General features: G+C 34.9%; 11 protein-coding genes, 4 long non-coding RNA genes and 1 pseudogene across 25 annotated transcripts in view; 10 read left to right on the top strand and 6 right to left on the bottom strand.

The window, feature by feature from the left end:
• Window positions 1-8,086: 8,086 nt before the first annotated feature.
• On the bottom strand, window positions 8,087-18,742 carry LOC147537383 (uncharacterized). The gene is made up of 3 exons (XR_015225843.1): window positions 18,267-18,742; window positions 9,682-12,101; window positions 8,087-9,619 (listed from the first exon to the last, which is right to left on the bottom strand). It is a non-coding gene; the product is annotated as an uncharacterized LOC147537383 (long non-coding RNA).
• Window positions 8,132-11,137, top strand: LOC147537384 (autophagy-related protein 8f). The gene is made up of 6 exons (XM_086642592.1): window positions 8,132-8,220; window positions 8,549-8,599; window positions 8,688-8,743; window positions 10,099-10,151; window positions 10,638-10,756; window positions 10,845-11,137. The coding sequence occupies exons 2-6, from the start codon at window positions 8,563-8,565 to the stop codon at window positions 10,934-10,936; spliced, it is 357 nt and encodes a 118-aa protein (XP_086498718.1). The 5' UTR covers window positions 8,132-8,220; window positions 8,549-8,562; the 3' UTR covers window positions 10,937-11,137.
• An 84-nt stretch (window positions 18,743-18,826) lies between the features above and the next one.
• On the top strand, window positions 18,827-19,426 carry LOC147537382 (uncharacterized). The gene has a single exon (XM_086642769.1). The coding sequence runs from the start codon at window positions 18,827-18,829 to the stop codon at window positions 19,424-19,426; it is 600 nt and encodes a 199-aa protein (XP_086498895.1).
• Window positions 19,427-22,058: 2,632 nt separating this feature from the next.
• LOC147537381 (endoglucanase 12-like) lies at window positions 22,059-25,860 on the top strand. Its single transcript, XM_086642126.1, has 6 exons — window positions 22,059-22,340; window positions 23,408-23,821; window positions 24,174-24,260; window positions 24,575-24,727; window positions 25,058-25,339; window positions 25,485-25,860. The coding sequence occupies exons 1-6, from the start codon at window positions 22,143-22,145 to the stop codon at window positions 25,800-25,802; spliced, it is 1,452 nt and encodes a 483-aa protein (XP_086498252.1). The 5' UTR covers window positions 22,059-22,142; the 3' UTR covers window positions 25,803-25,860.
• Window positions 25,861-35,274: 9,414 nt separating this feature from the next.
• RGF6 (root meristem growth factor) lies at window positions 35,275-38,062 on the top strand. Its single transcript, XM_086643276.1, has 4 exons — window positions 35,275-36,291; window positions 36,424-36,658; window positions 37,210-37,265; window positions 37,581-38,062. Exons 1-4 carry the CDS (start codon window positions 36,163-36,165, stop codon window positions 37,752-37,754), a joined length of 594 nt encoding a protein of 197 aa, XP_086499402.1. The 5' UTR covers window positions 35,275-36,162; the 3' UTR covers window positions 37,755-38,062.
• A 14,253-nt stretch (window positions 38,063-52,315) lies between these two features.
• Window positions 52,316-54,457, top strand: LOC147537379 (NADH dehydrogenase ubiquinone 1 beta subcomplex subunit). Its single transcript, XM_086642014.1, has 4 exons — window positions 52,316-52,593; window positions 52,669-52,755; window positions 52,875-52,970; window positions 54,173-54,457. The coding sequence occupies exons 1-4, from the start codon at window positions 52,456-52,458 to the stop codon at window positions 54,227-54,229; spliced, it is 378 nt and encodes a 125-aa protein (XP_086498140.1). The 5' UTR covers window positions 52,316-52,455; the 3' UTR covers window positions 54,230-54,457.
• A 12,867-nt stretch (window positions 54,458-67,324) lies between these two features.
• On the top strand, window positions 67,325-68,341 carry LOC147537378 (14 kDa proline-rich protein DC2.15-like). Its single transcript, XM_086643546.1, has one exon. The coding sequence runs from the start codon at window positions 67,610-67,612 to the stop codon at window positions 68,039-68,041; it is 432 nt and encodes a 143-aa protein (XP_086499672.1). The 5' UTR covers window positions 67,325-67,609; the 3' UTR covers window positions 68,042-68,341.
• Window positions 68,342-72,302: 3,961 nt separating this feature from the next.
• On the top strand, window positions 72,303-73,419 carry LOC147537377 (uncharacterized). Its single transcript, XM_086643545.1, has one exon. It carries the CDS (start codon window positions 72,382-72,384, stop codon window positions 73,192-73,194), a length of 813 nt encoding a protein of 270 aa, XP_086499671.1. The 5' UTR covers window positions 72,303-72,381; the 3' UTR covers window positions 73,195-73,419.
• Window positions 73,420-79,347: 5,928 nt separating this feature from the next.
• On the bottom strand, window positions 79,348-83,125 carry LOC147537376 (vesicle-associated protein 2-1-like). Its single transcript, XM_086644586.1, has 9 exons — window positions 82,808-83,125; window positions 82,648-82,718; window positions 82,494-82,575; window positions 82,276-82,388; window positions 81,270-81,311; window positions 80,945-80,986; window positions 80,545-80,625; window positions 80,263-80,343; window positions 79,348-79,646 (listed from the first exon to the last, which is right to left on the bottom strand). The coding sequence occupies exons 1-9, from the start codon at window positions 82,950-82,952 to the stop codon at window positions 79,500-79,502; spliced, it is 804 nt and encodes a 267-aa protein (XP_086500712.1). The 5' UTR covers window positions 82,953-83,125; the 3' UTR covers window positions 79,348-79,499.
• Window positions 83,126-85,536: 2,411 nt separating this feature from the next.
• LOC147537375 (uncharacterized) lies at window positions 85,537-86,851 on the bottom strand. The gene is made up of 2 exons (XR_015226052.1): window positions 86,567-86,851; window positions 85,537-85,906 (listed from the first exon to the last, which is right to left on the bottom strand). It is a non-coding gene; the product is annotated as an uncharacterized LOC147537375 (long non-coding RNA).
• Window positions 86,852-93,506: 6,655 nt separating this feature from the next.
• LOC147537374 (uncharacterized) lies at window positions 93,507-95,227 on the bottom strand. The gene is made up of 4 exons (XR_015226186.1): window positions 95,088-95,227; window positions 94,775-94,868; window positions 94,564-94,669; window positions 93,507-94,189 (listed from the first exon to the last, which is right to left on the bottom strand). It is a non-coding gene; the product is annotated as an uncharacterized LOC147537374 (long non-coding RNA).
• An 8,865-nt stretch (window positions 95,228-104,092) lies between these two features.
• On the bottom strand, window positions 104,093-110,282 carry LOC147537373 (uncharacterized). 7 transcript variants are annotated; one of them, XR_015225726.1, is made up of 5 exons: window positions 110,118-110,282; window positions 108,338-108,438; window positions 106,748-107,604; window positions 106,318-106,554; window positions 104,093-105,238 (listed from the first exon to the last, which is right to left on the bottom strand). It is a non-coding gene; the product is annotated as an uncharacterized LOC147537373 (long non-coding RNA). The 7 variants fall into 7 exon arrangements; XR_015225729.1 differs by having other exon boundaries at window positions 104,093-105,060; XR_015225725.1 differs by lacking the exon at window positions 106,318-106,554 and having other exon boundaries at window positions 104,093-104,828; window positions 104,929-105,238.
• A 224-nt stretch (window positions 110,283-110,506) lies between these two features.
• On the top strand, window positions 110,507-112,489 carry LOC147537372 (glycine dehydrogenase (decarboxylating) 1, mitochondrial-like). Of its 2 annotated transcripts, XM_086642423.1 has the most exons (4): window positions 110,507-110,556; window positions 111,250-111,538; window positions 111,912-112,120; window positions 112,351-112,489. In XM_086642423.1, exons 2-4 carry the CDS (start codon window positions 111,532-111,534, stop codon window positions 112,480-112,482), a joined length of 348 nt encoding a protein of 115 aa, XP_086498549.1. In that variant the 5' UTR covers window positions 110,507-110,556; window positions 111,250-111,531; the 3' UTR covers window positions 112,483-112,489. The 2 variants fall into 2 exon arrangements, with proteins under 2 accessions (XP_086498549.1, XP_086498548.1); XM_086642422.1 differs by lacking the exon at window positions 110,507-110,556 and having other exon boundaries at window positions 110,564-111,538; window positions 111,878-112,120.
• A 3,459-nt stretch (window positions 112,490-115,948) lies between these two features.
• Window positions 115,949-116,731, top strand: LOC147537371 (putative glucan endo-1,3-beta-glucosidase GVI pseudogene; annotated as a pseudogene).
• A 22,778-nt stretch (window positions 116,732-139,509) lies between these two features.
• On the top strand, window positions 139,510-140,438 carry LPPBETA (Phosphatidic acid phosphatase (PAP2) family protein). Its single transcript, XM_086641379.1, has one exon. The coding sequence runs from the start codon at window positions 139,597-139,599 to the stop codon at window positions 140,257-140,259; it is 663 nt and encodes a 220-aa protein (XP_086497505.1). The 5' UTR covers window positions 139,510-139,596; the 3' UTR covers window positions 140,260-140,438.
• A 1,389-nt stretch (window positions 140,439-141,827) lies between these two features.
• LOC147537369 (RNA helicase family protein) overlaps window positions 141,828-144,179 on the bottom strand; it is a 10,152-nt gene continuing 7,800 nt past the window's right edge. The window contains exons 11-14 of one of the 4 annotated variants that reach the window (XR_015225722.1): window positions 143,744-144,179; window positions 142,918-143,091; window positions 142,453-142,660; window positions 141,828-142,315 (exon numbers count right to left, since the gene is read on the bottom strand). The exon at window positions 143,744-144,179 is cut by the window's right edge and continues 30 nt beyond it. Coding sequence is in view for 1 of the 4 variants with exons in the window: in XM_086642191.1 (XP_086498317.1) it covers window positions 142,477-142,660; window positions 142,918-143,052; window positions 144,007-144,179 (492 nt within the window). In the remaining 3 variants the exon portion in view is untranslated. Of the gene's footprint in view, window positions 142,316-142,452; window positions 142,661-142,917; window positions 143,138-143,743 lie in introns of all 4 variants that reach the window. The other 3 variants (XR_015225723.1, XR_015225721.1, XM_086642191.1) reach the window with 3 other exon arrangements.

The raw sequence follows: 144,179 nt of genomic DNA, 5'->3' as shown, positions 1-144,179 counted from the left end.
GGATCAGCGGAGAAAACCTAGAATGACCCTCATTGGTGAGCACGTGTGGATGGAGACAGAACAGCCGTTCGATCAAGAGGGAGTGTTGTATTATCTTGCAAGCAGTACACGGGATTAGCGTCTGGAAGAGAGCCTGTGTGCCCACCAGTGTGACCGAAAGAAACCCACAACTGATCCGGGACATCCGATGTACTTTCATCCTGCGTGCCATGTGTCACTGGTCATTTTGTCCACTTTAGTCTATTTGCTTTGACCTCATCTTTGACCTGGTCTCATTTTCTCGCCCGGACTCCGATTTGACTTCCGTCTTCGCCGTTCGACTCGTCTTGTACTCTACTTTCACATGAGCACTAATATTGACCAGAATACCCTTGTCATTAAAATGACCAAAATGCCCCTCAAGTATGTCTTTATCACAATGTTTTCGCATCGAACTCCGTAAATGAGACCTGAGAAAGAAAATCAAACAAATAATCAGAGTAACCGCTCGAACTGGACTAACTAACCCGAGTTAAGAGGTTCAAATGAGACATTTTCATGTCTCATCATTCCGCTATCAACCATTAGAGATAAACATGGTTATCACATTGAGGCTAGAGATGAATATAATGAAGAATATTTATATTTTACTTCTAATTCCTTTGGAGAGAAGCATGATCTAGAGAGGATGGGTTATGTGTCACGTGAGATTGGCTTTAAGATAATTGTGGCTAACTCAAAATCTATATAACTTAATAGAGACATACGAAAGATTTAACATCAATTAAAACGAGAGAGAATGAAATGTATGGGAGAATGGGTGTGAGAAAGAAAGAGGTTGATCTTTACGTGCCCCACATTGCAGTTGTAGACGCTCCTCAAAGGCTAAAGTTTTAAGGGATCTACATGTAAATGGGGCGCCTACAACAATAATATGGGTGCCTATAAGTCTTCCAAAAAAAGGGATCTTTGAAAAGATGCTCTTTCTTATAATCTCAACTCTTGAATAAATTCTAATCAAATCTGAACCCTCAAACTTTGAGAAAGTGAATCCCAACCATTAGAGATAAACATGGGAGAGTAAATCTTGGCCATTGGGATGAGGGAGGAAATGTTGCAAATTAGTGCATCATCTTTCTTAAATCTGACTTGGTCAGAGTTTGTTCTACATTTTAGGAAGTCTTTTCTCTTTACTACGAATATTAGTTGTGTTGGTTTATTTAGTTAATTGGTTAATGGAAAAATAGTAGGAGTCAAATAACTTAGTGGAGTAATAGTAGGAGTCAGTTCAACTCACTTGAGCTATAAATAAGTGTCTTGCAGTCCTAGTCGATTATCAATAATACAAGAGTTTGATTTGTATTTTCTCTTATCTTCTTTGCTGATTAATATAGAGATAAGTTTTGTTAAACTTCAGCTATTTTATTTGTTAAGTTTTGTTATAGTTCAGTTCTTAGTGTTTTGTTACATGGTATCAAAGCCTGGTCGTCAACCAAGTGTTTGATAGTATTACCTAACGAAGAAGGATTGTTGAGTTGTATTACTTGATCAACCAAGATGAGTGGAAGTAATGGTGGTTCTCAAATGACCATTGAGAATCTTGTCGGTACCAATTACCAATATTGGCGAGTATGTATGGAGGCTTACCTTCAAGGACAAGATTTGTGGGATCTTGTTTCCCGTGAAGAGATAATTTCCGATGATACTCCTAATCTTGGTGATGCAAGAAGAAAATGGAAGATAAAGTGTGGGAAGGCCTTGTTTGCACTCAGAACTTCGATTAGTAAGGACTTTATTAATCATGTTCGTGACTTGGATTCTCCAAAGAAAATCTGGGATACTCTAGTAAGACTATTTACCCAGAAGAACACAATGCGGCTGCAATACCTTGAGAATGAACTTGCTTCCCTCACCCAAGGTAATATCGCCATTTCTGATTATTTTTTAAAGGTTAAGAATGTGTTTGCAGAAATTTCTGAGTTGGACAGCGAAAAACCTATAAGTGATGCAAGGTTACGACGTTACTTAATTCCCGGTCTAAAGAAAGAATTCATGCCTTTCATTTCATTTATTCAAGGGTGGGTAAGTCAACCGTCCATTGTTGAGTTAGAGAATCTTCTCTCCAACCAGGAAGCCTTGGTTAAACAAATGTATGGGAAGACCTCCTTAGATGTTGAAGATGTATTGTTTGCCAAAGACAAAGGGAAGTTCAAAAGTGCTGGAAAATACACTTCAGTTTCTGTTAAACTGAATAAAGCTGAAGTGGAGTCAACAAACAGCTCCAAGTTGATATGTTATAAATGCGGGAAGGTGGGACATATGAAGTTGAATTGTCGCGCAAGGGTTATTTACAAAAGGTGCGGCAAACCAGGGCATATTAAGCCAAATTGTCGTGTTAGGATTACAGAATCAGAGGCAAATGTAGCACAAGAAACCAGTGATGTTGATGAACCAAATTGGGATAATTGTTTTTCTGTTGAGGTTATAAATGAACCAGAGAACATGAATTCTATTATGCACCAAAATGGAACAAGTATCGGTAAAACCAACACTATAAATTACCAAAAGGACTGGATTGTTGATTCGGGTTGCTGACATCATGTTACTGGTGATGCTACATTACTTTCAGATCTTCGTCCTCATTCGAGAAAGCAAGTAATTATGACAACTGACAATTCATTACATCCTGTAATGAAAGAAGGTCAGTTCAATGTTAAGGCTACTGATTCAAATGTTGAAGGTCTTACTCTTGAAGATGTGTACTAAGTTTCAGGGTTAAAGAAGAATCTCGCCTCAGTTTCGCAAATCACTGATTCAGGTAAGTATGTTTTATTTGGTCCAAATGATGTTCAAATTATTGGAAATTTGAAGCGTGTTGATGGTGATGTTTTACTCACTGGAAAGAAGATAAATTCTCTGTACATCTTATCTGCTAAGGAAGCCTATGTTGAGAAGACAAGTAAAAATACTAGTGTTTCACTTTGGCATGCCCGACTTGGGCATGTTGGTTATCAATTGTTGTAACAAATATTGAAGAATAGACTACTTGAAGGTGTTGCTTCATTTAAAACAACACATCATGATGTGGTTTGTGTCGGTTGTCAATATGGCAAATCACATCATCTTCCATTTCAGAAATCAACTAATCGTGCATCATCTATGTTCGAACTTGTACATTCTGATCTCTTGGGACCAACTAAAACACCAAGTTATAGTGGTTTCAGATATATGATGATTATTGTTGATGATTACTCACGTTATAGTTGGGTGTATTTTTTGAAGAACAAGATTGAAGCTTTCTCTAATTTTATGCAGTTCAAGAAGACTATAGAGAAGAAATTTTGGGTCAGTTTTAAAGTGTTTGCGCATTGATAAATGGGGGTGAATTTCAATCTCATGAGTTTACTAAATTTTGCGGATCATGGTATTCATCGCCAATTAACATGTCCAGATACCCCACATCAGAATGGAGTCGCTGAGCGCAAGTTGGCGCACCTGACAACAATGACTTTATCTTGGCTACATGATAAAAAAATTTCCCGAGAGTTGTGGGCAGCAGCTATAAAGTGTGCTTGTTATGTGATCAACCGACTACCGCCATGGCCAGGTACATCAACATATCCTTTTGAGATGTTGTATAGTACCAAACCTAATGTGAGTTACTTCAAAATATTTGGTTCTCTTTGCTACGTACATATACCTAAATATAGTCGAACTAAGCTTTACCCAAAAGCAATCAAATATGTTTTTCTTGGTTACGATGATCACAGGAAAGGCTGGAGATGTATGGACCCAGATACTAAGAAGATAATTACATCTCGTGATGTTGTATTTGATGAAGTGTCTACTTTATATCAAACTCCTGCCCATGGAGAAACTTCTGATTATGTGCCACTTATTGAGTCAAATCTTGACTCATTTCCTACACAAGTGGACTCCACTGAAAGGGGGAGATTAGATTCTCATTCACATGAAAATGCTGAACATAGTGAAGTTACGGTACGAAGAACGTCAAGGCAAACAAGATTGCCTAATCGTTTAAACGATTATGAAGTACAATTAAATGAATGCACTATTACTTCTTGTTTTATGCTTGAAGACACATTTGATAATGAGCCTACATCATACCGTGAAGCTCAAGGAAATGTTGATTGGGAAGGTGCAATGAAAGACGAAATTGCAGCCCTCAAGAAGAACTCAACCTGGGATCTTATTACATATAAGTGGTTTTACAAGCTAAAGAAGGCAGCAGATGGGACCATTATAAAGCACAAAGCTCACCTAGTTGCTCGTGGGTTTTCTTAACAATATGGCCTTGATTACGAGGAAACCTTTAGTCCCGTTGCAAAGATGGTCACTGTTCGAACTATCATTTCCTTGGCCGCAAACAAAGGTTGGAAACTTTGGCAATTCGACGTGAAAAATGCATTTCTTTACGGTGAATTAGACCGTGATATATATATATGGAACAACCACCCAGGTTCGCCTCTGAGAAGTTTCCTGATCATGTATGTCAACTAAAGAAGGCACTTTATGGTCTCAAACAAGCACCTCGTGCTTGGTATGGTAAGATAGCTGAGTACTTCTTATTTTGTGGGTTTTCCTCATCAAATTCAGATCTTAGTCTCTTTGTTAAGGTGAAAGGTTCATTGTCCACAATGATTCTTCTTTAAGTGGATGATATGATAATTGCGGGAGATGATAAATCTGAAATCTTACGCCTTCAAGACGATTTATTTACTCGTTTTGAAATGAAAAACTTGGGTGAAGCTAATTGCTTTCTTGGTTTAGAACTAGAAAAAGTAAATGGTTATTTTCTGTCCCAAAGAAGTTATGCTATGAAAATCTTGAAACGTTTTGGTATGGAAAATTCAAATTACACAACCACTCCCATGGATCTAGGGATGAAGCTACAAAAGAATGAAGGGAAATTCCTAAGTGATGTGACCGAGTATCGAAAACTTGTGGGGAGTTTGTTATACCTAACAATCAGTCGCCCAGATATTACCTTTTCTGTGGGAATATTATCCCAATTTATGAATCAACCGTGTATTGGTCATATGGCTGTGACAAAACGGATACTACGGTATGTAAAAGGAAGTTTAAATTACGGATTATCCTAGCAACAAAATGAAGGTTTTTCTTTTTACAAGGATATGTTGATGTTGATTGGGTTGGGGATGTAAATGATAGACGTTCAACCTCTGGTTATTGTTTCAGTATTGATTCAGCAGTCATATCTTGGTGCAACAAGAAGAAAAATACAGTGGCATTATCAACTGCAGAAGCTGAATATGTTGCAGCCACACTAGCTACCCAAGAGTGTATCTAACTGACCAAAATTTTCCAGGATATTAATTAAGGTTTAAGTCTCCTTATTCCCATCTTTTGTGACAACGAAAGTGCAATTAAACTTGTTGGAAACCCAGTGTTTCATGCTCGAACGAAACATATTGCTATTCACTATCATTTTTTTCGAGAGAAGGTACTAAATCAAGAAATCGAGTTACATTCAGTACGCAAAAATGAACAACTTGCAGACGACTTCACGAAGGCACTCTCTGAGGTTAAGTTTGAGGGTTTCGAGCAACACTTGGTCTAATTGATAGAGAAAATGCACTAAGGGAGAGTGTTACAAATTAGTGCATCATCTTTCTTAAATCTGACTTGGTCAGAGTTTGTTCTACATTTCAGGAAGTCTTTTCTATTTACTACGACTATTACTTGTGTTGGTTTATTTAGTCAATTGGTTAATGGAGAAATAGTAGGAGTCAAATCACTTAGTGGAGTAATAATAGGAGTCGGTTCAGCTCACTTGAGCTATAAATAAGTGTCTTGCAGTCCTAGTCGATTATCAATAATACAAGAGTTTGATTTGTATTTTCTCTTATCTTCTTTGTTGATTAATATAGAGATAAGTTTTGTTAAACTTCAGCTCTTTTGTTTTTTAAGTTCTGTTATGGTCAGTTCAGGACCGTGCATGACTGAGAATTTTGGGGCCATGTGACAAATTTGAATAAGGACTTTTCGAACAATAAAAAAAATTACAAGTAAAAGTTAACCAGAGTGTAAGATACTTTAACAACAAAAACACGAAATTTATAGATGAATCCAAATGTATTTCGAAGAAATTAGTTACAGAAAAAAAATCATTTTATAGGAAATCTATTCAAAGAATCCACAATCACTCGCGAACAAAAAAGAAATCTAATTATTATATCTTAGATTAAATGTTTATAAATACAATAACACAATGAAATTTCTACTCTAATTGATTATTGGCATTTTAATATAACATCGTATTGAATATTTAGTTTTCAAATTATTAAATATGACTAGTCCCAAATAAAAGTAATTTATTCACAAAAAAAAGGCGCGATAGAGCAGAATTTAGGAGTTAGTTATAGGTAGAGGAAAAAGAAAGGGACTTCAGCAACCACCGGAATCGACCCCGCCCCACTTGGATAGGGGTGGGAATTGGTCCGGGTCAGTCCGGTCGGGCTTTTAAACTCCCTGTCCATTCGGGCTTCCGGGTTTAATCAGGCGGATTATTTAAAAAATCCTAGTGTCCAAAATCCGTCCAAGTCCATCAAATTTTTCGGGTTTCTCGGGTATCGGGCGGTCGAATATCGGGTTTTCACCGAAGTTTCAAAATTTTTCGGTCGAAATGACCAAAATATTTCTATTTCGATGGTACTGCAATTTCTATCGAAATAAAATTTAATTAAGTTTCTCTTAACAATGTTGTGTCAAGGGCACTCCGTACTTGGACAACAATATATGTATACATATCTATATTATACACTTCAAATACTTTAAAAATATATATATATATATATATTTATCTATATATATGTTATATATGCATACATAAGTACATACAAGCAAGCATACATATAATGTGCATAGGTATTATCGTATAAATGGATGACATTATTAAGCGGGTTATGTCGGGTAAAGATTATCGGGCAGGCTCGGGCGGGATGTCGGGTAGCACTTCAAAACTCGTACCCGACCCGTTGATTTCATCGGGTCGGCCGGGCTAAAGCCACCTTCGGGTTTCGGGTACCCGCTGGCTCTAACGAACTTGGGTACCCGTGACGGGTTTCGGATTTACGAACTTTTTTCTCAGCCCTACACTTGCATGAGCTAAGAGGCTTCACATGTTCATTATAGAGCTCTATCTATATAGTGGGTGTTATCCAGACCTCTAAGAGAACTAGGCCCCTAATGGTGGGGGCTCAGTGATTCCACGGGCCTAGTTCAGTTGTTAGTGTTTTGTTACAGAAAGATACCCTCCTCCATTATGATATAGGTATAAGTTATCTTTTTTTTTTGTTGAAATGTATTCATATATTAAAAGACTAAGAGTCATTACAAGGAATGAAAATATTATTACAGTAATTTTAACAAGAAAGTGAGGTACGCTCTTCCAAGTCTTGGATCTGATCTTTTTCCTTGCCCATTTTGCTAGAGAGTCTGCTTGGGTGTTGAGTTTTCTGCTGGTGTATTGAAATTGAACCGCTTCAAATCTGCTTTTCATTTCCTTCATTTTCTGGATGTGGCACTTGGATTGCCATTGTACTTCGTGTTTTTTGTCTAGTATGTTTTTTATTACATTTATATCATCACTTTCCAGTATGATATTCCGAAAGTTTTGATATTCCGCCAAAAAGAGGCCATTAAGAATTGCTACAGCTTCACTCTCTTCACTGCTTCTACATCTAGTGGTAGATATGTGTGCTGCTATAAATTTCGATTCTGGGTTGTGAACAATAAGGCTGATTCCAGAGGTAGATTGATTATTTGTAAAGGAAGCATCGAAATTTATTTTCACGAAGTTCTGTTTTGGAGGCTGCCATTGTTCTAGGGTTTTTTGTTTAATTTGATCTGATTTATTCTGTGATTCAGGAAAGGTTAATATCATATTTATGACCTTATCTAAGTTGTTGATTTCATGTTGGAAACAGTGATCACAACGAATTTTCTAAATAATCCACAAAATAGTTGCGTAGTGAATATTGTTTGCCGTTTTGTTCTGATCTGGCAAATTTTGCCAGGAGAAGGAGGGGATGTTCTCAGCTATAAGTTATCTTTCAGTACAAAAAAAAAAAAAAAAAAAAAAGTTGGACTACGGGAAGGGTAAAACCATTGGATATTAGAGAAAAAGAAATTTGGTGGTAAACGTAAGCAAATAGAAGAGGGAGTAGAGAAAGAGAGCTTCATTGCCCAAAAGAAAAGGTAATCGTTGCTGCTTTCTTTCCCCAAATCAAAGTTAATATTTAGGTTACCGATTTTGATCAATCTCAAGAAGTGGGTCTTCTCAATAGAATTTTAGTTTCTATTTATCTGTTCTTAGTTTTTTCTTTCCTTTTCTTGTTCTTGGGTTCTTTTATTTGATCACTAACTTCTTAAGGTCTACTTATTGAATTAATTTTTTCAATCCACTTAAGATTTTCATTTTTAATGTCTCAATTAAACCCTAAACTTGTTCTTTTCTATTATTGAACTAAAGTTACCTTCTTTGAGTTGGGAATTTCTCTTAACTATTTGAAGCTATTTGTTGCAGTAATTTGAAGAAAGATGACTAGAAGTTACTTCAAGCAAGAACATGATCTTGGTAGGAATTTTATTTCTATTATCATCAATTTTTTGTTAATTAAAACTGATTTTGTGTATAAATATTGTTTTCTTACTTTAACTTTCAGAGAAGAGGAAAGCCGAAGCTGCAAGGATTAGGGAGAAATATCCGGATAGAGTTCCGGTGAGAATTTCGATTAATTCTTCCTTAATTGTATTATCTTGCTCTTTTGATTGCCCTAACATTGTATATTTATGTTAATTAATAATCAAATCAATGTTATCGCATCGGGTTTTATGATAAATAGAGATTGTGATTCCTTAGTAACAAGAATTCTAGGGTTCTTAAAAGTTCCTTACTTGATTTGGGCAACCTTTAAATGAACTGCGGAATTCTTATTATAAAAGATGTTCAGATAGAATGTTTAATTCATCTTGGAAACTATGTTCTTTCTTGATGAAGTATTGTATTCTGTATGTGTAGATTTTGGATTTAAAGATCGTTTCGCTTTCTTGTTTGTAAAGGAAATGGTTTGCTACTTTTGGTATTTCTTTTTCTTATGTTTATGAGTAGTCAAAGAATAGATGCAATTGTGTATTGCGAGTTCCTATGTTTCTACATGATAAGGCGTTTTAGGGTTTTGATTTTTTGTGGAAGATTCGTAAACCTTAGTGGACTCCTGAGGTTTTTGGGCTTTCTAGAATCTATACAAGGAGCATTACTGCAATTTATGGGATTTATGATTTTGAAACGAGAACGAGGAAAAGGGAAGCAGTCTTGTTTGCTGTGTGTGTCTTCCATTGATGGTATTTTTTTTAATTGTTAATTGCAAGAAGTTCTCTGGATTAGATAAACGGATAAACAACTCTCATTAAAGCTAGGGATATCTTTTCTAACAAAAGGATTTAGAACTCTAAATGTTGAAGTCCTTAATGATTATTTTTGAAGTTCTCTTTAATGGTGGAAGAAAAAAGTGTAGGATCCGCTAATGACGCAAACCAAATTCTCTTAGCGAAATGTGGACTCCATAATATAATCAATTGAAATGTTTTGTTCTATCTATTTTTATATATATTTATTTTGGTTAATGTCTTCTTATTAGCTTAAATTTCCGAGAAAACCCTAAATTTTCTCATATTTAGACTTTCACTTCTGTGTGGCACACCAAATGTTATCAGATATTCTATAGGCGCTCTTCGAAATTGCTATAAGCACTCACATTTTAATTGCAACACCACAAGAATTGGCCGTTTCTCCAATTACAGTCGCCGATCCCGTGTCAAGTTAGGTATCAAATCGAGGCACAGGAGCTGCCTGTAGCAATTCGAGGTGCCTATGGATTATCATGAATGTTATTTGTCCTATTTTTCTAGCTGAGCTTCAGCATGTGTATGATCCTCGTCCTCCTCTTACTTCTTATGTATTGGTTGATCATAGTGGTTGCTGCTAAGTTACCCGTCACTGGCTTATGATATGCATGGTTCATCCATCCGATTCCATTCTAATTTCTATTTATCACATTTACTTCTAATATTAAGGTGATCGTGGAGAAAGCTGAGAGGAGCGATATTCCAAACATTGACAAGAAAAAGTAAGTATATAAATCGCTTCTGATCTATTTCTTCTGGGGGAAGTGAATAGTATTTGTTGTTCTTCATGACTTTTTTCCGGATCTTTTCTTCCGTAATTGTGAATTAGGAAGATGAAAAAGTACCCAAGAAAATGAAATACATTAGGAGGCACTGCTTATGGTTATCACCAATATGTACGGGTTTATAGCCCAATGGTTTTTGTATCCCCTCTAAGGACCAAAATATCTTGGGTTCGAGTCATGTGACGGTAGTTTACCTTTTAGATTTTCTTTCCTTGGGTAGTTCTTGATGAACTTTAGGGTCTACTCTCATGCCCTTTAGGGTTTTGGACCTCTATTTCATGGCCTTCATGGCAGTTGCAATGTCTCGTATGTTTCCAACGGTTTATGTGCTCATCTCATCCTCGTATGTATCATAAAATATGATATTACTCTGATTACACATGTCATGCATTATGATAAAATTCACTCGAATATGGATATCAGGTATCTCGTACCAGCTGACTTAACAGTCGGTCAATTCGTCTATGTAATTCGGAAGAGAATCAAATTGAGTGCAGAAAAGGCTATCTTCATATTTGTTGATGATGTTCTCCCACCTACGGGTAATATACACTTCATCATTCATCCTACTATTTCAAGTAATCTCTTCGTCACTACTATCCTTCTGATCTTTAATTTTTCTTATTGCAGGAGCAATAATGTCTTCCATTTACGAAGATAAGAAAGACGAAGATGGGTTTCTTTATGTTACTTACAGTGGCGAAAACACATTCGGCTTCTAATTTTTAACCTCACATACCCATATGGCCATATATATATATATATGCACAAATACATCTGGTCTGGGTGGTACTTGTAGTAGTTAGTAGTAAAAGAAGCATAAATGTTCATAGGTATGTGTATAGCTTCAAACTAGTGACCTTCAGAAACTGTGACAATGCTTCAAGTGATTCATCTCCTATCAACTTCATTTTGCTTAAACCCTTTTCGCTGTCTTTCTTTTGGTTCATTGATCTCTTTTTCTTTTCTATTGTTAATGATAGATTATTTATGATACGAAAATAGTGTGACGTAGTGATTTTTAATGCATGAATCAACATGAATCAGAGAATTCTAATCAAACCCTTAGCTTACCTAGATTTAAATGAAATGGGGGTGTTCTATTGATGGTCCTCAAAGTGTTACTTGCACCCCATTATCTCGTATTCCCCAAAAAAAGAATCACTCAGGGGGGCGCCAATAACACATGTGCTGCATAGATATCACCATTTATTGCTTTGATAACATTGTTAGAGTCTCCTTCTACTATCAGGTTCACACAATTCATCTCTATGGCCAATGTTACAGCTTGAAGTGCTGCCATAGCTTCCCCCTCATCTACTGTCCTGCATCCCCCTCATCTACTGTCCTGCATCGTTGCAATGCATGTAGAGAGAGAATCATGTAATAAAATCTCTGTTGCTGCCGCTTCAGCTACCCTGGTGAAAGATACATCAAAGTTACATTTGATGACATTTTGAGGAGGAGAGGAGTCCAAGCTTTCTGTGTTATAACCGGGGGCTCCTTTTCCTTCGCAATGGGAGTTTTTTTGTACTAAGACAAAACTATGAATCCTCTCTATACAAGAGGTTTCTGAATGAGTCCGTGATTGAAATATAGTTCACACCTGATTTTCCAGATAATCCACCAGGTTGTTATAATATATAAAGAAATGTGTGGTTTGGTCCGCTAAAGATAGAGAAATGTCATTCTTAATTAATTTGTTATCCCTCTCTAATCTTTACTAGGTTTTCGCCGTGTCCCAAGGACGCGATCGATCCCTCTTGACTAATGCCGTAACATTCTCAAATTCTTCATACAAATTAAAAATTTCGACAATCGCAGAGAATAGAGTGAAATATAATTGAAGATAATAGAGAGAGTAATATAATCCTGTGGATATTGTAACTTATTGATGAGTCATGAAAATGCCTCATTTGAATATCTTAACTCGGGTTAGTTAGTCAATTTTGAGCAGTTACTCTGATGAATTGCTTGTTTCTCTTACTCAGGTGGTTTCTATGGAATTGAGCACAGAAAATGGTTAAAAACGAGAGAAAGACGCACGAAACGGCAATTTGGTCATTTGGATATTCTGGTAATTAGGTCAATATTGATAATCGGGTGAAAAGTAGAGTCTGAGACGAGCCCATGGGTGAAAACAGAAGTCGAATCGGAGTCCCGATGAAAGATATAGACCGGGTCAAAGTTTGGTCAAATCAAGACTATCAGTGACACGTGGCTGCAGATGGGGACGTTTGTACAAAGTTTCGGTACAATGGTCGGGCTCTATCAGGGAATTCCGGTGTACTTTTGAGGCCTGATTCCATGTATTGAGTTGCAAGATAATGTAAGGTACCCTCCAATCTAACAACTGAGTCAGCTCCATGAACACATCGTCATCATTAAAGTGCGTTTTGGATTTTTCTTGATGGTCCGCGAAGCACAGAATTTTCCCTTGATATTAAAACACGGGATTCTAAGGAGTACACTACAGTGCTCTTGGATGCAAGATACTAGTATGGTCTACATGAAGTGATCCGACGGCTGCTGGAGTTGTTTATTGAATCTGTTGGACTCCGAGGTGGGTTGCAAATTCTATTTCTGCTCCGAGATGCATGGAATCTACTCCGTTGACAGCTAACGCACGGTTATAATTGATTTGCTCCCAGATTTGAGGATTTTCTTTCCTCTCCTTCGTCTCTTATCTCTTTTAAATGGAAACTGTTCAACACAGTTTGAGAGAGAGAGACCCGAGAGAGATTCTCAACTAAAATAGAGCAAGATTGAAGATCATATAATCAAGGGAGATATTCAGATTGAGGGCATAAGTGGTCTCTATCTATTATGGCATGTGGGAAATCCGATTATTTCTCTCGTCTTTAACCTCTGAATATTTGTAGTAGAGAGAAAAAGTGAAGATTGAAATAAGATCTGGGGTGAGGAAGATTGATAAGCCATAATCTTTGCCTAAATCAAATGTTTCTTTACTTAAGTTATTCTAGATATATTTTCAATTATCTTGTAATCCATGTATATCTTCCATTATCTTGTAATCCATGTATATCCTATAATGGCTATAAATATAACCCATTGCCTATGTTAAAGGCAAGGGAGAATTCTCAAATCTTCATGGTATCTGAGCTTAGGGTCTTCTAAGGAAAAAATACAGTTTTTTTTCTTCTCTTCTATCTTCTTCTCTATTCAAAATGGCTGCTTCTAATCCACCAACAGGTGCTTCCTCCATTGTCACCCACTCATTCTCTCCATCTTTGACTAACCTTGTTCCTCTTGTAGCTATTAAGCTAGATCACACTAACTTCCTTACCTGGAAAAAGCAAATAATCCCTATTATGCGATCTCAAGATCTTTACCATCACATTGACTCGACTGTTCAACCACCAACACCCTTCATTGTTGATTCTGAAACCTCCATTGAAACACCAAATCCAGCCTTTCATCAATGGCAAAAGGTCGACCAAACCATCATAAGTTGGATCAATACCACTCTCTCGTCCTCAGTTCTCTCACAAACTCCAGAATTTCAGACTTCTCGTGAGTTTTATCGATACCTGGAATCTACCTTTTCAGCCCAAAATACGGCTAGAAAATCACAGTTGCTTCTACATCTCCAAACCATCCGTAAAGGCTCACTCTCAATGCCAGATTATATTGGAAAGATCAAAGAAATTTCTGATGCAATAGCTGATTCGCATCATCCGATTCCTGATCTTGAACTCGTTCTTCATACTCTTCGTGGTTTAGATTCCGACTACAATGGATTCGTAACAGCCATTGAAACTCGGGAAACTTTACCAAGTTTTAATCAACTTCTACCTCTTCTCTTTAACCAGGAAATGCGTATTCAGGAACAAAAATCTAGATCTGATTCCTCTATTATGTCCACAGCCCTTGTAGCAAAAAATCAGGCAATCCAATCAAAACCACAACAAAGAGAGTTCTCAAATTAGAATCGTGGAGGTCGTGGTGGTCGTTCTTCTTACAGGGGACGCAATCGTGGTGGACGCATTGGTTTTCTTAATCAACAACATGGACAAAGTTCCTCGATTCTAGGTGTTCCTCCACCTCAACGACCCTCTTGTCAGATTTGTGGTCGTATAGGCCATACGGCTCTTCAATGTTATCACCGTACGGATCTCAACTATCAACCTCAGGATGTCCCTCAATCATTTGCTGCCTACCAACAACAAGTAGTCCCTTTTGATCCAAGTTATTATGCCGATTCAGGTGCGTCTAATCATATGACGAATGACGAAACGACGATGGTAAATCGCAACTCTTTTCATGGATCCGATCAGATTTCCATAGGAAATGGTACACTTTTACCCATAAAAAATATTGGGAATGTTGTTCTTGGCTCATCTTCTTCTTCTATTACTTTAAATAATGTTTATCATGTACCGTCAATCACGAAGAACTTATTATCAGTATCTCAGTTAACTAAAGATTTTGATTGCTTGGTAATTTTTAACCGTGACCACTTTTTTGTTCAGGATCGACGAACGGGGAAGCTAGTTCTTCAAGGCATCAATAAAGATGGGCTTTATCAATGTTTGGGGTCGCCTCTTCAAGCAAACAGTAGTAATAATAGGTCTTTTTCTGCTTGTTATCTAGGTTCAAAAAAAATAAGTGGGATATTTGGCATATGCGTTTAGGTCATCCCCATTATCGTCTTATGTCTAAGGTTGTTTCTGAGTTTAGTAATTCTAATTCAATAATTCCGAAATCTAGTTTATGTGAAAGTTGTGTTCTTGCTAAGCATCATCGCTTGCCTTTCAACTTATCTACTTCTCGTTCTTATTCTCCTCTTTCTAAAGTTCATTCCGATCTTTGGGGCCCCTCACCAATAATTTCTTCTTTTGGTTTCAAATATTTCTTAATATTGGTTGATGATTTTTCCAAGTTTTCTTGGCTTTATTTTTTGAAAGACAAAACTCAAGTCTTTGATTGTTTGAAAAATTTTAAGCTCCTAATGGAAAATCAATTTAATAGTACTATTAAAATTTTTCAAAGTGATGGCGGTGGCGAGTACACTTCCTCCGCCTCACAAAATTTCTTCAAGGAAAATGGAATTCTACATCAAATTTCTTGTCCTCACACCCCACAACAGAACGGGGTGGCGGAAAGAAAAATTAGGCACGTTGTTGAGACGGGCCTTGCCTTATTACATCAAAGTCACTTACCGAAGAATTTTTGGCCTGAGGCCTTTAGTACGGCTACATATTTGATAAACCGGTTACCAACTCCTACTTTAAAAAATGAGTCTCCCTACTCTGTCTTATACAAAAGGATTCCAAATTATGAGTTTTTTCGAGTGTTTGGTTGTCGTTGTTTTCCTTTATTAACGCCGTATCGAAAGCACAAACTTGATTATAAGAGTTTTCCATGTGTTTTTATTGGGTATTGTGAATCGTATAGAGGTTATAAGTGCCTAAATCCTATTACCAACAAAATTTTTATTTCAAGACATGTTTTATTCGACGAATATTACTTTCCCTTTGCTGTTCCAGGTCTACAAAATCAAAAGAAAGAAATTTTGGTTGAAGAAGCCCCCAAATGGGTGTTCTTAGAGCTACCAGCTTCCTCCCCATCTACTTTAACTCCTCAAGTTATTCCCGATGTTCCAATTAGCAATCAACCTGTCTCAAATCCGAATACTTCACCGCCGATTAATAATGGTTCTTTGCACCATTTTTCTGATGTGGATAACACTATAAGGGTTACCTCTCCTTCGTCTTTTCCTGCTAACTCATCCATGGAACCCTTGGACGATGCAACTACTGTGGCAGATCCTACCCAAGTTATTGATTCTGCCCCATCTTCATTGAACCATGCAACAACTAGTGACTCAGCTCGCTCGGTTTCTGTGCAACATAGAATGGTTACACGGTCAAAATCAGGTATCTCTAAACCTAAGCAAATTATATCTTTAGTTGCATCTTGACATCCTGTCTCTAAGGCATTTTTAGCCTCTGTTGATACCTTACCCGAAGAGCCGACGAGTTTCACTGTTGGCTCGAAAGATCGCAACTGGCAACTTGCAATGGCAGATGAGTTTAATGCTTTGCTGAAAAATCAAACTTGGATATTGGTTCCTCGTGATCCGAAGATGAATTTAGTAGGGTGTAAATGGGTTTATAAAGTGAAATCCAAAAGCGACGGATCCATTGATCGATATAAAGCGAGGTTAGTCGCCAAAGGGTATTCTCAGCAACATGGTCTGGATTATGACGAAACCTTTTCTCCAGTTGTTAAACCAGTAACTATCCGATTAGTTTTGAGTGTTGCAGTTACTTCAGGTTGGAGAATCAAGCAATTGGACGTTAAAAATGCCTTTTTGCACGGATTTCTTGATAAGGATGTCTATATGCATCAACCCCCTGGATTTGTGGATTCAGCTTTTCCAGACCATGTTTGCAAGCTAAATAAAGCCTTGTATGGATTAAAACAGGCACCACGAGCTTGGTTCAATCGTTTTACTACATATATAACTGAATTGGGCTTTGTCGCATCTCGCTCTGATAGTTCTCTGTTTATCTATCAAACTTCAAACTCCATAACTATTTTACTCTTGTATGTGGATGATATATTAATCACAGGTTCAGATGATATTGTAATCTCTCAGTTTGTCTCTTCATTACACTGTCAATTCTCTATGACAGATTTGGGAGATTTGCATTATTTCCTAGGCATGGAAATATCACGTTCTCCCGAGAGACTCTTAATAACACAGAACAGGTATACTACTGATATTTTAAGAAGAATTGATCTTCTTGACTCTAAACCTGTTTCTACTCCAAGTCCTTGTGGAAAGAAAATGTCTTCTTTAGATGGTGAGAAGTTTGAAAATACTACCATCTATCGTTCATTAGTTGGCGCCTTGCAATATCTTTCTCTTACAAGACCTGATAACACATGAGTTGATTAGAAAGTCAGAGAGAGAAAGAGAGATATTGGTGAAAATTTTGAATGGGATTTTTATAGCCGGAGATTCTCAAATTATAAAAAAAAAGATTTGGTTCGGCTTCTTCACTGGATATAAAAACAAAGTTACTTCTTCTATCAAAAGGAGCTCGGTTTTGGGGACAGGAAGAGAGTTTCTTTCGATTCTTCTCCTTCTCTAGGCTTGAATGAATTAATTTTAAAGAGAGAAGGAGAAGAATAGTAACTGCTAGTGAGAAAAAGTGAGAAACAGAGTGGTGAGTGAGAGAGATTAAGAGAGAAACAAAGAGTAATTTGTATAGAGAGAGAGGAATGTATCTTAATTCTTTGTTTAATACAATCTTCAATTTCTTGGTTTTAGTTGATTTGTATTGAAAAACAAAAAGAGTTAGAAGAAGTTTAAAACAGTAGAGAGAGAAAATAGTTGGGGAAGATGAGAAAATTGAATGGAAAATAATTTTCCCACAGAGAAAATATTTCCGAGAAGATGAGAAAATCGTTTTCCCTAAGGGTCTGTTTGTCTGGAAAACAGTAAAAACAGAAGGAAAACTGCTCCTTAGGGTGCGTTTGGCTGCAGACAGGAAATCATTTCCAGCGAAAGTTTAGTTTTCTCCCTATTTCTCTTTTATTCTTTATATGTACTTTAATCTCGTATTACGATTATCTAATCCTCTAATCTAGGGTCAATGATACAACCATATTCAAAATCTTAATCGAGTTTCAACGAAAACATCTCCCGGAATTAGGATAGTTCGTTATCCGAAATTCTGAGTTATAAAAAGAAAGTGATTTAATTTGACATAATATTTATTATTAAAAATGATTTTATGTGGTGAATTCAGAAACCTTAGTCTCTCTCTCATTTCAATTCTCCCCATTTGAGTTCCTTGTATCATTTGTATTTATTTTCATTTTCGTTATTTTATTTTAATATTTCATTCATTTTAAAACCAAAATCAAAACATTTGAAAAATCTTATTACTTCCCAGTTTTAGAATAAGTTCAACTAGTCTCTAAGGAACGAACCAGTCTTTCCGGAAATATTACAACTTGACACTCGTGCACTTGCGGGTGTAGACCTATTTAGAGTAACCTTTCTAGGCCCATCACTTATTTAGTGGAAAGATTCCAGCAACAGACTAATTTAGTGGAAACGTTTGTTGGAAAAATCGTGAGAGAGAAAAGTAGAATGAGAAGAAAGTGAGTAGTTATTTTAGGGATATTCTAACCGTATTTAATTTTTTTAATTAATGACACTATTACCCTTACCTTTTGAGTTTATTTACATAAAGAATGATTTATACCAGTCGTCGGATGTGATCTCTAACAAGCTCCCACCAAAATGGACGGCTAGACTTATCCAAAATAACCACTGACCTATTTTTATATATTCAAATACGCCCATTTAGAGTTTTTTGCCATTACAATAACTTCAATTTTAATTATTGTTTAAATAAAATAAGTTGTCGAAATCAAATAAGTTTTAAAATATGATAAAACTTACTTGTTTAGAGAACATATGCCAAGTCTTTTCAAGAAAACAGTATCTCTACGTTAACACGTCTTCTAAAGAAAAACAGTCGATTCCAATAATCATCATTTTTCTATTTTTTGAAAAATGTTTGTAGATAAACGGATACGATCAATACAACTATTCAGTGGATTCAGCAATGGAAGCCTTTAGAAGAAGAAACTATCAACCTTTTAAAATTCTGTGGTTCCTGTGGGAAGCCATATGCGAAAACTGCTTTACAACGAATAAACAAAATCCTTTACAAATAATTGAAAGGATTATAAACACATCGACGACTCCGCTAAGTACTGAGCCTAGTATCATCAAGAAATGTAAGGAAAAAACAAATACCCAGACATGGAGACCTCCATCGACACCATATATAAAGATTAATGTAGAAGCTTCATTCGTCAGTCTTAATGAACAGGCAGGAATTGGTTACATCATACGAGATGCAGAGGCTAACTACATAATAGCGGTGGCAGACATTGCTCGAGGACAACATGCGGAAGAATGCGAAAGCTTGGCAATATTATCAAGTCTCAAAGATGCTTTGCAACTGCAAATTCAGTACGTGCGCTTAGAAAGTGATAATCAAGCAATAATCTTAGCGCTCAACGGCAAGGGAGTAAATCTTCACTGGCAAACACAAAGAATTATCCAACAGATTAAAGACATCAAGGACAAATTTACAGGCACTAAATTCACTCATATACCCCGTAATTGTAACACTTATGCTGATGCATTAGCTAAATGAGGTCGTACCCATGGTCATAAGAAAATTTGGCATGACGTTCTTTCTTTATTTTCAGATTTCTAGTCGGTTTGTAATAGACTCTGTTTTGCTTTAATAGTAATACCTTTCATCAGAAAAAAAAATCATCATTTTTTATTTTGCGAAAACATATCCGTTTTATTGGAACTTTTTTCGATATATCAAATTCAAATTTGGCAGGACAAGTCACACTTTGCATGTTAGATGCATGCACTTAAATTAGGAAATAGTTAAAGTAAGAGGGAGTTGGGTTGTTTCCAGTGGTTAAATTGGGGGTGTTAAATTCAATCCCTAAGCCAATTACAATTTTCTTCTTTTGCTCTGTCTAACTTAATATTTATCATCTTCATTATTTTTCTCATTCTGCTTTGCTTCTTTCTTTAGCTGGGTTCTTTTAAATCTCCCCTTTTCTGATTGATTTGATTGGCACATTGCTAGGTTTTCTGATCTCAAAATTCCATTTTATTTTTCTATTAACACTCAAATAACCAATTCTTTATCTTTTGTTTCCAAAATCAGGGATTGGGCCATTGGTCTAAAAAGGAGACCAAAATGAAAATCCCACCCAAAGTTGCCTAAAAATGAAAGGGAGGTCCAATGTGTCAGTTTGGGGGTCAAAATTACGTAAAGGGCCCTTAGAAAACAAAGTATTTACCGTTCATGCCATCGAAAATTACAAAATTACCATTGAAAATTACAAAATTGCCATCGAAATTTCTCGGGAAACGATTTTTTTCTGAAAAATAATCTGACAACCCGTCCATCAGAATGTGTACTGTTCAGAAATTTACGGAACTGCCACCGAAAAATTTCCAGGAAACGAAATTTTTTTCGGGAAATTATTTTATTTACTGGAAATTTTTTTCTGTACTAGACATTTTTGCTGGCCGGGAATTTGAAATTTCGTAAAAAAATTTGAAAATTTGGGCGGGAATTTGAAATTTCGTTTGAAAATTTCAAAACTTCGAAAAAAAGATTTTGTGACCGGGAAATTATTTTATTTACTGGAAATTTTTTTTCTGTACTAGACACTTTTGCTGGGCGGGAATTTAAAATTTTCAAAAAAATTTGAAAATTTGGCCGGGAATTTGAAATTTCGTTTGAAAATTTCGAAAAAAATATTTCGTTTGAAAATTTCAAAAAAATTTGAAAATTGGATTTTTTTGTGTATGGGAAATTATTTTATTTACCGAGAAGAGATGGTTTGCTGGGCGGGAATTTGAAATTTCGTTTGAAAATTTCAAAAAATTTTGAAACTTTGAATTTTTCGTGTACTGGTAAATTATTTTATTTACCAGACATTTTTTTTTTCCAGGAAAACGTCAGCATGTCCCGTCCAAGGGCAAGAGGGGAATAAAAAAAAAAAACTGACATTTGGACCTGCAACTAATTTTTGGGCAAGAGTGGATTTTTTTTGGGTTTACCCCCCAGATTTTGGACTGTTGACTCAAAAATCCTATATATATTGGGTATCATGGGATTAAAAGTTTGTTAAATAAAAGAATAATCCAGTTTCAGAAGTTTTTGTAACAAACCTTCTTCCTATGTAGTCATTAATGGAGTTTAAGGCCCAACCCCTTCTAAATGGAGAAAGTAATTTAGGGTTTTAGAGTAGTTACAAGTGCTCGACAGACGTTGTCAACACAAACAAGTGACATTTCTGTACATACAATTCTCTCGCATGAAAAAACTGAAAATAGGTTTTCTACGAGTTGCGTTAGCAGATAGGGTGGGTAGAGCTATTCGGAAATCGTTAATTTTAGGTGGCAAGTAAGTCCATTTTTACTTGTGTAAAAGCAAAAGTGTGGAAATTTATCAGTTAAATTAAACTCATCATATCTCTTTAACTCGAGCAAGACCGAGCTCAATTAGAAACTAATTTGGTGGGTAAGGTCAATTACTCATCTATAATTTCTGAAATAAGAGACGCAAAACACAGATAGAAACATTAGTATCTCCGAAACACATGCATTATTGATTATAACCCGAAAGATATCATCTCCATATTTTATTGTAACTATTTGATTAATTCAACTATATTCTACAGTAGGTGTGGCAAAACAAAGTAAATATCCCACTCCATATTCAAAATGTAAGGCCAAAAGGAAATAATTGTATTCGATAACGTAACGGGGGGAGCGGGGGCTAAAATGTACAAAATGCTTTGACTAATATATAACTTGCTGACTTACTTTTAACCTTGAGGAAACGAAGTCCATTTCATAGTCAAACTTTAAATCTAGTTGTCTTTTAGTAAAAGTGGGTCAACGAGTAATAAATTTAGTCAGAACTTTTTGTACACTTAGCGTTTCTCATAGCTAAAACAAAAATATCTAGTTCATTCTCAACACAAAATAAAAAGGCAATTTCCAAAAAAAAAAAAATTTAAAAGGCAAAAGATATAAGAACATGGTAAAAAAATAATTTTTTTGCAAAAATATAATTGGCACAATATGCCTTTAAAGGTAAAGTTTTTTATATTGGAAAAAAACAGATCTTGTAAATTAGATTGGTAAAAAAATAAAAAGTTATTTTTGGCATATAATTAACATAGTAATTATCACCAATAGATATACATACTTACTATAAAATTCGACAAATGTATCATCTATATGAATTGCTAGGTTAGAAACTCAATTAGCCCATCCTTATAAGAATTCTCTAGTTCTAACTTGATTTCTTAGTTTTTTTTTCAATCATGTCGATTAGAAATCAAATATTAGGGTTAGGATTTTTATTCATATTTATGTTGAATGGAGTTGATTCAATAAACTATGGAGAAGCTCTTACAAAATCATTATTGTATTATGAAGCTCAAAGATCAGGGCCATTACCTAATAGTCAGAGAGTACAATGGAGAGCTGATTCTGGGTTAAAAGATGGTAGTGACCTTGGAGTAAGATTCATCATCCCTTCTTGATTTTTATATTCATCAAGAAATATTCTTTTTTTTTTCTTCATTTTTCAAAAAAATATTGTTTTCTTTTACTCCTCTGCCAATGATATATATTTTTTGACTAGTAATAGAGTTTTGAGTAATTTCCGATTCCCCCAAATAATGAGGGTATACCTTTATAATGGAATCAATTTCTTAAACTATACATATTTTTTTTGTTCATATCTCCCTTGTCCATATGTTGGGCCTCTTGGTATGATATTGCTAGAGCATAATTTTTTTATATAGAGAATGTTGTTCCTCTAGTTATGGTTTGAGTTTACTTTAACTTTCTCAGTTTGACGAGTTGGATCGAGTCAAAATCGACTCTGATTCCAACATAGAAATCTCAACTTCCACACGAAAAATTACTACAACTTTGACAACATTCAAAATGAATAGCCTCTAGGTACAAGAAATTCACTTTTTAGCTTCATCTGTATTCCTAGATCTGAAACCATTCAATTAGATAGTTATCGAAGATTGTTGTACTTTTTTGTTTGACAAAAATACTCAATAATGCTATTTAGTAGGACAAAATATAGGCCCAATGGCCCAACAAAATGGTCTTATTGGCCCTTACAAGGCCAAATTTAAACATGACGTTAGCAATTTGACTTTGTCAAGCCATTCAGACTACTTCCAGAAATAACTTGTCAAGGCCAAATTTAAACATGATCGAGGCAAATAACTTTTCCAAAAATATTTTCTTAACAAGTTTTTGGCTATGGTCAACGAGATCTCGAACTTATTTAACTTAAGGCGTGAAGTGACACCCACTTAGCCGAAAGTATAATGGCTCCACAAAAGTTGACAAATTAGAGAGCCTAAGCGGCTACATTTAAGTGACGCGCTTTGCCTATATAGTCAAATCGTGTTTTTGAATAGAAATAAACCGTGAAACCTGTCTTGATTAGTTGGATAGACATATATGTGTTTTTCTAGTCTATAGATTAGAATTCGAGACTTCGAGTCTTATTGTCCCAAAATAAGATAGAAGCTGATAACGGTTTTTACTACGTGAATAGGTTGATCTAGTTGGAGGATATTATGATGCGGGAGATAATGTGAAATTTGGGTTTCCAATGGCCTTCACAATAACAATGCTAGCATGGAGCAGCATAGAATTCCATCATCAACTTAGGGCAAAAAATGAACTATCAAATGCACTTGAAGCTATAAAATGGGGAACAGATTATTTGATAAAAGCTCATCCACAATCTGATATATTATATGGTGAAGTTGGAGAAGGTGATTCTGATCATGAATGTTGGCAAAGACCAGAAGATATGACAACACCTAGAACTACTTTTAAGATCGATAGTTCTCATCCTGGTTCTGATCTAGCCGCTGAATCTTCTGCTGCTCTTGCTGCTGCTTCTATTGCTTTTTCGGATTCTAATCCTCGTTATTCTTCTCAACTTATATCTCATGCAAAACAGGTTAATTTCTAACCCTATATTTAAATCGTTAAGTTTGTGGTCATCTAATTCTAATACAGACTACCCTCGTTTTTTGTTATAACAATTTGTATCTAAACAAGATACAGTAAAATGAAAAATAAAAGAAAAGACACTAGTAAAGAAGGTGTTTCTTATGTGGATCTACAAGATTTTACTAAACACTATAACGAACAAAGACACGAGTGAACAAATAGTTGTTTTCAACTATTTATTGATTATTTTATTTGTTATTTGTTATGACGGTTGTTTTTTGAGTAACCATTAGTTTTTTATTTTTTACTTTCGTGAAGAAAATATATTCTATTACGATTGATTATTTTGTGAAATACAGTTGTTTGAGTTTGCTTGCAATCACCGAGGTTTATATCAACAAAGTGGGATACCAGCCGGGAAGTTTTACCCTAGTAGTGGGTTCGAGGTAAATTCTAAGTTATATATGAAATTCAAGTTTTCTTAAACCGGATTTAATATTGTGGATTTTGGATATGTTAGAAATTTTGGAATATATTGTTATTTTTATACATGATATCCCCAAATATTCAATTGGTCATTACAAATTTCACCAAATATGTTCTATATTGATAGAGATTTTTAATTAAGTTATTTTTCTAAAAATGTACTTAATATGGAGTTTGTACAAAGAGATTAGCCAATTTAGAAGCCCTTAACTTGCTCAAAATGATCAAAATAGAAATAATATTTCCTTGCTTTTTTGTAATTTTTATTTTCCAGGATGAATTGTTGTGGGCAGCCGCATGGCTTCATAGGGCAACCAAAGACAAATTGTATTTGGATTACTTGAGTTCAGCAGGAAATACTGGAGGCACTCGAACCGTGTTCTCATGGGATGATAAATTTGTTGGTGCCCAAGTCTTAGCTGCCAAGGTATGAACTACTGTTTTTCACTATAATGTTGACAATTTTGATGTTTCTCCTCTTAGTATTCAACCGACATAGAGCCTAAAGTCTGACGAACTTATTATTATTATTATTTATACTTTAACAATTCAAATTTAATAACTACGGATTCCACTTCTTCTGGGAATCGAACCAGGGACCTCAAGGGTTTTAGACACTATCGACCACTTGGGCAATCAAGTGTTGACTCCACTAGGGGTTGCATGTACGGGAAACTACCCGACACAACCCATTTGAAAGTCGCTAGTACCTTTTGAACTATTTATTTCATCTTCTCACGTTTTCTCGATGTTGCAGCTAGTGTTAGAAAATCAAGTTCAGAACTCCGGAGTTTGGGCTCAGTACAAAAGTCAAGCAGATGATTTTATTTGCTCTGTTGTTCAGAAAGGCAACAACAATGTTAAGTTATCGGCCGGAGGTTTACTTTGGTTCCAAGAATGGAATAATCTCCAATACACCACCACTGCTACTTTCGTTGCAACCGCTTATTCTGAATATCTTAGCGCTGCAAAGTCAAGTCTCCAATGCCCTGGTGGTACCGTTAGTCCCTCCGATTTAATCAATTTCGTCAGATCACAGGTATAAATCTATCATTCTCAATGCCAATTTCTTTAAATCTTATTATTGCCCGCCCTAAAACATGAAAAGTCGAGTGCAATTTGGGTTGAATTATTTGAATCTTCTGTTGGACGAGTTTACATTATAATAACTTTTTTTGGTGCAGGTTGATTATATTTTAGGGTCAAACCCAAAGTCAATGAGTTACATGGTAGGAGTGGGGTCAAACTATCCAGTCAAAATTCATCATAGAGGAGCTTCAATTGTATCAATCAAGAAAGATCAAACACCAGTGACATGTAAAGGAGGATATGACGCTTGGTATAACAAAGATGCAGCAAATCCAAATGTATTGGTTGGAGCTCTTGTTGGTGGTCCTAATCTATCCGATTCATATGATGATTCTAGACCTAATTATCAATCAGCTGAACCTACTACTGTAACTGTTGCTCCTTTTGTTGGTGTATTGGCCAAACTTGCCTAACCCTAGCCATGATCAATTGATTTATGATTAAATATTTGAATTTTGGGTTTTATCTAAATTTATTTGTGATACTTGAACAAGTATAAAAATATAAACTATGAGGATGATCGATTGAAATGGGAAGTGTTGGTTTCAAATGATAGTTAACTAGAGAACCTAAGGAGCAAACAATTAGTATTATTTTTGGTGTTAGCTATGATAATCCCACAAGTAGGGGTGGGATTTTTACCGGACAGCCCTCTACCCATAACGGACACCCGAGTCCGATATTTCCCGTAGGCGTCCATGCACGAGACATTCCCTACCCGCCCAACCCGACGAATTATAGTGGGCAGCCTCGGGTGAAAAGACTTACCTGCACTCCCGCCCACACCCGAACCCGCATATTAATTTCTTAGCCCGTGGAAATTGAATCATTTATTTAGGTGGCTGGGTTGAAGTAAGCCAAATAATTAAGGACTAAATGCGCAACCCAAGAAAGCAATCACACCAAAGCATTACTTATTATGGATATGGATTGAAGCTTTTGGGTGGTTGATTTTATGTGGGACTATGTCCTCAAACTCAAATTCATATCAGTAGCACATTGCTCCTGTATAAGTGAGAATGAGATTCAAAGCTTTTATGAATAGTCAGGAGGCTACTAGCTTTTATGAATAGATAGGAGGCTAACATTTTCGACCTTTAGGGTCATTTTCTTGAGTCGTGTCTAGTCCAATTTCATTCTCATTATGAGGCACTTTGCATTTAAAGGTATGCAACTCTCATGATGTTTGAAGAGAAAAATAATTATGATCATCCATGTAACAATTGTGATTCAATCACATAGGAATGAATATGGTTCGCTTGGTTTCAAAAAAAAAAAAAAAACTTTACTCAATGTAGGCTTGGTTAAAGTGGTTGGGCATTATAGAGTGCATATAAAACTTAATCTCACTGGAAACCCGATGCCCGATTCACCCGGTCCATTCACCCGAGTGAATAAGTGGGTATGGGCGGGTTGTGGCCAGTATAATTTGTAAAAGTACCTGCCCGATTAGCCCGACCACCCTAGTAGCCAAAAACCTAATCTACCCGACCCGTCCGAACCCGATGCAAGTCTACCCGTGGGTGCCCATACCCACCCAATTCCCACCCGTAAGTATATGTAGTACTAGGCTACTATTAGCTCGTCGTTACTTAAACGGTGGTGGGTGAAGATGGTGAAGAAAGATATGCATATAAAAAATGCTTGACATGAAGAGAGAATTTTATTATGGGTCGTATGTGTCATTACTCCACACACTACTTAATTCAGATTTAACCAAAAATTTTATCATAAGTTGAAACTGAAGTGAACAACCAATTATCACTAAATAATTGGGATCTATGTGTCAAATTAACCTACCGTAGTCAATATTCGGTTGTCAAAATAGTTCAAAGTGTTGACATAAATTACGATCGGTTTTAGTCCTCTTTAATGTTATTGGACTTAGATCTCTTTCATTATAAATTTAACTTAGGTGGTTGTCGTGCTTATCACATCTTCATGATGTATCAATACCTTGTAACGACTAATGTCGAATCTATTTGTCAAAAAAAAAAAAATACCGTAAAATGTTTCTGGAAGGAACAACTCAAGGCCGAACGCTAATGCCAAATTAGAATGCAATATCTAGAGGGAGAAAGTTAATCATTAGGGAAAGAAAAATCTTGCCGTCAGATTCAGATGTCGGGATAAAGGAGGTCTCCTTTGTCGGGCAGAGTATCCATATTGATTAAAAAATTGAGAAGTAAATCACAAAGTTATCCTGAAGTTATTATGGCACGTTCCAGAACACTTGAAACCGACGATAGGGGCCACCCCAATTTGGTGTTCCTCAACAAAGGTGCAAATGGCGGTCAGCCATGAGTCTTTGCCTCCTCAAATCCTCCACATAAGACACACTTGATTTCCCACCACCCCCAATCTCTAACTCTAGGGAACCTACTCCCATTATGCAGATAATGCCTTCCATCCAAGTGGTCAATCAACAACAACGTTTGTGCACCTAGAATGCTCATTTATTTATTTATTTATTTTTAACTCGACATAAGTCAATAAGTAATGGACTCTACTTTCACTGTGAATCGAATATGTGATCTTCGGATTTTATAATACATGTATAACGTAGTTGTTGACATGTTCCCAGCATGTCAGACAAGAAAAAAACAATCTACAAGGTACGTTGTGAAGCACATCAAAAGGTAAACATCACGAATACATACCATTTAGTTTATTTCCATTAACTCGATTTTAGTGAAAAACTACTACTTTATATAATCGAAGTTAAGTGATCATCACTTAGAGAATAAGTTTTTCGACATACTCTTACTCCTCTGGTCTCCCTTCAATAATAATATCCAACCTTCTGTTAGTCGAAGAACTTATGATTGCGATCCCATATAATGATAGAATTTTGAATAAGGGTGTCAAACATTCATTTACCAAAGAAAAAAAGAACATGGGTATCTTCACAAAAAAATGGTTATTATGGAGAAAAATAAAATAATAAGCCACCCTTTATATAGGTTTACTTTGGATGTAATTTGCTAAACTTAAAGGTTCAAAGTTCAAACTACTTTACAATATAAACAAATATTGTAATAACTCTTTTATGTGTTAATTTATGACTCTTTCACAGAAAAAAAAAAAAAAAAAAACGATTTCTTTTAGTTCGTGTTACTTTTAGTCTCAAACAAATCTTGAGTCTATCACTCAACTATTTAATTTGTATCCCAAAATTTTTACCAAATAAAATCAATCAATGGCCACTATAAAATTTTAGTTATCTAGGGTTTTGCGAGCTCTTAAGAATTCTAAGAGTCCCCCCTTGAAATAGTGGTGCATGTTAGGTATTTTAAGAACACAAGACTAGAGAAAAGCAACAAACAGGGAGCCAGAAGCCATGCAGATTCAAAGTACAAAATTCCAATACAGACAAGGAATGGAGTTTCCTCGATACAAACAACAAAACATTTTTGTCTCTCTTTCTAAGTTCTCTAATGAAGTAATTGGCATATGGAGACTAATAGGGGGATAGAGAGGTCTTGGTATTGGGAAATCTCCCTTCTTAGTGAGAACAAATATATATATATATATATATATATTATATAAAACACAATGGTCTTTTTTGAGGTGAACCGTACGATTTATCTCTGGATATTCATGTCCGGTTGATTGTCATCTAAATTTCTTAATCCAACGATTCTAAAACATTTAAAAACTAATTGATAACTACCCACAATCAACAATCCCCTAACTTTCTTCCTAAAATCTCTCTGGATCAAATACGGTTGAAACTACTTCACCCAAAACTACCCACACCCACGTAATTATCTTTACTTAGACACGACCAAACCCACCAAAACAATATTTATCTCCTTTATTCTCTCCACTTCACACGACTCTCTCTCATAACATAATTATAAAAAATCCGTGCCCATAGGGCACGGGCACACCCTAGTATATATATATATCCTTATAAAAAGGTTGCTCGGACAATTTGACGGGTTCGATTTTTTATTGGGTCCATGGGTATATAGACCAAAATAATGTTAAAAAAAAGTTTATGATCCAATCTTCCCAAAATATGGATATTTAGTCCTTTTACATTATATCCTTACAAAAAGGTTGCTCGAACAATTTGACGGGTTCGATTTTTTATTGGGTCCATGGGTATATAGACCAAAATGATGTTCAAAAAAAGTTTATGATCCAATCTTCCCAAAATATGGATATTTAGTCCTTTTACATTATGGACATAAAAACCCTCACTTTCTAAACACAGAACTGCCAATGTCCCACGCTCAAATTTCGCGCGTTTTGGAAAGATAGATTTGGGCGTGATTTGGGGGATTTATTAGCAAAACATGGATTGAAACAAATCATAATTTCTCTCTTCTCTAAACATATTTGGAAAGCAAATATTCTCTTTCCTATTATCCGAATCAATCAGAAATCAAAATCCTAACCAAACCATCACCACAGATATTTCCAAATAAATTTTCTCTCTCTTCTTTACAGATTTGGAAACCAAATCAATTTTCTCTATCTTACTATGTACATTTTTTTTTTCGATTCAAATCAATTTTCTCTCACTTAACTTTCAGATTTGGAAAGAGTATATTTTCTGGGGGATTAATATACAAATATATAGTATATCACTTTCTCTCACGTAACTTTCAGATTTGGAAATAGTATATTTTTCTGGGAACATTAAAGCAGCATTTGTTTTCGTATTTACTCATACATAAATACACATCGAATACAAATTATGAAACAAATACGTAAATTATGTGTTATTTATGACGAGGAAACCATCATTTGTCATGTATACAACGAAATTTATCAAATGTATGTGGGTCTTGTTCAATAAATTACACATAATTTCTTTTACATTACACATCGTTTACATTCTGTTACCAAAAAAAAGTACAAAATCTGGTTCAAAAATGGTGCTCATCCATGTACTCTCCATTAGTAGTCTTGAGCAAGACAAACAACAGTTACACTATATTGTCGAATAGCATATCCAAATGCTTTTGCACCACCAGTAAACAACTGACCAACTTTAGTAAATATTTTATCTGAGCCATCAGATTTTAGTTTCGCTGACTTACTTTGATTTGATGATTCTGTTTGAAATTCCATCTGTTATATCAAATCTACACACATAAATACACATACATTAAAAAAAATCATATATTGTATTATAAACTACATGTACAGTTCCGTAAATTTTGTATAATGTTTGTCAAATTTTGACAATATTTGAACGTTTTGAGTAGTTTGGTAAGCTTAACAAGACTATTGTTTTGTGTGAAAAGTACGCGTAATGGTAAATAAATAATACATAATTTATGTGTACTTATACGATGTTTTAGAATTTATTATAAATTATATATAACGTATAATAAATTACGCGTATTTTACATAGTCTTATAAACACATGGTTCGGAAGATGTTTGCGTAATGTACTAGAAAGTATGAAAATTTACTGTAAATTACCTATATTGTATATTCTGTTGTGATAAACGTACGGAATAACACCTTGTTCATAAAATTGTACGAAATCAAAGATCTGAGGTGAAGAAATATCAGAAAATCAAGAAGCTTAAACCTAATTGTAATGAAAAATGATATAATAATCGGATGAAAACAAAACATAATCGATTTGAAGGAATCAGTAAAGAAGGATTAAACATCAAGATCATATGAATATCGTAAAGAGAAAATAAACAACAAATCGAGTATGTTAATGAAATAGTAATCAAACTTAAACAAATTCAAACAAGATTTATGTCAAAATCTGATGTTTTTAGAGGGAGAGAATATGATTCTTTAACTTGAGAAGCAATATTAGATCTTATCAATAGTTTGAACAAAGAGTTTCACAGTTTAAAACCTGATAAACAATGGAGGTTTTTAGACTGCTGCTGTAATGAAGATGAAACAATGGAGGTTTGTACTACTGTTGGTGAGTTTAATGGAGGTTTATTGGAGCTTTCGTTTTTAGAGAGAGAGAAAAAGTTTCCAGATTTCAGTTACGGAATATATTGAAGATAGTGATTACTTTGAATTTAAAGGTGATTGGAGAGAGAACGTGGACATAAAAATGGAAAAATGATATTTTGGATTTTAGAATGTAAATTAGATTTTATATAAAAAGAAGGTTAGTATAGGTATTATAAATTAATATGTAATCTAGGGATTTGTGTTTTCTCTCTAGATGAGACCAAATGGACTAGATATCCATTTATCTTATTTTTTTTTTTGGTTTTGAAACCCTTTATAGGATTAGAGAGGACTATATCTGCTATTAGGAATTTAGGACCCGTTTTTTGGACTATAAGCCCAAAATTTCTTTTTTATTGGAGGTGGAAATTCGGGATATGTATTATTGAAGGTATAAATAATAACATGTGGTGTAGTTTCTTTTTGTGCAGAAGGCATGTGGTGTAGTTTGTATAGCCTTTAAGGTGTAAGATTGTCTATATTGTTGGGGTCCCTCCTTATATTAAAGGGGAATTTGGGCAAAACTCCCTAAAAAATTATGACTTTGGTTAAAAAAGATAGATTAAAGTTTTTTAGGCTTCACCTCCCTGGTGGTAATTATGTAATTTTCTATTTCAGTGAAAAGACCAACCTAACCTTAGTCTAAGAAAATACCTTACAAATCATATTTCTATTGGAATACCTCCTTATATCATTATAAATAGGGAATGAATGAGAAAAATATTTTCATACTTTCAAGTCAGAAAGTATTCTCCCAGTTGGGAGAGTTACTAGAGAATCCTTTCAGATCATATCCTCACAGATTAGAGAGATAGAGATCATAGAGATGAGAACAGAAAGAAGTCAGAGAAAAAGATATTTTAAAATGGTTATTTCAAGCGAGATTGAAAGAGAAGAATATTGGTTTGAAGAAAAGAAGATTATTAATCTTGTGAAGCAATTTAGTTTGTGGTTATCTTCTTCGACCAATGGTGATCTAGGATTTGTTCAAATCCTAAGGAGTGAAAAATCTTGTTATCCCCTTTCTTGTTTGGTTTATCCACCTGGTGAAGAATTGGTTGATCCTCTATTTGTTTAGGGAAGAGTTGTTATCCAAGAGTGTTTCCACACATCTTGAAGAATTGGTTAATCCTCTATTTGTTTAGGTAAGAGTTGTTATTCATGAGTGTTTCCACACATCTTGAAGAGTTGGTTAATCCTCTATTTGTTTAGGGAAGAGTTGTTATCCAAGAGTGTTTCCACACATCTTAAAGAGTTGGTTAATCCTCTATTTATTTAGGGAAGAATTGTTATCCAAGAGTGCTTTTACACATCTTGAAGAATTGGTTTATCCACCAGGTTGGGTGAAGAATTGTGTAACCCATTATTTAATCATAGTGGAAGATTTCTGGACTAGGTCCCCTGATTTTTTACCTTCTATCTTGGAGGAGTTTTTTGCCACGTTAAATTATCTTGGTATCTCTGCTTTTACATTCACATCTTTTATCTTCATATTCCTGAACAAGTTAATTAGGTTATTTTTTCCTAACATATATGGCAGTTCTATAACGGTTATAAGTACATTCCATCCTTATAATGTATTAAAGTCAACTGATGCATGATTGTTTATTGTAACACATATAATCACGTTTTCAACATAGTTTTCGCTCATAATTCATCATGAAAAGTTAATGTTTTATTTTCGTGATCTGGTTTTGATTTCCAAAGATCTAAATCAATGTAGTACTGAGTGAGTTTTTTCAGACTTGGTTCAGATTTCTAAAGATTCGTTTATGGACCCCCTTTCGTATAATTGACTTGTTGTTTAGACTCATTTTTTCCAGTGTTGCATTTTGGACTCCCTTTTGACGGAATCACCAGAGAATATTCCGTTTCCAAAGTTATACTTTAAACAATTCCCAGTTTACCCTCATATAATGAATAGTGCACTTTGGACACCTTAGTTAATTTAACTCGTTTTCTTATTCTATCTTTAACTCATCTTCTTCTTCACAAACTCTAATCAGCCGAAGAGGATATCTTATAAGCAATTCTTGAACAAAACCGCCCATCTCCAGCTGAAGCAGCAGTATTAAGAAAATTTAGGTGGTATTTCTAAAGCTACGACTAACATCACCTTGAAAATCTTATTTCATTTTCACTTTTCTGTTTCTCTCTCTAACTCTACAAACTTCAACAAGAAAATTTTAGATTGAAGACTCAAAGAACAAGAATCAAGAATCTTTGATTCATTAATGGACTATACCGATCCTAACCATATTGGTTGACGAGATGTACTAATTTCCACCACCCAAACTTTTTTGCTTTCATTAGTGGAGAATCTAAAGAGGACTTAAACATAGCCAAGCTTAGGTTCTAGACATCTCTTAGATATGCTCCTTCACATACTTTTTCTTTCTTTCTTTCTTCTCATCTATGAATTGCAATTTATTAAAGAAAAGTTAGGGGGTTTGATGATCTATGTCTAATCATGAAGCTTTCACGCCAAAAATCAAGACAGCTCGATTTGATTCAATTGAAATTAGTCTCTTAGATTTCAACAAAACAGATGATTTGGGGAAGATGGGTAACCCTTTTCAGAACTATTTTGTAATGAATATTAAAATTCAGTAACCAAAGAATTAATGGGGATTGTGTTGTCACCTTGTAATTGCATGTTGAAGCTCCACCAAACTGTTCTTAATCTATTGTAGAGAAAATGTCACGAGGTGAGTGATTTTAGGCGGTGTTTGTTTTTTTGTCTGCCTTGTGTGTCTGACCCGTGGGTTACCTATTTAGGTTGGGTTAGGACCTAGGTTAAGTAAAGGGTAAAATAGTATTTTATCCTCTTGATATGTTATATTTAACTTTTTTTCGAAAAAGGGAGTCCAAAGTGCAACACTGAAAAAAGGGAGTCCAAACAGCAAGTCAATTATACGAAAGGAGGTTCAAACAGCAAATCTCCCTTGTTTATGTTTCATTTTCAAATCTTTTTTTAGCTTTTTTGATTTCTTATTTGATCTAATTTATTTTGCCTTTCCGTTTTGGGTCAGATCTGGTCAGATTTGTTCGGTTGGTTGATCTGGTTCAGATCTGCTCCATCTTGTATAAATTTGGTTCGGATGTCGTGTTTGCAATGGTTTAGGATGGGTTTCAACGGGTTTGCAACTGGATTGTAGTGGGTTTGCAATGGTTTACAACGGTTCGCAATGGCTTGAAGTGAGTTCGCAAATTGGTTGCAGTGGGTTTGGAATTTAGCTTCAGTTGATCTGTAGTGAGTTTGCAAAGGGTTACATTGCATAAGGGATACAATATTCAATTTTAAAAAATATGATTGGTTTGGGATCGTATTGGGTTTTAAACCAAAGAAAACTTTAGTTGTCTTTTCCAATTGAACACAGTAAAAAATGGGTCTTGGGCCAAACTTCTTGAAAGAAAAAGAAACTTTTGACTCTAAACATAAAAGGCTAGCCACCATCTCTGATCATCGTCCAAGGCTAACCTCCTCAGTCACGCTCTCAGTTAGCTCTCTTTCTATTCTCTATCCTTACGCGCATTCTTTCACTCCTTATCCACCTCTCATTTAAACTGACCTCTGTTGCGCCCCTCTTACCTCCACCTCCCCGTCTCACCTATGCGCCCCTCTCATTTTCCATTTTGGGGATGATGGGAGCTTTGTCTTGGGCATTCTGTTGAAAGTGGGGTTTTAAACCAAATTTATGTTTGGGCCTACTATGAAATGTGGGCTTGAGTAAATGATTTGATCAAACTAGAAGGAGTAAAAAAAAGAGGAAAAAGTCTCATGAAATTAATTAAAAGGGTGTAGAGAGTTCTTTTGTTTGACTAGCTCAAGAACAATCTAGAGAGAGAAAGTAAAAGGAGAATAGTGTAGAAGAAACTTGAAGAAGTAGACATAAATCTAGTATGAATCTTGAGTTTAAGGTAAGAACTAACTTCAATATCTAGTTTATTATTGTGAGAAAACTTTGTATGTTTTGCTTATGAGATTGTAGATCTAAAGAAACTTTATTATATATGAAAGTATGTTGATGAGAACCTTTTGAGTTTATTTGATTGTATTGATGTATCTACACCTCTAATCTCCAACACATTCAGATAGAAGAATCCATTCATCCGCAAACCCTAGACGAAGGGGAAATAAAAAGATCCTTTGACGAGAAGGGATAGTGAGAGGGGGAAAAAGAAGAATAAAGATGAGAGGAAGAGGATTATGGTTGAGTGTTATGGTTGGTGATATTTAGGGTTTGGTTTTTAAGTTTTAACCATTTTGGTCCCTAGGTTGATCTCCAAATACTAGCAAGGGAGAAAGTGTACTTTCTTAGCTCTTTAAATAGGCTAAAAAGCTCTGTAAATACCAGAACCTTATCAAAACTGTACACCTCTTCTTCTCTCTCACTTTTTCTTTCTATCCATATATATTCACTCCTAAGTTCTACACATTCTTCTTTCTTTCCTTCTTTTTTTATTCTTTCTTCTTCGCTTCTCAAATGGCTTAACAGATAGAGAGATATCTAAGGTGAATATCTATTTTTGGGGACCCAGTTTTGATTGGAATGTGAGAGAGAGGAGACAAGGGAGGCTACCAGTCCATATCTTCATTTTCCTCCTTCAATTCTCTCAACATCTCCATGTTCTCATTCCACTCCTTCACAAACTGCATTTAATGTTGTTTCCCTTCTCCCCACTTACTACAAATACTACTATGAATTCTTCTAGTCCTTATCAATCAGAAGACACATCAAAATTACTTACTGACCAATACTAAGAAAACCCTAATTTCATTAGTTCTAATCAATACCAAAGAATCCTAAATAGTAGAATATCATGTCAACAACCATTGTATCTACTCTTCTTCTTCTCTTGCTTCTTTGTCATGCCATGAAGGGTTCCAACGGTCGCCATCTTGGCATGGGTAAGGAGAGACATAAACATCATGTACACCATTCTAGCAAGGTTGGTTTGTACTCCTTTTCGCATTTGGGTTATCATATTAGCTGTTCTTGGTTTTTGATAAGTAATGAGTTTCATAAAATTTTATGTATACCCTTTTCCAATCTTAATTAGTTGTTTACATAAATGATGCAGGATGTAGCCAATAAGGCGGCAATAGATGACATTTCGAAGGAGAACCCCCACTTAGTGAAGGAAAATATTCCAAAGCGAAAGCATCGAAAAGCCACTAGGAGTAGTAATAATGGAAGAGTAGCGGTTAATGATAATAGTTTTAATAATGGTCCAATATCTACTGATCATCAGGAGCAAATTAAACATCCAGATGTTATGTTGAAAGAAGATCGAAAAAGGGTACAAATGATTCAAGGTGCTCTTCAAACCAAGTCCCTTGTTTCAGTTTCATGGAGAATACCTCAGAAGAAACACAAAGAACAACCTGGTTTTAACCTAGATTATTCTCCACCGAAAATCCATCCTCCATCTCACAACTAACTAATGAACAATATTGATAATATAGGTTAAACCTGATAGGTATCTCATAATCCAGATCTTACATGCATGTAAACCCTAGATTTCTCTTTGGGAAAAAACCATAAGGAACTTCAGAAGACTTATTAGCCTAGCTAGTCTTAGTTTACTACCAACAAATTCCATCATATAACACATTTAGTCTCATGTGAAGCATGGATCCTATCTTATTGTTTTGACAAAACAGATCTAGTTTTTTGTAGTTCTATACTTGTTGCAACATATATGTCTTCACTATCTTCTTCATTGTATATCATATCATGTTTTTTTCACATGAAAAATATATTACTCACTTTAGTAATCGATTTTATGAATCGTGTCGTTCTTTTTCTTCTTTCTTGAGTTTTCATGATCTTAATTTTCTTTAACAAGTGATGAATGTATATGCAGGAAATGAGGTTAAAATTATTTCTAATATGGTTTTGCAACCATCAACCAAACCAAAGGTAAATAATTATATATATTGATGAGCATACTACTTTATAAGTTATATGGAGTAAATATGTAGGAAGAAGAGTGGCAAAGAACTAATCATGGGCCTATTGTCCTCACAATATGTCCTCAGCAAGGGTAACAAGAGCTAGTGGTCTGCTCCTACATGTATACCCTTGTCATCCTCATTTTCAACATATATGGGTCTCTTTTTCTTCCCTTGAGAAAAAGAGAACGAGATAGGGCGATTAATCGAGGAAAGAAACATAAATAATGTAGGTAAAACATATGGAGTTAATAGTGGTGTAACGGTTTACGTTCTTGTGTAGGGAGCGGAGAGGCAAGGAAGATCAATGCTAAGATCCCCAAACTCCCAATTTAAGGATGAAAAAATAGATCATTCGGACACTAAAGAGAACGATATTGGTGTTGTCGAAGATGTAGTAGTCATGGATTATGCACAACCTCATAAGAAACCACCAATCCATAACTTTTCACCCTAGAGGAGCATATTAAAAAACCTTCTTAATATGCCTTAATAATTTCTTGTTATAAATCTTGTACCTTATTAGATGATAAAAGAAAAAAAATAGTTGAATTGATAATGTTTGTTGTTTAGGACATGGTGGCTTCATGAGTGTTGGTCACATTAGGTTTCCATGTTTTTCAACTTTTTTTTCTTGTCTGTTGTTAAGAGTGGGTTTGAAAAATAAAGAATAATGAAATATACATACAATATATATCAATATATGATATGGGGTTGAGGGTATGGTTTGAATTAATGAAGTGGTGGTGGTTGTTCTCTCATAAATGAGAAAGACAGTTATCTGTTACTACAGTTTTGATTCTATATTGCTTTCTCTAAACCGATGATTTATTGAGCTCGACATCAAACTTTGATATTTTGTAACTCTGAGTTGATAGTTATAGATCTTCACGTGAGACTGTTGCACGTTAGAGCATCTTACCTTATATCTTACGGAAATGAATTTCAAAATGAAGAGATTACCACATTGAGATGGGTTGTTTTAGTCTCACGCCTCGTATAATTACAGTAACTCATCGAACATGTTCATGAATGTTGTAGAGAGATCGAGCAGTCTTGGTCGAGGACTATCAAAATATTTTTTTTCTTAGGGTTCTATTATTGTTGTTATTCACATACAGTAATGATGACATTGTTGTTCCAAAAAGAAAAATCTAATTTTTTATCATGTTATAAACTAATCAATCCATTTTAAGGAACAATCATTTTTATTTTAATATATTCGGTTCTCAAAATAAAATTCTGTTCTCAAATTGGGCATTAAATTAAGCCCTAATGACCGCTCTAGCATTAATTAATAAATTAATTAACTATGTCCATTTTTATTCCTTTAAAATATTTATATATTCTTTGAATTTACAGGAAGTAATTTTTTATACAATAAATAATATTTAATCAAAACAAAGAAAAAAATCTTGGGTTTTAAGTTTGATTGTTGTCCACTGCATCTTTGGTGTAGTGGTTGTACACCCACTCCGCATCTCGGAGTTACCAGATTCGATCTTATAGAAGTGAAATTCATGATTTATTGAACTTACGTTTAAAAAAAGTAAAAATAGATTAGATGAACTTTAAATCCCGTTAAGATAACCTTTAAAGGCAGATACATAGTCCTTTAGGACTCAAATCATATAATTATAATGCTTATTCAATTTACATGAATTTATCTTTGTATTATCTTTTCATGATGTATCATTGCATTGTAATAATGACTCTTGTATTGCATTTCCAAAACAAAAAGGTTGATTACTCTAAGCCTCTACTTATTAAAATTTCCATTACCCAAAATACTTTTGTAATGTACTTTTTGAGCTTTAATTTTTTTTGTAGTCAAAGCTTGAAATAACTTTAAGCAAATAATAATAAAATAGAATTAAAAAAATATTACTTGTTCATTAGACCTAAGTAGAGACAATTCATGAATCAAAATCAAGAATGTCTCCTTTGATAAACAACTTGGAAACCCAAATGTTTCACCTTTTTTCAACTAAATTTCATTTACATTATCCCAGGAAACAAGGACTTCAAAACCCTAAGAGAATAGAAGACTAAAATTCCAACTACTTTAAAAGAATAAACCCTAGATTCCAAAACATAATGGACAAACCACAACAGCAATTCCAAGTGTAGATGGAAGGCCAAGATTTCATTCATTTCAATCTTGTGCCCAACAAATTTGTTCCTAAAGGTAGTTATTCAATTTTTAATGGTATTTCTCATTTGAAATGTTAGTGGTTAAAGTTTTTTTTTTCCCTCTAACAAGAGATTCATTGAAATTGAAACTATTGAGCATGCCCTCCTCCACTGTACTCTTGCAAGGAATATCTAGTTCTACTTCAATATTATATCTGAGAACATTATGAATGTTGCAGAATGGATTTTTCATGGGAGAACACCCCCTCTTTCAAAGATCTTTCTTATCAGAATCTGCTTGCCACTATTCTGTGGATCATCTGGAAAATTAGATGTGATCACTGTTTTCAATATGAAATTAATTCTCTTCCAAAAATTATTAATATGATTATAGTTTTTCCTAAAAATACAAATACCACTCCTAGCATAAAAAACCAATTGCAAGGAAAATGGAACCCGCCTGAACCAAATTGGCTGAAAATTAATGTTGATGCTTCATTTACCAATGTGAATGAAATTACAGGTATTAGTCTTATTATCCATGACCCTGGTTCTAAATTTATAGAAGCTCATACGAATGTTACGAGAAGTAGAAATAGTGAAGAAGGCGAAGCTTTGGCTATCCTTGCCGGCCTGGAATGGGCGGTAGAACATGATTATAAGTATATTATTATTGAAAGTGATAATATAAATATCATTCAGAATATTCAGAACCCAAAGCATGAAGTTCAATGGCAGTCTAGAATTCATTTGCGGAAAATTCTAGAGATTAAACGTCAGATCCATAAAGTGAAATTCAGTTACACTTGCCGTAGATTCAACACTCCAGCGGATAAACTTGTTAAATGGGCCAGAAAGAAGAAATAATCGAAGACTTGGAGCAGAATTCCTTACTTTATGTTTTCCTTGTATTGTAATGAATCTTTATTAGCTTAATAATATTGTATCTCTTAACAAAAAAAAAAAAAAAAAAAGAGATTCATTGATAAGATAAACCAATATTAGAAGAAGAGTTCAAGTGGATATTGTGATCCCATTCTAACTTGACTGTCTAGTAGTTTTGCCAATTCATCTGCCTTGACATTGGTTGTTCTATTTACGTGTTTAAACATAAAAATAAAATAAAATAAAGTTTTACATAAGCTTGAAGTGGTATTACTTTTTCTTGTGTTGTTTTTTTGTTTTGTTAAAAGATATATATATATATATATATATATATATATATATATATATATATTAAACACTAAAGTATCATAGTAGCATTACAATACATATTCAACAGAAAGTAAAGAATACAGTTGCACGATTTAGATCTATCCTTTCCGCGAGCACACTTAGCGAGTTTGTCAGTCCGAGTATTGAGATTTCTTTTGATGTGACTGAAGCGAACGATTTTAGAGTTCTCTTTCGATGTCCCCAATTTGGCGAATGTGAACCATCGACTGCCATTGCACCTGATGCCTGGGCCTATTAAGATGCTGAATCAAGTTGATATTATCACTTTCCACTATGATCTGCATGTGATTATTTTCCTTAGCCCATAATAGGCTATTTAGAATTGTTATTGCTTCACTGTTTCTGGCACGAGCCGTGCCCACTTTTGCAAAAACGAATTTGAATTGAGAACTGTGCACAATCAAACTGGTACCTATTTTCTTTTCAATATTTACAAACGAGGCATCACCATTAAATTTAATGAAAGGATGAAGAGGGGGTTGCCACTTGGCTGTTGTTACCGATGAAGTATCAGGTTAAGTTCTACTAACCTTGAGGAATGTTATGATAAGATCAATAATAGTTTGAAAATTATATAAAGTTTGCTGAAAACATTGATCACATCTAGTTTTCCATATATGCCATAAGATGGTTACAAAGTGAATATTATCTATTGTGCTACTAATTTGTTCCGAATTATGCCACGATAGAATCCAGTCAGATACAGAAGTAATGTTAGAAGAGATAATGTTAAAATGGAACCATATGCTTCTAGCTAGAGGACAGTGTCAGAGTGCATGCTCAATAGTTTCAATGCTCGTACAATTCGGGCAGTTAAAGACATTACCTATATACTTACCGATGTGTTCGCGAACCGGGAGGGCTTTAGTGCAAATCTTCCAGATGAAAAGTTGAATGCGAGGGATGGTGGGGATCGACCAGATGAAATTCCAGTTAATATCTTGAGGTGGAGAAGAGTGTTGAATGGAACTCAGATGATGGTACATAGAGTTGACCGAGTGGTTGCCTGATTGGGTTAGGTTTCCTTCGCTTTGAATAGGGATAACTCTAATGGAACTCAGATGATGGTACATAGAGTTGACCGAGTGGTTACCTGATTGGGTTAGGTTCCATTTCATTTTATCTGTTCCTTCGCTTTGAATAAGGATAACTCTAAGGAGATTACAGGTGGCTTCATTAAAATTTTGTCTCAGAATATCATCATCCCAACTGTTATTGTTCATAAGTTGCGATACTTTGGTCAAAGTTGAGTTGGTATTATTTGGAACCTGATTGTTTATACTTGGGATCCAATTATCCTTCCAAATGTTGATGTTGTCGCCTGTGTATACTTCCCCAGGTTATAAGACTGTCAATGAGATCATAGTGTTTCCTAATGACCTTCCAGTTCCAAGAATAATGAGATTTAGCCGGACCTGGGGTGTCAGAATTAGGAAAGTATTTGGCCTTCAAGAATTTGACCCAAATGGCATTTGGATCAGACTTTAGTCGCCAGGCCAGTTTACTCAGGAGGGATGTGTTATCAAGGTTAGGATTATGAATTCCTAGCCCTCCCAACTTTTTTGGAAGGCAGATGTACGACCAAGCTTTGATATAAATACCTTTGAATTTTTCCCACCAGAAGGACTTTTGCAAAGTCGCTATGCGTTTGCCTATGCCTTTAGGAATGACAAATGTTTTTTTTGTGTTGTTAAAATAGAAATGGTATTAATTGAGTGGCCCTCCAAATTAAGCTTGGTAAACTCATTGGCCTTAGCAAAAGAAATAGTTTGAACCGCGGTTAAAGCCCTTCTTCATCTACTGATCTATAGTAGATATATGGTCCTGGTCTTTCCTTCAACGCATATCGAATTATCGTTATGATGATATTGGTGCCATTTCAATTTGTGATATATATGACACATCGAAATTAGTTGTAATAATATCTCCATGTGAGAATTCCCCGAGTGTTGTACTTGGCAGTGTATGTTGAGGGGGTGTGAGTGAAGCCAACATGTCGTGAGGCGAGTTTGCTTATAGAGATTTTTCAGTTAATGCATTTGTCCAGTGGGATAGAGATTTTTTTTTATTACTGACTACAATGGTCATTACAATTGATACATCGATACGATGTGATATAATTGTCGAATTACTCCGGGTCTACCCAACAAAACTAATGTCCTAAAGCCCAAAGACATTACTTTCTTTATACTCAAATTCAATCTTGTTGAATTTTCACTTCTATAGGATCGAACCTGAGACCTCCGTATTGCAGAGTAGATGCACTTACCAACTGGGCTACTAGTTATTGGCAATTGAAAAGATATATTGATAGAGGAACAACCTAAAAAACATAATAATAAAGTTAATTTAAGGGTTATTTCCCAAATAACCTCCAACTTTGTGACCAGTTTCCTGCCTAGCCCCCTACTTTATCAAAAATACCCAGATGACCCCCTTTTTCAGATTCTGTTATAACACCTTTAACCAGTCATCATTTCTCTCTCCTCCATCTCATCACTTCTCTCTGCCACCTAACCTTCTTGCCACCTTATCGTCTTCACCGACGAAGGTCGTCGGCCGGCCAATTTTCTGGACGGCCACCTTCAAACATGACAAAAAATAATTTTTTTCCTCTCTCATCTCTAGGGGTGGCAATTTGGTCCGAACCGGCGGGTTTTTTCCCAAACCCGCCCCTAATGGGACGGGTTTTACCGCCTCGTTAGTTAAACGGTTCGGGTTTGGTATGAAGTTAAAAAAAACTAATCGGGTTCGGGGCGGGTTTGGTATTAGATAGTAAACTCCGCCCCAAACCGATTAGTATGTTACATATTAAATATATGTTTTATTTAAGGTTATGTTTTTAAAACTTTAATCTTATATTATCAATATAATTATTTTATGTTTTATATTATTTAAGTAGTTGTAGTGTTTATCATTGATAAACTCATAGTCTTACAAAATTTTGTTAACAATTGTTATGTTACTTCAAACTAAAATAACTTTTGTGAAACAAAATACTTTGAACCTGACCCAACCCGACTTGTTTTATATTAAACGGTGCGGGGCGGTAATGGTTTAGCAAATTTTAATTGGGACGGTTATGGTAATTGAATATCCACCTCGATTGATTATTGAGACGGTTATGGTAAAATCCGTTTACTAACGGGACGGAGTTGGGAAGGGGATGAACCGTCCCAAACCCGCCCTGTTGACATCCCTACTCATCTCTGTAGATCTAGAGAGACCGAGAAAGGAGAGATTTTGAAAAAAAAAAATTAGAGAGAGAAAGAGGAGAGAGGAAACCAGATCTTGATCGTCCTCACAAGAAACAAGAAAAAGATTTTCTCACTGATTTTACAAGAAAAAGAACACGAGAGCTTGTGAGAGAGTGATCGAAAATGGCAGGAAAATTGGGTATGTTATTTGTGATTATGAGGTGAATGTTTATCCATGATGCTTCTCCTAATCCATGACATGATCTTATTCTTGAGTGATGCTTATATATATATATATATATATATATATATATATATATAGCTTAATGTGGATGAGTTTGAGCTACATGTTCATTGCTTGACTTTTCAGTCTTTCGTGAGTGAAGTTAGAATGTTCACGTCCTTCAACAAAAAAAAAGTTAGAATGTTCACGCGATATTACAAATGGAGAATGACGGTAGTAAATAATTTCAAAATAGCTAAAAAAGCCCCAATTTTTTATTATTACTCATTTCTTATCAAAATATTAAGGCTAACTAGAGGTTAGGTTTAAAATAATTTCGTTAATTATTATTCAAGTCAAAATTTTAAAAGAATTTTTTCATTATTCCAATAATACCCATGTTCTATTTTGCTCTCTTTCTCTCTCTCTCTCTCTCTACCTTACGACTGCAACTCGACGGAAGGCTAGGGTACAGATTTTCGATTGAGAATACGATGATTTGAAGTTTTCTTTTTTCCTTCACTAATTCATATGTAGTTTTAGGTCTTCATTTTCTCTTAATTTTCTTTTTATACAAAGAATTAGGGTTTTTCCATCTTGCCGAAGTTTTCTACTTCACTGATTCGTTCCGTAATTTACTCATCAACTATTCACATTCGTTTCTTAAGTTAATCTTCTTCATCTTCTTTACTGTAAGTTAGTTTTCTTCATCTTCTTTACTGTAAGTTAGTTTTCTTCATCTTTAACCTAGTTTTATTTATATAATAGATTATTATTTATCTTTTGATTTGTTTGCTCTGTTTATATTCCTCTATCTACTTGATGAATCTTCAACCCTGCATATGAATTGTTTATTTTATGTATTATAGATTGCTTTATGTTTATTGTTTTAATTTTAATTTTTTCATACATGGTTTGTTGGTTCTGATGAGTTCTGCAAATTGTGTTTGCACAATTGGGGTATAACTGCAAATGGTGTTTTTACAATTGGGTAGAACACTACTTTTGTATTTGCAACATTTGTTAACAGATTTTTGATGAATCTTCAAACCTAAATCTAAATTGTTTATTTGATGTTATTATAGATTGTTTTTTGTTTTGTGTTTTGATTATTTCATACATGGTTTGTTGGTTCTGATGAATGAGCACATTTATTTCTGATGAATTTGTTCTGCAAATGGTGTTTGCACAATTGGGTAGAACATTGCTTTTGTATTTGCATCATTGTTAACATATTTGTTTTGATGTTCAGGAAATGGATTTAGTTGAGTCATCTAGTGCTTCATCTTGTTTTACTCAAGCTAGTTCTTCATCGAAGTTGTTCCAACATCTTCTCCGATCTGAATCTTGGGGATCTGTGCTTACCGAAGTTGGTCAGAAGTTTGAAGGAGATGCTGATCAATTTAGGTTTGCATTGAATAGGTATTCCATCAAATTTGGTTTTGGGTATAGAATGAAGAGGAACCATGCTCATCGGGTAGTAGCAGTATGTCCGGTTGAGGGTTGTGGGTGGAAGGTTCATGGTTGTTCAAGGTTTGGTATTTCATCGTTATTTTATTTAAAAAAATATGTTCCTGGACACAATTGTGGTGGGGGTTTTATTGATATAAAAAAGCAAGCATTTCATTCTAGTGTTGTATCTAATTTGATAGAAAGTGAAGTAAAAGTTGATCCGATGATCTTCCTCATCAATTGTCCTATCCGATAAATTGATCGCATTGCATCCTTGATCGAAGGACATCTCCTTCAGACTCCCACTTGTACTTAGAACAAGAGCAATGCTCGATTCCCGTGTCAATTTGTATCTCATCTGATACGTCACGTCATTCAGACTTTCTTGATATCCGAGCACAACTGTAAAGACAAATGATTAGGATGACACAATCCATTCTTGTACTCCCACGCATTTTTCAGTTATTGTTCATCAAGTGGCCTTGAGACACTTTGTACCTAATGTGATTAGGATGACACAATCCATTCTTGTACTCCCACTTAACTTCATGTCTATCCTGTCCTTCCCAGTATCCGCCTTTATAACCTCTTTTTACGGCGCGACGTTTAACGGAACCAAAGTCGGACATTCCTTACATAAGATGAGCGGAGCACTCATGTTTTGAGGAATCTCTTCAATTTTGTCTTATGAGAAGAATTTGACGTTCATCACGAGTGATGTACTTCTCATTTGAGGGTTATCCAGTGTATAATTCCTATTACACACCCACGTAGTCGAATAGAATACACTATTCCTATAACCCATGAAACTGCGCTATCCCATCGACCTTACGTGCTAGTCTTCATTGGTCGTTGTTGTCCATGTAACGACCTGGACCAGGGATATGATAATAAGTATTCCAACTTCACTTAATAGGGTTTCATTAATCAGATCACGTATCTGACAAACCTATTCGGAATGTTTTATTATCCGCGGACTGTCGTTTAAATACTAAACCAAATTTATACGATGATGAAATAATTAACTTATTTCCGATAACGAGAGTTTGTAAATTTGAGCCCCTTCCATAAAACTCCTTTTTACCCGCTCAATTTACTTGTCGAGGTTTGTCTATAACATATCTCATGCCTTAGACTTATGTATGATTCTCATACTTTGTCTTAGGTGACAGTTTAGTTTGACTACGGATGTTGTCCGTTCTAAACTTTGCTTATTATCAATTAATTTGAAGTTCGCTTTCTTCAACCTTGATAATTTCTAGTAACCCTTTACTAGTATTGAGGCTTAATTCTTTTGTTAAATTTGCAACAGTTCCCGGCTTGAAACACTTTCAGTCTACTTTCCTTCCATGTTTGGAAGTTTGCAACGATGACATGTTCAACTTTTTGTACTACTTCATCCTACAACCTTCTTAGGATGCTATAAGTAGTGTTTCGGATTCTCCAATCCGAGTTTGAATGCCTAAATGCTATTCATGTCCTACATGACCGAATCTATATTTTATACATAAATGTCTCTCTCATGCTTGCTTGCTTGCTCATCGATGTCTTTTACACTCCGAGTCTTGCAACGCTCTCTGTCATGAGTTTTTGGGTCGAAATTCTTATAGACTTTTTCGAGTCTCAGATTTTGGAGTTCTGGATTTCAAGAATTTTAGCGTACTAAGTTCTTTTAATCCTATCATCTTTTTTATCTATGCTTATAGATCTTAGATGCCCAAAATGGCATTTTATCCTTTTATTTGTGGTCCTTTATTGAGTCAGTTCGTAGCTGTTTTACAACATCTTTATGTCGTACTCAATCTTTTGTATGTTCTCTGCATACGAACCTGGAAAGCTTGTTACTCCCACTTACCTTCTTAAAACTCGTGAATCAAGAATTTCTTCATTCCTCAGGAATCAAACTACTTTGATTACCTCTATGAATCGAAGATTCCAACTCTTGCGTGTTTTAATCCTTTGATGGATTCCTGAAGCATGCTTATGGACACAACTGGACTAGAAGAATCTCATTCGTCTTGTCTGGTTTCGAGAAACACGAACGTTTCCATCCTTCTCAGTTTTCTACTATGGAAAACTAATTTAGGTCTTCCGTTGACTTAAACTATCAAGCTACATTTCTTGATGAGATATGGATTCCATATTAGTTTGGCTTGATGCCTAAATCTAGAGTCAGTTTCCGTCTCTGCGCGGGTCTTCTATCTCTTCAGAAAGGATTTAATCTTCTGAGTCTTTGAGATTACTTTTGACCCTAAGGGCTTTTGAACAACAATTTGGAATATTCTCAACTACTTGAGATTTTTCTTTTTTGAGACACTTTCAACTACTTGAGAGTTCTCCTGCGAATCGCATTCGCGTTTGTGCGGTAGGTTTTAAGATCCCATCTTTACCTCTTCGTATTTTGAGGAACCGCGGTTAACCGTCTTTAACAGTTTTTGTTGCTCTTGGTCGAACTTAATCGGCCTGTACAATTTACATGATTGTTCCTCATGACTTCTCATGACTTTTCTCATGGTCAGATTAAATCGACTTGTACTTTTCTCCCACTTATTCTTGTAATAATTAGTACTTTTCTCCCAGAACACTGGTTATGCTAATTACTACAAAAATACTATCATGAGCAACAAACACTTTATTCTCTTGATCGTTTGTGGAAAAAACCCAAATTTCTTCTAAAGAAATTGCGTTAGTCTTTAGCTAATTTTTGTATCCTCGTAAAACACTTTTACACAGGCTTAACTTTTAGACAGATAAGGTTAAGTGTGTAATCAATCGTTTCTAGAATATATCCCAAAATATTCAGAAGACTGACTTAAACTCATCATTGATCGAATCATGCATAACAGTGTTCGATTACTCCCACTGAGACCACCATCCGTCAAATGTGTTCCGTGGAGCAGAGTTGGGAAACTATTTCTCTACTCCTTTGATGGTTATCAAGTGTTTGACTCAAGTTTTTACCACTCCGAATCTCATTGGATGACTTGAACTATCTTGCCAAAGTGATTCTTTACTTCGGTGTGTACTTTGTTTGAACATTTCAAACCTTCCGACCTATGCTTTATGATTTGTACGTTTTCATACTTCATGAAGTTGTCAGTGTACGTATTGAAGTTTCTCTCGTTAGCTTCTGCAAGTAAACTTATAGGTCTGCATAACATCGTATGAGTCCTAATAGATTACTAGTCTCTATGCCTTTTGAAAAGGGTGACTTTGTCAATTAGTCTTTAAGACCTAATCGACAATGCTGAAGTTAATGAGTTTGAATCTCTTGATATCAACCATTATCAATGTTAACCTTTAGTTAATTTATCACTGGTTTAAAACATCAGATGTTTCTAGAAGAACAAAATGATCATTATTAAGTTCTAAGCTAGATCAGTGTCTAAAAGAAGACTTCGATCCCTTTCAGCATCCCTAGCATTACTACTTCTGCTCCCTCTTGGATCTTCATTCCTTTTAGTCAAGTATGTAATTCACTTAAGCTCCCACTGAGCCGCTCATCTGGTATAAAATACCTGATGAAGGAATTCTGTGATACTTGTTTAACTTTGTTAACAAGGATATTGGAATCGGAATTCATAATTCCATTCCTTTTGTCCTCCAGGTGCTAAGGGTAGTTTCCCCTTAAATGGTCTAGCCATTGTTTGGAAACATTCAAGTAATGAGGAGAACTCTTGATCATGTACTCGGCAACTGCTTGCCTTTTCTTTGATCAAATGTTTTTCTCGCTTGATTGACCCTTTGTCCTTTTGAATCTCAAGAACTCTTTCTTAGATTCCTTCCATCGAATCTCAAGAACTATATCTTAGATTCAATGTTCCCGTGTGTTCTGCTCAGTTGTTCATAACGATCTGAGTGACTCATCTAAGGTCTTATCTATCCTTGTTCAATCGACATTGAATTGGGTGATAAATGGATTTGGTCGTCTTCCATGAGGATGACTTTCAGATTGTCTTGGAGGTCTCGTACCTCTCCATTAGTGACTTCTGTAGGAACTTCTTCCTCAGTTTGTCTCAATGGTCGTGCTAGCATCCATTATCCTTTCAAAGAGAATGTTATACGATTGCTCGCAAACGGCTTTTAACCTTCTCCGATATGAGTCAACATTGAGATTGGGTATTATAGTAAGCTTTCCTTTTTGAATCAGAGAACCTTTCTCGGATTCAATCTTCCATTCTAGGAAGTTGATCACCACCTCCCTTAGGTGTGTTTCAAGGTTGAACTCGTTTCCTTGTGTCATCTTAATTCTACATAAAAGAATAGCAAAGTTTTAAACTCGTTATCGTTTTTGGAAAAATACAATTTTCCCACATTATTCAATATAAAACCGTCCCCGATTGAATTACATGATTCCAAGATCCCAGACTTTTCGAAGTAAAGCGGACTATGGCCCTGCCCTCAACTCCCTCAATCCAGGTGAGTGAACTACTTCACTGATCATACCTTTATGACTCTTGGTTGATAGATTTCATGTGATGAATGACTAATCTATCCTTTTGCCTCGAGTATCAAAAACTCTTTTGTTGATCTCGTTGAGTAAAACCATTTAGACGTGTAGACCCCTGCTATGAGTCTACCCGCATTGTCCCAAGATAGAGGAGGTACTCTGCGAAGGCCGACCCACCTTCCTCGATCAAAGGCTCAAAGGGTGTCTTAATCTGGGTAGGCGTTTACTCAAAATTACTTTTGGGGACTTTTACGCTAGTCTGGCGTTTATCATAGTGAACTACTTAGCCTAACTAACATCCACGACATAAAGCGTAAATAAGTAAGTAAATGCGCGCGAGAAAGTAAATCAAGCAGATATGGATCTTAGTATGACCCCTAACCTAGAATATCTAATCTCCTTCGGTTTCTTCTTATTTCGCCTTTTTGGTTCACCTTAGGATCGCCATATTTGAACCTCCATTGATTTCTCCCACTCGCCTTTGGATCTCATCCTCGAACTTCTTCAATGGACTCATAGACCCTAAACTCTAATTACAAGACTCTAACGATTCGCAGATCGTATAAACTTGAAATTAAAATTAATTATAAATATGCACCCATCCGTGCTTAAAACAAGAATAAAGAAACACTTTCTATGGCCATACTAGTTTCCCGCATTCACATCACATGCATTCATATAATATATCAAGGCTAAGAATTATATATGCATGATAATCCGGGAGATACTTTTTTCGACATCATATATCACATTACGGACCTTAAGTCTAAATTCGAAGAATTCGACTAATGGTGCGTTCCGGTTTTATCTTCATGATTTCTAAAATCAACTTTAAGAAAAACTCCGTTTTGGGATTTTGAAGGCACGGGTCAATTTCGGAAAAAATCGGTTTGATTTTTAATGATTTCACAAATCAATTTTAAGAAAAATCCCGTTTTGGCCTTTCGGATGGCCCGGGTTAATTTCAGAAATATTTGGTTAGAATCGGAAGAAAATTTGGCAAAAACTCCCACTCGATATATTGATGATATTGTTGCCATTTCAATTTGTGACATATATGACAAATCGAAATTAGTTGTAATGATATCTCCATGTGAAATTAGCTGTAATGATATCTCCATGTGAGAATTCTCTAAGTGTTGTAGTTGGAAGTGTTTATTGATGGGTGTGAGTGAAGCCAACATGTCGTAAGGAGAATTTGCTTATAGAGATTTTTTTTAGTTAAGGGATTTGCTCAATGGGATTTAGATATTTTTTTTGAATACTGACTACAATGGTCATTACAAAGGCATTGACACATCGATACGATATGATAAACACGATAACTGCCGAATGACTAGTGGCCTAAAGCCCGACGAAATTAATGGCCTAAAGCCCGACGAAACTAATGGCCTAAAGCCCGAAGATATTACTTTATTTATACCCAAGTTCACTAATCCTGGATTTGCACTTCCATGGGATCAAACCTGGGACTTCCGTATTGGGGAGTATATGCACTTACCAACTGGGCTGCCAATTATTGACTATGGGAAAGACATATTGATGAGTGACAACCTAAAAACACAATAAAAGTTAATTTATTTGGTTTCAATTCCTAAAAGCAAAGTCCCTCGTTCAATTGGTGAGGGACTTCAATCCAAAGAGATAATGTATAACTCGATTCCATTTCGCTGGGTCCCTAGTAAACTTTGTGCATGTTTAAATTAATTTGGCGTCTCATGGTTGAAGGAAGAAGCAGTACTCGGTGGGAATCAGTAAATCACCAGACTGAGAAGATCTAAAAATAAACTTCGACGCGAGTTTCTTTAAGGATAGGCGAAGCGAGCTGCTGTTTGTAGAAACTTTAAAGGGGACTTTGTCATAGCTATGGTGCAATCAACATTTGCATGTTCAACCCTAGAAGCAGAGACCAAGGCAGCTGGATTGGCTCTAGAGATAGCGAAGAACCTCAATCAATATAACTGCACCATTGGAGGAGATGCTCTAATTGTTATTAAAGCATGTTCGTGACCAGAAGAAGAGATGCCTTGGAAGATTCAATCTTTAATAACGAATATAAAAGAAGTGTCACATACAATATCAAATTGTTGTTTTTTTATTGTCCTAAAAGTGCGAATAAAGTCGCACATCTATTAACTCATACTAAGTTTGGTAATAACTGTGAGACGCCAATTGAATTTGACATAACTCCTGAATATATTGTAAGTCAGTTGGAGGCAGATAAATCCAACATTTCTTTGATTAATTATGATTAAGAAAGTTAGACTAGGCCTAATAAAGTTAGACTAGGCCTAGTTGAAAAAGCCCAAGAAAAAGAAGTGATAAACAGGAAAGGAACCCTGCACTGCCAACTCAGGCAAGTTTTCCCTAATTCTCTTGATCGTCGTCATAGTAAACAAGAAAAAGATTTTCTCACACTGATTTTACAAGAAAAAGAACACCAGAGCTTGAGAGAGAGAGATCGAAAATGGCAGGAAAATTGAGCAACGTAGCGTCTCAAATAATGGGCGGCAATGGCGTAATTGGCAGATCCATCGCTTCTTCTCTTCGTCTCCGTGCCGGTATGGGCATGCCTGTTGGCAAACACATCGTTCCTGACAAACCTGTAAGAATCTTAATTCATTTCTTAACCCTAGAAATCTCCAACAAACCCTAACTATCTTTTCCTTTTGTTTTTCAGCTTCCTGTTAATGATGAGCTTGTTTGGGATAATGGAACTTCACTTCCTGAACCTTGTATAGATCGTATTGCTGAAACTGTTGGAAAGGTAAGATTTTTCCCCCAAACCATATGTAAAATTAGGGTTTTGATTTTGATTTCGTTTCTTTTTCAAATTAGAATGATTGACTGGTATTGAAGATCTATAAGTATTTGTGTTTTGTGTAGTATGAAGCATTGGCTTGGCTTTGTGGAGGGTTGAGTTTCTTTGGGGGACTTGGATTGTTAGCTGTTTGGAATGATAAGGCTTCCAAGTATCCATTTGTGAGTTTAGATTCTTGTTCTGATTTCTTATCAAGACCAATTTTCGCAAATAAAGATTACAAACATCTTCGGATTATGATATATTTTGGATAGTTTGAGATTTAACAATTTCTTATGAGTTCCATGTGGAAACGCCGAATTTGGGTTGATCTGTGATTAATGAATTATCGTGTATGTTTTATCGATTTGTGAAGGTCAATGAGATTGGTCTTTACTCGACCTCAATTGATCCAAGAGACTAAATCCGTAATAGAAATCAGAATGTCTAAAGCTCAAAGATTTAGAATATGAGTGATTTAAAATAGGTGATTTCTTTACTGACGTACGCAATATATGACCACTTAAATTAGTTAGCATCAGATAGCAAACTTGAGCACTTAGAAAGAAATATTAAACTTGTTAGTTGCAGGAAAAGTAATGACTGAACTTTTGAGCTTCTTAAACTAAGTACGTTCTAATGTTATGTAAAGTAGAGAATGCTAGGTTTGGGTTAAAAGAGAGTTATTATATTGTTTGAAACAAAAGACCAATAGAAGGACATGATATCATATATATGTATGTAGTACGTGAGAGTGTTGGTATAGGCGTATAGCTATGTGTAGGTTTAGAACTAGAGAGTAATATAAGGGCATAGATTAACTTGTGACACCTATGTCATTAACCAGTTATTTGGAGCCTTTAAACGTAAATGGCATTTTACCACTCATACCTGAATCCTGATATGCGGATCATCCAATCAGAGAAGAAACAGTGATATGTATTCAATATGCTAAGCCCTTAAGACATGTTATAATGGTATTATTTGGGCAGATTACCTTTGTCTTCTTTGATATGTGACCTATTTTCTTATCTGAGTCTGTGTGGTTCTTTTTTGTTTTGCTGGAGAAAGCGTAGTAGTATTAAGGTTGCCGAAGAGAAACGGGTCCAAGCCGTGAATGCTTTTACTTGTTCTTTTCGTGGACAGCCTTGTTATGATTTATATCTTCCAATAATTTACCTTACATGATATTGTTGGTGAAGTAAAATAGAATAGCAGGTTTTGTGAATTCGTGGGGTCGCTTGAATGCAAACCTAGAAGTGTATTTTTCTCTAAAATTTCAATTCCTATGTTGGAGAAGTTGATTGTAAGTCTAAATTGTAACTATCCCATCTCTTATCATTATCTGCAACTAATTTGCCATCTTGTGGTTGCTTCTTACCAGACGCCAAAAGTATATCCATATGATAATCTGAGGGTGGAGCTCGGAGGAGAACCTTAATTACAGGCTGTTAGTTATCTCCAAATCTGGTTCAGGGAAAGAACAGAAGGGCATCTCATTTGTATGTTCCTACTGTTTTCTTTGGCAAACATGTGTGTTTTTCATGTTTCATCCTTTGAGATGTTGTCTGCAAATTCCTGACAGATCAAATAATCATGCTACTGTTACTGAATACTGTTTTTTAAGCTTTTTTGCTTATCAATGAAACCAATATTGTCTTTTCTTGAATAACTTGATATGAGCTTCATAAGGAAACAGAACCCTTTGTATGATGCTATAAAACATTGGAAAGGTAAACTTTGCGACACACCTTTATGATATAAATTTCTCGAACATAATATATACATGTAGAAGACGCATCTTCTAGGACGCTCTCCAGTGGTTCTACCCAATCATTCCTCTATGTTTTAGTTTGACATGAGCATTGAAAAAAAAAGCCATAATACGGTAAATGAGAGGTAGTGTGCCATCATCTCTATGTAGGTTTTAATTGTTTTCTGTGTAGTATGGACAAAACATGTGAACTCTTATGGAGTGACTGGAATTGCCCACCTCACTTGGGTGCATAAATGGGCTGAACTTTTTTTTTGTTGAAAGGAAATGGGCTGAACTTGAAGGGGTTCGAGAAGCTTGTGGCCAAATTGAAGTGCCAATAGACACTTCCACTCAATTTTCTTGGCATGGCCTGTTCTAGACCACCAAATTGAAGAAACGGATTTGAAGGAGGTTGTAGCAAGAATATGATTTGATTGTTAAATCCGAACCTTTAGCCATACCTTCTCACACCTCGAAGAGGGTGTAGGTTCAAGGAGTAATAGATCGTCCTCGTTGTTCAATATCTTTTCCATTCATTGCAAACTCATCTAGATCCCGTCTGTACATAATGGTTGATACTTCCATTCATTAACCTTAAATGTGAATTCTCTCTCTATCTAGAAACAGTAGACATGTTATGATTTTTTTTTTTGTAGAAGTTTAAGAACAAAAAGTTAGGAGTTCTATGTTGGGGGTATAAGCAAACAGATTAACTAAAAGAATGGCTGGTTGTTTCTCTATACTGGTTGGGAAGAATAAGATATCCAAGGTGATAATCACTTTTGTTTCCTAATATCTCTCTTCGAATGATATGCTTGATTATTGGGAATCAACTGAAACCTAGATTATCAACCGGAAGAAACCCTAGAGGGAAGTTTTATAGGGCCCTCCCGTTTTTGTTAAAAGACCTCCCCATGAGTTCATTGACTTGGTAAATAGTCATTGACCTTGTTTGGTTAAAGGCATCTCATGTAATGGTTTAAAAAACCCAGTTTAAAGGTGTATATCACCCACATTAGCAATTTACATATCTCAATCCTAAATCTCTCAAAACTCAAATCCCTAAACATTCCTCTTCTTCCACTTTGGTGATAACGAAACTTTCAAAAAATTAAACCTAGGGTTTGAGGAAGATGAAAGAGGAAGAGATGAAGATGAAAGAGGGAGAGAGAACGAAAGAGAAAACGAGAGAGAATGAGGGAGAGATGAAGATGAAAATAGCGGTAGTGGTAGATGTGATAGATTTTATAGAGAGAGATAGAAGATAAACTGAAGAAGAAGAAACATAGCTACTAGTGCTACCGACCCAATTTTCGCTGGCCCCAGGCCGAATACACAATATTTACGGATTGAGCTCATCGAAAAATGTTACATAACTCGGCCCGAGGCCACCGTAAAATGTTACATAATTCGGCCCGAGCCCGCCGAATCGGTCCAGCAGCTACTGGTGCTACTGACCCAATTTTCGGTGGGCTCAGGTTGAATTATGCAACATTTACGGCTCCAGCCCACCATATTTGCCACTTGTAGCTTTCGGTCTGGTGTGAGCGGAAACTCGCTTGGTGGTTTTCTTCCTCTCTTGATTTTCACCCGCTTCCAGACTAAATGCTTCCAAATAAGGTCTGCAAATCTTCTTCCTTGTGTTGCTAACCAGTAGATTTAAGTATTTAGACAATGTAGTTTCAAAAAATTGAAAAAACTAAACCTAGGGTTTTGGGGAAGATGAAAGAGGAAGAGATGCAGATGGCGGTAGTGATAAAGGTGATAGATTTTACAGAGAGAGAAGATAAACTGAAGAAGAAGATGAAACATATGTTATGAGGAAGATGAAAAAGGGGCGGTTTTCGATCGATCAAAGGACTTTTTCTTCGTTTGAATAATTTTGACCTAACGACGTTTACTCTACCATTAGGTCAAACTAGAAAAGGGAGAGTGTCTTTTTCTGGAGGGTTAATTCCGTTTTGGCCCCCGATTTGTGACCAACTGGCCGTTTTGGCCCCCATAAGTGTCCGGCAGTTCGTTTTGGCCCCAAAAAATTCCTAAATGGCCCCAAATTTTTTCAACCTCTCAATTTTACCCCCATGGCATTTCTGTAATTATCTTTTTTTTCTTTTTCTTTGTCCACCTCATCTAACAATCACCACATCACCTGTCCACCTCACCCTTCTTCTCCGGCGAAAGGTTCCCGGCCGGAATAAAAAATTCCGGCCGGCCACCTTTACCCAAAAAAAAAAAATTAAAATTTTTCTTCATCTTCTTCATTTCTCTCTCTTCTTCATCTCCTTCTTTCTCTCTCTTCTTCATCTCCTTCTTTCTCTCTCTTCTTCTTCTTTCTCTCTTCTTCCTCTTTCTCTCTAACCCCTCTCTCTTCTCTCTCTATAACTCCGGCGAAGGGGCGGAGCCCCTTCGCCAGAGAACCAGACATTGAAGGTCTGGTTGTAGAAACCAGACCTTCAAGGTCTGGTTGTAGAACCAGACTCGGTCAGGTTGGAAACCAGACCGAGATCTGGTTTCTACAACCAGTCCCGGTCTGGTTGGAAACCAGATAAAGAAGAAGAAGAGAGATAAAGAAGAAGAAGAGAGAGAAAGAAGGAGATGAAGAAGAGAGAGAAAGAAGGAGATGAAGAAGAGAGAGAAAGAAGGAGATGAAGAAGAGAGAGAAATGAAGAAGACGAAGAAAAATTTTTTTTTTTTTTTTTTTTTTGGGTAAAGGTGGCCGGCCGGAATTTTTTATTCCGGCCGGCAACCTTTCGCCGGAGAAGAAGGGTGAGGTGGACAGGTGATGTGGTGATTGTTAGATGAGGTGGACAAAGAAAAAGAAAAAAAAAGATAATTACAGAAATGCCATGGGGGTAAAATTGGGAGGTTGAAAAAATTTGGGGCCATTTAGGAATTTTTTGGGGCCAAAACGAACTGCCGGACACTTATGGGGGCCAAAACGGCCAGTTGGTCACAAATCGGGGGCCAAAACGGAATTAACCCTTTTCTGGAGGGACCCTTCTAACCTAAATGGGAGATTTGGGGGGCACTTTTAAAGGATGGGTCCTTTTAACAAAAATTGGGGGCCTTGTAAAATATCCCTAGATTTGCAGTCGACTGAAACTCTAGGATTTCAGTTGAGACAGAGAGAGAGAAAAGATATTAGAGAGAGGTAGGGGTGGGAATGTTGCCCGCGAGCGTGAAACCGCCTATGGGTACCCGAACCCATGACTGACCACGGGCACCTGCTGCCCGTTGCTGGTAGACCCCACCCGACCCGATGAAATTTGGTGGGCGGGTGCGGGTTAAAACCTTTGCCCGACCTCCCACCCACACTCGAGTTCGATAGGGCAAGCCCGTTGGGTGCCCATATATATTCGCCCGTTTGTGGTCCATTAGTAAGCTTAAACGAAGAAATCCACTTCAAATCTTCAATAAGGCGGTGAGAACGTATATCGCCAGCTGAGGGATCTCTAAGATCTATTACTAAGACCAAATACAAGTATATATATATATATATCATTATTTGATCAATATAAAATATAACATTAACAATCTATTAAAATATGAAAGACAAATGAATTGATTCCCTAAACAAACAAATAAAAAAATGATTTAGACTTGGATGCATAACTATGCCCAATACCTGAGCCACCCGTTGCCCGACAACCCGACTCTTTTAGTGGGTGTGGGCGGGCTTTGGGCAGAGGAAAATTAAAAATTACCCGCCCGATCTACCCTAATAGCCAAAGAGAAGATCTACCCGACCCGCCCGAAGTGTTTTAACCCGTGGGCGCCCATACCCGCCCGATTCCCACCCCTAGAAAGAGGTAGGGTTTAGAGGAGAAAGAGATCGGAATAGAGATCAGGAACATGAGAGAGAGAGAGAGAGGGATACTGGAGAGGGGTGGGTTGTGCTTGGGGGAAAGAAAAGATTACAAAATTCTTTTCTTTCCACCCAAAAGTTTGTACCCTGAAAAATTTCTTTGTTTCCCCATCCCTGCCGGCATTTGAACAGACAGAACGTCCCGTCCTCGCGAAGCACAGTTGGAATCATCACCGCGAGAAAACATCGACCTTCTGAAAACACGACCTCCACAAACCACACAACGGTCACAGACCAAAATCATACCATTACCACCATCAACATAATACCAATACAACACAACACCACAACACGACCACAACAAACCAGACCACCACCACAACACATCACCACCATCGCAGGCAGATCTGTGAACCCTCGCCGGATGTGGCAAGGGTCATCTTTCTCGAACCTTCGTCAGATCTGGCGAGGGCCATCGTGAGGGAGCCCTCATTGAATCTAGTAAGGATATCTTTATCCAAACCCTTGTCATATCTGGCGAGGGTCTTATACTCATCTTATGCCAAACCCTCATCAGATTTGGTGAGGGTTTACCTGTACCGACCTTCAATTAGAAAGAGCAAGAGAGAAAAAGAGATCCGCTGTGGGTTTAGCTTTGTTGACCTTTGGTTAAAGAGAAAAAAAAAGGGGAGGGGGAGGAAGATATAAAGATTAAATTTGGTTTTCATTTCTTATATCAAAAATAGGTAAGGAAAAGGAGAAAGAAACTCTAATCTGGTTGTTAGGTTTTTAATGGTTCTTTTATTTTTATTCAGGCAAGTTATAAGGAGAAGAGAAATTGAGTTTTTTTTCGTCAAAATTATAATTCGAACCTTGTGATTTAATTTTAAAAAATAATCTAATTTGTAAATAATTCAGCCAATTCAAATTCAGACACACATAAAGATTCAAACACTTCCTAAGAGCATCTCCAATGGGACACTCAAACTTCAACACTTAGAGTGGTACTTAGGATTTTTAGAGATTTTGTTAAAAAAATCTTCTCCAACGGCACGCTCTATTTGACAGTCCATGATGATGTTGGAGCACTTATTATAGAGACACTCAAGAGATATACTCTAAAATTAAATTGTTTCCTCGAGACTCTCTAAGTGTCACTCTAAAATGCATACCAATAGAAATCCTTGCTTTTTAACTAGTTTTTGCCTATAATTTAAGAATGACAGTTGTATTAAGTAGAGAGGTTTTAGAGATCTCCATTGGAGACCAAAAAAGTTTAAAGTGTCTTTGTATTGACACTTAGGAAAGAAAATATTCATTTGACACTTGACAACTAGACTTTAGACTTTTTGTTAGAGAATCATTTCGCACAAAGATTCTGACAAAAGGAAGAATTAGATTATTTTCCTACATATTCTCCTCTAAGTTGAATTACTTGGATAACAGTGCTAGTATCTATAGTATCCTTCAAATTCTCCAAGTGAATGTAAAAATAACATTCTTAAATAGAAATCTCGAAGAAGAGATCTATATGAAACAACCTGAAGGTTTGCAGTTTCTGGACAGGAAAAGAAGGTGTATAGACTAGTGAAATCATTATATGGTCTTAAGCAAGCTGTGACGCTTGAAATATCATAATACTTTACTATCAAATGGGTTCAAAATCAATGAGTGTGGCAAACGTGTCTACACTAAAAGCACTGCAAAGGATGTTTCATATTGTGTTTGTATGTCGATGATATGTTAATTATAGAAATAATTTGGATGTACTTAATACAACTAAGAAGATGCTTTCCAAAAATTTTAATATTGATGGTTGGGAAAAACTGAAGTCATTATTGGCATAAAATTTACCTAGACAGCTAAAGGTATTAGTTTATCCCAATCTCACAATGTTTAGAAGATCTTGAAAAAGGTTAGCAAAAATGACGACAATAAGCAAGGACTCTCTTAAATTCAAGTATTCATTTGAAAAAAAATACTATCACTAAAGTAAGACAATTAAATTACTCAAGGATTATCGAAAGCCTTATGTATCTCATGAATTGTACTCGGCCAGACTTACTCTCTTAGTTAGCAAACTGAGCAGATTCATAAGTAATTTAGGTGAAACACATTGGACTACTATAACCAGGCTATTACGATATCTAAGGCATAAAATAATGAGTTATTTCCTTTTTGGCCTCCTACTTTGTGACCAGTTTCCTTCTTGGCCCCCTATTTTTCATAAATTCAAATTTGACCCCCTCTTTTCAAGTAGATGTCATAACTACCCTTCCTAATTTCAAAATAAAACTATCAAAAAAAATATTAAAAATATTAAGAAAAAAGAGAAAATTTCCCGGGTAGTTATGACATTTACTTGAAAATAGGTGAGGTGGAATCTATTTTTTTAATATTTTATTTGAAATTAGGAAGGTTAGTTATGGCATTTACTTGAAAATATGGGGTCAAATTTGAATTTATGAAAAATAAGGGGCCAAAAAAGAAGCTGGTCACAAAGTAGGGGACCAAAAAGGAAATAACTCTAAAATAATTGTATGGACTCCATCATACTAAGTATTCAGAAGTATTTGAAGGATATTGTGGTGCAAACTGGATATCAGATACCGATGATACAAAATCAACTAATGGTTATGTGTTCACGCTTAGAGGGGTTGTCATATCGTGGAAATCTTTTACGCGAACTTGTATTGCTAGATCAACAACGGGTTCAAAATTCATTGCATTATATAAAAGTGCAGAATAAGCTGAATGGCTAAGACAATCTTTAGAGGATATAGCAATGCGGCTTAAGCAAGTTCCTATAATCAATGTACATTGTGATAATCAAGATGCGATTGAACAAACACATAATAAGATGTATAACGGTAAGTCACCACACATTCGTTGAAGACATAACACCGTAAAGCAATTACTTACAGTGGGGGTCATAATAATTGACTATGTGAAATCCAAAGATAACTTAGTAGATCCTTACACTAAGGGGTTATCTAGAGATATTGTAATTGCTTCATCAAACTGAATGGGGTGCCTGCCTAAAGTAAACGAGTAAAGACATGATGAAACCCTACCTAATCAACCAGAGACCCCACGATTTAGGTTAAAAAAGAAGCTGAAGTTATACCCTGACTCGAAAGTGACACTGAAGGAGAGCATATCTCTCTTCCATTCCTAGGATGATATCAGTGTTGCCTGCATTAAGGATGCTAAGATTAAAAAAATTTATAATTCTGAAAAGTCTTAGAAATATTATTCTAAACTAAAGGTAAAGTCGGATAGCTAAGTAGGAAAAATATTATTCTAAACTGTGGTCATATATATGAGAAGGTCGTTTTAGGCTGACTTCTCTAGTAACACACGAGAATCCGGGACCATTGATGGCTGAAAAGAACAAAACGAAGAACTTACGTAAGTAAGTAACTAGTTGTGTGATATCTATATTGGCTTGCGATAACCAGGATTCAATTCATGGCATGCAGTTCACTGTTGTCCTTGTAAATCATGCAGTTATTCACTAGGAAAGGTTCAAAACCAAAAACCACCTCTTCACTGTAGCGAAATTTCGCGTACGAACTCTTGTTTGTCTGCATTAGAATATAAGCAGTGTCAATCAGTTTGCATTGATTTTTTTGGTTAAATCATAATAATCATTTATGTGGGAGATTGTTGAACTAGATATGTTTTTGGTAAATTTGTGCAACCAATCGTTTTCCAAATCAGAAGAAAGATGGATCATTGAATTCGTCTCTTCGAGCTCTTGAATTTAGACATAAGGTTTGTCAAAATTCGATTTCATATGAATGAGTTATCATTGGTTTACTCGGGTATAATGAAAGGATAACAGAGTACCAGTGGTGTGGCTAAGAAATTGGGGGTCCGATCCCAAAATAATAACGGGGCCTTTTACATATCTAATTTTTTTTACGCGGTATAATAACCATAAATTTAAATGATCTAACAATAAAAAATAATATTTCATCGACGAATTAGATCTCAATGTCGTATTTTGAACTAAATGATAAAGTTTAAATGATCTAACCATAAAGAATAATAAAATTTAAATGATCTAACAATCAAGACCTAATAATAAATTTTAAATTTAACCAACACAAAATCTCTAAATAATATATAATGATTAGGGTTTAATGAAATTTAAAATAGTAAACCTATAAAATAATAAATTTTAATAGAAATTACTTCTTGATAATTGGAAATTTCTGTACAATCTGATAACTAATACTCTGTGATTGTCGAATGATCTTTAGATTTTATTTAATAATCTTTATTTTTATTCTTTGTTAAAGAAAGAAACCTTGTAGACAATACTCAATAGTAGTTATTACTTAATATTGGAGTATAATTTCTAGATATATATGACTTATTTGAATGTGGGTAGAGAGAGGGGAGGTCACAACTAATAGCCAAGATTACACCTGAAACCCAACTGTGACGGTTGGGAACATCCATTCGTCTGTAGGCACCCATACGAATTGTTGTCAATACTTCTATCAATATCAGGAGAGTTCAACAAACAAATATTACATCATTTTTTTTAGCATTTTCTGAGTATTCATTTCAAGCATTTGAGTTTAAGAATTATTGTTCAGAATTTCGTATTGCTTACAAAGTTTGACAGACTTTCAAACTTAAGAGTCACCATATTTAACTTGAAAAGTAATCCCTTTTATCCGGCGAGAGATACATCATTACTGTTGGTACTAATATATATGGTGTATATTGTTTTAAGGATAGTGGTTTCCTCGACTCAGATGTTTATTGCATTTTATTTAAATTCTTTAATTTTAAGTTTAAATTCTTTCTCGGATTTATCATATAGAAAAAACCAATAATGTTTGAACTCTGTTTTGTAAATAGAAATATTCAGATTTTTTATCTTAAAAGGAACCAGAAAATCAACATATTTCGACCTAGATCTTTGATCCATCACCCCTTTTTTTGATTTGTGACGCAAAATCCTCAAAATTGGAGTGTTTTCTCAACATGGGGTCAAGACTAGTAAAAAGTCGAGCCTTAGGCCCAATTGATTTCGTGTTATTTAATTACTACTATTAATATGCCATTGTACCGAAAATTTTCTAGCTTCCCCACAAATTATCACCCTATAAGAGATATATTTTGGGTTCAAAGAGCCGATATACAAGCTAACAATTTAGAATAATATGTCATACATGTACAAAATAAATTTTAATGACCAAGTAAAGAACATACATCCGTTAACAAAAAAAAGTAAAGAACATATATGGCCTTCTCAAACATTGCCAATAAATACAAAGTTAGAATGTTTATAAACTTAAATAATGATGATTTATGTACGAGAATTTTAATATCAATAACATGTATAAACCGTGAATATGTGATTGTTGTCCTTGTAATAGAACTATAGTGAAAGATTTAGGTTTTGGATGAGGAAAACCATATACCTCCATACTTATTTATACTAGAAAAGAATTACAATGGATGAAAATAAATAACGTAAATATAGAAATAATCCTAATTCTATTGCATCCATATCTTGGAGATATATATGAGAATATTTCCTTTAAATTTTTTGGGTAGGAATATTTGACTTGAATACCTCTTTTACCCTTATTACTCACCCGCGAATTGAACGGAGGTCAAACTAAAAGTTCAATTTGGAAATAACTTCATGGGGAGAAACTGCATGATACGATTCTTCTACATATACTTTGTTATAATAGATTGGTTGTTAAGAAATTTTTGTTTGGTGTAGATAACACAAATAACCAAGTAATTTAGGACAGTGATAACGAGAAAACATGACATAATCACAACGGATTTAGAGGTCATTTAGTAAAAAGGTTGCACTTAGTGAGCATAACCACTCTAGGTTCAGAGGCTCATGGCAACAAGATTGCACTTAGTGAACATAATCACAACAGATTCAGAGGTTCACGGTAAAAAATAATCAGCGCCAAAACTGAGGTAATAATCTACGTCCGAGAAGATTTCCCAACTCGGAAGAAACAAAATAACTGCTCATGTCAAAATTGCCCCTTTTTACGATTTTGTTATGATACCGATTTTCCACCATCACATAACTAACTTGAATAATAAACCATTAACATGAACCGAGTAACAATATGAAGATCATCCTGACTATCTTTCCTTAGGTTGATTATGATATATTTACTAGCAACTACTCCCATATAATTATCATCCAAGCTACGATATGTTGAATCAAATATGATGAGAATACTAAAAAAAAAATTAGGATATTGACCTAATTTAATTGAAACTGATAAAGACAAAAAAATTGATGATTCCGGCGGACGATAGTCATTGAAGCAGCTACTACCGTCGGTTAAGCGAAAACAAAATATGATCGAAACTATACTCGTTTGAGTTTTCTAGGCTATGATACCATGAAAGATTTAGGTTTTGGACGAAGAAAACCATATACCTCCATATTTATTTATACTAGAAGAGAATTTCAATGGATGAAAATAAATAACGTAAATATATAAATAATCAGGGGCGGACCCACCAAGGGACCTGTGGGGGCACATGCCCCCACGACCCGAAGGTGGGTTCTAACAGAGGCGCAGTGGTGCACGTTGGCTCTGATCAGAAGAAACCTATATTATGTTTAATAAATAAGAATTATATCACTAGCTGGAGTTGGCGAATTTGTTACTTAGCTGGTCTTATGTGATCTCGGGTTCGAGTCCAATGGGGTGCATATTTTTGTACTCTCATTTTTTGCTATTTCAGTTTTGACCTCTACTTTATTCGACTTCATCTAACCTGTTGTTAATGTTATGTTTTTGTTCGAAAATTATCTATGAGATCTATTGTTTATCTAATAACCAACAAACAATAAATGTTAGTTACATCATTCATGTGTTTTTATGATGATTCAATCATCAATAAAGTTACGCAAACTTCATTTGTTATTATGTGAAGGTCTAAAATTAACTTGTTTTAAGTTTTAAATATATGTTTGAATAATGATAGAGAGAGATAGTATTTGCACCAAAAACCTCTTTTAGTTATAGTCTGCAAATGCATATTCATGACAAATGAAAATTTACTCTCTACTAAGTTAGGTTAGTCAGGTTAAGATCCTGGTTTTGACCATGGTGGGTTCCTTTTAGTCCCTGAGTTTATATTTATTCTAAGCTCAACTCTTTTAGCTCACTTTTATTTTCTGGAAAGTTTAACGTACAGTTACTTTTTTCTTTTCCCTGTCACACTCACATCTCTTTAATCTACGTACTAACGATATTTTATATAATTTTCAGCATTTTCTTTTCACATTCTTTCGGCGAATTAATGTTTTTCTTTTTCACATTGGAATAAATTGAAAAGATATACTAAATTCTTAGAGCTTTTATACATATATATATATATATATATATATATATATATGTTACAAATTTTTTTCTTGTTATTTGAATCTTTATCTGCTACTACAAAAATGTGCCTCCACAAGTAAAAATTTCTGGGTCCGCCACTGGAAATAATCCTAGTTCTAGTGCATCCATATCTTGGAGATATATATGAAAATATTTCCTTTGAATTTATTGGGTGGGAATATTTGACTTGAATACTTCTTTTTTTTTTTTTTTGTTGAAAGGACTTGAATACTTCTTTTACCTTATTATTTAGAAGCCATATTTTATAGAGATTTTTATATGCTTTTATCAACGTAATGTCATGCCACAATGGAAAAGAACCATAGTTATAACTTATAAGGGTCTATCCTTTTTCCATTATTATTTTTAAGAAACCTAAAATTTAGCCCACATTACACTGCCAAAAAATTGATAGCAGAAAACTTTATAGTATAAAAATGTATGACAAAATATATTTACCCATGCATTTGCTATTTTTTGTGACAAATAGGCTAGGATATACGTTAGTCGTTATAAGACATTGGTACATCATGAATATGTGATAATCACTATAACCGCCTAAGTTAAATCAATAATGAAGGAAGCCTAAAGCTCAACAACATGAAAGAGGCCTAATACCCTACAAACTTCTTACATTATTAATACCTTTAATAATCTAAATTCAATAGTCATTTGAAATGAGTGATATCTTCACTATGTTTTGCATGACATCCTAACTAGGTTGGCACCTCATGAAGCATCTATCATCTATCATTGGATATCATCACCTAATATTATCAAATACGAAAAAATACCAAATTCAATAACCATGGATAATGGATTACACCTCCTCTACGAATCGAACCTGGAATTTTCAAGATTTTAGAGTTTATGTCAACACTAACAACCAACAACCAAGTGTTGTCGTTGACATGTTTGTTACCATTGCTAGGATTAGTATTACCACCTTTTTTTTCTTATCAATATATACACTAGTTACTCTTGACTACACCATGTTTACACTAAGCATGTGTGGTTCACATGTAGTTGATTTGGTGATAACTCTTTTCATTGTCGTCTCTTGACATTTATATTATCCTTGGGAAGAATAATTTTGTTGATATTGATTGCTTTGGACCATCCTAAAACAGTCTTACACCTTCTTACATTAATTGATAAATTATATAGGTTTTGTTGTCCCACCTTACTATTATCTACACTTATTATTACGAATAATCTACTCCTAATCATTTGATTTGACATGCAGTTATTAGGGTCAAAGGTTTGGCTAGTGGTTATATAATGATGTTATTTTGTTTTCGTTTTCTGGAAAAGAAATATTCTTTTTCTTTCAATCTTACCGCTATGCTCGTGTAAATAAAACGCTCTTTCGGTTTACCACTGAGGGTAGCATCTAGTCATTTAAAATAAAATTTGTGACTTAATTAAGTGCCGGTACAAACTGATGTTGTCATATAGACGGAGTCGTTTCTGAATAAAACACAAACATGAGGAAAGAAAAAGAAATAGTATAATTCATATGACACATTAATTGGGAATAAGTTATGTCAATAAGTTAGTAATTCTATCCTCACGGGAATCAATTAGTGAGTTATGTTGGAATTTGGAAATTAGGTCAAAAACCTCCAGCCTGCTCTGATCACCAGCCAACTTGAATTGTGTCGGTATGATCACTGTTATGAACTCACATGGGTTTCTCTTCTCATTCATTTTTCATTCACAAGCAGATCACAATCTCCATCTATAAAACCCTAATCAGTTTCACCTTCACAACACACACAAACACTTCCATCTCTCCAAGTACATACCCACTTCATTTTAAGCTTAGGGTTGGTACTATTTTAGTAGTACTCTAAAGAGATGGCTTCTTCTAAGACCCTTACATCAACCACTCTCTTTCTTTCTCTAAACCTACTTTTCTTCACTCTTGTTTCTTCAACTTATGTTCCATGTCCACCTCCACCACACAAGAACCCACCAAGTCATTCTTATACTCCAAAAACTCCACCTCCAAGTGGTACTAAAAAGCATGCTACTTGCCCTAAAGATACCCTTAAATTAGGTGTCTGTGCTAATCTTTTGAATGATTTAGTACATCTTGTTGTTGGAACACCAGCTCATACCCCTTGTTGTACTCTCATTGAAGGTCTAGTTGATCTTGAAGCTGCTGTTTGTTTATGTACTGCCCTTAGAGCCAATGTCTTGGGTATTAATCTAAACGTACCGATCGCTCTTAGTTTGCTTCTTAATACTTGTGGAAAGAAAGTTCCATCTGGTTTTCAATGTGCCTAGTTTTTCTTTAACATCTTATGCTCATATCCCATGGGTCGGATTGATTATTTCGTTTAGTTTCTACGTTGTTTCCGCTTGCTTCGTTTGTAATTTTGATTGTTATTTGATTATGTACTTGATTTGTATTCATGGTTTGTGTTCTTTGTGTAATCTTTTGGTGTTGGTGCTACTGCATGACTAGGGTTGTTTCCATCTCAGTATTCTCAGATCCCTAATGTATTCTAAGGTTTCTCATACTTTCCTATAGACTGCTTTAAGGCTCCAGAAAGAAGAATGAATAAAGATTGATTTCCATTTAAACTTGTTATTGATTTTATTTTGTACATGTAAATTGTTGATTAGCTCAATGACCCTTCAATTTCTGTCTTCACCTTTTTAATGGATGGTACTTCCAGCTGAGAAATGATCCGAATCCGATAAGCAGATATCCGAATCTGTATCCGATATTCGAAATTTCAGATATTTTTTTAAACTTCAAACACGGATGCGGATCGGATGTCGAATATTCGGATATCCATTGTGAGAATAGTCCCACGCGAGAAAAAAATGATCTAGTAACCAAGAATATAATGTCAACTTTCTCTTCACCCATTGTCAATAAGTTTTAAGTTAAATGATCACAAACTTAATATAGTATCAGAGCTAGACCCACACGTGATAGGTTTAAAAATAAAAATTGTTTCACCTCACTCGAAAAAGAAAATAAACACTTGTTATAATAAAAGTTCACATGTGACGGGATGTGTGAGAATAGTCAGGCCAATTGAAAAAAGAATATGCTTTCGGCTAAAAAAACGTCACACGTACAGAAACTGGTGAGAATAATCGTCCCACATGAAAGCAAACTAATGATCAATTTTCTTTACCCAGATAGTGTACATGCGATCAGGGGCGAGGCTAGTAAGGGCCATTAGCCTGAAAAATCCAAATTGAGTCAACTTTGCTACCCAACTTAAGTAAATTCAAAGTTCAAACCCATATTTGTAAGATTTATTTTGCGAAAAGGGACAAAGATAAGTATTAGGTGATGAATTTGGGGTATGAAGATGTTATTTTTTGAGTTTGGGGCAGTAACGAACTTTACCGTCCAACAAATAATGACGTCTAAAAAACATTTAACGTTAGTTAACTCTAGTAAAAAACGTAAGATACCCCACACTAATTTTTTTTAACTTTTATGCCTCAAATACAAATTTCATAAATTTAGTTCCCCCAACAATAGATTTGCAATATTTTTCATAAATATTGAAGAATTTATTTACATCAATATGTATATTTACATAAACTGGCGAGTGAAGCCAACTTTGTATCAAACGAGTGGAAAAAGTTTCAAGTGAAAATCTCATCAATTGTTTCGCGCGAAGCTTTAAAACCTCGAGGGTTCTAAAACCCTTGATTGTGGGTTCTGAATTTTTTGTTAGTCAAAACACGTGTCATGTCCCAAACACAAACTTCTTTAAACTTTTGATGTCCAAAACACGATTTTTCTTAAATTAACTTTTGATGTTCAAATGACGCAGCGGAAAAACTGATAAAAGCCTTAGAACTCCGTCTAAAGACTATTGAACCGAAATTGATAACAAGAATACTAAAATACTGAATTTTATTGATTGAATGAATCTGAAACAACTTCTAAGCCCTCATTATATAGACTCAGGGTTCCTAATCTTGGTCAAACTCCAATAGAAACTTCAAAAAAATAAAATACTAGAATAGTAGTAATCCTAAACTGAAAATAATTACCAAAAATAGAAAAAAACTAGTAAAAGTCCATTTTGAGGCCCTAAACGATGGAATTTGCCCCTTAAAATGGGCCCGTTGTGGCGAAGCGACAACTAATGACCGGAACGCTATTTCGCACCATCTCTCAAAATTTCGTCCAATTCCGACACCCGTAGCTTCGATTTTGGCCGTTTTAGTCTGTTACCCTTGTATTTGGCCGCTTCGATCTCATCCATGTATTTCTCGGCCAATTGCTCTACATCATCAAAACACGATTTTTCTTAAATTAAGATACCCCCAACACTGTCTTGCATTTTTTTTTTCAAAAAAATCAAAAGAAGAGAACTTTAGGATGCAGCTTTGGATAACAACGTTTTGTTTCAGGATCCAAAGTTTTTGATTGGTAAAGATCTTGGATGCCCACCACAATTGTCACTCTTTCCTCACACTACTCTTGCAAAGGGAACTGTTCTCCTTCGTCTGAGATGAAGGGGGGAGGTTTATAGAGAACCCTCCTTAAAAGTTTCAGACCTCAAGATTTTAGAGTTTCAAGAGAAATCACATTCCTTCGTCTAAGGTGAAGGGGGTTTTGGAGAAGTGAAACATTTCCTTCGTCAGAAGTGTGAGACGAAAGACAGATAGACGGGGAGAAAGTTAGAGCAAGAGTCGTGAACTACTTATGAGGAAATCGTCCTCGAGAGTTTTTAACCCAGGATTAAGGGTTTTGAAACCCACGAGGGTTTTAAAGCTTCAAGCATAATCATTTTTGAAATTTCCACTTGAAACCTTTTCTACCCGTTTGATTCGAAGGGAGTTTCATTCGCCGATTTTTGTAAATATATTTCATTAATAAAAATAAATTTTTTGATATTTATGGAAAAATTGCAAATTTGTTGTCAGGGGAAATGAATTTATGAAATTAGTATTTGAGGCATAAAAGTTAAAAATAAATAGTCTTTGGACATCTTACGTTCTTTTACTAGAGTTAACTAACGCTAAAGTTTGTTAGACATCAATATATTTGGATGGTAAAGTTAGTCAAAGTTAGTTCATGCTCCAAACTCATCACCCGATACTTATCTTTGCTCCTTTTGCAAAATAACTCCATTTGTAATGACATAGCATGAAATTTTCTTTGTATATATATTTCCTTCCTAAGCAAAAGTTGTTTCTTTTCCTACATAATTCAGCAAACATAATAATATATTTCAATTTTTCTTTTGAAACTAATTTCTTTTATTATTATTTTTTTCCCGGATATAATGGGTTTGAAACTTTTTTTTTTTTCTTGTAGAGGTCAGCAGGATTTTTAAAGGAACCTGAAACCCAAGTGCCTCGAACCCCTGACCTCGAGGATAGTGAAGCAAGTGCTTCACCTCTTGGCCAAGGGGTCTTTGGCATAGGAAGACACACTTGATACCACCCAACTGTGAAGGTTTTTCATTATTATTTACTTTTAGGTTTGAAAAACAAATAACTTTGCAATATAAACATAAAAATTTCAAGAAGGATCCCTCACATTTGAATTTGACATATTAAATAATTTTGACAAAATATGTAAATCTAAAATGTCCCGCATCTCTTGAACGATATAATATGATAAAATATAATGTTCAGTTAAAGAACCTCGGATGATGGTGCCATTTTATGGTCGTTTTCCGGATAAGGTATCTACACTATTGTATGGATTTACCACTCGAATAGAAAACAAATGAATGTCTGATAACTTACTTATCTTGAAGTGGTGTCCTTGATATTATTGGTATAAAATTGTATGCATTGTCTTAAACCGGCCGAAGGTAACTTTAGATGGCAATGAATTAATACATTAAGAGTTAACCGATCTAATGCTTTTGCTATGAAACAAAATTTATTTATATCTATTAGTAAAAAAACCCTAAGATATGTCAATCTCTCAAGCCCATTCATCCATTTATTTGTTAAACAAACTAACCACATATAATAATCCTCAAAAATCTTTCAGAAATCTTGTGATTTTGGTAAAGATTTGAGAGAAGAAAATAAAAAATTTGGAAGAGTTAATTTTTAGAGGCTAATGGCGATGTGACTACACCACTAGTCAAGGGCCCTTTGGTTTGAGCATTTGAAGGTCGAAAACAATTCATTCCGGAGTGCCAATAGGATCGGCCCTAATAATCAAAATGTCGGACACCTTTAGAACGACGTATCTTTAATATAAGAAAGAGGGACAGAGAGAACACGGGAATTTGTGAAATTAGAGAATTTTGTAGACCAACATAGGTCACGGATCAACCCTTCTCACGGGTTTATATTGGAATTGGAATCAACAACAATTATTAATTCAACCAACAAAATTCCAAATTCCTCACTCAAATTTCCTATTCATAACAAGCATGTCTAAAGGATAGAAACCCTATATTTTTGTGCTAGCTAGCTTTTACAGCTAGGTTTTTCCTAGTCAATCAAAGGGTTGCCATTATTTTTGGTTTTCCAGTAAACAAGTGACACTAAAATAAACAAAAAAAACAGTCATATATACATTTTAAACTCACTATAAATAAACCCTAAGATACCTTCACATTTACAAACCATCAAAACCATCTCACTACTAACTAGTAATCCTCTACTAGTCCACCATGATCATGGGTTTGAGAGTTACTGCATTGTTCTACATTTCCATCCTTCTTTCTTTACTAGCTTTACCACCCATTTATGCTTGTGGTTATTGCTCTCCACCTTACCATGGTCGCCCGAATCCACCTAATAATGGTGGACAACCGAGAGTCTCGCCACCTTCAAATAATCCACGAAGGCCACCGGTGACAATCCCACCGCCTTCTTCTACTTATCCTCCTTACGTTGGTAATCCTCCTGGTAGTGGTGGTGGTGGTGGTGGTGGTAGCGGTGGAGGGCTTCTACCACCTATTGGAGGTGGTGGTGGCGGTGGAGGCCTTCTACCACCTATTGGAGGTGGTAGCGGTGGAGGACTTCTACCACCAGTTGTAGGGGGAGGCGGACTTTTACCTCCTATTGTTGGCGGTGGTGGTGGTGGTGGTGGCGGTGGGGGTGGTGGAGGTGGAGGTGGAGGCAGGGGAAGTGGTGGAGGTGGTGGTTATGGCGGTGGCTACGGTGGTGGTCGTGGCGGTGGAAATCCTGGTATAATTCCTCCTCCTTCGACTCCACCAACTTGCCCTATTAATGCATTGAAGTTAGGGTTATGTTTAGATGTGCTTGGAGGGTTAGTGCACGTTGGATTAGGAGATCCCGTCGAAAACACTTGCTGTCCAGTGATTCAAGGATTGCTAGAGCTTGAAGCTGCAGTTTGTCTTTGCACCAGTATAAGACTTAAACTTCTAAATCTTAATATCTTCATTCCTCTTGCTCTTCAGGTCCTTGTTACTTGTGGGAAAACTCCTCCTCCTGGTTTTGTTTGCCCTCCTCTTAACTAAAGGTTATTCTAGGTCCCATGCAGATCAATCGATGTTGAAGTTAAACCCTAATTACTTTAGTTTGTTTCTTCTTTCTTGTTTTCATCAGCTCCTTTTAGGGTTTGATTATTCTAGCTAGTATTATTTAGTATTAGGGCTTTGAAACAATTGTTCTTTTCAAGTACGTTGTATTAGTTCATTTGGCTTTTTTATGATGAGTATTAATGTTAAGAATTACTTTGTTTTTATTAGTGCATGGGTTTTAGTTTAATTAGTGTTTCTTTTAATCAGTCATTTACTTATTAACTTAAACCACTATAAATTTATTAAATTTCAAGGGCTTTGTTATAGGGAAAGCAATGTTTGGTACTGAGACTATTGTACAATAGTCACTTTTTGCTCTTGATCTTCATCTTCCTATATCAATTTGGTATAAAGAAAACAATTAAGGTATCAATACATAGATAGTTCTAAAATTATGGGAATGGAAAAAAGAAGATACTTAAAAAGTTCATAATTATCCATCATCTCCGTGAAAAGACCTTAAGGACATGTTCCCCTGTCCGTTTCACGATTGAATACTTTCTTTTATCTAAAAATGGATCGTCGTTTCGGTTTCAACTCACCTTCCAGAATCCTTTTTGAATCTTGTTATTATTAAGGAGTGGCGACTTCTAGCAATTGGTATGTCATAAACACCTTTCATTGGAATGAAAAACAACCATGATTTTTTTTTGGAATTGGTTTATTCATCGATAAATAAGAAAGTTACAAACTAAAGCAACCAAAATGGTTCCACAAAAGAAAAAAAAAAAAAAAAAAGATGTTTGAGATTGTGGTTTTTCTCCTCCTCCTACCTCCCTTGCCTCTTTCTAACAAGTACATCATCTTAGAATCTGAAACTTTTACCTTTACTCACATCGATTCAAATATGCTATCCATCCATGGAAGAGGCATTGGAACTCGAATCTCTGCTTCCTTTCCACACTAACATATTTTGTCCCATATAGAATTTTCTAATATCAAACATGGTTCTAGGAAAGGTTGCACAAATATAGAGGGCAATCTCTTACAGGTTTTGCTAGCTCCATTAATCAATCAGAATCCTTGAAGTCCTTTATTATTCCAGCAAGCAATGATAATTGGGCTTGGATCATCCTAGCAGAGTTCTTACAACAACTTCTTCAGAAGCATGATAAAAAATCAATTGTTAATTCCATATTCGATCTCAATTTGTCTGCTGCACCATCCTGGTTTATCCCCAGTTCTTTCCCTCTCCCTACCCCTTCACTTTCACCACTATTTCAGCTCATTACCAGAAACATAGACTCCCTGAACCCAATACTGTGGTGAGCAACTCCCATTCTCAGTCACAGCAATTCGTCAACCACATTACCTCTCCCTTTGAACCTTAGTTCAGCCTTTACTATAAAGGTGACATTGTATGTTGAGGGCTTACATACGAAATTGGTAGAAAATCTTATGAAAATTATCTCAATATAACCTGCACAATGGGGCTAAGGCATATAGTAAACAACATGACAGTTTTGTCATCTCCCACAGAAAGTGTCATATCAATAATCAAAGCTAGCAACAATTAGATTATTCAAGTGAGATATTGTATTTCTTGGAAAGTTTTGGGGGAAGATGATATATCACCATCTATTCCTACTTCCATCTGTAGAGATTTTTCGAGCAAAATATTGGCCAGCTTTGACCAAGTCAAAAAGTTAGTAGATTGATCGAAGTGGATGTCAGCAAATCCTCGTCGAAATAAGGGAGGTGGACCTGAAAGAGCTCTACCACCTGAACCCTGACTTGGAGGTTAGCACGAGTCTCCTAGGCACCTTCAACCCTGTGTTGGCCCAGAGACACGCACAAAGGTGGATCATATTGAGCTACATATGCACCCGAGCCCTGCTTAAATCTCGAAACAAAGTAGGGAGGCACATAGCAGTCACCCCAACGCTTTGAACCCTGTACTGCCCCGAGGAAAAAGGGAAGGTGGATCCGACTTAGCTCTACTCTTGAGCTCTTCTCTGGTCAAAGAGACTATAAGTAGGGAGGTCGATAAAAGTCGACTCGACTTCTTAGGCTTAGATCTTCTTAGAGATAACAACAAGAATGTGAAAGGTCAGATAAAGCAAAAGACCCTCTTTCTACACACAAACCGTTATATGTCAAATGATCCGGTAGTCTCAGAAGATATACACTCATTAGATATTGCCCTCCGAACGACCATACACACGTAACTACCATCAAAACCGATATCTTACCACCGCATCACCTCAGCCTTGCTCTATCGTGCTCATCTTCGATAGTTAGACTTTTTTATTCAATTCCTTAAACTGCAAAAAGTACTTCACTAACTTTTGCGTTAGAGTGTCTTCTTCGTTTTTTCTAGGCTCCATCCACATAAAACAAATAGAAAACCAGCGGAAGAGTTCACTTTCTACAAGAGATTTTGATGGTCATGAGATAACCGCGAAAACTACTTTCCGACATCATCATTTTAGCGCCAGAAAAAGGGGGGCACTTCTGCAACCTCTGAACATTCGTTAAATACACGAACTCAGTAATCACTAACTTCATTTATTCAACAAATCAAGCTATGATTCACTTGGTCACCTGAGTCTAGGAGGTCACCATGTCTCCCGACAAAGATCTAGCAGCATAAATTGCTCGTTTGAGGCAAAAAAACAAATAAGAGATGCTCTATTTGTTAATGCAATCCACCCTCATTAAACTATAATTCACTTCCCTTATTGGTTTTACATTTTCCTTCTTCTTTTGAACCTTTTAGGATTATTCTAGGGTTTCTTAGGCTAATCTTAGGGTTTCATTTTGAACCTTTTTATGAAACACATAACATTCAATCGCTAAGCTAAGTGCCTACGTGAGCTAACCTTGTGGATATGTTTCAGTCTTGCTAGGTATTACTTCTGTGTCACCTATACGTGGGTGAACATCATTCAGGTGACATCATGTGGCCAGTTAAGGTTATTGTTGTATAATATATATTTCTGTAATTGCATAATGTGAATATGAAAATACTTTTATCGTCGTTTTATTTTGCACTATCCTACTAGTATAACTCGTGTCGATGAGTTATTTGATCCCTTACCAGTATGTTAGTTGGAGGTGATAGTCTTTCCCACGTCGTGTGGCATAGTTTGGGTTGCGAGAGACCATCTTGATAGAGAATTACTAAGAAAAGTGCTACATGTGGGTTATTTTGTGTGGTATGTTAATGTGACTTTAAGTTATACTAAGCTATACTTTATGTGACCGAAATGGTATGTATATATATATATATATATGTATGTATGTGTGTGTGTGTGTGAGAGAGTAACACACATGTTGTTTATAGACTTGATGAGCGTATGCAGGATGTCTAAATTGTTTTTGTTGTTTAGACATCGACTCAATTAGTGTACTGCTTTCGGATTAGTGTATTGTAGTTTAGATAGTATGTGAGAATATATGTGGGAGCGTACGTTTGTTATGACACGTTTTGAAGGCACAACTAGCTTGACTTCTGCTACATTTTTCTCGTATGTAAGTTGATGGGATGTGGTAATATCTATTTGGAGCAGGAGACGTTACAATTGTTCACTACATCCTTCTAAAAATACAAGATATCGTAAATAAGTAAGATTGCGGGAAATTGTGCAAATCAAGTGTATAAACACTCTGAATAAAGCATCCTAGTGTGTTTGCCCAGGATTACAAGTGTATCTTGTCAATCTGTTTACGATATATATATGTTACATCTTGTGCCTTGTGCAGTTCATTATATACATTAAACTACCCATGATAAGAAAGTACTCCACCGGAGATATGGTCTATATATCATTTATTTTTGTGTAAGATAAATGTATGTTCAAAGGTTATCTTGCCGGAGGTGACTTGTTTAACTTCTTAAGTATACTTTTAATATTTTTCTTTATCTTCTCCACGGTTCTAAGTATGATAGTGGCCTGGCGGCATTGGTTGCTAGTGGGTCTAGTGGCAACAGTAGTGGTGGTTAGGGGTGGGAATTGGGCGGGTATGGGCGTCTATGGGCACTTGAAGCATCGGGGCGGGCAGGTCGGCTACAAAACTTCAATGGCTATTAGGTAAGCGAGTCAATCAGGCGGACAATTTTGAAATTCGCCTTGCCCGTTACCCGCCCAAGCCCATTAAGAAATTCGGGTATGGGCGGGCGGGTAGCGGGTAATCTCATGACTTCAAAAAAATCACTTTTTCCTCTCTTTTTATAAAATCTCCAAACACCTTTCTTGATTCTAAAAAGACAATGTGGGGTTAAAATTAGACGTTATTTGTGTTGTTCATTTTAGGAATTCAATCTCACATTAAAAACTAATGAAGAATTCTCATGAGATATAATATAAACTTATCTCAATCTTTGTTCCCTCTAAGCCAAAGACTACTTCAGTATTCTCCTAGGAATTCTCTTGGGCCATTGCAAAGCAATGCATGGGATTCGTGTGATTGTCCTTAAACATATTGTTTATCATCTCAACTAAGCCTAGCAACATGGATTGTTGGGCTTCATCAACCCATAAAGTTGATGTAATTTGGTTGGTTATCATTGGGTGAGGTTAAGTGGGTGCGGGCATGGGTGGGTGCGCGGGTAGAGGTTTTAACCCATGCCCGACCACCAAAATTTGACGGGCTGGGCGGGTTGTGCCTGAGACGGGCGCGGGCGTCCATGGTCCTCGTTGAGCTCAAGTGCCCGTGGGCGGGTCCGGGCTCACGAGCAAAATTCCCACCCTTAGTGGTGGTGAAGCAGATGCTGGATAGTTTACTTATACAAAAATGCTATTTGCCCCAAATTTAGGGGCCAACTACAGGTCGAAGGTTAATGTAGGCGACTCCCGTTGGTCGGCCTATGTAAGTAGCGAAATACTCTTACTAGTGAGAGTTAGCCACATCAGCCTTTGGTATGTGGTCGGCCTCCAATTTCGGGGAAATTAGCATTTCTCGTACTTAAATGGACCAAGCCAAGTATGATGGTCTGCTTAACAAAAATAAATGGTGCCCGCAGAATTTGCCCTTGTAATGTTGATCAGACCTATAGACAGTTGCGTCTGTCTGTTCATATTTGAAGCTTTTGCACTTTAATGTTCAAGAACAGTAAATTTTCTCTCTCCTCTCTCTAAATACAAAATTAGAGAGAAAGTTAAAATGAAGAGAACACGCCTAGTACTACAGAAAAAACTCAAAGAACTAGAATCCGAAATAAACGTAGTACTCTCAATTCACTCATCAGAACCACCAATCCATCAACTTCTCTCTGAAAGTATATATAGAAAATTCAAGTTCTTGAAAAATCTTCTCACAAGAGAAACTGAATCCCACCCACACAAACCAAATCACTTAAAACACATCCAAAAACGTTTAAACAAATTAGAAACCATTTTTCATGATTGGGTTACCTTCAAAAACACTTCTCCTTCACTTGATTCTGCTTCAAGTTGTTCATGTTCAAACAAATCTCATTCTAATTCTAATTCTAATTCTAATTCTAATGGAGATGATAATACTTGGTTTTCGGATATGGGTTCTCGGGTTTTTGATGAAGGAGATGAAGAAGAATTTATGCCTGATTTGCTTAGTTGTGAGGATGGAAATGCAGTTGCAGAGATGGGTATGGTGGTTGAGAGAGATATTGAAGGAGAAAAGAGAGAAAGAAGAAGAAAAAGAAGATGGTTTGGGTATAAGACTCTTGTTTTGGTATTCTGTTTGGGTGTTTTCATGGCACATTTCTTTGGTTTCTATCATGGAAATGAAGATACAGAGTGTTTCTTAAGACCTACTTAAAAGTATGATTTGATTCAGAAATTTATTTTCACTTATTTATAACACTTTCGTAAGTTATCCTATCGATTTATTTAATCCATGAATTATACTTCGAATATCATGAGACTAAGGTAGTTTCTGTTTTACCCAAATCAGATTTGAAATATGAAGATAGGTCTGGATTGACGTGAGTCATATGTGAAACGATTTGTTCTTATCTGACTCAGTGATATTTGAATCATATAAATGGCTGTTTGTACGCCCATTTGATTAAGACGAGTCAGAATCTAGACAATGCGAACCATAACAAAAACGATCTCAGAAACACTTGGAAAAATAAATGAAAGGATACGAGTCTGGTACTAGGTCTGTAATGAATAACTCGATATCATTAACTTGAACATAGATTTACATTCACAATGATGCTTTTAAACCCTAAAAGCCATTGATACAAAATTGATAAACTGAAAAAAATCAAATGAATAAGATGAAGATGTCTTAACTAATTAGAGTTAAGTTGACTATACTCGAATGGTAAGAAAGACGTGTTTATCTACGAAACCTGTACATAATGACTTCCTTAGAAGGGACCCAAGAAACATACATAGTAAACCAATCACCACAAGACAGGCAAATGAGACACTGTCAGGTTCTTTTCTCAATTGTACCTGTTTCGACATAATTTAATTCATTAGAGTTAGTCGAATTACTAGAGATCATTATAAAGTTCATATTTAGGTCTATTTCTGAACCGAAACTTGGGTCCTTGGGTTTCAAAATTGAAGTAGAAGTTCTGGAGATTCGCTTTTGGTATACATAAACAGACCCACTTCGATAAGGCGGATCATTCTACCTTGGCCCATGGCCGACATATACGGTGCCGGGAGGCAAGCCCAGCCTGTATATATATATTTAGCCACATGGGACAGAGGCGAGCCTGTAACCCGTCACTGCCCCAGTTAATAATAATAAATCGGAACATAATGTGAATATGTAAGGCACTAAGTCCCACATTGCGTAAGAACACCTTCAGACTTGAGTTCTTACCTAATATTTTTTTTACGTGTTGGGGAGGATTTTATGGTAGATGTGACACCTTGGTTAGTCGAACGAAGAATGGGGTCGTCTAAGGCAAGGCCATGCTAAAAAACTTGTACCATGGAACTAGGATAGAGCTCGCTTGGTGCCTAAATTAACGACATTATGGTTCGTATTGCAATAGGTGTTACATAAAAACATAACCACAAGCAACAGAGGAAATCTTGAGATAACATGTTGTCATACCAATTCTTGATCAAGTTTCTGATTTCCTTGAATAATAGAACTTTTCTCTTCCGTTAACTTGGAAACCATCACATACAATTCCTGAAGAGTTATAAAAACTTATTAGAAAACCATATTCGCAACATCTAAAGAAAACAAATATTGTCTCCAAAAATAATATCCGAAGTTTTCTTCTCTATTAATTTGGAAACCTTATAACATGTGAAGGCTTAGTGTGCCGAGAATGGTGCTGAAATCATAAGATTCATAACAACAGAAATCATCAATTAAAATTTTTCATACCAACTCTTGACGGAGTTTCTCGTTTTGTTGAATAACAGATTTGTTCTCCTTAGTTAACTTGGCAATCGTCTTAGACAACGCCTGAAGAGCAAAAGCATATTAGGAAACCCATATACACGATAACTAAATAAAACAAACACAACAAAATTTCATGACATTGTGCACCTCTTTGGGGAAAAATATCTAAATTTTTCTTAAAAAATAAGAAAACGAAAAATGACTAAACACTATAAGATCCGAATTCCTAGCTTAATAGGAAAAATAAACCTTAAAATCTCTAGGTTGAGAAAATTACATCGCCTCCCTCATGTTCCACTATGAATATTTCATTTTCGTTTTAGAAGGTTGGATAATATATCATATTGAAATGAGTTAGGGTGAGGAATAAAGGTCAAATTACCTTAGAAGGTTTCTCTTTTGGCTTGTCTAGAGATCTTGGTACCTGAAATTTAGTAACATAGACAAGTGCAAAGAGAAATGCTGTAAGTTTCTTAGTGATAACAAAACCAAACGTACAGTTCGCCTGTAATTGCCTAACTAATTTGTGTCAATTATACTCAGATTCAATAACTTTAGAGCCTCTTGACAAAGGTGTAAAGCTACGTTTAAAGTTCAAAACTACTCGATGTTTTTCCTACCTTAATAACCCTTTGTTTGACCAATGTGTTGCTTTCGATAATTTTCATATTGAAATGAATTAGGATCATGATTAAAGGTCAAGTTACCTCAGAAGATTTCTCTTTTGGCTCCTCTAGAGACCTGGGTACCTGAAATTTAGAAGCATAGACAAGTGCAAAGAGAAATGCAGTAAGTTTCTTAGTGATAACAAAACAAAACGGTAGAGTTCGACTGTAATTTCCTTACTAATTAGAGTGAATTGTACTCGGATTCAGTAACTTTAGAGATTCTTGACAAAGGTGTAAAGCTTCATTAAAAGCTTAAAACCACTCGATGTCTTTCCCTAAAAATGCTTCGTTTGACTAATGTGTTGCTTTCCATTGATGTTATGGCAGAAACAAGAGCGAAGAATTAATAACTAAAAGAAAAAATAGGTAATAAAGAGTTGGAGTAGTCAGCAACGAGGTGAACCGCGAGCATAAAACTCGACCCTGTTTCTTAAGCAGTACGAGTGGTTTGTAACTTGAATGTAGATATGCAAGCTCAAGATATAGTTAAAAAGCAAACTATCAATGAAATTTTGTCCTCGGCGCTAAATGGAACTACTCGACAAAAGTAACATACGATAATCAGACCAAAGAAGTCATTTGCATTCCATTGTCTTCGACAGATACCCTAGCAGACAATCGTTTCTCATATACTCCAAATACCGATTTAAAATTAAACCACAAATTTTCCTTTCAAGTATCATCTCAGTAATACTTGAAAGATCACATTTTCTTGCGTGTAGTATACAAGTGCAGGAAGGAATGACGAATCTTTAGACCCTTCACCGGATCACCTCAAGCATTTGCTTCGGGTATCCCGTAAGCTAGAAAGAAAGCTGTTTTAAGGAGAGCCGATCAATTGTAGAACAAAGCGTAAAAAGTCGACTTTTTCAACGTCTACTAGTAATTTTACGAAACATTATAGTTTTATTCAATTTTGTTTTGTCTTTGCTCTTCTATTTCTGTTTTTCAAATGTATATGACCTCGACACTTGAATCTACGAAAGCGAGCAAAATTTCATGATAATCTAAATTAAACCGATTCGATAATCCATCTCATCATTACCTCAGGAATGTCTTTGGAAGCCACGACATTAGGTAACTTAGGTTCACTAACATCATGAAGAATGATTCTATCTTTGGATTTCATATCAGAATAGCCATAACCTTCCACATTAACTGAAAAATTACACAAAACATCCAGAATTTTTATATTCTAGAATTAGAGGTCTAAACAAAATTATCTTCAAAGCTTAAAGTATGAAATAAGATAATTGATTATACCTTTAAAATTGTGTGTTGAACCAGGCCAAATAGTTCCTGTACCCTTAAGCCCTAAGTCTTCCTTAGGGTTTGTTGTTTTAACCTTCAAATTCAACAAAATATTTAGCAATCAAACCTAAACCTATGTATATACACAGAGATGAAGAGATCTGACCTCAAAATCTAAAGATTCTTTTGTTTTGTTGTCTAATAACAAAGAACATGAACCTTTCTTCTTCAATTCAACTGTGAATTAATCAGAGTGAGTATTTATTACTAGATTCAAGAAATCAAAGAGAGTACAAAAGAAAGAAAGAAAAAAAAACCTAGCTTACATGAGTAAATGACTTCTGGAGTTTGAACATTGAGAAGTTTTTCATAAATCTTTTTACTGTCTTTCTTAAAAGATAAAGATTTGATTACAGAAACTAATTTTTTTTGGAATTTCAAGACTAGAGAATTTGTCATATCTGAACTCATGATGAATTAATAATTTTTTTTTTCTTTGTCTCTTTCTCTTTTATAATCATCCTTAGTGGATTAGCTTGAATTTTGGAGCTCTTAAGATCGTTTAATATTATCCAAAAATTATCCGTGGGAGAGAAGATGGGACAAAGAACTTCCATACTTTCAGGTAAAGCTTCAAAATTTTCAAATTTCATTAGGACCATTAATATTTAGGGGTGTGAATGGGGCGGGTTGGGTCGGGCTCAGATTTTTGTGCCCGGGTTCGGGCGGATCGGGTTCTATGAGGTTGTGTCTGCTCGGTCCGGACACATATGCATTATTTTGTGCCCGCGACCCGGTTTTACCGAGAATCCGATCGGGCTCTAACGGGCTCGGGCAGACGGGTTACGGGTTTTTTCAATAAAAAAATAATATATATTTTTTTATTATATAAAAGAAAATCTTAATTATAAATATCAATAAATTAAGCCAAATTTCATCTGTTATAATAATATAATCTCTAGACAAAAAGTTACATCAAAAGTTGAGATCTTTTCACCAAAAATTACAGAAATTGAACTTAAGCCGATAGATTGTCTAGAACCGGCTCTGAAAATTCGTCGTTCAAATGGTCAAATTGCATCATACTAACATTAAGTTGGTGTTTCCACCAATCTTTCAGACAAACAAGACGCTCCAACATTTCCGGAGTTAAACTGCTTCTATAATCACCCAAAATTCGTTTTTCCAAAGAGAAGGCAGACTCAGAAGCAACAGTAGAAACCGGAACAACAAGAACATCACGGGCAATTCGAGATAAAAACGGGCATCTTTTCTCATTTTCACTCCACCAACCCAGAACGTCAAACTTTTCAAGATCATCTACTAAAGAACCGGGCTCGAAATCATATCGAGAAAACTCTTCAGAAGCAGTAGTGAAAGGTTTTCTTCGAGCCCGCTTAATATTTCTCCAAAATACGGACCGATTTGAAGATTCGAAAGACTCGGAGGAACCAACCGTAGAAGAAGTTTGCGGCTGTGAAATATTCAAACTAATTGTATACTCAGCGAACAACTCGCGAAGTTTACTAACCATGGTGGCAGACTGAGATAAAGAACATTTAATAGCATAAATCGAACTTAGAAAACAGTTCTCAAGCACAGACAAAACCATATCGACTTTCATCTTAATCCGAGGATCAAGAATACATGCAACACCAAATAAAACTGGGGTCTCTCCCCAACACTTAGTAAATTTCGATTCCATTGACAAAATAATTTCTAGAAATAGTGGATTGCTCAGGTTATCATGGAAAACCATCCCAATATCAACTAAATATTCAAAAACTGAATTCAAAGTGACATATTCAACACCGGAAAATAAAGTAGTTGCTTCATAGAAAGGCTTCAAGAATATGCATAGCATAACGGCGTGCAACTAATCGAACTCAGAGACAACATAAGGGGGAGATCGATCAGACAAAAAAGAATTTATCACAGTTTGATATGGCAATGCATTTTTCAACATAAGATATGTCGAATTCCATCTATGTTTCACATCTAACTGCAATTTCCTGGAGGCAGATCCTTTCGACTCGCAACCGGCTTGAAATTGGGCATTCCGAGTTTGAAAGAAACAATGTATTCCAAATTTCCCCTTAACCGTGTAAGCATTTCCTTAAATTGAGGTACTTTCAAACCACCTTGAACCACAAGGTTTAAGATATGACAACAACACCGAACATGAAATAATTCACCTTTTAAGGGTAAATGAGGCATTAATTGAATTAATCGAGATACAAAAACGGTATTCGCACTTGCATTATCCATCGAAAGAGATAATATTTTTTCAGAAATCTTCCAATTATTTGTAAGTTTATTATGCAAGACACTTGCAATATGATCACCAGTGTGTAACTTGTATAGGAGAATGTAAGTGATTATTCTCTTTTGAATACACCAATTCTTATCAATGAAATGAGCAGTAATAGACAAATATAGCTCAATTTTTATTCGATGACCATATGTCATAAGTGAGAGATATCCCTCCAGGAGCACTCAAAAGAGAACCTCTCAAAGCATCTTTCTTCTCCTTAAAACATTTTAGAACATCGTTTTTGTTGTTCCTCTTGTAAATGATTTAAAACAAGGGTGGAAAGAATCTGTTATATAATGTTCAAAGTACGGATCCTCTACAAATTGCAAAGGCAATTCAAGAAGGATTAAAAGTTTGATGATATTCTTTCTTGCTCTTGCTTGACTGAACTGAAATGAAGCCAAATCTCTATGTCTTTTATTTTGAGTCAACTTAGAGAGAGATCGATCTTTAACTTCTCTGGACAAATTTGGGTATGCCTCTTAAAATGGGTGGTGTCATTTTGACAATTTGGAATTTTTCACCAAAATATGCATTTAGTCATTTGAGTATCAGGAACATATACAAATGTATAATTTACCCAAACTTTAGATTTTCGATCGTTCTTAGAAGGCTCCTTAGAACTTGACACTTCCACCGGAGAAAAACACTTTGTTCAATTGGAATGTCGCTTAAATCAACCTATGTTCAAACCACAATTCATGTCTAAATACTGTCAATAAATATTGTCCATAAATAATGTCCATCAAAATATGAAGTCCATAAATAATGTCCATAAAAAACATTTACATGAAACATGATTCCATCTCTGAAACAAACATGATCTGTTTGATCAAACAGATCCAACGGGTGAGATCTGTTTAATCAAACAGAACCTTATGGATCTGTTTCAGAGATGAATCTACAACTTTCATCATCATCCATGTATACACTACCATCATCATTCATCTCTTCAACTATATAAACAGTATCATCATCATACATCTCTTCAACTATATAAACAGTATCATCATCATACATCTCTTTAACCATGAGGGGCGTGGACAGAGAAACCGTGAGTGATGAGTCCAGGCGGGTTGTCAATCGATTTTAGTTAATAATAATTACATCTCTGAAATAAACAGATCATATATAATGAAATAAAAAGGAAAAAAAAAATATTTTAGTAAATAAGAAATACATCTCTGAAAAATACATAACATATGTAATGAAATTAAAAAAAAAATTAGTTAATAATAAGTGCATCTTTGAGTAAACAGTACATATGTAATGAAATAAAAAAAAACATTTTAGTTAATAATAAGTACATCTCTGAGTAAACAGATCATATGTAATGAAATAAAAAAGAAAAAAAATATATTTTAGTTAATAATAAGTAAATCTCTAAGTAAGCAGATCATATGCAATGAACTAAAAGAGAAAAATATGTTGGTTAAGAATAATTACATCTTTGAGTAAACAATTTATATGTAATAATAAAAAAGAAAAAAAAGCATTTTAGTTAATAAATTTTTTTTTAGTAAATAATAAGCACATCTCTGAAATAAACATCTCTGTAAACCATCTTATATTTAAAAAAAACGAAAAAAATAACTTTTACACTAAAGTATTATCACATCTCTGAAACAAATCATAAAGTACATCTGTTTCAGAGATGTTCAACATCTCAAAACCACCAAATAACATACAAAAAAAATGGATAAATATTTTTAATGTAACACTTACATCTAAAACAAAGAGATTTAAAAGGATTTGGTTAGAAAATACTAACCATTTTGATGTACAGAGAAGTCGAGAAGGTGTCGTGATGTTGGTCGATCTGTTTGTCTCCGAAAGGATCCAAACCGTATTCCAAACTTCAAAGCATAATCGTCTGTTTTATATTTTAGGTTTACTGTTTTACGTTTTAGGTTGACTGTTTGAGGGTGTTTTAGGTCGTTGGTGGTGTGGTGGTTATGGAGTGGTGGTGTACGGTGGTGAGTGGTGACTGGTGAGGGTGGCGTGAGGAAATGAGTGAGTGTGAGTGGGTAGTGGAGCTGGTTTTAGGTTTAGGTTGTGATAGATTGGTCGTTTGGAAGGGTATTTATAGGGTAGATATTTTGATCCAACGACTGTTGATGCTCAGCCGTTGGATCATAAATTGATTAAAGAAATGGGTCGTGGGTATAGCCGAGTAGCGGGTATCGGTTGCGGGCGGGTAGGAGTTGCGGGTGGGTCTCGTACATATTTTGGGCGGTCGGTAGGGGTCTGTACTCGGGTAAGACCCCCCACCCGAATACCTCCCACGCCCGCTCGAAATAGCAGGTCGGGAACACCAGAGCCGGGTCTACTTCGGTCTCCATCGCCTCGGATCGGGCAGTTAGGGCCGGGTTTTGGATTTCCAGACCGTTATAATAGTAGAAAGTTTGGGTTTTAAAGCATCTCCTTTTCAAAACTCAAAAAAAAAAAAAACTGTAATGCTTCTTTGTATTGTCAATTGAGATATTCTTTCCTAAATAGCATTGTTAAATTGAGAAGACATCCCAATGCAACACTTTACAAACCTAACATCATTTAGGTGTCATTTTTTTAGATGTTAATTTTCATTTTAATACTGATTTGACAATTGATGTCCACAAGATGAATTTCAAATATTAAATTTAGGGTGCTTCTAAAGGCACCGAGCCAAAAGGTTGTTAGCATCCATCTCTGTTAGCACCAGGCCAAACCGCTCTTTTCTCTATTAGCACCGTCCAACTATGTAGGCACCGGTCAAGTGGAGTTAACCCTAACCCCTCCATCCATCTCTCACAAAATCCAACTAGAATTTCGGACAAAATAATGATGTCCCAAGACATACTAGACGGACTCCGAACGTTTCCATTAAGTCATGTATTAGCCAATCCGTTACTCTTCACATACTCACGGATTAGTCAATCCGTGAGTATTTCAATCCACATAGAAAACCCAATTACCTCTCTTCTCTAGATATCAATGCACTACCTTTCTCATGCAACGCTGTTCTAGCTGTAATTTAATTACCTCTAATCCGTAACTAGCAGCAACTTCAAAGATGTTATTAATGACAACTAGGGATCGTTTTTTACTTCTTCAACCATTTCATTTACCCACTTTCGCCCTCTAACATCATCCCCATATTCTTCTTCTTCTTCCTCGGCAAAAGTCTTCTTCTTCTTTTTGAAGGATGTAGTTCTTCAAAAACAATAAGGATTGCTGAGGCTGCGATTATCGAAGGCTTAAACTCTAAAAGATCGATTTTGTTAAGTAGAGAAAAAAAAATTCAATCAACAATTACGTTTCATTCACTCTTATTGGACTCCAATAGAAAACCTAAAAAATCATACTATAATATGGTTTCACCGGTTTGAGTTTTGAAGATAATCTTAGCCGTACGACCTCTAAGTGAATATGTTAATGCCGGATCATTAAGTTTGGGCAAAGAAATGTAGAAGCACAGGAATGAGAAAGGCGTTATTGGACGCGTACGCCATTTTAGTCTTCCAAGAATTTGAGCCTCCATATTTTTTATGATTCCCACTTCCTAGATGACACCAAATCTCTGTAATTTTCATCTTTTAAGAGAGAGAAAAGAGAGAGAAGTTACATTATGCAGTTTGATGATGAACTTATTACCCTAAGATCAGTATGCTCGAATTCTGGTATCTGCACTTTAGCAACAAGAGAAAAGCAAGAACCAACAGTTACCATTGGCAACCATGCCTTTCCACTCTGAAATTTCAGGATTAATCATGGATCAAATTAACAAGATGATCAAAATAAACATGAAAATAAGATCATAAACTTCAAATTTGACGGATTGATTTGTTAGAGAATAGAGTGTTAGAGAATAGAGTGTCATATGAGTCATGTTAGATAGTCCCACATTGGATGGGCTATTATTAGTGTTGGTTCCTTGAGCCTATATAAAGGCTTCATATGTAATAGCTAAGATCTTATCCAACTATCAATACAACTCTTCTCTCCCTCTCATATTTATTTTATCTTACATGGTATCAAGAGCTTATAAACTCTAAAGAGTTAGATCCTTGGGTTTCCGATTAACCGGCGGCGGTAGTCCGTCAATGGCTACCGTCCGCCGGAGTATTGCCGGAATATTATCTAGTTTTCCTTTTTCTATGAAATAAATTAGTTTTTTTTTTAGTAGTCAAAGTTTAGTTTCAAAGATTTTGATTCTTCATGTAAGTCTTTAACAAAGTATGGTTTTCACCATTAAAAGTTTGAAGGTTTGAAGATCAACTTCTAATTCTTAGATCTATCTATCCCTACTTGTTAATAGTAGGAGATGAAGATCTAAAAGAGTAAAGCAAACAACTATTTTTGTTCAACTTTCATGGTGGTATCTTTTTAAAACTCAAACACTATTCTCCCTCTCATTTTAAAACTCAAATACTAACCCTCTTATTTGTTATAGTTCAAAAAGTCATCTTCTTTCATTTTATCCATTCAACAATGGAGTCTTCTTCCTTAAGTTCCACTCTCAACTCCTCTTCTTTCTCTCTCAAGCATATATCATCTTCCTTTTATTTTCTTTTTCTTTCATTCTTATCTTCAATTCCAAACACCTCCCCTGTTCTAAAATCTCTCTATCTTTAACAACAACACAAATAGAAGTGGTTCCAGATTTCATCTCTTTAATATCATTTCTTTCCTAACTTTTCATCTCTATCACCTTTATTTTGCTGGATTTGTTTATGTTGTTTTTCGATTTGCCAAAACCTTTTCTTGGATTCATGTATGGCAGCTTACCCAAAAGTTGGAAGCAAATTCTTCCATCACAAACCTTTCTCAAAATCCCTTTCTCTCTCTATAACTCTCTCTGCTCCACTTTTCTAAATGAAAAACCCAGAATCAACATGGGATTTTATGATCAAATTCCAAAAGTAAGTAATGGTTTTTGGTATAGATTTAAAAATTAAAACAGCACCATTAAGATGGGAGAAATGGATATAAAGAGTAATTAGATTTGGAGCAAAAAAAAAAATGGAGATTGGTTGTTCGAATATGTTACTGATTAAATGAGAATGGATATGCTTGAGTGTTTTCTTATTAGTGCAAGAAGTCAGAATGGTATTGGTTTGATGATGAGTTGTTAAATAATGGAAGTGATGTAAAAGAGATGATGGTGCCATTATTTTGTAACAGAGAAAGAAAGTGAAAGTGGGTTAGGGTTTCAACTTCTATTCCCTTAGTAGATGGGTGCCCGTAAAATTTCGGGTACAAAGGTTTAAAGATGGTGGGCTTCTCCACTTATGTGCTCTCAAGAATGATGCTATCTAGATATTCTTGGTGTTTTCAAAAAAAAAAGAACTGTGGTGCCTATATCTTGGTGTGATGATGTGTTTCGAGTGTGCCTCTAAAATCTTTTTCATACTTTACCTTTCTCACTCTAAATTTCTTACAAATCTTTCTTCTTAAAGCCCAAATGGGCCAAGCTATTATTAAGCTTTTCTTTTCTCTCTCAAGTCCAAATGGGCCAAGCTTTTAAGCTTCTCTCTTTCAACTATTTCTCTTTCAAGGCCAAGTGGGCCAATCTATTATGTTTTTCTCTTTTCTCTTTCAAGCCCAAGTGGGCCAATCTATTATGTTTTTCTCTTTTCTCTTTTAAGCCCAAGTAGGCTAAGCTTTTCTCTCTTTTCATCTTTCTTTCTCAAGTGGGCCTAGCTATCATGCTTCTTCTTTCTTGTTTAAAGCCCAAGTGGGCCAAAACTACAACTAATCTACATCTTATTTACTTCAAGCATACTCATTAAAGCAACACCAACATTAGTAGTAAGAATTTGAAGCATCATCAAGGGAAATCTATTCAAACTCATGGTCTTCCACACTTGCAAGTCCCATTAGTTTGAGGGGGAGTATTATGGAGGAAGTCTATGGAGGAACCCAAATCACCATTGATTCAAGAGAAGAACAAAAGTTGTTTTGCCTTTAAGTTATTTTGTTTTTAGATGTTATTGTAATGAGTAAAGTTTTATTGTATCAAACCATTGTACTTATCAATATCTTGATAAGTACATTGGTTTGAGGGGGAGTGTTAGAGAATAGAGTGTTAGAGAATAGAGTGTCATATGAGTCATGTTAGATAGTCCCACATTGGATGGGCTATTATTAGTGTTGGTTCCTTGAGCCTATATAAAGGCTTCATATGTAATAGCTAAGATCTTATCCAACTATCAATACAACTCTTCTCTCCCTCTCATATTTATTTTATCTTACATGATTTACCAGAATTTTTTGAACGGAGATGAGTCTATCGAGGTAATTTATCGCAAAATAAGGTATAAATACATCAAACTCAGTACAAAAGTGCAACTAGTTTGAAAAAAAGAGAAGGGGGTTTTGTTCATCAAGATTTGAAGATAGCAGAAGAGGAATCTAGTGGTCTTGGTTTAGTTGCTTCTCAAGAAATCCCTAAAGGTTCTGACCTAATTGCACTTCCCCCTCATTTACCTCTACGATTTCACTCTCTTGATTCGGATAATAGTGAGTCTTGATTCTGTTTTGATTCAACTCCCTCGTCAAGTTCCTGGTATACATTCTCTCTTTCTCTCTTGTTTTGGAACAACAAAATGGATGAAGCAAACAAAGGTGGACGTCACCCGCATTAAAAACCGGTGCTTATAGAGAACTGAGGTCAATAGTTATTGACCCGAGCCAATAAAATTTCCGGGTGCTAACAGCCTTTTGGGCCGGTGCTTTTAAAAGCATCCTTAAATTTATTCTTGAAACCTTATAGAACTAAATGATGTCACATCATCATAAGAGATAGATTTAATTTTGCATTGGCAAAAAAATTGTAAAATTTCTATGTGATACTTAGGTCCCACGCGGAATCCACATTGGGCCCAAGTACAACCTAAAATCCATAAATAATAATGTACTATTTTTTCCAAAAAAAAATAAAAATAATGTACTATTTATTCTTTATGTCCCAAAGTCGCATCCTTCCAAAATTTTATTATTTTTATTTTTTCCAAAAAAAAAATAAAAATAATGTACTGTTTGGCATGCGGGACGCGGTTCACAATTCATATTATTGGTTGCATAGCAGAAATGTAGGAGAATCTTATTCCTCCGATAATGGGATTCCCTTGAAGGGGAAATAGTAAACCTGATGAGGGGTAAATCTGCGATTCATGCTCCGCGGAATGAATTGTTTTAATATTTATGAACAAAATTATCCGTAATAAATATTATAATGACTAATACTAAAATCGGTCTTAATATAAAATCACCACAAAAAAAATTAAAATCTAGTGTTTGAGCCACCAACATAGTATTAGCTCTCTCTCTCTCTCGCTCAAAGGCAACTTTCTATCTATCTCTTTTTACTTCTTCTTTCGCTCTTACATTATTTGTTGCTTCCAATCGATTTCATACCGTTTAAAAGAATTTTTGAAGAAGGAACTTTAGTATGGAAAGATGAAAATAATTTTTATAGATTTAATCTTTATGTTTCTTGGCGAATGAGGATTTTGATGGAGTTAAGTTGACGGAGTTAAGTTGATGGAGTGAATATAAAGCACTGTGAGCTTTTTCTTTGTTCATTCTAATTTTGATGGATTTTGATGTCGAGAGCTATCTTACGTCTACAATCAGAATCGATTTAATTTTTTATTTCTACAGAACTCTTACAAAATTAAGATTCTAATTCTTGTACGAACAAACTACCAAATTAGAAATTTGTGAAAAATCGAATTCTTATTCCTGATCAAACCAAACATCAAACTAAATAATCTGATTTCCAGGAATCACGTTATAGAAATATAATTCGCAAGAAGTACATACAATTTCCTCGCACCAAACATGACCTTATGGTTCTTCCGAAACCAGGGTTATTTGCCTTCATTGATTTTCATTATTCTCTCACATGTCCATCAGTCAAAAATCTACAAAACACCTAATCTCTTACATGCCACATTCAAAGCTTTGGAGGTTGAAATTTGTTTTGAAACATTCAACCTCCATTGATGTTTTTGAAACCACTATCTTTGTTTGCTTTGAAACAACATTGTAACTGATCCTCAAGTTCGAAACTTGTTTTCAATTTGCCTTGTGCAAAAAACAAAGTTCTTGAAAATATAGTTTTTCAACCGTGCGAATTGGAAAATCATACCGAGGAAAATGTTATTTGTCTAGTAATATGACTGAAAAATACAAATGGTAAAACGGTGAACATATTTCTTTTTCCACAAGGAAAATTCAAAAATATCTAAGCCAAAACTTCATGTGTCCATTATTGTGTTTGTCAAATATCATAGGTAGAATTTAATAATATCCCTAGAGTAAGCTCGGCAATCAAACTCAGATTTCTTTAAAGAGGACAACAATATCGAAGAAGGCCAAACAGAGCCAAAGATTCATTTTCAACACAAGGACCGTTATGTGTGAGAATATCTGATTGAGTTAGTAGATATGTACTCAAACAATATTGTCTTCCAAACTACCACAAACATGTGGTCATTATTAAAGCTAGTGCTTTACCATTACATCATCTCAACTGTGCATGTTGGCATGTTGCAACTCCCGAAACCTATACAAGCATACCAGTTTTGCGCAGAAAGGGATAGAAAGTCATCTTCTCAACTCTCACTCATTGGTCCTTCAACAAAAAAAAAAAAAAAAAAACTCTCACTCATTGGAGTTACTTCCTTAACTAGCAAAAATACCCCCACTGACTTGGGTATTGGGTGTTGGAGTGTCTTCATTCCCCACGATAATCTTATAACAAATGGAATCAATGAAGGAGCATGGAAAGAAAGTTGGAATATTTATTGAGATCATATCACCACAGACCACTAACATAATTTAACTAAAAGTAGCTCACATAGTATCAATTCAATGCACACCAACGATAGGACTACAACTTTGATATTAGAGAATAAAGAATACACAGGGCACTTTACGGAAAACTTCATCTAAAGAAACAACCTCGTTTTCCATTTAAGATGGTATTAAGGAAATACAATGAAGTTTCGGGTGTGAATGGTAGTCCTGTTTTTATTGTTTTCCATTAAAGATGATATCCTCCTACCATGTGATTAGGTTTTTGAAGGAAAACATCATCTATGAAGCAACAAGTGGTTAAGTTCATAATAAGTTCACATAAAGGAAATTTCATCCTTCAAGTGTCTCTTTATTAAGTCGCTGCGTCCTTCAACTTATTGTAACATTCGATTAAGGTTTTCTTACCTAATTAAGTCGATGGACCCTCAAATCGTTTCCCGAAACAACCGAAAATCTAAAATAATTCACTGTAATCTTTTATTGGAGTTTCATTTTCTGAAACAACCAAAAATCTAATATAGTTCAGGAACTGTAACCTTATATTGGAGTTTTCTTACCTGATTAAGTTGTTTCGTTCTTCGATGGTTTCCTGAAAACCATAAATAAAATTTAAATCAAGAAGTAGTAAATATAAAAAAAGGCAGAAAAATGAAACCGTAATCTCTGATTAGGTCCTTCTTCATTACAAATAGTTGTACTTAGCTATGTAAAGACAATGCAGAACTTCAACATAGTTGGCAGCAAATTCATGTTTCATGTTTCACATAATGACCTAAATTTGACCTTGGTATTTATCCAGGAAAAACCCATTTGTCAAAATACATTCTAGAGAACTAAATATAGCTCTAAATCTCTTCAACAAACTAAACGATCCATAGAAAATATAACCACAACTGTGATTAGGTACAACTATTATGATGTTTTCCTCTATAATCAGTAATGACAAATGCATAGAAAGTATACCTCTGTTTTCCATGAACACATACACCAATAATTTACGATCGATATCGGAACAGTATCCCACTAAAGCCAACAAATACGAAGAGCGGAGACGACTCGGCAACTCCACCTACAAATTGGAAAAACACAAAGAACTTTAGTCATTATTTACCAAAACAAAATCAAATTCAAGGAAAAAAAGGGAAGAATTTGGGGAAGGTATGATTTACTAAACCTCCATTTTGAACTCATCTTCCCCTTGTTTACCAGCTCGATCCATCAATTTAACAGTAACTGTTTTACCATCAGGAAGAATTCATCGATATATCCTGAACACCATAAATAAAATTTAAATCAAGAAGTAGTAAATATAAGAAAAGCTAGGAAAATAAAATTGTAACCTCTGATTAGGGCCTTCTTCATTACAAATATAGAGCTAAGTAAAGAACGAGAAGAAGATTGTAACAACTGATATTTTACTGCTCTTGAAAGATTTTGATTATGAATGAAAAATTAGTTTGATTAGTGAAGAAAAAAAATAGGGTTACCCATTAGATTGACGTTTCTATTGACTCCAATTGGTCCAACGATTCATACCGTGTACTTCAATTTTAGGGCGAAATGAAGAGAGAACTGAGAAGGCTTGGAGAGGAAGCAATGGGCTGGTCTTTCCAGAACGAAGGGGAGAAGATGAAATATGCGAGAATTCAGACGGGGGGGAGTTTTTTTTTTTTGAAATTCAGCTGTAGGGAGTTATGGTAAGGAAGAGAAGACGAAGAGATTTAAACGGCAAGGATTTAATATAGTCCTTTTAATTGACCTGAGTCAAGTAGGATCCAGCGGCTAAGATCAAAGGGCCTTATATGTTAGATTAGACTGAACGATCCAGATTTAAAAAAATGGATTTATGTGGGTGTCCAAGTCAGCATCCAACTCACCATTCTTTTCTTCTATAACCATTCCATCATACATAATTTCTTTTCTTATCTTCTTACATAATTTCTTTTCTTATCTTCTTTTCCAATCTATCTTTCTTTCTAACTCCTTTTCTGTTCTAATAACAATTTCTCTCCTTCAGGTCCGGCCCTGGGCCCAAAGCAGGCAAAGCCTTGCTTTGGGCCTCCAGATTTTAGGGGCCCCAAAATATTATTTCCCTACTCATATTTCTAACACAGCTAAACTTTTAAAGGCCACCCGTTAGGAAAATGGGCCACACACTTATAACACAGTTTGCTTTATGAGGGCCCACCACTAACTACAAGGTAACAACAAACTTCATTTTTTCTCTCTCTTCGAGTATTTCTCTACTCGTCCTCTGAGGTTCTCACCCAAATCCGACCAAACAATCATAATCTCTACGTATTTTACATTTTTTTCATTTTTATAATCTTTGTGCAAATTGTAGTAATTTTATTATTATTATAGAATATATAATACATAATACTTAAATGATCATAAAATCTTCAAACCCTAATTCATGTAAGTCTTATTCATAAATTATTTGGTATGTTATATGTGTTAGTATAGTATGTTATATATAATATATACTGATCTACTGTTCTAATTTACTTTTTTATCTCTAATTTGTGCATAAATAAATTTCTAAAGAAAGAAAGAGTTAAACAAGAGTCACTTTAAATATTGACAAAGAGGTCTCGCAGGAATACAAACTTAAAAATATTTCTTGCATGTTATACTCGTTTTCTTATTAACGGGGATTTCTTAAAAACTTAAAAATAAATTGATTGAAGTGGCAAACTTTTTTAAGATATGAAAGACTTTTATCCGTACATATGGATTTCTTAAAACTTTTGTTAACTATATCTATTACCGTTGCATCTATAGAATTTTTTTTCCTAATTTGAAGTTGATTTAATCTTATGTATAACCTACTATGCCACTACAAAGTTTCAACGGATTAATTGTAAAAGAAATTTCTCAAAATCTTGATTACTCAACAGTTTTTGCACCTAAAAAATTGTAAGAAGATCAAAATTCAAGTGATTGTAATTATTAGTAACATTTTGTTGTATACACAAAGAAAATATTATTTACGATTCTTGATAATGATTCTATAATAAACACGATTTTTTATTTGCATATGTTAAAGGGGCCACATTTTTTAACTCGCTTTGGGCCACCAAAATGTCAGGGCCGGCCCTGCTCTCCTTCTTCGTTTTCTATTCTAAAATCCATTTTCTCTCATCTTCGATCTCAACCAAAGTGCGATTATTTTGATTTAGAGCATAATTTAGATCATACTTGGAAACCATTGGAGCAAGGAATTGAGTGATTTCTTTTCTTTGTCTCATTATTTTCATGTATTTTATTTTATCAATGTATATGTCTCTAAATTTAATGAGTAGCTAAGATTGTCTCTAGGGTTTTAGAGGAAACCATAGTTGATCTTTCTTGAAATATGTTATTGATTAATAAATCCTTATATTGAGCTTTAATGTCTATTGATTGTCATTTCATATAGATTCTATAATATTTTCATTACTCATGCATCATAATTAGATATTTCATGTTTTTGTTAAGTTATTAGATAGAATATGTTTGTTTAATGATGAATGATAGTTAAGGGGTATAGTCTTTATATGATAGTCAATTAAAAATATATAATTTTGAAATGTGTTAATGAAGAATATCTTCCGAAATCTAAATAGTTCATTACGTTATATTGAAAAAAAGGTTAGTTAATTAATTGCATGCTTTAGGGAGTCAATTTATTTGGTGGAATCAAAATCCTAGATTTCTTTCCTATCTTGTTTTCTTTCTTCTTAGTCTATCATCCTTTTCTTATTTAAATTCTTAGTTACTTATCCCGTTGAACGATATTCGGACTTACAACTTACTATAACTTAATCTCGTACACTTGCAGGAATAAACCTATTTTGGGCTTATCAGTAAACAAATCTCTATTAAAATCCAAACCTTACTTATCTAATTCTTCTTTTGATAGAGTTTTGCTAGCCTCGTTTGCGAGTTTAGCAGTTGGGATCTACCAAACCGCTTGAATAACTCGGGGACTGGAGCCGGCTTGCGGGTAGCACACTAAGTAGTTGGACTCGGGACTCGGCCAAGGGGCAAGTCCAAGTCTTTAATGATGTAACAACCATTGTACTAGATTACTTGAAATTATAAGATGCCAACCACAATTTCACACTCAAATTTAAAAAGATATAATAAAATAGTTGATTTCACCCACTTAATCAAAATGTAACATAAGTTGATTTAACACACTTACGTGAACTAATATTCATTTCAACAAAAAAAAACTTGAACCCAATATTTGGTTTAGGGATAAAATATTTACCTAGCTCTACCATGTTTCTATGCCAAACATTGAAGTTGATTTCACACAACATCCAAATTAACCATTGCTTCAGGAATAAAATATTTACCTAAATAATTTGGCTCTACCATATTCCAAGCATTCAACTCTTCATAAACTCTGTAAAGAGTCATCAACAAATTTGAATGAACTTCCCAGACGTGTCGGATTGTCTTTGGAAAATAACGTTGTCCATTTATAAGCGGGTTGTCTTTGATTTGAAGAAAAAAAGTCATCTGCGAGTAAATATTAAACCATAAGAAATAAGTATATCAAAACGGAAAAACAGAAAACGTTTAAACCTAAAGAGTCACTTACCTCATTCCTTCTCACAGTTTCATAAAAGTGGACAATGAGGTTGTTTCGGTAAAATCGTATCATATCAATAGTCCAACTATTTGGTTAGCCACTTAATGCTTTAAATTTTTCTGTAAATTTAATAATTCTAATTGCGGTACCTGAGCTTTTTGACTGCTCTAAAAAAAGTAATGACTAGTTTTATGACTTAAAAGAAAACCTATGAAACGACTCAGAAACTCAATACGATCGTTGTAAGTAAAGTAGTGGTGGCTAACGGGTCGTGTCGTGGCAGGTAGGCCCGTTTGACTGTCGTGGCGTGTTAGACATGTCACAACCACGTTAGACACAACTTTGAGCAGTGTTGTGTCCAGCCATAAAGGTCTGGGCACTGAAACGCCCCATGACAACGACCCAACAATTTCTGGGTTGTTTTCGCGGCGGTTCCGACCGTTGCCGTGACAGTTACAATCATTGTCGTGCCGTTTACGACCGTTTTCGTGGCGGTTATGGTGGACCGTGGGTAATGGGTCAGTTGGAGCTGGTCCATTCACGAATATTTATTTATTTATTTGTAAACTTAGTCAAGAGATAGTTAATATAAGAACAAAGAGTTAGTCTCACAAGTAAAAGGGATAAAGAAGAAATCCTATAGAACAAACTTTATAGACGCATATTATGTTAAAATTAGTTTTAACTTTAAGTAAACTACTTTCTTTTATTAATTAATAATTTTATTAACTGTTAGTTTTATTAACTATTAATTTTATTAACTAACAAATATAAGAACAAACTTTATAGGCACATTTACTTATAATATAAAGTATAAATTTAAAACATATTATGTTAAAATTAGTTTTAACTTCATGTAAACTACTTTCTTTTATTAACTATTAATTTTATTAACTAACAAATATAGGAACAAACTTTATAGGCGCATTTACTCATAATTTAAAGTATGTAGCTAATCCATATTATGTTAAAATTAATTTTAACTTCAAGTAAACTGCTTTTTTTATTAATTAATAATTTTATTAACTATGTGGGAGAAAGTTAGAGTATGGTCTTCTCCTATTCTTAAACTTAAACACGATGAGAAATTCTTTTTTTACCTTTATGATGGAAAGGATTGGAAAGAATTGGGTGATAAAAGAGAAATTTTTGTTCCCAAAGAAAAGAAGATCATAGTGGTGACACTACATCTTGATAAGTTTAAGGTAGATATTGAAAAGATTTACTATGAAGATTTGGATGCAGAAGACATCAGAGTCAAATCAAATGGATTGAAGCTTTCTTTGAATGATCCAGTTTGATTATTAAACATAAGAAATAAGTATATTAAAACAAACAAATATAACTTTTAAAACTAAAGACTAAATTTTTACAGTTTCATAAAAATGGGGAACATTATAACTTTAAATATTAAAACTTTAATATTAAACTTTTAAGATTAAAACTTTTAAGAATAAAAACTTTAAATATTAAAAATTATAAGATTAAAATAACTTCAAATATTAAACTTTTTAAGATTAAAACTTTAAATATTAAAACTTTTAAGATTAAAAGTTTAAATATTAAAACCTTTAAGATTAAAACTTTACGGATAAAATATTTACCTAAATAATTTGGCTCTACCATGTTGCTTATGCCAAACATTCCTTCTTCATAAACGGTGTACAACTTCATAAATAAATTTGGATGAACTTCCTTGATATGTCGGATTGTGTCTAGAAAATAACGTTATCCAACTTTAAGTAGTTTGTCTTGGATTTGAAGAAAAAAAATCATCTACGAGTAAATATTAAACTATAAGAAGCAAGTATATCGAAACGGAAAAATAGAAAACTTTTAAACCTAGAGAGTTACTTACCGGATCACTTTTCGACCGTGATACGGTACCCGTCAAGGCTACTTCCCTCCTTACCATCTAAGTGACGTGTACACCAAAAAAGATTTTTCTCTTGGAAACTGTAATTGCTTTTGGGAAAGTAATAATGAGTGGAGTTTGATATTTAACGTTTAGTAACGAAGGGGTAAGGGCTAGTTTTGTCTTTTGGGTGTTAGATTGAAAAAATCTAATTCTGTGAGGGAGGTGAATCTGGTTAATACTTAGTTAGAAATTAGAAGAAGATCAGATTTCTAGAGAGAAATTAGAAAGAAGATCCCCATGACCCGTTTTCACCAACGAAATCTTGACTGGTATTACTTCTGCAACAATTAACTTTGGTGATTGGTAAGGGGAGCTGAAAATTGTTGTTGGGGAGCTGTAGTACAAAACCAGTTTTTTGTACTATAGCTCCCCATACCATATTAGTATTAGGAGCTATTTTTTCGGGTTTGAAATTAAATAATGAAATGGAGAGGGATTAAAAAAATAGTTACGATTAAAAAATTGTAATAGTAATTTTTATTTTCTTTCTTATTTTTTCTTAAACCCTAAATATGTCAACAACAATACCTCTCTTTTCTTCTCCACAATCAAGTTACAAAACAACCATTACCAATATCGCAAGATATTTATGATGTTGCTTCTTTAATGGAGGAAAAAATATTTTTCAATCGAACCAACAACCACCAACCCAATCAAACAGTGTTAGTATAGATGAAGATATCTCTCAAGATGTAAGAATTCGCAAGACAAATATTTTCGGTTAAATTTTATTTCTTTTTTTTCCTTCAACTTTAAAAATTTGCCAAAAAAGAGGCAAACTATTTATGTTCGTACAACAATTTCCCTAGGGAAATTTTTGTAAAATTTCCCCCCAGTTCAGGGGAAAAAATCAAATAGTTTCTCTATTTGTGAAATTTCTCTATTTAGAAAAAAGTAAAATAGTTTCTCGATTTTGGTTGATGTCTTCTTCATTGGGGAAAATACTTAGGTAGAAGTCGCCGTAAATTTATAGTTGATGAAGGAAAAAGATTGCAAGAGGGATATTTAGGAGATTCGAATTTAGAAGAGAGAACGAGTGAAAGAGGAAGAAAGCGATATTTTTTTTGTTATTTCTGAGATATTTGACTATATTACACTTGAGTCCTTCAAATTATGAGTTTGACATTTAAAATCCGTAACATTAAAGGTCTTTAAAATAATAATCCAAAAGTCTTATCTCCCCTTACTAATCTTTATAGCTCCCCAACCATAATAGTTCCCCAACAACAATTTCCAGCTCCCTTTACCGATCGCCTTAACTTTTAGGGCTATAAATCAATACTCTAACCTAACATTTTGTAAGCAAGATAAACTTAATTATTACTGGGTTATAAATCATTGATAACCACCCGTAAGCAGATTCAAATTAACTATTAGGGTTACAAATCAATTTGTGGTAGTAGGTAGCATTGAAAGTTAGAAAGTGAAAGAGAATTGAAGTTCATGGGGAGAGAAATTAAATAGGCAAAGATGAATGAATCAATAGTCGGGGAAGAATGAAATAATAGGCAAAGATCAATTAAATCAGATGAATTTTTATTTGAATGAAGGTTGAAGATCTTGAAGTTTGTCTTTTGAATAAGTAGTGGTAACACAAAAACGGAAACTCTAAAAATTAGGGGAAATAAAGAAGTTGTAATCTCATCAAAATAGATGAATTATCAACTTTGAATAAGTTAGTAACATGAGTTATCTACTTTCTCTCTCTTTAAGATCTACATCTCTCTCTATCTTCAACTCATCCGTATGTGGGAATCAAATTGGTCTTGGTTGTATTCAATTCCTTTTGTTATAGATGTAAAACTTTGATGGTTTGATCTTGCTATATTATATTCTTTGTTGTTATAATAGATGAATTTAGATGGAATTCAAATTAGTTCAGAAGATGATGACGAAAGAAGTCTTCTGAACTACAGGTATGGTGATGAACTTGTTGCCGTCACTTTTGATTTTGGGTTGGAGTTAACGGCTACAACAAGTACCCTTGACAGATGTTTGTGTCATTTACATAACAAGTCAGCAAGATGGTATGGTAGGGAGTGAACAAGATGGGTAATAAATCATTTTCCATCACTTTTAAACCATAAGAAAGAAATAATAAATTTGTTTCGATAAAATCGTATCCTATCAACATAACGAAGAAAATCAATACGATAGTTGTCTTTAAAGAAAAGCGGGTGTAGTATTATCATACTAATTATTAAACCATAAGAAATAAGTATATTAAAATAGACAAAAAAAAAAGCTTTTAAAACGACTAAATTTTCACAGTTTCATAAAAATGGGGAACATTAAAACTTTAACTATTAAAACTTTTAAGAACAAAACTTTAAATATTAAAACTTTAATATTAAACTTTTAAGATTAAAACTTTGAAGATTAAAATTAAACTTTTAAGAATAAAAACTTTAAATATTAAAAATTATAAGATTAAAATAATTTCAAATATTAAAACTTTTACGATTAAAACTTTAAATATTAAACCTTTTAAGATTAAAAGTTTAAATATTAAAACCTTTAAGATTAAAACTTTACGGATAAAATATTTACCTAAATAATTTGGCTCTACCATGTTGCTTATGACAAACATTCTTTTTTTCATAAACGGTGTAAAACTTCAAAAATTGGATGAACTTCTTTGATATGTCGGATTGTCTGTAGAAAATAACGTTGTCCAACTTTAAACGGGTTGTCTTGGATTTGAAGAAAAAAAAATCATCTACGAGTAAATATTAAACCATAAGAAGCAAGTATATCGAAACGGAAAAATAGAAAACTTTTAAACCTAAGGAGTCACTTACCGGATCATTTTTCATAGTTTTATAAAAATGAGCAATGAACTTGTTTCGGTAAAATCGTATCATATCAACAGTCCGATTACTTGGCTTGCCACTTCGTGCTTTCAATTTCGGTGTAAATTTAGTATTCCATTTTGTTGTATGTGGGGTTTTTGACTCATATATAAAAGTAACGATTAGTTTCCCAACTTAAAAGAAAGTATGTGAACCGAAGAAGAAACTCAATACGATCGTCCTCTGTAAAGAAAAACGGGTGTCGTACTATCATACTAATCTCCACATTCATTGCCTCCTCAATATATAAACTCTTTACGAAAAACCCTCGTGTAGTCCTACAGTTCTCGTGATTCCTAACGAACTCCAATCTCTGTAATAATTCTTTGGCTTCTAGGTTGAGAGCGAATTTGGGAAATTCTTTAAACAAACCTATCACACCTTGAAAATCTACAAAAAATAGAATAAAATATGTAAAATTCTGTAAATCAAACTCCATCGTTAAAAAATATAATTATATAATTATTACAAAAGAATACTTACATTCTGCTGATCTTACTCCCTTGGTGAATGGGGCTACTAATTTGACCTTAAAACAACATTCCGACCCGTCATTAACCTGAATTAACACAACATCCTGAGTTGAAAAGTCTCTACAAGTTATGCCTTTCATCTGCAGAAATGTCAACCCTCTGCATATGTCTTTAAATAACCTTATAAACAGTTTAGAAGGACTAAACCCATTATCAGTCTTTTCATATAGGTTCGGGGAGTATTTAACTTCAAAAACATGGTAAGTTTTAATTTCCCCTTCTCTATTCTTTTGTTGAATCTTCTTTATATGATCAATAATGCAATGATGTCTTGCTCCATAGAAGTCGAACATTAAGTTTACGTACATGAATATTGTAACCACAAGTGATTGCAACTGCACGAATAATAGTTTTATTTTTACTATTAATTACTGTTATGTGGCGTTTATGCGACACAAAGAAGTAGACACACAAAATACGATGTAAAAAAGTTATTGGAAAATATTTAATTAACAATTTTTAACCAATTAATTACATAAATAAAAATTATGTCGACTTGATAAAAGCGGCATTTGAGATTAAGAAATGTGTGTGACTAAAACTTCTAATGACGAAGACAATATAAAATCTATCTTATAGGAAAAATAAAATGATGATAGCCATGTTTTAATGTAAATAATTGTATATAATTACTAAATGTGTTGCTAAAGAGAGATATATAAAGTGATAGAGAAGAATCTGGATTCAGGCAGAAGGAAAAAAAAAAACATTTCTAACAAATTCCTTGTTGATGAAAAAGTAATTTCAGAAACACTTCCACAACCTTGTCGCAAAATAGAGAGAGCATTTAGGTTCTTCAGTATTGACAAGTACCTAGCACTTAGAGGTCAATAAACATTAACTTGTTTGAGAACCCTTCACTATTATAACAATCTAATTAGTAAGGCGTTCAACAACAGTTTTAAGGTTTGTAAAAGCGCTTTCTCTAGGTGCAGTTGTGAGGGGTATATTATCTAGTTAATATTCTTCTCAAAAGAAACATATTCACAGCTAGGCGTCTTACCACACCATTTGAACCAGTTCTTGTAGTGTCTTTCAGTGTTACAAACATCCCATTTGCAACATATGCAACTAAGGTAGCAATTGATGTTTAAAATATTATACCACTTACAGCTATAGTTAACCAAGTGATTATGTTCCAATCATCACTTTTAGTACATTTGAGTAGCTCACGAGACGGATGATTAACATGATATTATTGTTTCACTAATCCGTCTTTTTTATATTTACTGACGCTAGAAGAAACAAATTGTGACTAGGAGTTGGTGTTTCATCTGAACCAACTTCATCCATGCTAAAATATGACCTCCTCCAGGTTGAGTGAACATCATCTATATTGCCTGGATATAATAATGAATCAATGATGGAGTTAAAATTAGTCTATTTATAACCATTTATAATTACATTTCGTACAAATTATATTACTTTTGAAGTTTTTACCTCTCAAAGCTTGTCATCAACCCAGGGTTGCATAGGAACAATGTTTTGTGGAAGAGAAGTTGGAGTTCCAAGAGGATTATCATCTGGGTCTTTTGTGAGATATCAACCTCGGCAACAAAGTCATCAATTTTGCTTGATTTGTAACAAAGAAATAAAAATTTATGGAAATAAAGTATATTCAAACAATACAAACAAAAGATGTTTTACATGAATACATACAGAGAGATACAACTTTAAGAGGCAAGGCGAAGACTCCAACTGATCTACCAAAAAGGATGGCCCATTTTACATCGCATATAGGTTTGAAAGGCTGCAATACTCACAAGACATGTCATATAAGACTTCGATAATTTATTATATATACGAAGACTCCATCACTCAAATCATAGTTAACAAATAATGAGAAAGCTTTGCCCTTTATAAAGACAACTATTGATTTTTTTTCCTCTTTTCCTATTCATTTTCAATCTTCAATTTTTTTTTTAACACAGATGAGTTCTTTACATATTCTCATGAGTTCAAACGCTTCATAAGTCATGATCAAATGTAGTTCTTAATCTCTCAACTACAACAAAAAAAAGAATATAATGTGCTGAGTTTAATTAGGCATTTTATCGAACACTTAGTGTGTGAACAAATGTTTGAGTTATTAATGATAATAGTAGCAGCCAGGGCCGTGCCTGAGAATTTAGGGGCCCCGTGCAAAATTTTAATGTGGGCATTTTGAAAAAAAAAAAAAAAAATTACAAGCAAAATTTAACAAGGTATAGTTTTTTTTGCTAAAGATATTCGTTCTCCGTACAAGATATAGTTTAGAATCTAAAAGTGAGTATCTAATTTTAATTTTTCTGTATCATAATTTTCACTTACATATTTTTGAATTTTTGTTTAGAATCTAAAAGTGAGTATCTAAATTTAATTTTTCTGTATCATAATTTTCACCTACATATTTTCGATTTTTTTTATGTAATTATTAATTTTAAGTTTGAAAAGCTATTCCAAAAATGGTAGAATCCTCCCAAATAAAATGAAGTGTAACACAGTAGAAATAAAGGTTCAATTAGCATGGTACCATGAGCTTTACAAAAAGGAGGGAAAAAAAATTAATAAGTAGCACGGGAGTTTTGAACTTGAGTCAAGTGCATGGAAAGATATGCTTCTAACCATCTCGGCCAAGAGCTTCCTTGCTGAAGTATGTATCTGTACATCACTATATAAAGGTAATATTGCCAAGAGTAGGCCCCTTTTAGGTGGGGGGCCCAGTGCGGGCGCCCTGCCCGCACGGGCCCAAACACGGCCCTGGTAGCAGCGAAACCAGTTCCATCAACTCCTTCAGTGACCTCTCCGCTCTAATAAACTACGAGAAAAGCAAGATGTTCCTAATGTTACCTTAACCTTTTCAATTATAACTCATCTTTAAGCTCAGCTTTTGGATCGACATTGCCCTTTGTAGACGAAATTCGATCATCTTCTACAGAAGGTTCATTTTGTGAAGAATTCTCCTCAGAAGTTGTTTTCTCAGTCTTTGCATTCTCTTCTTTGTTTACAGATTCGTTGTTCGGAGGTTTCTCAACTTTCGGCTTTGGTTTAGAGATTTTAATATTTAGAGTACTAAATGGAGAAGTTCTGTCAAAACATATCGAGGAATGAGCAACTTAAATTTAGCAAATTCAAGTATAAAACGGTTAATTTTTCAAGCTCTAATGGGTGATTAAAGATTTTCTCATAACACTTTATTATTCGGAACTGGCTAGGAATTGTTCACCAAATTGACATGAAAGGAAATTTTTTAATATATTTTATGAGAAGAACCACTTACTTTTTCTATTCGGCTTCCCTTCCTTTTCTTCCAACCACTTCTTGAGCCTCCCAGCCTCGTACCTTGGATAGAGTAAAAAGTTCGGCAGACGATTGTTAAAGTACCTCATTAGTTCTATCTTTAGGAATCCAAGGTTTGTTTTTCTCCCAATCACTTATAATACGCAAAAGTTTCAGAGACGTCAAACAAAAAACTAATCGAGAAAAAAAAATACCAACTGGTTCAAGACAACCACAGGCTACAGTTGAGCACATTTCCAATTTGCTAATTGCTTACTTAGACGAACTCCTTAAAAACCAATTTGAATAGCATCCAATCGAATTATTCCTCGGAATATGTCTCTACAACTCAACCTTAAGCTATATGTTTCAAATTGATATAATGCAGGAAATCTTTTTGGTATCACCTAATATACTCATCTAATATACAATTTCGATTACCTTACCCATTTGAAGAATGACTTTTACCAATTTCGCTAGATATACTGATTTTAGCAACCTAAGTACGGATATTTATGTTCAATTTGGATAAAAGCTATTTTATGTTGATTAACTCGAAAGACAATAACCAGATAGATAATTAGTAAAGAACCCCTGATATCTCAGTGTTCGATGGTATTTTTTACCTGTGGAAGTTCACGTGCATACATTTTAACCTCCTTAGATACTATTGGTCGTTCAATAAGCTATTTTATGTTGATTACCTCGGAAAACCATAACCAGATAGATATAGTAAAGTACTTGTTTCAGCATTACCAGGAGAACGATGATGAGAAAGCCATGAGGGGGATTCACCATGAAATTACTACTTGGACTCTCCATCTTCATCTTGTGACCTTGTAATACGGCCATGGACAACTGAAAAAAATAAAATATTACCATTGATACTTGCAACTTCCTAGCAATTGTACCTTGGATAGAGTAAAAAGTCCGGCAAATGATTGTCTCATTAGTTCTATCTTTAGGAATCCAAGGTTTGTTTTCCTCCCAATCACTTATAATCTGCAAAAGTTTCAGAGACATCAAACTAAAAACTAATCGAGAAAAAAAATACCAACTGGTTCAACACAACCACAAGCTACAGTTGAGCACATTTCCAATTTGCTAATTGCTTACTCAGACGAACTCCTTAAAAACCAATATGAATAGCATCCAATCGAATTCTTCCTTGGAATATGTCTCTACAGCTCAAACCTTAAGCTATATGTTTCAAATTGATATAATGCATGAAATCTTTTTGGTATGACCTAATATACTCGTCTAATATACAGTTTCGATTACCCATCTAAAGAATGACTTTTACCAATTTCGCTAGATATATTGATGTTAGCAACCCAAGTACGGATATTTATGTTCAATTTGGATAAAAGCTATTTTATGTTGATTAACTCGAAAGACAATAACCACATAAATAATTAGTAACCAACCCCTGATATGTCAGTAATCTATGGTATTTCTTACCTGTGGAAGTTCACCAACATACGTTTTAGCATCCTTAGATACAATTGGTCGTTCAATAAGCTTTTTATGTTGATTACCTTGAAAGACCATAACACATAGATAATTAGTAAAGTACATGTTTCAGCATTACCAGGAGAACGATGATGAGAAGTCATGAGGGGGATTGACCATGAAATTAGTACTTGGACTCTCCATCTTCATCTTGTGACCTTGTAATACGACCATGGACAACTGAAAAAAGTAAAATATTACCATTGATACTTGCAACTTCTTAGCAATTTGACAAAATAAAACTATAGATTAAAAAGGAGAAAATGAAGTTGAACTGCTAAATCATGCAAGATTTCGAGCATTTAAAAACGTTAACCTAAAAAAAGTAGAAAAAATTTATGAATTTGAGAAGGGTCGGAACGTCTAGAATTTATGCATAATTGATGTAAAATAGTACCTATATGTATATGAGCTAGGTTGATTTGTGAACTGTTGTTGTCATTTATTGGGATGTAAACCCAATTTTATCTCATTACCTCCCTATCCCTAACCTAAGAGATTACTTACATGAGACTTGAGATATAATTTTGATGTACATCATATACGGACGTCAGTAAGTTTCTCAAGCACATAAAAAATTCCTAATTACTTTACTTCGAGTACATTCAAACATGTGGTTTAACATACCAACCACAGATTAAAAAATGACCGCCACTGGTCCATAAAAGAGAGTGAGCGAGCAGATGGAGAGTGAGAAAAGGGTAGGAGTAAACAAATGGAAAAAGAATTCCATATGTAAAGAAGAATTATCATATCCATCGATTGTGATATCTAGTGAGGATGTTTTGACTTTCTCCTTAAGAATATATGGGATGAAGATGTTTTGACTTTCTACTTAAAAAGATTGGACTGTAAACATTAAAAGCAAGAAGACTAATATATGCCACCCTTATAATAGTTGGTGACTATCAAGGACTTGGTTCTTATGTTAAATCTACATTGTCATTAAACATGAAAGGCAAATAAGGATTGAATGAGATATGTTCTAAAATTTGGAGAAAAATTGTTTCACTGGGACGCATAAACTATTCCTACATTAGATCAGAGAGTGTGATCACTCAATGGAGAGGATGTTTAAATCTACTTTCACTCAAAGACTTCAATAGCAAAAACAATCAAGAGGTACATAAGTGTGCATTTTCTTTTACTGTTACCATTTAATGAGATATGTAGATATTATCGGTTCATAAGATACATTAATCTCTCGTGTAATAGGTAATTAGTTAATTTTCACTTGATACTGCCAAAGATTGATAGATAATACTAAAAAAGGGAAACCAAATATATTCACATGAAATGAATATATATTCCAAGGAAGAGGATGCCCGTGAATGAAATTCAAATTTCAAACACAAAAGTTGTTTGGATACCAAACATCATAGGATCTGATGTATAAATTTAATCTCTGCAAATTGTTGGAATCTAGATCAGTAAGCGAAATGGTCATTTGAAACAGGGAATTCTAATAATATAAACCATAAGAAAGGAAGAGAAATTAAGAAAAAAATAAAACTATTTACTAACATAATCATGGGTAGTGAAAACAAAAGGTCATTTGAAACAGTGAAAAGAAAAAAAAAAATAGAAGATCATGCTTGGAAGGGAAAATTAGCATTCACTAATAAGAGATCCGTTTCGTTGAATCAATGAGAATGACATCTAAGTAAAAACCAAAATGAAATTTGAAGAATCCATAAAGAATCATAAATACGAAACACAACACCCTTTGTGACATTTCGTCAAACACCTTGTGTCATTGAAAGATTCTACCATGAAATTAGTTGAATACCATCACAAAATAAGTAAAGCTTCAATATACCAATAGAAGATTAACAGTAAGGGAAGAATACAATTTTTACCTCAATCAAGTTCAGAACGTATGAAGGGTTCTGAATGTAAGACTGCGTCTAGAACAACTTTAATATTACCATAGTAATTCAGAGACATTTAATAGAAATCTTGATCTAAACTGTCAGGATTTTACTATTAAGTCTTTTTACATTTTTAGATAATGTTAATAATCCTTTATTCATACAGGATTCTTTTGTTAAAAAGACATCTTAAGTTTTTATAAAGTTGTGGCCCAAATAACTTTCCAAAATGTTCTTCAAGAACAATATTGAAGACACCCACATTTTCAAGGTCAAAATTGTCCTCTGTCTAATGAAAAATACCAAGGAAAACCTATTTGAAACCATAACCAGAAATTTTTCTCACCAAAAAGGAAAACGCCATAGAGTCGATTTTCGTTCTCATTTGTAGAGAGAGAGAGAGAGAGATGTTTCTTCGAAGATTTGTGTAATAGTCCCACATTGCTCGCAAGAGTGTCCAGAGACTGGGCTATATGTGTAAGCTCAAGCTTAGTAAGTACCGAGGCCTTTTGGGTGGGCTTGTGGTGCCTTCGCCAAGAACAAAACCCCGTACCCGTGTGGGCTTGGGCCTGGGTGGTTAAAGCGGGGACAATATCGGCAACTGCTAAGGCTTGGGGCGTTACAAAGTGGTATCAGAGCCGAGGACGGCTCTTCGCTGAGGGTGGGGGATTGTAATAGTCCCACATTGCTCGCAAGAGTGTCCAGAGACTGGGCTATATGTGTAAGCTCAAGCTTAGTAAGTACCGAGGCCTTTTGGGTGGGCTTGTGGTGCCTTCGCCAAGAACAAAACCCCGTACCCGTGTGGGCTTGGGCCTGGGTGGTTAAAGCGGGGACAATATCGGCAACTGCTAAGGCTTGGGGCGTTACAAAGTGGTATCAGAGCCGAGGACGGCTCTTCGCTGAGGGTGGGGGATTGTAATAGTCCCACATTGCTCGCAAGAGTGTCCAGAGACTGGGCTATATGTGTAAGCTCAAGCTTAGTAAGTACCGAGGCCTTTTGGGTGGGCTTGTGGTGCCTTCGCCAAGAACAAAACCCCGTACCCGTGTGGGCTTGGGCCTGGGTGGTTAAAGCGGGGACAATATCGGCAACTGCTAAGGCTTGGGGCGTTACAATTTGCAGGGCCATTATTGGCGAGGGTTAAGCAAACAACAGGTATCGTTGGACTAGATGTAGTTTCAAATGCAAGAGAAGTGTTGATTTCACTTTACAACAAAACCCTTAGAGATTCAAGCCGTTCCCGAAGATGACGGTTACAGAAAAGTTGTTGAAAGCTTCACTAAACATAGATTAAAGGTTTGCGAGGAAGAAGATGACTGGGAACAGATCGAGAAGAAGCTTGCTTGTGGTCAAGTTGAGGAGTTCATCGAAGAAGTCCAGGATAAACTCAAACTCATCTCCAAGATGATCGGTAATTACCCATTTCCTTAATATTTCTCCTCAATCAATTGACTGTTTTATGCCCAATTTTTTCACATATTAGTTATTCCCTAGTTTAATTTTCTGTTTAATTTACTATCATAGCTTGGGTTGACAATAGATGGTTATTGTACACATCAATTTGTTTTTTTTTCAATTTGGGTACTAAGGGTAAAAATTCTGAACTTTAGTCATCTTTCAAGATATGGCAGCCATGTTTGCATTGCTTATAGCTTGACATTTTTCAAGATATGGACTCGACATAAGTTTTATTTTAGAGATGAAAATGACTGAATTTTGCTTTTATTGATCAACATTTATCTATATGTAGGCATTGCTTGTGAATATGGTTGCCATGTATGCAGTGTATCATGGACCTGCATGTCTTAAAACTATTGTCGAGCGAGTCCATGGTCTAGCTGGTTTCGAATTTGGGCTAAAGAAACTTGGAACAGTGGAGGTTCAATGGGAACTTATCTTCGACACTGTCAAGATTAAGTGTGTTGATGCTCATGCTATTGCTGATGTTGCATACAAGAGTGAGATGAATTTGAGGATTGTGGATTCTAACATTGTAAGTTCGGTCAACTAATATTGTTGATTTCTTGAAACTTCACTAGAAGTACAGCAGATTTTGATAATTTGATGCAAAATTTTTTAACTTATCATATTACCGTGGCCTTTTCAAAGTGTTTGATGGTGGAAAATCTGTCAGTATTGATTTTTCTACCTCATTTTGATGATGCTTCTACTAATTTTTAAAATGATTGCATTAAAATAACTCTCTTTATTATAACCCATTAGGTGAACTTCACTGCTGCATCTCTAGCACCAGAAGTTGAGAACGCTATCCCAGCAGGACTTGTAAGGGCAAACGCATACCTGCCTCACCCAATCTTTAACTCGTATATCATTTTTGGTAACTTCTTAGTATGAGACTATTTCTCTTTATGGGCTGGTATTTAACTTCTATTACTTTGTTTCAAGTACCATAAAGAACATGAATTGCTCAGATACCTTCACAAATTACAAGCAAAAGATCTTTCGTTATGTCACAACATGATTCCATTGGGATCATGTACTATGAAGTTGAATGCAACAGTGGAGATGATGCCAGCTACATGGCCTAGGTTTGCGGCTATGCACCCGTTTGCCCCCACTGAACAAGCTATAGGTTATAAGGTAGCAAAACGTCAACTTCGCTGGGGAGTTCTGAATCTGGCTCGTTCCTATCTTCCATATTTTGAGCGTTATTCTATTGAAAGAAATTGTTTCTTCTTTTTCTCGTAGGAAATGTTCAAAGATCTTGGAGATCTCTTGTGTACAACAAGAAGACTTGTAAATTGATGTTTGAACCAGTTTTCATTACGTTATTACTTTTTAACGATAAGACTTGTCAATTAATTCATAAATTAGTTTTCATTAGCTTTCACTTGTCTTTTTTAATATATTGTCTTCATTTTTGTTGGATGAACAATGTCGGCGTAATTTCTTATAATGTAAACCTTAAATCTTGATCTTGGCAGCTATTTTAGTTTGCAAACCACTGCAAATCAGTTTGCAAACCAATGCAAATCAATTTGCAAACCATATTGCAAATCAGTTCGCAAACAATATTGGAAATCAGTTGCAAACTAATGCAAATCATATTGCAAATCAATTTGCAAACCATATTGCAAACAAGTTTTAAGGCATTGCAGGACAATTTCTATTACATTGCAAACTGATTTGCAAGACATTGCAAACTGATTTGCAAGACTTTGATTATAGTGTTGTTTCTTTTATTGTTCTTGGTCTTGGCAGCTTATACAATTTACAAACAACTGCAAATCAGTTTGCAAATCATATTGGAAATGATGATTTTCAAACCAAATTGCAAATCATATTGCAAACCATATTGCAAATCATATTGCAAACCATATTGCAAATCATATTGCAAACCGTATTGCAAATCAGTTTGCAAACCATATTGCTAATCAGTTTGCATACTATATTGTCTTCATTTTTGTTAGATGAACAATGTCGGTGTAATTGCTTATAAATAGTATGTGAACCTTAAATCTTGGTCTTTGACAGCTAATAAAGTTTGCAAATCAGTTTGCAAATCATATTTCAAAACACATTGCAATTCAGTTTGCATACCATATTTTGCAAAGTCAAAAAAATTCAGAATCCTTTTGCAACTAAGATGAAAATTACTTTTGGAAATACTTGCATATCATTCAATTCAAAGGAACTCAATTTATGCACACAGTGTTTGTTAAAATTTGATGAATAACAACCTATTTGTATTACGTATTATTTTACGGAGGGGGGGGTAACCCCCATTCTTTTTTGTAGAAAATTTAAAAGCAATTAATTGAATAAAAATTGTGAAGCATTAATCTTTCGAAAATGATTCAATCTTTTGATTTTAATCTTTCGTTCATCTATTGAAAAAGACTTAACGAAACATGTTGTGAATGTTTAAGAAAGAAAAAGAAGAATTGAAACTGATTTGCGAAGACATGCAAACCAACGTAAATCAATTTTCAAACCAATGCAAATTAGTTTGCAAACCAATGCAAATCAGTTTGCAAATCAATTTGCAAACCAATGCAAATCAGTTTGCAAACCAATGCAAATCACTTTGCAAATCAATTTGCAAACCAGTGCAAATCAATTTGCAAACCACTGCAACTTAAATTCATAAGACCAAATAAGTAATGAAATATAAACTCAACATAATAAAATTAAAAATTATTAAAGATTCGTCAAAATATTCACAAACACTTTCATTAAAATATTCAGAACAAATACTCTATTCAAACGCAGATAAGCCTCAAACCATGCTTGTAAATGTGAGAACATCTCTCAGTGAGGTTCCATTAAAGACACTTTGAGCACATTCTATTTTCCACATTTTGCATACATATCAATTAGAACAGCAGAAAGATTTGAACTTGTTGGCAGTAATCCACTCTTATCTATATAAAAATAAATTCATTTCCCTTGATCTAATGCCCCGAGACGAGCACACGCAGACAATGCACAAACAAGAACAACTTCATTCGGTTTACCCGACGATTATCACACAACATTTCATTGAAATATCGAAGTGCGTCACTATATCTTTCATTCCCGTGGACACCCGAAATAATAACAGTCCATGAAGTTGAGGCAAATTGTACGAGAGTTACAACCAAACATATATGCTGCAAAAAGAATTCAAACAAACAAACTATAAATGATACAGTGTTGTTAGCCTAGTATCCCATGTATAGCTGAAGTCTAAATTCGCACAAGTTTTGCCCAAGAATTTTCTTCGCTCCAGAGATGATACCAAAAGCCCATTTTTGTTAACTTGAAGTGTATTTCCAAAAGTTCGAACACCATTGCCTCAGTTAAGCCCCAATGCTAATATAAAGTTACTGACATTCAATTTGAAAATACAGGTTTTTATATTGAAGTGAAATTTCGATAAAATCTTTCATAGAAAATATTTCTTGAAGTGAAAGCAGCTTAGAAATGGTAAAATCAGTTTCAGGTGGTCATGTGGATATATACAAATCCATCCATTAAAATAAAACTGTCCACTGAATTCAATAAGTTAATAGCAAAATAGGAGTGGAGCAATATTTAGGTTTCCACATGTTCATACCTGGAAAAAAACTCATTTTATTGGTTCCTGATTTTCAATATCTTATGGAAACCTAACAATCACAATAACTTGATCATTTACTCCTATGCTTCTTCATTATCTATTTCTTTTCTTAGCTAATCACTACCAAGTATTCATGAACCCTAAACTAGAGTGCCACTAAGAACAAGTCTTAACATCCTAAATAGTTAAAAACACTAAGAACACTATAAATTTAGCATAAAACCATAATGAGATCTGCTTAGAAATGAACATACACTTACCAGATCTAAACTTAGTGAAGAAATTGGATAAAGTTAGAGATAGAAATCGATTGTTGCCTTCGCGCCTCCGAAAACCCTAGAATTTTTCTTGCAATCTGGTTAGAGAGAGAAAGACCGGATAGAGAAAGAGGGACAAATTAAGAACTAAAAGAATTTTAATTTTTTGTGATCAATAAGGGTACTTTAGTCCATTCCCTGTATCTGATTATTTACAAAAATGCCCTAGGGAGCTGAAGCCTACAAAAAGTTGATAGATCCTTTTTAACTAAAGTCCCAATTTTTTAGGGAGTTTTGGCCAAATTTCCCTTATTCATATTATGTTTTAATGCAGGAGCTAAACAAATTGGCATAAATTATGGTACATTAGGTGATAATCTTCCACCTCCTTGCAAAGCAAGATCTCTAGTCGAAACAAGACACATCCAAAGAGTTCAAATATTTGATCCAAATCTAGACTGTCTTATTAGAAACGTTAAAATTTTCTGGGATCGAAGTCATAATGGGAACATTAAATAGCCATATTGCACAACTTGCAAAAAATGACTCATTCATGGATTATTGGATCGGCACTAACATTGTTCCCTATGCAGAAGAAGTTTGGTTCAGGTGTATCTCAGTTGGTAACGAAGTGATTCCATCTGAATTAGCCGACGATGTTGTTTTTGCTATTGTCAGCCTCGACGCAGCTCTCAAGCAAAGGGGGTTTCAAATTCCGGTGAGCACGGCCATTTTGTTGCAAGGTTTACAAGTATCATTTCCACCTTCTTCTGGTAAATTTAATGAGGAGACGGCTCATAATTTGGGTCAAGTAGTAAGGGTTTTGACACACTTTAAATATCCATTATTAGTCAATGTTTACCCTTACTTTGCCTATGCTAGTAACCCTAGGGATATAAGTTTAGACTATGCACTTTTTAGGTCTAGAGAAGATGTTATAGATGGTCCATTAAGGTATACCAATCTGTTTGATGCCATGGTTGATGCAGTACAATCAGGTCTGAAGAAAATTAATGGTGGAAATGATATTGATATCCTTATATCGGAAACAGGGTGGCCATCGGCCGGTAATGGAGAATTCACAACCATTGATAATGCTATGGCTTATCATAATAACTTGATTGCTCATTTAGCTTTAAACCATGGGACACCATTGAAACCTGACAAAGAATTAGAGACTTACTTATTTGCTTTGTATAATGAGAATCTTAAACCTGAGGGAGTTGAAAGGAATTTTGGTTTGTTTCATCCAGATGGAACTGAAGTTTATCATGTTGATTTTTGAACAATTTCTCTTAAATAAATAAAAATCATTTCATTTTTCATGTGAGTGTTTGTGGGGTGTATTAACTAATCTATTTTTCCTTTTGTGTTTTTAAGTTTAATGTTCCATGGAAATGAATGTTGGTACTTTTATTCACCCCTTTTGTGGCTCCCAAAATTAGGTGGTCCAAAGCGGGCAAAGCTCGGCCTGAGTTTAATTAGTTTTGGGGTTGGACTAAGATTTAGTAGGTCCAAAAAAGTCACTTGGTTTTCCACATAATAGTATTACGAACTACACCTAATAGTGGTAAATTTTAACATGATAAGATAGGGGTGAGAATATTTTACTGTTGTTGTGAAAATATTAGACATATATAACTCGAAAGTATTCATTAAGCTCGAAGATGAAGAAAAAGCACAAAAATGAATCATACCCTTGTCAAGCTCTTATTCTATGGAGCACCATAATCCATGCAGAAGGGCCTAAACTTCTAAAGTTGTTTTTTTTTTTGTAAAGAAATAGTTGATGTATTGAAGATTTATGAACACATGGTTTCCATTAGTTTAAATAAAGACTTTTGATTACCCCCACGGTGACGGAAAACGTAAAAACGCCTTTATGTTTGAAATGTGCGAATAACACATGTCAATCTGGACGAAATTACCCTTCTTTACAATTACATTTCTAACTCAAGTTCATCTTCCTTGTCATCATCTTATCCTTCATCATCAATCACCTCGATCACAACCAACAAAACCACCACCATCACCACTCCACCTTCACTTATCACCGGACCACCACATTCACCAACTACTACCGCCACCATCACTCCATCTTCATTACCCACCTTCCTTTTTCGTCCTTTCAAAATTTTTGTTTCTTATTTCTTTCTCTCTCTAGATCTATCTGGAGTGGGTTTTGAAACTTCTAACATTGGAGAAAAACAAAAGTTAGTGATGGATTGTTTCCTAGCTCATAATCCATGAAAAATGGGTTGTATCGAATGTAAACTAAGATCAAGAATGAACAAGTTGTATTATGATGAGCTTCCTACTGCTTATTCTTCTTATTCGATGTATGATCTAAGCCTTCGAATTGCACAAGCTTCCCCTCTAATATGTCGTTGAGCTTAAACCAAGAGTACTAATTTCACACTACCATCACTGATGGATTTCCCAATTTCGTACAGTATAACTAGAACATCCAAACACCAATGATTTCTTATAACTAGAAACATAGCTAGATAAAGAAGGGGATCGAATGGCCTAAATAAGGTTCAATCATAATCAGATCTTTCTTTGGCTTCTGGTAGAGTTGAATACGAATGAATTTTAACAGAAACATCAGCTGGCATTTCTTACTAAACATGTGAGTGATAAGTTCTAGTGTTGGAAAAAACAAGCGCGTATGCGCAGCGGAATAGAAATTTTCCCTTTTTGTGTTAGTTATGAAAAATATATGTAAAATAGTGGTAGCAAAAAATGAAGAACTGAAAGTAAATAAGACAACGATATTAACGTGGAAAACCTCCTCAATATGAGAAGTAAAAAACCACGGGACAAGTAGTCCATTCCAAATCTACTATAATAAGCAATTGAGTTACAAACTACGTCCTCCTTGTTCAATAAAACAAAACCTGAGACTCAGACTCCAAAAGAATCAATTTCAAACGCGAAAAAAACCTCACAAGAAAGAGTAATATTGCCCATAAATATGTAGTCCGAATCGACCCTAAATTCACTAAGATTCTGGCAACCAAATAACAATTTCGCCGTCCAAATACTAGATTACCAAGTTAGGAATACCTCCGCAAAATTTCAGCTCAAGCGGAAAAGATCTCACCGTCGGATTTTCAAATACCGAAAACTATACGTGCTGAAAATACTTAGCCCCTATTGCAGACCTCTTCTCGGCATACCTCTCTCTCTCTCTCCTCTCTTCTCTTGTGCGTTTCTAATTGTGTTCTCCTCTTCTAAATAAGTTTAAGGGTAGTATTTATAGACTCCCCCTTAACTCTAATTCCACCGATCCATAGAAAACCAACTTGGACCCGGATTTGATTTACTAGACCAAACCCAACTAGGTTTCCCCACTAGGAGGAAAACCCAACATCAAGCTGATCTTTTATTTGGTTGTTAGATTTCACCTCCACTTGCTCTCATTGAAATTTCGAGAACATCATATATTGATGAAAAAGTCATGTTGCAGGGAATGAAGGCTTCAGCTTCTTGGAAGACGAAGGGTGGTGGAAATCAACTAATTGATTGATATCAATTGACCATAAAAAATATTTCTCTCTAAAATATGTCGTGGAAATCAACAAATTGATTCAACTATTCAAGTTTTCACGCGAAGATGATTAGTTGACCACCGTATCTCTTTGGTAGCTGAAGATTGGGTGGTGGCAGGCCCGTGTGGTGGGTTGTGCGGGTCGTGCGCCCGCACTGCCCCTCACCACAAAGGGCCCACTTTGTATATATTGTTCTTTAGTGTTACAAGGTGTTAAAAACAAAAAGAAGAAGCACCTATACTACTAGCAGCAACTCAGTGGAGAAAGGGTAAAGTCCTTTTTGTGTACGTCTAAGGTCGCAGGTTCGATTCCCCTAGCAACCAGTTTTTTTACTTTCTTTGTTTGTAGGAGGGCAAAATTACTGGCCTCTTTTCCCAATGTTTTAAATATATATTTTTTATTATAGGATGGTGTGGACCAGCCTTTTGGGCTGCTAGTGATACTGTCCGCTTTGGCACATTTGGGTCTCACAATTTTAAAAGGCCTCACTAGGGAAGGGTGTTTAACCTCTTAAGAGGAGCACCACACTCCATCTCACCACCAATGTGGGATTGCTTTACAACACACCCTCCCAATACCACTTCATAGTAGAGTGAATCGTGCTGATAACGTAATATAGGATGGTGCGGACCAGCCTTCTGGGCTGCTAGTGATACTAGCTCCTTTGGCACACCTAGACCTCACGGTTTTAAAAGGCCTCACTGACTAGGGAAGGGTGCTTAACCTTTTAAGAGGAGCACCACACTCCATCTCACCACCAATATGAGATGGGTGTACAACACTTTTTCAACTTTTATACTCTAATTTTGTTAGTCTAATAATTTAATTGAAAATAGTATTTTGTTAGTCTAATAATATTGCTTTTGCCGTATTTTCGTGACAAATTTCGTTCTATCTCTCCCCTTCTTCCTCTCTAGTATCTTTATTTTTATACATTATATGTAGAAATATGTAATGTGTATTTGTAAACCTAGACTTGTATGATTGTGTGAGAAGAGTTCAATTTTTCCAATACTTACCAGATATTGATATCTGGCTATGTCAAGAAAAGCTTTGTTTTGTTTTAAGGAAAAATCAATTTCTTAACCAATTTTTTTGGTACGATCCAAGAAAAACTCAAGTCAATCATACACCATACATTAAACTTAGATTCATAAAATCACAATTTAATATCTTATTCATAAGTAAAGTTTTTCAAGTAATTTGTCAATTACCTTTTTTTGTTGAATTGAGTATATATATTAAATTTAAGAGTCATTACATGGGATTAAAAACTTATTACAATACATTTTAACAAGAAAGTAAGGAACATTCTGCCAGATCTAGGAAATATTCTTTTTTCTTGTCCATTTGGCTAACTTGTCGGCTTGAGTGTTGAGTTTCCTGTTGGTGTATTGGAAAAGAACTGTTTCAAACCTGTGTTTCATTTCATTTATTTTCTGTATATGTATTTTAGATTGCCACTATATTTCATGAGTTTTGTCTGAGATGTTTTTTATCACATTTATATTGTCACTTTCGATAAGGATTTTTGAGTGAGAGGCCCAAAAAATGGAGGGTAAATAAGCATTACCCCCAGCCCAAAAAAAAAATTAGAACCCAGTCCAAATTGTCAGGACAGCTCACAGTTTTCTGGTTTTTATTTTATTTATCCCTCTTTTACCCCTCCACGGGAAAGTTCTGTGTTTTCTGACAATCTGACGGACGACAGCGAAGCAATTAATTCCCCGTACATGACATCATGTCAGAGAAACATTCAGATTTTCTGAAAATTTAAAAATGGCGCCATTTTTTTACGAAATTTCAGCCAATTTTTTTTTATCCCTCCCATTATATTTTGTTTCAACTCCTTCTTTCTTCTTATTTATACATCCAAAAATCTTCTTCATCATTCTTATTTTGTTTTTCACATTTTATCTTCTTCATCTCTTTCTATCTCTAAAAACATAATTTTTTTTTCTTTCTCTCTCTAAAAGTTTTATTTTCTTATTTTTGGATGTTTATCATTCTTTTTTGTTTCACATTTTATTTTCTTCATTTCTTTCAATCTCTAAAAACATCAATTTTCTGTTCTTACTCTCTCTAAAAGTTTTATGTTCTCATTTTTGGGTGTTCATCATTCTTATTTTGTTTCACATTTTATCTTCTTCATCTCTTTCAATCTCTAAAAACATTAAAGTTTTCTGTCTTTCTCTCTCTAAAAGTTTTATGTTCTTATTTTTCTTCTTCATCACTCTTATTTGTTTCACATTTTATCTTCTTCATCTCTAAAAACATCAAAGTACATAACCAAATGTCCAGTGCACAGAACCATTTCCGGTACAGGAGAAAATTCCCAGTTGAAAAGTGTCCAGTACTAAACCAAATGGCCAGTACATAAAACAATTCCTGGTGCACAAGAAAATTCCCCAGTACAAAAATGTCTAGTACATAACCAAATGGCGAGTACACAGAACAATTCCCGGTACACAAGAAAATTCCCACTACAAAAATTTCTAGTACATAACCAAATGGCTTGTACACAGAACAATTCCTGGTACACAAGAAAATTCCCAGTACAAAATTGTGTAGTACATATCTAAAAAATGACCAGTACACTAAATAGTTCCCGGTACACAAGAAAATTTCTTTATACAAATCAATGAAATACTACCAAAAATGAAGAAATTTGTTGAGATTGGAAAGAGATCAGAAATAAATCTGGAAAAAAAGAACGAAATTTGTTGAGATTGGAGAGAGAAATATGTGTGGGAGAAAATAAAAAAGAAATAAGAAATAAATCTGGAAAAAAGAACGAAAATGGCAAGTTGGTAAATTTTGTAATGGCAATTCTGTAAATTCGTGGAAAGTACAAGGTTTAATGTCAGGTGCGTCAGACTATTTTTCAAAAAAATTCGCATTTCCCAGGAATTTTTAGGTGGCAATTTTGTGAATTTATGGAAAGTACACAGCCTGATGGGAGGCGTGTCAGATTATTTGTCAGAAATTTTCGAGTTTCCCGGGAATTTTTAGATGGTCGTTTCGTAAATTTCAAAAAGAAGAAGGGTGTTTCGGAAATTCCACCCCTAGCCTGACTTTTTTGGACCTGCCCCTCATTCTTTATCTGCAGTGGGCCTGATACATATTGTTGGGCTGATTTTGGGCCTTTTGCCCAACCCCTCTTTTGATAATGATATTATGAAAATTTTGAGATTCAGCCCATAAGAGGCCATTAAGGATAGCTACCGTTTCGCTTTCTTCACTAGATCTACATCTAGAAGTAGATGTGTGAGCTGCTACAAACTTCGATTCTGAGTTGTGGACTATAAGACTTAGTCCAGCAACCGACTGGTTGTTTGTATAAGATGCATCGACATTTATTTTAAGGAAGTTCTGATTTGGAGGCTGCCATTTATTTTCTTGTTTTTTATTGATTTTTTTAATTTTATTTTGCGATTCAGGAAAAGTAAGGATCATGTTGATAACCGTTTCTAGTTTGTTTATTTCATGTTGGAAGCAGTGGTCACATCGCGTTTTCCAGATAGTCCATAAGATCGTTGCAAAATGAATGTTGTTCGATGTTTTGTGTTTTGTTCAGGCGTAGACTGCCAGGAGAAGATCCACTCCGTGACTGAGGTTATGTTTCCTGCAATGATATTAAAATGGAACCAAATGTTTCTAGCTAAAGGACAATACAGTAAGGCATGCTCTATAGTTTCAATCTCATGACAATTTGGGCAGTTAACATTGTTATCAATGTATTTTCCAATTTTTTGTCTAATAGGAAGCGCTTTGGTACATATTTTCCAAAGGAAGAGTTGGGTCCGGGGAACTGTGGGGATATGCCAGATGAAGTTCCAATCATAGTTTGTTGGGGAGAGGGGTATTCATGCTGTTGCTGAGGTAGTTGTACATAGATTTTACCGTGAAATTACCCGATTTTGTAAGCGTCCATTTTCTTTGGTCTTTTCCATTGTTGGGGAGAGGAATAGATTTGTAAGCGTCCATTTACTTCACTTTTAAATTTTTTTTTTTTTTTTTTTTTACAAATGACCCTAATTAAAATTTGGCACTGAGCCCCTAATTTTCCAGCCACGACCCTTGGTGGTGGTGGTCGTTCATGATGAAGATACTTGGTTCACTTTCCTCGGGGAAAAGGAAACTTGCAAAGTGTCGAAGAAGGTACTTGCGATTTTGATATCTGCAACAATGTTTCGTATCTTCCAAGGAGGGGTCTTGCTTTTATCGGAGCAAGCATCAACCACAAGCTTTGCATCACCTTCAATAATACACTTCCGACAACCCCTTTGATTAGCTAGATGTAAGGCTAATCTTGCCGCCATTGCCTCCGCCTCTAATGCATTCATCGCCATCACCACTCTAGATGTGGCTGCTGTGAATGACCCATCATGGTTTCTTCCAACCGCCACTATTGCTGCTTTACCATCTTTGAAAGCGGCATCAAAGTTGAATTTCGTCACGTCAACCATGGAAGGAGTCCATACGTCATGTCTCTCATTTGTTTCTGTCTCCATTGCATCATCATGTTCAGTCTCATTCATGGAGAAGTCATTCATCATGTTAATAGCTTCCCGGGAAACCATTGATTTACATGGATTAATCCCTTCAAATACCATCTTATTCCTGGCTTTCCACAAAGACCACAAGGTATATATCCTTGTCTTAATCGAGCCGTCAGTGTCCTCTTCTGTTAACCACCCACTAATTATGTCAATGAAACACATCGGTCCTTCCATGTTAAGTGATAATTGAGGACAACTCCATACCTCCTTAGCAAATTTACAACTTCTAAAGATGTGTTCAATATCTTCTCCTTCTTCATTACAAGTAGAGCATACCTTTGAAGCTTCATCATTAAATCTAAGGGCCCTTAGTTTAGTGGGCAGAGCCTTATGTAGTAATCGCCAAAGGAAGAATTTTACCCGTGGAGCCACCTTCAATTTCTTCCAAAATCTATGCCAAGTTAGACCCTTAGGCAATATAGAAGTATCTGATGAAGAGGGCAAGTCCTTCTCAATAGACTTATAAAGTGATTTTGAGGAGAACGACCCATTTTCCGTATGTATCCACAATAATTTATCTTCAGTAATTACTCCATTCAATGGAGTCTGCATAATGGCCCGAACTGAAAGTTCATCTAATGTAGTTTCAATCAACTCCTTCTTCCACCTGTAATCCTCATCAATAAGCTCATTCACCATCTTCAAATTTGAAGCCTCATGTTCTTCATGTTTTGGACCAGGTTTAAACCCCATAAGGTTTGGCAACCATGGGTCCTCCCAAATTCGAATGCTTGTCCCGTCACCAACCGAGAAGCACATGCCTTTTTTCATGACATGCCTCATTTCTAACATACTTCTCCAAGTAAAAGTCATGGGCAACTTAGCTGCATAAGTCCAAAAGTTTGTATTTTTGAGATATTTCGCTTTTAGAAGTTTCACCCATAGTGCCTCAGGCTCTGTATGGAAACGCCAAACTAGCTTACCCACCAGAGATTTATTGACCATACCCATATTTCAAATACCCAATCCACCTTCTTTTTTACTAGCTTGCAATTTCTTCCAATTTATATTATGCATTTTAGGATTGTCTATATCATGCCCCACCAGAAATTTCTTTGATGTTTTTCGATTTTATCAACAACCCCTTTAGGAGCCAAATTAGTTGACAAAAAATAGATCGGTATAGATGCCAATTCACTCTTTAATAAAATCGTTCTTCCCGCATGGGAAAGAGTATTTCTCTTCCAACCCGACAAGTTTTTCTCAATCTTCTGCAGAAGGAAATCATACGATAAGATTTTGTGTTTGGGTTTCAACAAGTAAGTACCCAAATATGTGTCATCCTTCTTCAACTCTTTAACCCCCAAGATATTTAACACCATATGTTTTTTGTCTTCATCACAATTAGCACTAAGCTGAACTGAAGATTTATGATAATTAATTAACTGTCCTGAGCAATTAGCATATACATCCAAAATATTTTTTAGTTGACTAATATTAGCTTCTGATGCTTTCCCAAAGAAGAAGAGATCATCTACGAACATAAGATGACTAATGCTCGGAGCCAACCGATTAACCTTGAGCCCATAATATAACCCAATATTTTCAGCTTGTACAACCAACTTTGTGAGTGTTTCAGAGCATAGAATGAATAGATAAGGGTTGAGTGCACATCCTTGTCTAAGTCCCCTCTCACTTCGAAAATAACCCTTTGGTCTACCATTCAACAAAATAGAGAAGGACGCAGTCGACACACAATTCATGATTAATAAATGGGTATTAGCAATAATTCCGTACCTTCTGAGAACATCGCTTAAGAATTTCCAGTTCACCCGGTCATAAGCTTTTGCCATATCCACTTTCAAGGCGAAGGATTCATCTTTTGCCGAGGTGTGAGCAATAGAATGAAATACTTCTTGTGCCACGATGATATTATCTGATAATTGACGTCGTGGGACAAATGCATTCTGAACAGGTGATATGAGTTTTTCCAGGAATGGACGTAATCTACAAGTCAGGATCTTTGTAACCACTCTACATAGAACATTGCATAGAGAAATTGGTCTGTAGTCGATAGGAGTTTCTGGAACCTGCATCTTTGGTATTAGAGTAATAAATGTATGATTTAAAGAACTTGGTAGTTTACCCGTTATGAAGATTTGTTGAATCTGATTAGTTACATCATCACCAATCAAATTCCAACACTTATAAAATATTGCCGAAAAGCCATCAGGTCCCTGAGCTTTACAAGCCTTCATTCCTTTCAATATTCCCAGACTTCGTCCTTGATAGGGGGTTTAGAAATCATCATATTTTCCACAGTTGAAAGAGAATTAAGTGTTCCATTGGAGATTAAGAGTTTCTAAGATTAAGTGTTCCATTGGAGATGCTCTAATGTAAATCTCCAAAATTGTTTTGTTTGCTAATGTAGCGCGATAATTTTTTGTAAGGAAATGTTTAGTTGCTTTATAAATATACTAAAACTTCATTTCCATTGGTCTAAATCGTAACAAGACGAGTTGGATAATTTGAAATATTTCAAATTGATAGTATATAAATAGAATGTCTTCTTGAAATATCTCTATTTAATTAATTACCTTCACATGATCTAAGGGATCCTAATTGAGTTGGAGAAAGTTTTCAAGAGAAATCTTTGTGAACCTTATGTGACACTGGGAGTTTCTAAGACTAAGTGTTGCCTTGGAGATACTCTTCGCCTTAAGAAATTCTGGAAGTTCCGATGGTGCCTCCCAGAACCTATAGAACTTCCTAAGTCCATAAACTTCTCAGAAATTGTCATAGGTACTCTTCAATTACCAATTCCTGACGGTAATAGTGTATAAAGAAACTAAGGGCGACCAGTTGCTGACCATTTAGGGTCAGGCCGAAACCAAACCAATCAGTGGCGATTTGACTAAATCATCGATCACACTCGAACTGGTCGAGTCGTCATCGGCCTTCGTTTGGCTCAGTCCGGTTTGACCCGACTAAGTTCGGCTGGTCGGTCCAACCAAATTTAATTAACCAAACCACACACGAGGAGAAAAATGAAACTAAAAAGAACAATAAAAAATAAAATCAGTCTATAAACTATTTAATATTTGAATACCCTAAACAAAAATCTATTTCTTAATTTGTGATAATGTATATTAATTTATAGTATTATATAATATATATATAATTACTTACATAAATTATTAATCATACATATATACTAGTCTCCCGCTAGCACCAAAAGGAAAACAATCTAGTTTTGCTGAGGAATTTCTTCACCTAATATTATTCATTATATTAGGTTGATTTCCCAATTCAAGTTTTTGGTTTTAATTTCAGAATAAAATTCTCGATAATCCATGTAGGCTTTCAAAATCGAAGTTGTTATGTTTTAAAGAATTTTGATCATCACTGTATTCGTTATATTATGTTGATTTCACGATTCAAATTATGGGTTTAATTTGAAGCTTTATTATTTTTACAGCATGGACAGCAGACAAAGATTCATCACCTTACTCGAGGTGGTGGCACGTGAACTAGAAATGGAGGAGATAGAAGAGTGATTGGACGGTATTTTAGACTTTAGAGGTTGTTCAACATTCGGACAGAATTAGATGCTGATAGCAAACAAGGACGTCATTGTAAATTCAGTTTTCTCCAACATTTCAAGTTTTGAAGTCTATGCATAGGACTAAATATAGAACAAAATTAAATGTATTTATATTTTTTTTTTGATGAAATAAATATATTTATATATTAATGTATTAGAATGATAACCTCCAATATACCTTTAAACTATTTATAAGCATTCAAAGCTTCTAATATTATTTCAAGATGAGAAAACTCAATTCTTTTTCATTTTGTCCCATAAGATGAGCATGACTTGCAACAAGTATGACAACAATCAAAAATGGTGTGTTGGACAAATCATTTTACCTTGGTCCTGTTTGATTGCATTTTTTCAGAGAAAAAAATCTAGAACAGATAAACTTTCTTGCAGGGTTGTGGTTGAGAATTTACGGACCTCGTACGAAATTCGATTCTAGGCCTTTAAAAGACAAAAAGAATTACAAAAAAATTTGAACAATGTATAAGTTCTTTGTTAAAGGTGTATTTTTTTGTACAAGAATATAGTTTAGAATCTAAAAGCGAGTTTTTGAATGCAGTTCGTTTTGTATCACGATTTTTACATATTTTTGAAGTTTTTACAACTTTTAGATTTCTATTTCTCAAAACACTTCAAAAAATGCCCCCAAATTACAAAATGTTAAAGAAGTGTAACAAAGTAGAAATAAAGATTTAATTAGCAATGGTCATACAGCTAGAGAAATAGCAAAAGTAATATGCGGGCTGTTAGTTTTGAACCTTCGTCACACGGGTGGAACTAGAAAAGCTAACCATCCTGGCTAAGAGATTTTTATGTTAAGTAATGTATCTCAACTCTTATATACATTAACTCTTGGAAATTATCAAGAATGGGCCTTTATAGGTGGGGGGCCCAGTGCGAGCGCCCTGCTCGCACGGGCCCAAACACGGCCCTGCTTTCTTATGATTGGTTGGTGTTTTAAACAAAAAGAATATTTTTCGTGTCAATTTTCTCTACAAACAGAGAAAACTATGACCCGCCTCTTACTTGGGAATCTGCTTTCCCTAATCAAATACATCCATAATTGTGCATGGGTCCATTGGGATAAGGCCCAAATTAAACCTGAAAAGGGATTAGGGTTATATCTTCCCACAAAAAGTGATTTTAGTCCTTTAGCACTTTGGACCCAATTACCCTCGTAAACTGAAAGCTTATCCTACCCAATCCCTCCTCAATTTTCACCCCAAATTTTAAAGAGTCGGACGACCTCAATCCATCCGACACAACAAAACGACCCATTTTTTAAAAAAATATAAGAAAATTTTTGTATCTCACTTTCTCTCTATAAACATTCCTTATCTCTCCCTGAAACCATCAAAATTCTTCAACTGAAGTATCTCGGCGATATTAACTCTTCGTATCTCTTTAAAACGCTCTGATCTTTCATAGCTTCCTCTCTATCCATTAGTTTTCTCATTCAACCGTTGGACCCCAAAGAAGAAACGGTAGATTTGAAACGGAAAGCCAATCGGAACCGTCAAAGGTTACATTCATCAGCAGGGGTGAACATCGGCTGAATAACCAACTTTGTGAACCTATCCATAGACCGATCCAAAGGGTCGGGTTATTGTAAATCTCAATCCGAACTAATCCGTTTATGGTTTGGTTCGGTTACTGAACCAAACTATGCATGAACGATTTGGTTCGGTTGGATAATCGAACCAAAGGTTAAATTTTACAAAGAAAAAAAAATCGAGTTTTTTACTTTAAAACCTGCTATAATTATACTTTCGGCGTGCTAAAAATTAATATTATCTTACAAACTATTAAGTCTACATGTACGTGATTAATTCGACATAACTTATCAACATTCGAGGAAGATAAAAAAAATAATAAACAATTGAATCTCCACTATCCATCATGCCTAATCATATATTCTTACATATATATAATATATATAAAAGGTAAATGATTTGTTTCGGTATTTCCAGTTTTTCGTCAAACAAATCCATAGACCGAACGAACCCCCACGGTTTTGACCTTTTAGTGTCTAAACCAATTCGAATAACCATTAGATCGGTACCCAAACCACTCAAATCTATTTGGATCGGATTGATTTGGTCGGTTGGGATACTAAATGTACACCCTGTAAGAACTAGGGTTTGAGAGAACCAGATAAAATGAAATTAGGGCAAAGATATTGTCTTTTATATAGTCAACTCTAGTCAAATGTCAATGAAGACTAGGGTCATGGTCCAAGACCAAGTCAAGCAGTCCAAGTCCAAGTCAAGCAGTCCAAGTCAGAGCAGTTCATGAAGTCTGTGAGATGGTCAAGCACAACAAGGAACGTCTATAGGCACCTGTAACAATAAAGAATTAGTTAGGAAAACTAACTAATCAAGATTCTGTTAAGCTTGTAACTAACTCTAGTTTTCTTCTAAACTCTACCTATAAATGGAGTTAGAATTGTACTTAATATTCATTGAAATAAAATCAGAATTCTTACCAAGGAAATCTAACATGGTATCAATCTCAGATTAGATCCAAAATTAGGGTTTCCTTCACTTGAATTCAATAGCAATCAATTTAACACCTCGTAAAATCAAACACAAAGCAAAAGATGATTAATACTCAGTAAAATTCATCATCATTTCATAGTTCTATAGATAATTTTTGAAGAAGAAAAAGAAATTTAATCAAGGTTTTCAAGGAAGACTTACTGTTTCTTCAGACTTGTCTTCAAGCACGCTTCCACAATCAATCATGGCTTCAGCAAATCTTGGTAACCTTCCTCCTATATCTTCTGTTACTAGTTTTATTACAGAAAAACTTGATGATTCTAACTACATGATGTGGAAGGATCAAGTTGAAACACTGTTAGTAACATATGATCTTCTAGGTTTTGTTAATGGTACCATTGAACCACCACCACAACTAAAAATAATACATGGGATTGAGCAAGTTAACCCTGATTATCAAATTTGGAGGAGTAAAGAGAGTTTTGTCAAATTATACCTTAAGAGTACTTTATCCAAAACAGTCTATTATGATATATATGGACTGAATTCAGCTCAAGAAATTTGGGATTGTCTTAATCTTACCCATAATGAAGGTCTTGAATCTAAGAAAGACCAACTTAGAAAGAAACTACAGTCAATCAAGAAGGGAAATGTTTCAATTTCTGAATATCTCAGAGAGATTAAACAATTAGCAGATTCTCTCATCTCTGTTAATGATAGAATTAGTGATTCAGACTTTGTCAGAATTGCTATTCAGGGACTAAGTTCAGATTATGATCAATTTATCATTGCCTTAAGAGCTAACAATGAACTATTAACCTTCATACAACTTAAGTCTAGACTCACACAACATGAACAGTGGCTTATTTCAAAACAAGAAGACCAAGAAGCCTATTATGTTAAGAGAACAGTGAATAGACAAGTTAACAAGCCATCTCCTTCATACTATAGAAATCAAAATTCTGCAAAAAGGGATATGTCTTCATCCCAATAGCAGCATATTCATTCTGATAACATCAAGCATAAGAATCAAAAAGCAGAGGATTTTGACTTCTCTATTGTCCCTTGTGGCATTTGCAAAAGATGGGGTCACTCTGCTGGGGTCTGTTACTTTAGGTTTATCAAAAACAAATCCCACAGTGGATATCATACTGAATCTAAAAGTGAGCAAGAAATTCAAGGTTCAGGAACACCCAAGGAACCTATTGAGTCTCAATCCTTTTTATATGAAGATGAATCACTTCTAGAATGCAATAATGCTATTATATATGATTATGTGTATGAGGATGATGACTCTACTGATGTTTTTCATGAATGTCATACTGCAATTTGTGTTGATAGTGATGATATATTTTTAGACTGTGAGTCAGAAATCATAAGTGATACAAAAGATGATATTATTATAAATGAAGAGTGTCATGTTCTCACCTCATCCCATAAGTCAGATATTAAGGATCAAGCTTGGCTAGCTGACACTGGTGCCAGCAGCCATATGACACATTCAGCTGCAAATCTCAAGTCTATTCAGCCATATAATGGAACAGAGGCTGTCATGGTGGGTAGTGGTAATCTTCTATCCATCTCTAGTATTGGTAACTCTCAATTATCAACTTCAAGTCATGATTTTACTCTGAATAAAGTACTTTCTGTTCCTACCCTAAAGAGAAACTTGCTGTCCATATCCAAGTTTACAAAAGAGAATTCATGTTCTGTTGAATTCTCTCCATGGGGTTACAACATTAAGGATATTTGGTCACAAAAAGTTCTAGCAGAAGGTCCTGTTAAGAACAATCTATATCCTATAGAGGTTCATTCACATAATCTACATTCTGATCAGGCTCATGTGGCACATGTTGTTACTAGTTTTGACATTTGGCATGCTAGACTAGGACATTCTCATAATGGGGTTATTAAGCAACTACAAAAAGAGAATAAGATTGTTGTTTCTAACACCACAAGTCAAGTTTTCTGCAAATCATGTGAAATGGGCAAAAGCAAATGTAAACCATTTGAAGCTTCTTCATCCACAACTAATACACCTTTATATCTAGTTCATTGTGATATTTGGGGACCAGCTCCTGTGTGTACTCCTAATGGAGCAAGATACTATATACTTTTCTTAGATGACTATAGCAAATATAGTTGGATATACCCAATGAAGCTCAGGTCAGACAGTATAAGGTGCTTTACTCACTTCAAAGCAACAAGTGAAAATCTACTCAAGTCAAAAATTGTGTATTTCCAATCTGATGGAGCACCTGAGCTAAAGAAAGGTGACTTTAGGGAGTTTTTGGATTCAAATGGTATTCTTTTCAGATGCTCCTGTCCTTACACTCCACAACAGAATGGTAAGGCAGAGAGAAAACACAGACACATCACTGAATTAGGTAATACCTTATCCTTTCATTGTTCTTTACCTAAAAATTTATGGTTTGATGCTTTTAACACTGCTGTCTACATCATCAATAGAGTCCCAACACCTACATTAAAAGGTTTTTCTCCCTTTGAGACTCTATTTCATTTGTCTCCTGATTACACCCAATTAAAAATTTTTGGGTGTGCTTGCTATCCTCATCTTGGAGAGCTTAGGAAGGATAAGCTCAGCCCTAAAAGTATTCAATGTGTATTTTTGGGCTATAGTGCTGAACACAAAGGTTATAGATGTTATGATCCTGTTTCTAAAAGGATTTACATGTCTAGGCATGTTACTTTTGATGAGAACAATTTTCCCTATGCTCACATCAATAATTCTATGCCTAGTGGTGATCAGAATACTAATTCTCAGATAATATTACCTCTGCCTACTTTGGATACAAATCAGTCTGTCTCAACTAATTTGGGCACATCTAGTATTAACACTAGTCCACCAGCAAATACAGTATCTAGTTGTCTATATCCTCCTGAGTTGGGCATTCCTAGTAGTTCTACTAGTACACCAGCAAACTCAACACAACAAGTCCAACAACAACAGACTGACTGTGTTATCACTAGAGGCAGAAATGGTATTGTGAAGCAAAAGCAACTTCCATCTGATTTTGTTGCCCACTATTCATCATCTCACCTATTAGATGTTGCTTTCTTATCCATTTTGGAGCTTCCTACTGAACCCACTAATTATAAAGAAGCTTCAAAACATCATGAATGGGTAAAAGCTATGCATGAAGAGTTTTCAGCATTACAAGACAATGAGACATGGTCTTTAGTACCCTCAAATGATAAAATGAACATTCTTGGCTGCAAGTGGGTATTTAAATTGAAGCAGAAAAGTGATGGGACTATAGAAAGATACAAAGCCAGATTAGTAGCTAAAGGTTTCCATCAACAAGAGGGTGTGGACTATGAAGAAACATTCAGTTCAGTTGTTAAATCCAACACTATCAGATTAGTTCTTTCTATTGCTGTCTCAAGGACTTGGCAAATCAAACAATTGGATGTATCAAATGCTTTCTTACATGGAACTTTAGATGAGGCAGTATATATGGTACAACCCCCTGGGTTTGTTCAAAAAGGTAAAGAAACTCATGTCTGCCACTTACAAAAAGCTTTGTATGGCCTCAAACAGGCACCAAGGGCCCGGTTCAATAAATTTGCAACCTTCTTATATGAATATGGTTTTCAGAAGAGCAGATCAGATCAATCAATGTTTGTGATGCATAGTAACTCAGAGATTATGGTTCTTCTACTCTATGTAGATGACATAATCCTTACAGGAAGTTCAAATATTCATATTAGCAATCTAATTACTGATCTTAGCAGACAATTCAAGATGAAAGATTTGGGATTACTATCATACTTTCTGGGTATAGAAGTTACTTATGATAAACAATCAAGCTCTATGATGCTAACTCAGAACAAATACACACTACAACTTATCAAGAAAGCTGGGTTATTAAATTCTAAGCCATCAAAGCTTCCTGTATCTAGTGGACAAAGGGTATCTATTCACAATGGTGAAATTCTTTCCAATCCAACTGAATACAGAAGTCTGGTTGGGGCTATTCAGTATTTGACCTTAACCAGACCAGACATTTCATTTGCTGTGAACTACACAGCTCAATTCATGCATAGCCCTACATCAACTCACCTTATTTTGGTCAAAAAGATTCTTAGGTATTTAAAGGGTTCAGTTGGTTCTGGAGTTCGATTATCTCCAAGTGATCTGACTACTATTACAGCTTTCTCAGACTCTGACTGGGCAGGATGTCCTGACTCCAAAAAGTCTACAGCTGGGTATTGTGTCTTCTTGGGGTCGAACATCATATCTTGGAGCTCAAAGAAGCAGGCGACAGTAGCAAAGTCATCTACTGAGGCAGAATATAAAGCCTTATCAACAATGGCAACTGAAGTTGTATGGATTTCTTACCTGATGGCCGAGCTTCGATTTCCTTTACAAAAACCATTCAAACTTTACTGTGACAACATAAGCGCGAAATACCTTGCCTCCAATCCAGTATTCCACGCGAGAACGTAGCATATTGAGGTCGATTTTCATTATGTGAGGGATCTGGTTTCGGAAGGATTGGTTGCAGTTTATCATATTCCCACTCAAGATCAAGTAGCGGATATCTTTACAAAGGGATTAGCTTTTGATCTGTTTCAGAAGTTGAGATCCAAACTTATGGTTCATCGCCTCTCTCTTCCCCATTCGTTTGAGGGGGGCTGTAAGAACTAGGGTTTGAGAGAACCAGATAAAATGAAATTAGGGCAAAGATATTGTCTTTTATATAGTCAACTCTAGTCAAATGTCAATGAAGACTAGGGTCATGGTCCAAGACCAAGTCAAGCAGTCCAAGTCCAAGTCAAGCAGTCCAAGTCAGAGCAGTTCATGAAGTCTGTGAGATGGTCAAGCACAACAAGGAACGTCTATAGGCACCTGTAACAATAAAGAATTAGTTAGGAAAACTAACTAATCAAGATTCTGTTAAGCTTGTAACTAACTCTAGTTTTCTTCTAAACTCTACCTATAAATGGAGTTAGAATTGTACTTAATATTCATTGAAATACAATCAGAATTCTTACCAAGGAAATCTAACACATCCCCATTAACCAGGTGCAACCAACCGAAACCCCAACCGTTGAGGTGAAGTATTTATAGTCCTTTGCATGTTTAGGATCTGTTATATGATGTTTTTTCTATATTTGGGTAAGTTTTGGTGATGGTGTTTAGGATTTTAAGGTTTTATCTGATGTATGGTTAAGGGTTTTTGGAATTTTGTCATTTTTTTTCCAACCAAGATTTTTGTTAATGCTTCTATGTATTCTTAATTTTTTAAAAAAATTTACCAGACTATAATATTATTAGTCATACAATATTCAAAATGTCATATGGGAATGAACCAGTTTTGCTTCATACAAGATGAGTTGTTCATAAAGCAATTAAAATGGAAATTGTTGTTAGTTTTCATTTACCATTCACCTAGTAACATAATGGAAACCGAAAATTTAATGAAGCAAAATAAGTTTTTTTGTTTCACAAAACAGTTAAAATGACATTGCATTACTTCTTATTTATTTGAAATTATGAAAATTGTATAACAAAAAAATGTACATGTGTGTGCAAAAAAGTAAAGAAGATGACACAAAAAATCAAACCAACAACAAAGCATAGAATTTTCAACAAAAAAAAAACAACAAAGCATAGAAAGGAGACCACACCAACACAAAAGAGCTCAACATTGTTTTTTTTTTTTGATGAAATTCAACATTGTTATGTTATCAGCCGATAAACTTTAAGTTGAAAATTTTACATTTTGTTGGCAGCAAAATGAGTATTTCATCTGCCAAACATATATTGCTTACTGAAAGTTATATAGAACATACACAATGATGAGAATAACTTGGAACATAATGTGTTTCACTATAGCAATAATAAGTTTTTTTCTTTGCAAATGACAAAGAATTCCAGACGGAAGATAATATTGAAGTTCAAATATTAACTCTGGAAGTTGCACTGTTGTGGTAGGAAGGTTGCTTACACTTACCATAAATTCTCAGGTCCCTTGAAATGTTATCCGAACCCTCCAACCGTACTTTCCTTGGGCTTCGGATTTACGTCTGATTAACGATGGAAGTGTTTTTCATTCTTCATCAAAGGTGCGTGGTTCGTCATAGTTAGGGACGGGGTAAGTATATTCCTTGTATGTGTTGACATAAGATTCCGTAGTCCACACGGGGTCGTAGAAACAATCTTCATCACCGTCTAAACTTTTAATACATAAGATGGCGTGCTCGTAAGGAATACCATCAACATGCCACCTTCTGCGTGTATACGCGTAAGTAACTAAATCTAACCTAAAAATATGTTCTATGTCAAAGCAATACCTTTATAAATGGCCTTTAAACCAACTTTTAACCTTTCTTCCTAACTTACAGTAAGAGGCAAATACAATGAATAACCTATTCAATAAAATGCGTTCTCCCTAGTAACCGTATTTTTACAACAAGATTTGGTAAGAAATGCATCCATCTGCTGTAGTATAATGAATGCATCTATCTATAATTGCTTCTCGTAACGACGCTTGCTCGATGTTTTAACAACTAACTCTACTTCTTCACCTAAAGTTGTCTTAGTTTTAGAAACTTCACACAAGATAAGTTATCAGTAATCTAAAATTGAAGGAAAGTTCGAACTCATTATTATGTATTACAGTACATCAGGTATATGTGATGAACCCTTGAGTGTGCAATGAGTAGAAAAGCACAAAGCATTTCATAACTATTATTCAGGTCAAAAACATACAAAGACTAAAATACCCTTTTGTATTTTGTGTAACTAATTTTTTTTTTTTATTTTCTTTAAACTTTAAATTTATATAATTTTTTCTTGAGATGTCGGGATTTCTATGAAATTCATATATTTAAAAAGGATCTCTTTCTAACAAGATGCACATTCAATACCTTTTAAAAAAAATTACCTTTTTGTGACCGTTTTTCAGCAAACTAGGTTTGAAAACTGCATTTTCAAAACTTGCAAACTGGATTTGCAAAATGTAAATTGCACTCTTGATTTGCAAGCTTTACAGAAAGTAATCCCGAGTTGTAGATTTTGCAAACTCGATTTACAAATCGAGAACAAAAAAAACTGAAGTTTCTTCTTCTTCAAATCTGAAAATTTCATTTTTATCATCATCAAAAAAATTGCACATCATCATCAACATCAGCATCGTCATCAAAATCAAATTCATGTATCCCTGAGTTGTTCTTCACAAGAAGTAGAGAGAGGGGAAGAAAAAAAAAACTTAAATCGAGTTTAATGGTGGTTATAATGAAAAAAAAAACGGCGAAGTAGAAGAAGAATCGAGAAGAAGAGCTAAAACACGTATCATCCTTCATCTTTCAATATTGTTCAAGTTTAGAGAAGAGTTAAAATCGAGTTTTATGGTGGTTATGATGAAGAAAATCGACGAAGAAGAAGAAGATTCGGAGAAAAATGAGAAGGAGATAAGAAAAGAAGATGAAGAAGAGTCCAGAAGAGGAGGAAGAAAAAACCCTAAAACTTTTTGGATTTCTTGAGAGAGACAATGATTTCCTATGGGTTAGGGTATTTCAGGAACCAAACAATTACAAAAATGACCTGAACAATAATTATCAAAATTATTTTAAACTTAGACCTATTAGTATCTATAATATTTTGGTAACATCTTAATAGGAAAAGATCAAGTTTTTTTTTGTTATTATGATAATTAGGTTTCCGGCACGTTCTACGAACGCGACAAATCTTTCTTGGCTAACGTTGGAGATGAGTAATAAATATATGTTGACGGGGTAATGAAGAAGAAATAGGGACGGAATATCAATCGACTCGTAAATAAGTTATAAATCGTGAGAGACAATCGTGGGTACGGAGAGAAATACGTGGGTAGTAGTTATTGTAAGGATATTCTAACCGATTTTGGTCGATTTACATTAATACCCTTCTGTTCTGAATCAATCTACACAAGAGGATTTTATGTCAACCGTCGAATATAATCGATATCTAATTCCTAATAAAAATAGACGGCCAGACTTATCCCAAATAACAGACTGACCTAGTTTTGTATGTAAGACTTTTTGGACCCAAACAACCACTTTTTTAAAAAGATACTTCATCATTATAGCTATAAAGGTCACTATAGTTATTTAAAAATGTATTTTTTCCCCCTAAACAGACAAATGACAAGGTTATGATTTTATGATTTTAATTTGGATTAATTCTATTTTAGCACAAGCGAAAGAACTTCAAATTTTTTAAAAAATTTTTGTAGCAGCCAAAATGAAATGACTTCTATTTTTTTTTCAAGTATCGAAACCAAATTAAAATTCAAGAGAGATGATAAGAAAGAACAATAAACCTCATTTTGGGACCACGGGGCACAAACTTAAAATCTAATATGTAAGGTTAATTTGAATAGGAAAATTTTGTCAAAACTCCCTATAAATTTTTTGTTTTGGTGAAAAATGATCAGTCAATATTTTTTACTCTAGGTACTTGTTTAATTTGCAACAACTTGCGATAGCTTTCCAAAAGCTTGCAACACCTTGTGGCAGCTTTAAAACACGTTGCGATAGTTTTGTAACACCTTACGACAAATTTGAAATAGCTTCCCAACACCTTGACACGGTTTTGCATCACTTTGTAACACCTTGCGACACCTTGTAAATAGCTTCGCAAAAAATATTGATTTTTTAACTTAAAAATGTTTAAAAATTGAATGGTCAATTTCTTGTTTTGGATATAGTAGTTTACTTTCAATTTTGTACCCTAAAATTATTGAGGGGTCCATTGGTCCAAAAAGGGGGCCAAAATGAACATTTCACCCAAAGTTGCCTAAAAATGAAACGGAGGTCCAATGTGTCAGTTTGGGGGTCAAAATTACGTAAAGGGCCCTTAGAAAATAAAGTATTTACCGTTCATGCCATCGAAAATTACAAAATTGCCATCGAAAATTCTCGGGAAACGATTTTTTTTCTGAAAAATAATCGGACAACCCGTCCATCAGAATCTGTATTGTTCAGAAAATTACGGAACAGCCACCGAAAAATTCCCGGGAAACGAAATTTTTTTCGAGAAATTATTTTATTTACTGGAAATTTTTTTCTGTACTAGACATTTTTGCTGGGCGGGAATTTGAAATTTCGTAAAAAAATTTGAAAATTTGGGCGGGAATTTTAAATTTCGTTTGAAAATTTCAAAACTTCGAAAAAAAAAATTTGTGACCGGGAAATTATTTTATTTACTAGAAATTTTTTTCTGTACTAGATACTTTTGCTGGGCGGGAATTTAAAATTTTCAAAAAAATTTCAAAATTTTCCCGGGAATTTGAAAATTTCGAAAAAAATATTTCGTTTGAAAATTTCAAAAAAAATTTGAAAATTGGAATTTTTTGTGTACGGGAAATTATTTTATTTACCGGGAAGAGATAGTTTGCTGGACGGGAATTTGAAATAAAAAATTTTGAAACTTTGAATTTTTCGTGTACTGGTAAATTATTTTATTTACCAAACATTTTTTTTTCAGGAAAACGTCAGCATGTCCCGTCCAAGGGCAAGAGGGGAATAAAAAAAAAAAAAACTGACATTTGGACCTGCAACTAATTTTTGGGCAAGAGTGGATTTTTTTTGGGTTTACCCCCCAGATTTTGGACTGTTGACTCAAAAATCCAAAATTATTTCAAGATGAGGACAGAAGTCAACGGCTTATTATGCACTTTTAGCAAAGGGGTCCACTAATGGGCCTTTTTTTTCAGGAGCTCATCGTCATTTCAATAGACTAGAAGCAGCCTGCCTAGCCTCGTTTACTGGTTTGTGTCGAATGGACCAGTCTTAGTTGACCTGGATCCATACACGGGCCGGCCCGATACGGCCCATGACTTCAAGTTGCTTGACTCAGATAGACCAGGTCTTTTTTGACGGGCCGCCCGGCCACTTAATACCACTAGCCTCTCTCTCTCTCCCTCTCTCTACCTCTCTCTAAATCTGAACTGAAGTAGGGCGGAGCCACCACCACCACCAAAATCATGGGAAAAACAGAACCATTAACACCACCACCTCCACAGAAACCCACTCTATCAAAAACACCTTTCTCTTTCCTAAATCTTTTAATCGATTTAGACACAGCATGGTCACTCACAATCCACACAATCTGCAATCCCATTCCTCGTTCAATCCTAAAAGCCCTAGAAATCTCTGGCGACGGTCGTTTCTTAATCCCAATTCCAATCGCTCTATTCTTCTCAAATCTCTCTATTAAATCCAACCATCTTCAATCAATCCTCATCGGTCTATTAATTGGATTTGTAATCGATCTTATCCTCATTGGTCTAATGAAGTTCTTAATCAGGCGACCTAGACCAATTTACAACAAAGGAATGAAACTAACTGTTGCTGTTGATCATTGGTCTTTTCCTAGTGGACATTCATCTAGGGTTTGGTTCTTTTCATCTTTTTTATATCTTAATTCAACTTTGATTTCAAGTTGTATCAGTCAATTAGGGTATTATGATGGTGATGATGAAGATGGTAAAATTGTAAAACTTTTTATTTTGATTGTGTGTTTATGGTCTTCTCTTACTTCAATTTCTAGGGTTTTGCTTGGTCGTCATTTTGTATTTGATGTAATTTTTGGTTCTTGGTTAGGTGTTTTTGAGGCTTTATTAGTGCATAAATTGTGCACTCTTTAGGGCTTCAAAAACAGTTAGTTTTAGAGCCCCTTTTTTTTAAGTTTAGTTTACTTTGAAGGTGTGAAATTGTGTAATTTAATTGTTTGATGCACTCATTTTTGCATCTTAATGGTTATAAGTTTGTTGTATTAATAGAATGACTCAGTTTGATGAAATGCACAAGTTATACCATTGTTTTAGATATGTACATTCTAGGGTTTCAATTTTGAGTTTACTTTGACGGCATGAAATTGTGCAACTTAGTTGGCGTAATGCACTAATTTGTGCATTTTAATTGTTATAAGTTTGTTGTATCAATAAAATAACTCAGTTAGATAAAATAAAGATCGAGCGTCATTGTTTTTTGGGTACAAGTGTGGATGATGAAGTCTTTTAGGAATTCAACCAATATTATGTAGAAAGCTGCTTAGGTTTAATATGTTTTTACAATGTTCATTATAAGTAGGACTTTTCTGAGTCTTGTAGTGTAAACTCTAATGGTAAATTTTACAAGATCATTAAGCCTTATCATGAACTAATTGTATTATAAGTAGGACTTTTCTGAGTCTTGTAGTGTAAACTCTAATGGTAAATTTTACAAGATCATTAAGCCTTATCATGAACTAATTGTAAACTTGAATGTGGACCCCCTTTCTCCAAAGGGCCCAACAGTTAACCAGAACCATCAATTCCAAGCTCTGTGGGAGAAGCAAGTGAGTCAATGAGAGGTACCCGGTGGAGCGTGTCATAAACCCTAGCTATATACAAAGTAGTTAGGTGTGTAGGCAATTGTAATTTTTAAAAAGTTTTCATATTTGATTCGTCGAGCTATCCAAAACCCTAAATGACTTACTCGGGTTGAGTTTTAGATGTTTATTCTTTGTCTCACTTGTTCGTCTGATAACTCGTTTGTTATAATTTAAATTTTTGATTTAGAAGTTGATGTTCTTTCGTCAGCTATACTTTTTCTAATTCCAACTACATAAAATTGTATGTACCCAAGGGGTTGGGATTGTACCACAGGCCTGCCTGCGAAATTTCAAGTCTACCCAGTCTTTTAATCCACCGTGTGGCATTTTGGAGAGATGATTCTTCAGAAATTGAATTTAGGTCTTGGAGAATGATACATTTTATGCTTTGTCCTTCTGGTTAGTTTTTTATTTAGACCGTTCCACCAGATTAATGATCTAGGTCAAAACTGAAGTAATAGACTTCTGTAATGAAGGAAGAACAAACTGTTCTGGTTGAGCTACAAGGTCTTTTACATTTTCAAGATGGACTCAGATTAACATGCTATGAGATGAAGAACAAATCTATACTGTCATGGAATTTACAAGATGGTTCGAGAAGGTAGAGGGGAGAGAATCTTACAACTATCCGAAGAGTCTCCACAGGGGTTTCTTAATTCTCTCTTCCTGCAATCTGTTTTTTTTTTTATGCGACTGAATATCACGAGAGTAATGGTTACATTCCGGGCCATTTTCCAGTAAAGAAAATAAAAATGGACAAGAAAAACGAACAAACAACCAATATAATCCAATTCATTGCTGGTTGTGTAGAAACTCCCATTTAAACCCAACTCCTTCAACTGTCAAAATATGTCAATCTTATAACGAAAAAATTCCAGGAATTAAAATTGTTACTCTTATGAATTTAAGGACATTTTCTGAATTATTATATAGAAATAAAATTAACAAAATCAATGCCAGTGAGTACTCTATCTTCCCCTAGTTGTATTTTACATCCTCAAAATCTCCTTGAGTATTTATATCAAGCGACAAATGAGGGATCATTTCGGATCCTCGTTGTGTCTATCTAGGAGAACGTAGATTTTCATACTTGCCATTTTTTTCCTGGATTTGTGGCATCAAAAGCTAAAGCGGAAGTGTGAAAAACGATGGATAGATTCGCTGAAATGACCGGAGTTCTCTCTTCAACAAGAACCATCATGTCGTGGTGAGGGAGTCGTGCTCCATTTCCACAAATACATTGCTTCTACATGTTAAAATAGACTCGGAGCTTAATATCATTGAAGCTCCAGTTCACCTGCTGTTTCAGTCTATTCATCCTCGTAGAACTGCAAAAGAGCGAGTTAGTTAGGTTGTCCAAGAGTTCTCCGGGTTCGTTTTTAAACTATTTATTGCATGGTGGTAAAAATTCAAAATTGAAGAAACTGGGATATTACAAGTTTCTCTGTCCTGGATTGGAGCTTACCGGCAGAGTTTTGTAGTCAAAACCCTAATTTTGTGTGGCGTAATACTGAGGAGCTAACTCTGGTAACCAGACTGGATCGATCCTTGTTATGTTGCGAATGTAGTTGTGATTTGTACGAACTAGTTCATCAAACAATATGCATTCGGGCTTTGTCCGAAATAATACTGAAGAAGGATGAATCTGCACTGTTTGACTACTTGCCAAAGCCCTACCATATAATAAGATTGAAATATTTAGCTTACGGTAATGAAAAAGAAACAAAGAATGTTTAAACCATTAAAACAAAAAGAATGAAATTGAGCCAAAAACCTAACTCTGTTGGTGTCGGTGTTTTTAAAGGACATATCAATATTCTTTTAGGCTTGGGTTCCTTATGCAAAACATGTGCAAACATGAAAATCATAGGGACAAAAAGACTTGGTCTCTAGAGCTTTGGCCAAAGTAGTATCGCGATGAGATTTATACCTGTATGATCCATCAGGTTGCTTCAGAGCTACATTGAGGAAAAAGGAAGCAGCAAGACATCGTCGGAACTGTATCAAGTCGTCTGCGCATGAAGAAATACACAAACCCATCTGCTCAACATGTCCCTTTATTTGACTGCAAACATTAGGATTCATGTCTAAAATCATTTGGGAGCTATGTTGAAAAAGTCGGCAAGGGGGACTAGTCGGCGGACTTGGGACTAGGCATAGTCGCTAGTAGTCGTATTTACACGGGACTAGTCGTAGAATATAAATATATAATTATATATAGGTATAAATATAAGTATTTGGTCTTATTGAAGTATAAACACTAAAAATTCATCCCTAAGAAGCACACATATAATTATCAACAAGTTCTACAACATTAATGAAGTATAAAACACTAACAACTAACATTTATTTGAGTTTATAGAGAAAAAGAGTAGAATATGGGTTGTAAAAAGAAATAGTAAAAAAGATTGAGAAGATAGAGAAACTTGGAATCTTGTTTGGAGAGGAAGAAAACTTCAAAATTACTTCAATTTGGTTATAATGATATTTGGAGGGGAGAGGAAGGGTGAAAAGCCGAATGAGCAAATCCTAAACCACCTTTGTCGATTTGAGCAAAAGAAAAAAAGGCTCCGTTAAATAATCCCGACTGGCCCGACTAGTCGACTCGGTCCTAGTCGGACCCAGTCGGGGATTCACTCGGAATTCCACGGGACTAGGGTTTTGGCTCCTAGTCGAGTCGGCAAGATGGGGACTGAGGAGTAGTCGGGGTGTACTCGGGGATTAATCCCGACTTTTTCTTCATAGTTTGGGAGTACAGAAGAAAATCACGGGATGGCAATGAAAAGTTGAGGAAATTAATGAACCGGATAGAATTTTTCAAAACAAGGGTGAACCATATATATATATATATATATATATATATATATATATATATATATATATATATATATATATTGTCGCAGATACGGAAGAGGTGGGTGCAACATGAATTTCTATCTGAGATAAATAGATAAAGAGTAAAAAAATCTATGTGGTTTAACTGTCTACTATGAAAAAGAGAACAGAATATCTAGCTGACCTGTGAATATCTCGAGCATGTTTCAAGGAACGGCTATTGATGAAATTTTCCTTGCACCACTTACTGAGAATCTTTTCAGCTGCTTTATCTTTACTTCCGGATAACTTACTCTTTTCCAAACACTCAGCCGAAGCACGAAATACATTAACTAAGGTTAGATGATCACCTTCTAC

This window comes from Eschscholzia californica, unplaced genomic scaffold (assembly GCF_041429995.1).
Source record: "Eschscholzia californica isolate CP2 unplaced genomic scaffold, dmEscCali1.0.p SCAF_5, whole genome shotgun sequence".
Classification (NCBI taxonomy): domain Eukaryota; kingdom Viridiplantae; phylum Streptophyta; class Magnoliopsida; order Ranunculales; family Papaveraceae; genus Eschscholzia; species Eschscholzia californica.
This window is presented reverse-complemented; position numbering and strand designations above follow the sequence as displayed.

Bases quoted from the DNA above. Each gene is read 5' to 3' on its own strand.
- LOC147537384 (XM_086642592.1), top strand. From the start codon at position 8,563: ATGACTAGAAGTTACTTCAAGCAAGAACATGATCTTG. The intron at 8,600-8,687 runs GTAGGAATTTTA...TTTAACTTTCAG, and splicing joins CAAGCAAGAACATGATCTTG to AGAAGAGGAAAGCCGAAGCT. The intron at 8,744-10,098 runs GTGAGAATTTCG...TCTAATATTAAG, and splicing joins AATATCCGGATAGAGTTCCG to GTGATCGTGGAGAAAGCTGA.
- LOC147537382 (XM_086642769.1), top strand. From the start codon at position 18,827: ATGGAAGCCTTTAGAAGAAGAAACTATCAACCTTTTAAAATTCTGTGG.
- LOC147537381 (XM_086642126.1), top strand. From the start codon at position 22,143: ATGTCGATTAGAAATCAAATATTAGGGTTAGGATTTTTATTCATATTT. The intron at 24,261-24,574 runs GTAAATTCTAAG...TTTATTTTCCAG, and splicing joins ACCCTAGTAGTGGGTTCGAG to GATGAATTGTTGTGGGCAGC. The intron at 24,728-25,057 runs GTATGAACTACT...TCGATGTTGCAG, and splicing joins CCCAAGTCTTAGCTGCCAAG to CTAGTGTTAGAAAATCAAGT.
- RGF6 (XM_086643276.1), top strand. From the start codon at position 36,163: ATGTCAACAACCATTGTATCTACTCTTCTTCTTCTCTTGCTTCTTTGT. The intron at 36,292-36,423 runs GTTGGTTTGTAC...TAAATGATGCAG, and splicing joins ATGTACACCATTCTAGCAAG to GATGTAGCCAATAAGGCGGC. The intron at 37,266-37,580 runs GTAAATAATTAT...GTTCTTGTGTAG, and splicing joins AACCATCAACCAAACCAAAG to GGAGCGGAGAGGCAAGGAAG.
- LOC147537379 (XM_086642014.1), top strand. From the start codon at position 52,456: ATGGCAGGAAAATTGAGCAACGTAGCGTCTCAAATAATGGGCGGCAAT. The intron at 52,594-52,668 runs GTAAGAATCTTA...TTTGTTTTTCAG, and splicing joins ACATCGTTCCTGACAAACCT to CTTCCTGTTAATGATGAGCT. The intron at 52,756-52,874 runs GTAAGATTTTTC...TGTTTTGTGTAG, and splicing joins TTGCTGAAACTGTTGGAAAG to TATGAAGCATTGGCTTGGCT.
- LOC147537378 (XM_086643546.1), top strand. From the start codon at position 67,610: ATGGCTTCTTCTAAGACCCTTACATCAACCACTCTCTTTCTTTCTCTA.
- LOC147537377 (XM_086643545.1), top strand. From the start codon at position 72,382: ATGATCATGGGTTTGAGAGTTACTGCATTGTTCTACATTTCCATCCTT.
- LOC147537376 (XM_086644586.1), bottom strand. From the start codon at position 82,952: ATGAGTTCAGATATGACAAATTCTCTAGTCTTGAAATTCCAAAAAAAA. The intron at 82,576-82,647 runs GTCAGATCTCTT...TTGAATTTGAAG, and splicing joins AAGAATCTTTAGATTTTGAG to GTTAAAACAACAAACCCTAA. The intron at 80,344-80,544 runs GTATGAAAAATT...ATAACTCTTCAG, and splicing joins AGAAACTCCGTCAAGAGTTG to GAATTGTATGTGATGGTTTC.
- LOC147537372 (XM_086642422.1), top strand. From the start codon at position 111,893: ATGGTTGCCATGTATGCAGTGTATCATGGACCTGCATGTCTTAAAACT. The intron at 112,121-112,350 runs GTAAGTTCGGTC...ATAACCCATTAG, and splicing joins GGATTGTGGATTCTAACATT to GTGAACTTCACTGCTGCATC.
- LPPBETA (XM_086641379.1), top strand. From the start codon at position 139,597: ATGGGAAAAACAGAACCATTAACACCACCACCTCCACAGAAACCCACT.